The sequence below is a fragment of the Salvelinus alpinus genome, chromosome 11 (genome assembly GCF_045679555.1).
Source record: "Salvelinus alpinus chromosome 11, SLU_Salpinus.1, whole genome shotgun sequence".
Taxonomy (NCBI): Eukaryota; Metazoa; Chordata; class Actinopteri; order Salmoniformes; family Salmonidae; genus Salvelinus; species Salvelinus alpinus.
The window spans coordinates 65989726-66133904 of record NC_092096.1 but is presented as its reverse complement, the minus strand read 5'-3'; the positions used below and the strand labels follow the sequence as shown (position 1 = coordinate 66133904).

General features: G+C 45.6%; 1 protein-coding gene across 6 annotated transcripts in view; it reads right to left on the bottom strand.

Annotated features, from left to right (window-relative positions):
* The window catches only part of LOC139534681 (protocadherin-7-like), a 223586-nt gene extending 214658 nt beyond the window's left edge, over positions 1-8928 (bottom strand). For 4 of the 6 annotated variants that reach the window (XM_071334045.1, XM_071334048.1, XM_071334046.1 and 1 more), the window contains exon 1: positions 4880-8928. In XM_071334045.1, coding sequence (XP_071190146.1) covers positions 4880-7945 — 3066 coding nt within the window. In that variant the 5' untranslated portion in view covers positions 7946-8928. The remainder of the gene's footprint in view (positions 1-4879) is intronic. The other 2 variants (XM_071334043.1, XM_071334044.1) reach the window with 1 other exon arrangement.
* Positions 8929-144179: the final 135251 nt, after the last annotated feature.

Sequence of the window (144179 nt, the reverse complement as noted above, 5' to 3'; positions counted from 1 at the left end):
GAGGGGACGGAAGGGAGGGGGAGGATATGATAGGAGCAACAGCTGTGCTAAGGGAACTGAGCTGAGGGAGAAGAGGGCGGTGAGGGAAACGGGGCCACGTCCAGTCATGCTGCACCAACCCTAACCTGGGAGGCAGCCTCAGCTGACTCAATGATCTGAGCTTTATACATGCCCTGAGGGGAGGCAGAGGGATAGGATTACAACCTGCCTCTGGTCTCTATTGTTTAGAAGAGATAATATCACCTGGATCGGTATATCAGTCTTTTAAATGACCCAGTTAAAAATCCCTGTTCAGTAAACAGTGTTGCTTTTGATAGGACAGGTGGGCTATTCTCTTTTATATCTAATCTTGGACAATCATTTTTCTTTAGGCATTTGGTACCTGAGAGTATGACGATCATCAACTGAAGCCCTGTTTAACACAGGGACTTAGCTAGGGAAATATGACAACTGAGAACAATGTCGCAGTAGGCCTACAAAAGGAAGAAAGAGAACAAAAAAACAGGCCCGGATCCAATCTGTGGACCTCCAGGAGGGGCTGAAATGTCAGGTACATCACCCTCCTGCTCTAACTCTCGACAGCTGCTCAGTGACACGCTGGCTTCTCGCTCTGCGCTCGCCTGGCTTAATGACTAATGAGTAAAAGAGGAGGCTTCGCCTCGCCCGCTAAACTCAGCTGGTTGCCTGGTTACCTGCTTGGAGACTGAGCCTGAGCCGGCTGCTGCCTGTGCGGTGGTTATTGTGAGATTAGGTAGGCGAAGGATGAGCTGGAAGGAGACCTAGGAGGAACCTGATACCGCAGAAGAGACTCACAGTCAATGGGACTCTACTCTACCTCCCCCCTCTACCTTGCCTGTGAAACAGTAGACCATTCTGTCTACCACAAACAGGGCTCTCTTTCTTGTGTCTTTTTCGATTTCTAGGGGGAGAGTGAGAGAAAGATAGAGAGAGAGGTGGAGAGAGCAAGAGAGAAGAGAAAGTAGCGGGAAAGAGAGAGAAAATAAGTCAGTGGGTGTTTGTGAGTGAGCGAGACCATCAAAAGATTTCAACCTCATTTAGCCTTAAATATCATAGATTACATTTTGGATTTCCTGCCACTGTAAATTCAATAAACAGGGGGTGAAATCTGATTTCTTTTGAATAGAAATTTCCAAATCTAATGTGATCAATTTGACATTGGGGATTACCCCGTCTCTAGCAGTCACGATACAATGTGATCTGCTGTGCAATTCTCGACAATCAGACATGACACCGTATCCCTAATCCACCCTCCCATCGGCTCTGCAAGCAAAACCATATCAACAACAGTGACGGACAAGACGAACTTGTGAAAAAATAAGTTTCATTCCATAGATATAATCATCTCGTCATTCACCGTCTATGTTTAATTCCATAGAAATATAATCTAATCATTCTACGTGTATGTTTAATTCCATAGAAATATAATCTAATCATTCTACGTCTATGTTTAATTCCACAGAAATATAATCTAATCATTCTACGTGTATGTTTAACTCTATTCCCAGCTAATGAGAATTCTTATGCATTTCATTACACGTTATGAACTCAACTGAAGGGGGGGGGGGGGGGGGCGGGGGGGGGCTTTACCTAAACACCAGCGTGATTAGCTGTGGTGGCCCTAAACAACAAGAGCATGAAACTAGAGAGAGAGAGACTACTCTGTGATCTTAATAAAGACATGACCACTTGATGCCATAATTGAGGCACATAACTACGCCAAGGGCCATTCCCGGCAATTAACTTAACCTCGGGAGACTGTATGTGCAGCCATTAACTCAGTTCCCCTCCACCTCAACCAAAAGTATCAACAGTGAACGTTTGACAAGTATGCAGGGGAATTTAACAATGTGTTAGAGAATATTATATGCACTACAATGCCAAAAGTATGTGGACACCTGCTCGTCGAACATCTCATTACAAAATCATGGGCATTAATATGGAGTTGGTCCCCCCTTTGCTGCTATAACTCTTCTGGGAAGGCTTTCCACTAGATGTTGGAACATTGCTGTGGGGACTTGCTTCAATTCAGTCACAAGAGCATTAGTGAGGTTAGGTACTGATATTGGGCGATTAGGAATGGCTCGCAGTCGGCGTTCCAATTCATCCCAAAGGTGTTTGATGGGGTTAAGGTCAGGGCTCTGTGCAGGCCGGTCAAGTTCTTCCACACCAATCTCAACAAACCATTTCTATATGGTCCTCGCTTTGTGCGCGGAGGGAGATTGTAATGCCGAAACTGAAAACGTTTGCGACAAAGTCGGAAGCACAGAATCGTCTAGAATGTCATTGTATACTGTAGAGTTAAGATTTCCCTTCAATGGAACTAAGGGGCCAAGTACGAACCATGAAAAACAGCCCCAGACCATTATTCCTCCTCTACCAAATTGTACAGTTGGCACTACACATTCGGGCAGGTAGCGTTCTCCTGGCATCCACCAAACCCAGATTTGTCTGTTGGACTGCCAGATGGTGAAGTGTAATTCATCACTCCGCTGCTTCAGAGTACAATGGTAGGCGAGCTTTACACCCCTCCAGCTGACGCCTGGCATTGCGCATGGTGATCTTAGGCTTGTGTGCAGCTTCTCGGCCATGGAAACCCATTGCTACTAACAACATTCTACAAACAATAGAGACCAGGCAACACTTATATTGTATTCGCCAGTGGGAGTTACATTCACAACAACCGTGATGGAGAACGGAGAAAGTGAAGGAAGGCTTAAGAAGGGATAATTGCACATTCCGGTGGCGAGGAGAGCGTCTGCAAACCCTCAACACCCCGGTGTGTTTTGTGTCTGTATCGGAATCTTCAAACAAATGGACTTGTCTATAGAAAAAACGCTGCAGCGAGCGTGCACATAAAAACATTTAATAAATTATTACATAAAAGTGCAGCAGCACAGCTAGCAACATACAATACATGGCTCTGCCGCAGCGGCAGCGAATAGAGTGGCCTGTTAATTATGGATGAGACATCCGTAAGCAACAGCACTCCTCACACTCTGAGAAACAACCCACTGAATACAGCACTTTAGAAAGCTGTTAGAGACAGTAGCGAAAAGAGAGAGTAAAGGAGAGTGAAAGGGAGGGAGGGATGGAGAGCGGGAAATGAGAGGGGAATGGCAGGAGGGAGAGGGAAATGGAGTAGAGGAAGAGGAGATTAAAAAGAAAAGACTGCAAGAAAAAAGACAGGCGAGGAAAAAGAGCAAAGACATTTGAGAGCATTTGATTTGGAGGAGAGGAGAGAGGGGCAGAGATTGGTTTGGTGCTGAGAGATAGAGGAGAGGAGCGAGAGATGGGTTGGGAGATGAGGAGGCTTTGGAGGGAGAGATGCAGAGGCAGATACTGAGAGAGAGTGTGTGTGTGTGTGCGTGCGTGCGTCTGTGAGTAAAAAAGAGACAGGAATGATAAGGGACTAAAACAGAGAGAATGAAAGACAAGAAAAACAGAGGATGAGGGGAGAACGAGAACGAGAGAGACAGACCAAGAAAAACAGAGGATGAGGGGAGAACGAGAACGAGAGAGACAGACCAAGAAAAACAGAGGATGAGGGGAGAACGAGAACGAGAGAGACAGACCAAGAAAAACAGAGGATGAGGGGAGAACGAGAACGAGAGAGACAGACCAAGAAAACAAGAGTGTGCTGCTTGCCCCATGTAAGAGAACCATCAATAATGCATTAGACTGCCATAGAAAACAAATGAAACAATGAACAAGTGGTATCTTCCTGGCAAATGCAGATGAAAGGGAACCGACTTCATAATATATTAACCTTGCTTCGCCCCTCTTGGCTCCCCTGGTTGAAAACATTTGAAAAAAAACGATAATGTCAAATTGATTTATTCCCACAGTCCCCTAGAACATCAATGACCCTGTTGTGCTTGCCGTCACGGAGGAATTTTCACATTACAAACGATGGCACTAACGGAGTCAATGAGAGGAGAGAAGAAGAGAGGGAAACAGAGGTAGGGATGGAAAGAGGGAGAATGTGTAAAAGATAAAGAGGGAGGTAGAGAGAGATAAAGGAGAAAGAGAGAGAGAGAGAGAGGAAAGAGGAACGGATGGATGAAGAGTTAAATGAGTCTAGCCTATAGAAGGGACGGAGAGAGTAAAAGAGAGAGCAGGAGGGAGAGGTTTAGGGAAGCCTGATTTCACTGCTGGGTCAGTGAATTGATACAGACACACCAGTGCCCAGGAATGTTAGATGTGACCTCCTGCCCAGATGTTCCTAGTCAAGCAGAATAAGCCGAGTAAAACACGATACCACGGATAACATTCCTTTACACAGACACTCCTGTGCCTCATTTTCACAACGCCTTCTTTTTATCCTTGCTTTTTCCTCTAATAATAATAAGAAGTAGTTAGCCGTGTTACAATAAGGGTGGGGAGAGACTTGAACTAGCAGAGGGGTGTCCTAGCTACCCTGCCACATTTTCCGCTGTGATAGAATAACTGCAAACCAGACCCTTATGCAAGCTGTCTACAACACTCAAAACACATATGTGTACCGGTCAGCAAATGTGCCGCCCCAGTCAAAGTAAACCGCCTCACAGTACCTGCTCAGTTAAAAGAGCTGGATATGCTTAGGCGGGTGGAAATGATATCCTGGGGTAGGCTACGCATGTCCTCGTTTCATTTTCAATATCACATGCGGAATGGCACTCCAAACCCCAACAGATCAATACAGCTAACTTGACACACATTAGCACCATGAAAGAAACATGACTACTGAGACTAGCCCTGTCAGGAGGCATTACGCTGGAGATAACACTAAGAGAGGGAGAAACATGAGAGACATTTGAAAATAGAATGAAGAAAGAAGAAAAAAATAATATATATAAATATTGAGTCAATATGTTCTTACCTGTTTGTTGTACTTGTTGATGGTTTGACTGCTGTACTCAGAGCAGTGGTCAGATCCAAGGGAAATGTTATCTCCGGTGCCAACGAAGGTGTTGGCAGGGGGCAGGTCCTGAACAGCCTGATGCTTTTTCCCGGCCGTGGGCGATTGGGGGTGGAGCTGGACCGTGGGCAGTGGCGAGCTGGACTTGTAGTGCCGGGCCAAATCCGGGCTTCCGGGCCCTCCGTTAACGGAGCGGTAACGGCCCATCCCGGGGCTGTCGGACAGCTTCTCATTGACGCCGTCGTAGCGCTGGCCGTTGGGCTTGGACGCCTCGACGGTGACGATGCTGCTGTACAACGGCTGTTTGTTCTTCTTGTTCTTCTTGGGCTTCTTGCCCTTGTCATGCTGCTGAGGGGTGAAGAAGTCCTCGTGGTCCTTCTTGCCCGCCTCGTAGCCATTCTTGTTCTTGGGGCGGCAGTAGCGAGCCATGACCACGATGAGGATGATGAGGATGACCGTCATGATGCCCGACACCACGCCGATGACGATGCTCAGCCGCTGCTTGCCCAGGTCGTAGTTGGGGTCACCGGCGATGTTGGTATTGAGCGGAGTGCCCAGGCTCTTAGCCACCTGGGCCTCAACGATGGTGGAGTTGGAGAGGGTCTCGTTGACATAGACGTGCACCAGGGTGGTGGTGCTCTGCGAGGGCTGGCCACTGTCGTTCACCTGGACCACCAGTCTATGAAGGCCATAGTGTTTCTGCTCCAGCTTCCCAACAAGTGAGATGACCCCGCTGCCCCCGTCGATCTCAAACAGTTTGAAAGGGTTGCCCCCGATGATACTATAGTTTAGGTCAGCGTTGATCCCTGTGTCGGTATCGGTGGCCATGACAGTTCGTACTACAGTCCTAACATTGCTGGAGGGGGGCAGTAGGGTGTATGAGCTATTGATGGGGAAGGTAACGGTCGGCGGGTTGTCATTGTCGTCCATCACGAAGAGTGACACGGTGGCAGTGGCTGATCTGGGTGGGTCTCCACTGTCCACAGCCTTGACCCGGAACGTGTAGGTGGTTTTCTGCTCGCGGTCAAACGACATGGTGGAGAAAATGGTTCCTGTGTCGTTCTCAATGGAGAAGATCTCCTCCTCTTCCTCGATGAATAGGCTCATTTCTGCGTTCTGGCCTTTGTCGGCGTCAATGACGGTCACCATGCCAACAGGGCTGTTGGGTGTAAGGTTCTCTTTGACGTAGAAGGTGAACACGTCCTGCATGAATTTAGGCTCATTGTCATTCTTATCAGCCACTAGGACTACCACAGTGGCTGACCCCTGGAGTATGGGCATGCCCTTATCTTTGGCTATCACTTTGAACTGGTACCTCTCTGTTTGTTCTCTGTCCAGAATGGTGTTTACTCTGATGTCACCGTTGTCGGCATTAATGGAGAATATCCCATTCACAGAGGAATCGAGGGAGTAGGCGATTTCCGCGTTCTTGCCACTATCGGCATCGATGGCCAGTACAGTGGTCACCCTCTCGCCGGGGGCATTATTTTCTGGAAAGGACACCTCGACCACGTTCTGGCTAAAGATGGGTGGGTTGTCGTTGAAGTCGCCCACCTTTACGATGAGCGAGTTATTACTGGCCAGGCTAGGGCTTCCTGAGTCCACAGCCACGATGACCACGTTGTACTCCTGTGTGGCCTCGTAGTCCAGCGGCGCTGATGTATGGAGGAAGTATTTCTTCTTATTCATCTCACCCTCGATCTCGCTGGCCGGTTTGAGCTGGAAGGGCACGTCACCCACCACAGTGCAGGTCACGATGCCGTTCTCACCCTGGTCGCGGTCTGACACCTGGACTAAAGCAATAGGCGTGTCCACCACTACATCCTCAGCCACGTTGGCCACTCCATCCTTCAGGAAGATGCGTCCGATCTTACGGATCTCGATGGCTGGCACGTTGTCGTTCTCATCCTTGATGTTGAGGACCACGGTGGCCTTGTCCATTTTGGGCGGCTGGCCTCGGTCCCTCGCCATCACCGTGAAGCGTAGTTGACTCACCTCTTCGCGGTCAATACGATGGAGCACGCTCAGCCACCCCGAGGTCTCATCCAGCCTCAGCAGCCTACGCACTGACTCTGTGGCCGCGCCGAATACGTACTCAATCTGACCGTTCACCCCAACGTCCGCATCAGCTGCTTTCAGCTGCAGGATGGGGGCACCAGGGGAGCTGTTCTCCGGCAGGTCAGCTTCATACACAGCCTTCTCAAAGCGGGGGCTGTTGTCATTCACATCAGTGATCATCACCCTCAGGATGGCCTGGGAAGAGCGTGGGGGGTCACCCCCATCCCTAACACGCAGGGTGAGCTCATAAGAGTCCCTCTGCTCCCTGTCCAGTGCCCCTTTAATGATGAGCTGCGGCTGCTTTTCCCCGTCGGTTGTGTCAGCAACTTGCAGTTCAAAGACGCTGCTCCTGCCTGCCCCCTCGTCGAATCTCCTGTCCGCCCCGCGCCCCCCTGAGCTTGAGCCCAGGCGCCTGGAGCTCTCCCCGCTGTCTTGAATAAGCTCATATCTCTCAATTCCGTTCCGACCGAAATCTCTGTCGGTGGCCGTGGGCAGGAGATAGAGAGTGCCAATCGGCCTGTTCTCCTCCACCGATAGGGTCAGCACGGGAGATGGGAAAGACGGGGTGTTATCATTTATATCTAAAATAATGACTTTCCCCTCGAACAGGTCAACCCAGCTCTGCGCCGGTCCAATTACTGACACTTCAAAATCTATGAAACACTCGTTTTCATCAAATATCATTTGGCACTGCTGTAATTTTTCACGGTCTATCCGCCGTTCATTGGTGGTCAGCTCGCCTGTTATATTATCTATTTTGAAAAAATCAGATCCGGACTCAAGGGTAAATGTCACCTCGCCAGACCCGGCAACGATTCCGAGGTCCACAGCTACGTTCCCTACCCTGACATCCGCGGGTCCCTCCTCAGCCAAGCGATATCGGAGCACTTGCTTGGCAGCAGGCTGATTCAGCAGCTGCAGGATGAGTATACCGTAGCATAAATAGTCCACTGCGCCAGTAGTCCTCATTGTTCCCCGCAATGTAATGAATGGATTTTAAAGCCTTGAATCAAATGAGGATGTCCTTTACTTGGTGGTATAGTGTTTGGAAAGCAATAATTTTCGTTCTCGGATTATTTGAAGTCCTCCATTTCAGGAGGTGTGAGACTTCATCCTCCGGACGTCTTCCCACACCGCTTCGACTGCACTGAATAAGAGCAAGTGCACGGGCTCTCCTCTCCCCCTTTTCCACTGAATTTATGTTTCTTTCCTTCTTTCAATAAAAACTGGGCAAAACACAATCGAAACAGTCCGTTCAGTCCGGTCATATCATATGTCATGAATTCATTAGGAATCCGAATATTTTATGCGCGTAAAGAGAAATGCTATCTTATTTAATTGAAATTTAAAATCAGTCCAAGTCTTTTCAGTTACAAAAAAATCTTCCAAGATTGATATAGAAATGATGTAAATGGTCAAAATCCCAATTTCCCCGTCCGAAGATATGTCCAATACGGAGTAGTGGCAATGAAATGCCCACACAGATTCCCAAGTTGTGGTGATACAGTAGCCTACTTTACGGAGGGGCTCGTCTTCTTACCTTGAAGCAGTGGAGAAGCAGTGATTGTGTGTCCAGTTGCCTATCCAAGCAGAATCCGAGCGCTCTGATTTATTTACCTCCACTCACTTATAACAAGCAGTCCGTGTTTTATAGTTCACACAGTTACAGGCAATCGGGAGAGGAATAAATACAAAATGTACTCCCCAGCACAAAACCTCTGACCACGCGGGAATAACAAAAATGAAACAAACACGGACAATTGTAATTCCGATGTAGATATTGTGAAATTCCTACGAGAGAATCTTCTTACTGTCCCGCATTCTCAATCCAAGCGCCCTTTTCTCACCTGCATAAGCGCCGCGTGCGTTTGCAGCCCCTATCTGCGGCACTGTGAGAGCGATTCACAAATGATATTGCAGTCTCGCGCGCTCTCTCCACCCCCTCCAGTTTATTTCCCCAGCGCACGTAACCAGGTCTGAACTTGATCGTTATATAGGTTTAGTCTGGAGGGTAGCAGACGAAGTATGTGTTGAAATGAGAGGGAGAGAGGGAGGGAGAGAGAGAAATACAAATGTTGTATTTTTCTTGTTAGTATAAAGGGAAAGATCTGTTCACATACGACCCATTCGAATGGTCTTAGTCAGGGAGCGGGGGTATAGAGAGATGGTTTGGAAAATATACATTCTTCCGTCGACCCTTTTACGGAGGATGGTGTTTCATTCATTCGATGCGTAAATTGCATTATGGCTTATAATGTGCCAATAGCAAATCTTCGATTGCCGCACTTGACATCATGGTGCATTGGTTATTACACAGGCATAGGATGTATTTAGGCCTACAGTAGACGGTGCTATGAAACCCGTAAATCTATTTCTCACTAAAGTTGAGACAGTCGCCGCTCAATTTCGAATGATGGCTCGACTATATCAATGTGCTGCCAGGTCCATTTTCTGTCAAAGCATTTTCATAAACTTTTACGCATGTTTTACGCATGTACGATGCAATATCCAAGTCATATATTTAACCAGTTACGCTCCCTCGTCCATGATCTCTACATGATTCCTTTTTTTCCGAGGCTAGTACGAACAAACTGGGAGATGTGATGCTGAGTGCAGCGATGTGGTTACTCTCTGTGGTTAATGAATGTGTGTGGTCGCTTAACGCTTGATTCTCTCCGGAGCAACAAGCTCAGTGTATTCGCTTTCAGCTCTTTTTTGTCATCCCGTTTCTTTTGTTACCTACAGTAGTCTCTTATTTCCATGACTGGAGCCGATACACCTCGGTGGATGGGTAGTCAGTGTCTGCGACTCCGCCACTGCGCAACCCACCCAGAACTATCCCAATTAAAAGCGAGCGTGATTCTGTAATCGTTGTAGTCATCAGGTATTTCATATCAGATGCATGAGTGGATTAACGTCATAACGTGAAAATATATCAGAATATGCTAGTGAAATTTGCTTTTGCAGTATAGAAGTGGTTCAGATATTCACAATATCTATGGTACACATTTTGGGGTTTGGGACATGAAGTGACATTGACAGAATATCCTCTGAGGACATATATCAGCAGCTTAGCCTATTTTATTTTACTAGGCAAGTCATTTAACTACAAATTCTTATTTTCAATGACGGCCTAGGAACAGTTGTTCAGGGGCAGAACGACCTTGTCAGCTCAGGGACTCGATCTTGCAACCGTTCGGTTACTAGTCCGCTAGGCTACCTGCCGCCATTCCTCATGGTTGGAAATTTGGTAGGAAATTTGACTCTATACAGTTCCGTCGGAAATTATTCATACTCCTTGACTTGTTCCACATTTTGCTAGGTTACAGCCTTATTCTGAAATGTATTAAATAAAAACAATTCCTCAGCAGTCTACACACAATACCCACAATATGACAAAGCAAAAACAGGTTTTTAGAAATGTTGGCAAATGTATAAAAAAAACTAAAACAGAAATACCTTACTTACATAAGTATTCAGACCGTTTGATATGAGACTCAAAATTGAGCTCAAGTGCATCCTGTTTCCATTGATCATCCTTGAGATGTTTCTACAACTTGATTGGAGTCCACCTGTGGTAAATTCAATTGATTGGACATGATTTGGAAAGGCACACAAATCAAATCAAATCAAATGTATTTATATAGCCCTTCGTACATCAGCTGATATCTCAAAGTGCTGTACAGAAACCCAGCCTACAACCCCAAACAGCAAGTAATGCAGGTGTAGAAGAGCTGTCTATATAAGGTCCCACAGTTGACAGTGCATGTCAGAGCAAAAACCAAGCCATGAGGTCAAAGGAATTGTCTGTAAAGCTCTGATATTGTGTCGAGGCACAGATCTGGGGAAGGGTACCAAAAAATGTCTGCTGCATTGAAGGTCCCCAAGAACGTGGCCTCCATCATTCTTAAAGGGAAGAAGTTTGGAACCACCAAAACTCTTCTTAGAGTTGGCCGCCCGGCTAAACTGAGCAACCAGGGGAGAAGGGCCTTGGTCAGGGAGGTGACCAAGAACCTGATGGTCACTCTGACAGAGCTCTAGAGTTAATCTGTGGAGATGGGAGAACCTTCTAGAAGGACAACCATCTCTGCTTTACTCCACCAATCAGGCTTTTATGGTAGAGTGGCCAGACGGAAGCCACTCCTCAGAAAAAGGCACATGACAGCCCGCATGGAGTTCGCCAAAAGGCACCTCAGGCTGGGGTGAAGGTTCACCTTCCAACAGAACAATGACCTGAAGCAAATCTCCAAAACAACTGAGTAGTGGCTTCGGGTCAAGTCTCTGAATGTCCTTGAATGGCCCAGCCAGAGCCCAGACTTGAACCCAATTGAACATCTCTGGAGAGACCTGAAAATAGTTGTATAGCAACGCTTCGCATCCATCCTGTCAAAGCTTGTGAGAATCTGCAGAGAAGAATGGGAGAAACTCCCCAATTACAGGTGTGCCAAGCTTGTAGCATCATACCCAAGAAAACTTTAGGCTGTCATCGCTGTCAAAGGTGCTTCAACAATGTACTAAGTAAAGGGTCTGAAAACTTATGAAAATTAGATTTTTTAATAATGAAAAATGATTTAAAAAATAGCAAAGATTTCTAAAAACCTGTTTTCGCTGTCATTATGGGGTATTGTGTTTAAATTGATGAGGGGAAAAAACTATTTAATCCACTTTATAATAAGGCTGTAAAGTAACAAAATGTGGAAAAGTCAAGGTGTCTCAATACTTTCCGAAGACAATGTATATTGGAATGCTTAAACAAGTGTAAATCTAAAACACCTTCCGTGGTAAGAGATATAATTGATCCCAAAGCGGAATCATTAATCAACCCTAATACACATGAGTGCGCGCGTGCGTGAGCATCACGTGAACGCCAGCATTCATAATTACACCCGCGCGTAAAGGGCTTCCCCTTTCTCCCATTTCACATGGGGAGACCCGTGTACTGTATCCTACTGTGCTGTGCGTGCGCTGAGAGTATAGCATCACAATAAAATAAAATGAGAAAGGCAACGAGTCTTTTACTGTTCCAGCTGCATGTTGAAGCTCCTCTGAATTCCTGCAGTGGCCAGCCCAAAATCCCTGCTCTTCATCGCCCTCTGTCGTTGGCTAATATTTATAATGACAATGCTCTTGAGATACATACAGTAAGGAGGTTTAGGGATACTTTTTTGGCACTTGGGTTATGTATGTTCACATCTTTTTTGGACGGGACAACAGATATGTTGATTTAAACTATCTATAGGCTTAGTTGTCATTTTCTCAACCAAGGCCAGGCACAATTCTAACACTTTTTTTGTAAAATGTATGTAGTTGATGATTAGAGATGCATTCAGAAACAGTACAATAGACCACTAGAGGGTGTCGCCCTATTCAATTAAACAAAACAATTATAGATTTGCATATGCATGATTTAGGAAGTTCATTTAAATCATTTCACCATGCAACAATATGCTAATTTGTCCTTTTTCTCAAACACTCCATAAGATACTGTAGAACTACAATTTCCATCTCATAGTGTGAGACAGTAGGTGAACATTTGTTTGTTAATGTGATGAATATTCCAGTTTCTGGACTTAATACTTTCCCGTCTGGTTCTCTATAGGAACACACCCACAGAGTAAATAATGACATAGATGATGACATAATCATTAACCATCAACGAAAATGAAATGTTCATGAAATCAGCCTATTCACCAGGAAACATATACAACTTATTTGAAAGAAACAATAACTACCAAACTTTCCATGATTCATACCGTAGTAATGGGGATAAACCAGTGAGAAGTTGAACACATATATCCATCTCCTCTCTAAAAACACCTCCAAAACTTGTCTTCATTTTTTAACTCTATAGGAGGTATGCCTCACTGTGGCGGCCGGCAGAAATATTTTTTGGTTAATAATAAATGTACCAATTGCTTTGAAGTGGGGTTCTGGTTCCTGTGATCCCACAGGCGTCTGTATACATGTGTCTGTTGCTGAGTGACGCTAAGCTAAGGCAGTGGCACCAGGTGTTGGGACTTTACCAAGGCTAACTCGCTCAATTAATGATGGGTTCCACATTCGCTAAACTCCTGCAAGAGAAGAAAACTTTCCCCATTTACATATTGGTGGCACACAGCATTGGCCTAATCAATCAGCTTCAACAACCAGGAGTGTTTAGTTTTGCTCACTGTGTTTTGTCCCCCTTCTGGTACGGTTTTTAACACCCCACATATTACTTTTTGTTCCCATCTTTGAGTTCTCTATCAATGGACGCAGTTCCACCACAGGAGGTTGGTGTCAAGTTAATTGGGGAGGAGGGCCTTGTGGTAATGACTGGAGCGGATTTAGTGGAAGGGCATCAAATACATCAAACCCATGGGTTCCATGTGTTTGATGCCATTCCATTTACTCCGTTCCGGCCATTATTATGAGCCGTCCTCCCCCCAGCAGCCTCCTGTGAGTACAACGGCATTGGAGTTTTTTAAATGGGTGCAGAACTATTAAAGAAGTGCTTGAAAACATTGACTTTCTTTTACAGTAAAACAGAGGGGCATCAGCTTTATCGCTTACCTCTAAAGAAATTTTCACAGACTTAATTCTTCTCACCTCTCGGTCCCATCTCTGTTTCCTGTTCACACACACACACGTCAGAAAAAGCCGGAGTCAACCTAGCCCATTCATAAACTCTCACTACCTTTATCCCCTATTGATGAAGGTACAGTATCTTCTTCACTTAAACGTTAAGCCTCACGTCAACCAGATGCATCAAACTCTTTGCGTTCCAGACGGAAGGTCATTCATTGTCAATGTAGCAGTCCGCGCCGCTGCGTTGGGGATGCCAAACTAGGCTGTGGTGCATTCTGTGTACCGCATGCATTCAACTCGTGCGTTGCTTTACCGTGCGGTGGTACAAACAGAAGTTCATAAACAGCCAAGCCAGTTAGCTAGCTATCTAACCACAAAGCGAACCACTTTGCTAGATACCTCAGCTAAGAAATTGCCAGCACCTAGCTTCCACTTTCCAGCTATTTATTTCACATTCAACTGACCAGGTAATCTAATCATATTGGCAATGTGTCTCCATGTAGCATTTTTAGCATGGATGTCCCGATAGCAATTAGCTTTTTGGTTGAACACGGCAGGGAACCCAGAGACAGAGAATATGACCTTCACCATGCTGCAAACTTTTCTGCAACTTTTGCGAAGCACATGTGCTTCAAGTACAGAAAATGCAGACTAGACAACACACAACTCTTGTGCATTTGGTGGACAAAGGTCATTACATGCATCGCTTACGGTGCGGTTTTGGTAACATATGGAACTTATCTTTCATATCAACGAGAAATAATAATAAAAATTAAAAAAAATGTTAAATTACTACACACCTTTATAGGGTTAGGGTTCCCACAAGAAGCGAGAATATTTGTATTTGTCAAACAGCAGTCAGGCATTGATCATCATGTCACCAGAATAAGACCATCAATATTTATTGGAAAGGAACATCCAGATCAATGTGAACTTCCACCACCCTGTGAAGTTTATCATCACTTATTTCATCTGCAGCCTAATAAACTGTATGGTTTCCCAAGTCATAGTGGGAGGATCACTCACCATATCATCACAGTGGGAGGATCACTCACCATATCATCACAGTGGGAGGATCACTCACCATATCATCACAGTGGGAGGATCACTCACCATATCAACGTAGTGGGAGGATCACTCACCATATCAACGTAGTGGGAGGATCACTCACCATATCAACATAGTGGGAGGATCACTCACCATATCAACGTAGTGGGAGGATCACTCACCATATCAACATAGTGGGAGGATCACTCACCATATCAACGTAGTGGGAGGATCACTCACCATATCAACATAGTGGGAGGATCACTCACCATATCAACGTAGTGGGATGATCACTCACCATATCAACATAGTGGGATGATCACTCACCATATCAACATAGTGGGAGGATCACTCACCATATCAACATAGTGGGAGGATCACCCCTCATATCAACACAGTGGGAAGATCACTCACCATATCAACGTAGTGGGAGGATCACTCACCATATCAACGTAGTGGGAGGATCACTCACCATATCAACATAGTGGGAGGATCACTCACCATATCAACATAGTGGGAGGATCACTCACCATATCAACGTAGTGGGAGGATCACTCACCATATCAACGTAGTGGGAGGATCACTCACCATATCAACATAGTGGGAGGATCACTCACCATATCAACATAGTGGGAGGATCACTCACCATATCAACGTAGTGGGAGGATCACTCACCATATCAACGTAGTGGGAGGATCACTCACCATATCAACGTAGTGGGACGATCACTCACCATATCAACATAGTGGGAGGATCACTCACCATATCAACATAGTGGGAGGATCACTCACCATATCAACATAGTGGGAGGATCACTCACCATATCAACATAGTGGGAGGATCACCCCTCATATCAACACAGTGGGAAGATCACTCACCATATCAACGTAGTGGGAGGATCACTCACCATTTCAACACAGTGGGAGGATCACTCACCATATCAACATAGTGGGAGGATCACCCCTCATATCAACACAGTGGGAAGATCACTCACCAAATCAACGTAGTGGGAGGATCACTCACCATATCAACGTAGTGGGAGGATCACTCACCATATCATCACAGTGGGAGGATCACTCACCATATCAACATAGTGGGATGATCACTCACCATATCAACGTAGTGGGATGATCACTCACCATATCGACACAGTGGGAGGATCACTCACCATATCAACATAGTGGGAACATCACTCACCATATCAACGTAGTGGGAGGATCACTCACCATATCAACATAGTGGGAACATCACTCACCATATCATCACAGTGGGAGGATCACTCACCATATCAACATAGTGGGATGATCACTCACCATATCAACATAGTGGGAGGATCCCTCACCATATCAACATAGTGGGAGGATCACTCACCATATCAACGTAGTTGGAGGATCACTCACCATATCAACATAGTGGGAACATCACTCACCATATCATCACAGTGGGAGGATCACTCACCATATCAACATAGTGGGATTATCACTCACCATATCAACGTAGTGGGAGGATCACTCACCATATCAACATAGTGGGAACATCACTCACCATATCATCACAGTGGGAGGATCACTCACCATATCAACATAGTGGGATGATCACCTACCATATCAACGTAGTGGGAGGATCACTCACCATATCAACGTAGTGGGAACATCACTCACCATATCATCACAGTGGAAGGATCACTCACCACATCAACATAGTGGGATGATCACTCACCATATCATCACAGTGGGAGGATTCACTCACCATATCATCACAGTGGGAGGATCACTCACCATATCAACATAGTGGGATGATCACTCACCATATCATCACAGTGGGAGGATCACTCACCATATCAACGTAGTGGGAAGATCACTCACCATATCAACATAGTGGGAGGATCACTCACCATATCAACATAGTGGGAACATCACTCACCATATCATCACAATGGGAGGATCACTCACCATATCAACATAGTGGGATGATCACTCACCATATCAACGTAGTGGGAGGATCACACACCATATCAACACAGTGGGATGATCACTCACCATATCAACGTAGTGGGAAGATCACTCACCTTATCATCACAGTGGGAGGATCACTCACCATATCAACATAGTTGGATGATCACTCACCATATCATCACAGTGGGAGGATCACTCACCATATCATCACAGTGGGAGGATCACTCACCATATCATCACAGTGGGAGGATCACTCACCATATCAACATAGTGGGATGATCACTCACCATATCATCACAGTGGGAGGATCACTCACCATATCAACGTAGTGGGAAGATCACTCACAATATCAACATAGTGGGAGGATCACTCACCATATCAACATAGTGGGATGATCACTCACCATATCAACGTAGTGGAAGGATCACTCAACATATCAACGTAGTGGGAAGATCACTCACCATATCAACGTAGTGGGAGGTTCACTCACCATATCAACACAGTGGGAGGATCACTCACCATATCATCACAGTGGATCACTCACCATATCATCACAATGGGAGTATCACTCACCATATCAACACAGTGGGAGGATCACTCACCATATCAACATAGTGGGAGGACCACTCACCATATCATCATAGTGGGAGGATCACTCACCATATCATCGCGTGACTCCAAGTTTACTTCGACATAATGATCATTATATCAGTATTTGCACATAAAGGCATTTCCAACACAATTTCTCGCATAATGAATTTTACCAAAACAAAAAGATCCCACCGTGTCAAAACAACTAATTAAAATTGTACCGGAACTTCCTGTTTCCACCACAGCTGTCATGTTTTTTAGATGCTACGATTTTACTAGCATAAGAACTGTGGAAGGAAACATGGTTATTGAAAAAGACTTGATGACTTAATTGATATTGTCACGTGTGCTCCGTCTCCGGCCTCTAGGTCATCAGGCTGCTCGTTATGGCGCACACCTGTCACCATCGTTACACGCACCTACTCGTCATCAGACTCACCTGGAGTCCATCACTTCCCTGATTACCTTCCCTATATGTGTCACTCCCTTTGTTTCCTTCCCTAGGAGTTATTGTTTCTGTTCCAGTGTCATGTCTGTACGTCGTTCGTGGTTCTTATTTTGTATTATGTTGTGTTTATTTATTAAAACACTCACTCTCTGAACTTGTTTCCCGACTTTACAGAATAACACCTCACCTAAGGGAAGCATCAGGGAGTGTTGTTGTTGTTGGTTTCGGTGGGAATGACGTCGGGTCCGGAAGCCGCTACAGGCTCTCATGCCTCAGACAGAACGCCAGGCTCCCCTGCCTCAGCCGGCTCGTCAGGCTCTCATGCCTGAGCCAGATCGCCAGGCTCCCCTGCCTCAGCCGGCTCATCAGGCTCTCATGCCTCAGCCGGATTGCCAGGCACCCCTGCCTAGCCGGTCTGTCAGGTTCCCGCTCCACAGCCAGCGACAGGTTCCCGCGCATCAGCAGGGCTGGTCACCATCATTACGCACACCTGTGCGTCATCAGACTCACCTGGACTCCATCACCTCCCTGATTACCTTCCCTATATAAGTCACTCCCTTTGGGTTCCTTCCTCAGGCGTCATTGTTTCAGTTTCCTGTCTGTGCGTTGTTCGGGTTTCTTGTTTTGTTCATTTGTCAATTAAATTATGCACTTCCTGAACTTGCTTCCCGACTCCCAACGCACTCGTTACAGATATAAAATAATTTTAGACTTGACCTGGACATGAAGCCTTAAGACTCGGGAGTCGACTTTGACTCGAGACTGATTGTTAATTTTGGCCAGGTTTTGTAACATTTTGTCACTTATTTTGTGGCGCAAAGTCTCCATGGGTTAGCCTTACTCTCCAAACAGCCAGGGACAGTAGCCACATTATGTCCCTTGCAAAATATACATGCAACAGATTGGCTAGTGAAATCAACACAAACTGTCAATCAACACAGTTAGGGTGAGATAGCAAACAGATTGCAGCACAATAGTCAAATTGTAGGGATTACCATAATAAATAAATATGCAGCTCAAAAGATTATTTTGTGATCAAGAAAATGAACTGTTTACTTTGTAAACTCACCAGAAATGGGGCATCAATCAAGCAACAATTACTTACTAGCATAGGCCTACTGGTCTTTTGGTATATTAAAATTGCTTGAAATTGATCAATTACTTATGAATCTTGCATTTGCTAATTTACTTATGAACTGTGCCTTTGGAAGCTATGTTCTCTTGTTGAATTGCCTTTCAGAGGTGTAGATGCATATTTGGTAGATCTATATCCTATCTAATCCTACAATAATTGCTAGCATTTCATTATTCCATCCCTGTACTGTTGATTGCAACACTTGGACATTTCTGTGTCATGTTTTTGATATGGATACATTTTAATTTACCGTTTAATCTCTGAGTGGACGAGGTGTTTATTGTGCACATGAACGTTCGCAAGAACTCACAAGGTGGAAGTTCTGTTTATGTAATCAATGTTAGGTTTCCTTTGTTATGTTTTCCTGGGTCATGTCGGAGTGCTGTCTGTCTGTGACCTATGTGTCTGTCATTCTAGTTGTGCGTAACAGGAGTGCGAGTCTCCGTGCGCTTGGAAATAGGCTATGTGGCCTGCGCGGCACGCTTTCGGAGTCAGTACGTTGAACACAATAAAATAACAGTTCCATGTATGAATGAATGAATGGTGATGAAATATCATGAATAATCATTTTGTCTGTTTAAGATTAACGTACCAACGTAACAATGGATGTGGCAATTTACTAACATTGTAGATCCAGTTTATTGGTTGTAATTGGGTAGTTGTATGATTCTAGGAGGGGCCAAGTGCTTTTTTGAACCTTTTTGAGCTCCCATTAGACAATTCGATTTGTTTTCTCAAGGTGAGGCTGTACAGTCTTGCCCTCTACCGGTGTACATTCAGACAGGACAGGTTAAGCCCGCTAGGCTATTTATTTTGCGCTATTGGCCGTGTATGTTTGCTAAAACTACTTGTATATTATGTATGATATGGCGCTTTTACCATTGGATCCCCAAGACCTGTAAATAAATCTAGAATGTGCACATCAACCTGCCTTGCCTTCTGCTGAGTTCATGCCCTTACCACTGCTACAAGGCCCCTACTTTACAATTGCATAATCAAACTGCGTTGTAGATGAAATAATGAAAAGGGCCAATTTATTAGTTGTTGGAGCCTTAAGACTAGGGACTCATCTTTGATTTGAGACTGACTTACTCTGAACTAGTATGGTAACATTTTGTCTGATTTTGTGGCGCAGAGTCTCCATGGATTTTTTCAACTACCAGACAGATAGCATCAATAATTAAAACTATTTGTACTTGAACAAGTCGTTGCATGTATAGATTTGACTTGAAAAAACTGGAATTGCTCTTAGAATGCATGACTGGACTTGACTCAAGACTCATTCTACTTGGGACTTGACTCAAGACTCATTCTACTTGGGACTTGACTTGAGACTCTGACCGTGTGACTTGTATAATAGTGACTCAGTTCCAACCTCTGAGTAGGTCTACATTTTGCATTTGTGAAAATATATACGTGTGTGTGCATCACCGTGATAAAAAAGAAAGCATGACCATGTTTTGCTCTGCAACAAAACAAGCTAGCAAGAAGGTGTAAAAAAGCTCTACAGAGGATTTAGTACACTGTTAGGGACCTCTTTGTGGTGTAGCCTGAGAGATAAACTGTCATGCCATTTCTGTTCCTTTGAAGGAGAGGGGAGAGTCAACTAGCAGTGGCTGAACACAGCAGATCTACTTTAGAACCAAGGCTTCCGTCTCCAACCCTCCAGCTAAGGGCTATTTTGGGACTCTTGACATCTTGTTCCACAACCCCCCCCCCACCCCCCCCCTTGGGTTTTTCACAGAACTGTTGAAGATATCACTTCACAAAACGCCTAGCATTAAACTGAGTTTCTGAATGTATACTGTCTTATTGTTTGAGACGGTCTTACTTTGGGACAGAATGAGTTCAGCCATATGATACAAAAAAAAAGATTGATTTGACCAATTTTGTTGTAATCCGAATGTAGTTCAGAGAGATCCCCAAAATATATGCCCCAAAAGTAGGCCTTAGAAATACCCTTCCACACTTTGGTTTTTGCAAGTCAATAATCCACAAAAGGAAACCTTTTCTGATACAGTACAATATCCCTTACATTTCTTTGAGAAAATACTCACTATGAGTATGGCTTGAGAACTACGCTCTTAACTAAAAACAGTTTCCTAGTTACCAAACATTTCATGACCACAACATGCACTCAAACCAGGAAGTGATTATGGGTGTGAAGAGGGTGTAACCGGAATGCAGACCACAGCCAATGGGATGTTCACATGCTGTCAGAGTTATCGAAAGTTCAGAGTTCCGACTTGGAAGTTTCACTTGAACATCCCTCCAAGTCTTAATCACAAGTTACAAGTTGTGATGTTTCACCACTGACCTTGCATCCCTTTCAACCAAAATATGACAACAAATCTGTTTTTGACAATTACAAATGTATCAATGTGGATAACATAGATAGGTTGACCATATCGTCAAAGTCATATTGGCAAGCTAGCTAAATGTATTATTAGAAACGTTCGTATCTTATTGTTTTAAGAATTGTTCCGATTTCAAAGCATTTGAACAAAATCAAACGTGTCAATTACGTTTATTCACGTCAACAGTCAACATGTTTATTAGCGTCAACAGTCAACATGTTTATTAGCGTCAACAGTCAACATGTTTATTAGCGTCAACAGTCAACATGTTTATTAGCGTCAACAGTCAACATGTTTATTAACGTCAACAGTCAACATGTTTATTAGCGTCAACAGTCAACATGTTTATTAGCGTCAACAGTCAACATGTTTATTAGCGTCAACAGTCAACATGTTTATTAGCGTCAACAGTAGGCATGAGTGTGAAATACGAGGGTGTTTTTTTTTACTAGATCTGACAAAGTTGCTCCGTACCAGAATGCAGGGTGACTGCACTGGCTCTTGGGTAACCATCCCACCACAGGCACACGATGACCAAGTCACGGGAAATGGCGAAGGTGCATTAAGACGGAGGAATTCGATATGACGTCATTGTTTTAGCAATACCCACGGAGTACTTAAACTATGGCACGCAACATGGTTCAATGTGCCAATAAAATCAGCTAAATCTACTTTTAATTTAATTTTTTAAATTGCTGCCGTCTTGGAGCTAAAGTTGGGATAATGTCTTCTGTGCTTATTGCTAATTACAATAAAAGAAAATAGTCACGGAGCGAAATATACAATATGGCGAACTTAGCAAATGAGGCGTTTGTGGTTTTTAGCCTACATTGGGGCCGCCATCTTCAAGGCCTACATAAGGGCAGTCATCTTTAAGGCCTACATGGGGGCCGCCATCTTCAAGGCCTACATGGGGGCCACCATCTTCAAGGCCTACATGGGGGCCACCATCTTCAAGGCCTACATGGGGGCCACCATCTTCAAGGCCTACATGGGGGCCGCCATCTTCAAGGCCTACATGGGGGCCGCCATCTTCAAGGCCTACATGGGGGCCACCATCTTCAAGGCCTACATGGGGGCCGCCATCTTCAAGGCCTACATGGGGGCCGCCATCTTCAAGGCCTACATGGGGGCCACCATCTTCAAGGCCTACATGGGGGCCGCCATCTTCAAGGCCTACATGGGGGCCACCATCTTCAAGGCCTACATGGGGGCCACCATCTTCAAGGCCTACATGGGGGCCGCCATCTTCAAGGCCTACATGACGTCCGCCATCCTTAAGGTCTACATGGGGGCCGCCATCCTTAAGGCCTACATGGGGGCCGCCATTATTAAGGTCTACATGACGTCCGCCATCCTTAAGGCCTACATGGGGGCCGCCATTATTAAGGCCTAGATAGGGGCCGCCATCTTTAAGGCCTGCATGGGGGCCGGCATCTTCAAGGGCTAGATGGGGGCCGCCATCTTTATACGTGTCCGCTATTAGAGGTTGATATTGTAGACCACTCTCAAATAACTAGGTGTTTTTCTTCAACAACTGTGGCAGTTTGGTCTTTTCACATATATAATTCACCCCCTGGTCAGAGAAGGGGCAAAGTAACTACCCCCACTCCTCTTCCCTACTGCACCCAACTCTCTCATTTCCCCCTGGTCAGAGAAGGGGCCAAGTAACTACCCCCACCCCTCTTCCCTACTGCAACAAACTCTGTCATCTCCCTCCAACACACGGGGCATATACATTTTACTCACTCCCACCCACACAGTCGGTCAGTCAGTCACATCTCTATCAGTGACTCATTCAAGACAAGCGGCCGCCATACAAAAGCCTCCAAATCTTCAAAAGATATTCCTGAAGAGAGAACTACAGTGAGCTGTTTCTATGGGATGAGGCATGTTAGGCAACAGTGTTGGTGGTGGTGGGGGTGGGGTGAAAGAGAGGGGTCAGAAGGGGGAGAAGAGTAGATGTGGTTAGACTAGAGTCATGTCATAATACCAGTGTCGACAGCAGCCACAGCCCCACCCTCACCGCGTCTCTCCTCTCCCCTCTCCCTCTGGTAGCAAGGGCTAGTCAGAAAAGGAACGGCTCAGTCTGAAACTCCCCCTGTCTTCTGAAGGGGGGTGATAGATACAATGGTCTGGATTATTCCTCCCAAATTACAGAGAGGGTAATACTAGAGGCATGATTAGGGATTCAGAGGATGGAATAATGGTGCCAAATTACCCTCCCTTTCTTGTGAACTAAAATGCTGCAAAGCATACTAAATCTGCCCATGTCAATGGCTGTCTGTTATTTGCATGCATTAAGCCGGGTTGCAGGCAGGCAGGCAGGCAGGCCGGCGAGTCAGTCAGTCAGAAGCAGTTTGGAGCCCCCCCCCCCCCCCCCCCCCTTTTTTTGTGTCAGAGAAGATTGACACATAATTGTGTCTGTGGATTAAGTGGCTCTCCAGCAAATAGTGTCAATGTGACAGATGCACCGTCATTTTGAGTGCAAGGCTACTCTCCCCATTGCTGTTTTATTTGTGTGTGTGTGTGTGTGTGTGTGTGTGTGTGTGTGTGTGTGTGTGTGTGTGTGTGTGTGTGTGTGTGTGTGTGTGTGTGTGTGTGTGTGTGTGTGTGTGTGTGTGTGTGTGTGTGTGTGTGTGTGTGCGTGCGTGCGTGCGTGCGTGCGTGCGTGTGTGGTGTGTGTGTTGGTGAGTATGTGATGTGCAGTGTTTCCAGTGCGTGTATGTACACTGTCCTACTGTTCGGTAGAAAATAAGAAGACAACAGCTCAGCTTCCTGTTAAAAACAGGGGGAACCAGAAAGAAATAGGAAATGAAACAGCCAGAGCTGAGATCCCCGCTTCTCTGAAGCCTGTATGAAACTTCAAAATGGCTCCCAGTCCTCAGATCCTAGTGGGTGCTCACTTGCAAAATGTCTTTAAATGGAAAATACAGGCTGAAAGATATTTTTATCCCCCCTTCACGCCGTCCATCCTTCATGCTTCACACTAACCACTGGGAACACCACGCCATTTCAACTTGGTTAATTGGGTAATATTTGGTTGCGATGTCGGTCAATGAGATTACAACCGATATTCACCCACTCAAAAATAAAGGCAAAAATTTGTTGAATGTTCCAATGTGTTTTCACTATGCTTTCAACCATCTAAAAGCACAACCAAATGAAAAACCAATGTCAGATTTTTTGTTTAGTTGTCTCCGAAATGTCTATCACTGCGCTTTCAACCATATAAATGCACAGCAAAGTTAAAATGGGAGTACAATGTCAGATATTCTGTTTATTACAACATATTAATGTGTTACTTATCACTTTGCTTCATCTAATAGCAAATATCACACGACAGTTGAGATTACATGAAAGTACATTGTGTACGTGATAAATACCTTTCGAGATTCTGAATTGGGATTGTGAAGTTCTCCACAGACCTGTGACGACCTTTGCACTCTATCTTGAACATGCACTCTTTACATGATGACATAAAAATACATTTATAGTTCCTGTAAGTCACGGTGTCATGGATGTGTTACTCACGTTAAGGTTGGATGTAACGTTAGTTTATAAAATAGCCTTAAATTTAGTCTATTTACTGGATTACAATAGTAATACTGAATTGTGTTTAGTTGACAAGGCAACCAAATATTGACTTTTAAAAGAGATGTATCTATAGTACTTCTTGGATAGTTCCATCTGTGCCACTGTCTGGCTTTAATTCCAGTTTGTCTACAAATTAATAATTGATATGTTGGATTCACTTCTCAATCTCAACCAAAAAAACTAAGTAGGCCGAAATCATATCAAATAAAGGTTATTTAGATTTTCTCCTATTCTTTAACTTTTATTTTATGTTGTGATAGAGATGTGAATCCAACAAATCAATGATTAATTTGAAAACAAACTGGAATTAATGCCAGACTAAACCCGTGGCCAAGATGGACCTATCCAAGCAGAAGATCTCCTTCAAACGTTGATATTTAGTTGTGTTTCACAACCAAACACAATTCAACATGACTAAATATCATTACATTTTAAATGAGCCAGACATTGAAACTCTAGGTGTATGTACTGTCTATTTTTACTTGAATCCTGTGTTGAATTGAAACAATATGTAACGCTCGTCCTCCTCCTCGTCTGAAGAGGAGCATGGATCGGACCAAAACGCAGCGTGGTTTGAATACATACTTGTTTTATTAAAGAAAGACGAACACAAAAAAAACACTTGATAAACTACAAAACAATAAACGACGTTAACAGACCAGAACTTGTGAACATATAACATGAACGCACGAACAGGAAGGAACACACGAATGAAACGAACTAAACAAACGAAAACAGTCCCGTGTGGCACAAACACTGACACAGGAACAATCACCCACAAACAAACAGTGAGAACAGCCTACCTTAATATGGTTCTCAATCAGAGGAAACGTAAAACACCTGCCCCTGATTGAGAACCATATCAGGCTAATTGAAAATGAACCCAACATAGAAACACATAACATAGAATGCCCACCCAGCTCACGTCCTGACCAACTAAACAAACACAAAACAAAGGAAATAAGGTCAGGAACGTGACACAATAGCTGTTGATGACTCTGCAGAATTCTATATACTGTAGGCCTAAATAGCATCATTGATGTTACATGAGTGATAAAGGATGGTGACATTTCAGTTGCTCTGTTAAACTTTCCCTTCGGAATGACTTTGACAGCAACAGCTAATCTTTTTTGTTTTTAACAATAATCATTCTCCCGATAGCACATTGATAACAGTCAGTCACTAATATCATGGCTACAGTAAGCAGGGCTTGGTTAAAACCCTGTATGGGAAACCAAGGTGTAGCTGTAGATAGATCAACTCTCCAGTAGGAGGTGCTGTAGATAGGTGACCTCTCCAGTAGGGGGTGCTGTAGATAGGTGACTCTCCAGTAGGAGGTGCTGTAGATAGGTGACCTCTCCAGTAGGAGGTGCTGTAGATAGATCAACTCTCCAGTAGGAGGTGCTGTAGATAGATCAACTCTCCAGTAGGAGGTGCTGTAGATAGGTGACCTCTCCAGTAGGAGGTGCTGTAGATAGGTGAACTCTCCAGTAGGAGGTGCTGTAGATAGATCAACTCTCCAGTAGGAGGTGCTGTAGATAGATGACCTCTCCAGTAGGAGGTGCTGTAGATAGATCAACTCTCCAGTAGGAGGTGCTGTAGATAGGTGAACTCTCCAGTAGGAGGTGCTGTAGATAGATCAACTCTCCAGTAGGAGGTGCTGTAGTTAGATCAACTCTCCAGTAGGAGGTGCTGAAGATAGATCAACTCTCCAGTAGGAGGTGCTGTAGACAGATCAACTCTCCAGTAGGAGGTGCTGTAGACAGATCAACTCTCCAGTAGGAGGTGCTGTAGATAGATCAACTCTCCAGTAGGAGGTGCTGTAGACAGATCAACTCTCCAGTAGGAGGTGCTGTAGATAGATGACCTCTCCAGTAGGAGGTGCTGTAGATAGATCAACTCTCCAGTAGGAGGTGCTGTAGATAGGTGAACTCTCCAGTAGGAGGTGCTGTAGATAGATCAACTCTCCAGTAGGAGGTGCTGTAGTTAGATCAACTCTCCAGTAGGAGGTGCTGAAGATAGATCAACTCTCCAGTAGGAGGTGCTGTAGACAGATCAACTCTCCAGTAGGAGGTGCTGTAGACAGATCAACTCTCCAGTAGGAGGTGCTGTAGATAGATCAACTCTCCAGTAGGAGGTGCTGTAGACAGATCAACTCTCCAGTACAGTAGGAGGTGCTGTAGATAGATCAACTCTCCAGTAGGAGGTGCTGTAGATAGATGACCTCTCCAGTAGGAGGTGCTGTAGATACATCAACTCTCCAGTGGGAGGTGTTGTAGATAGATCAACTCTCCAGTAGGAGGTGTTGTAGATAGATCAACTCTCCAGTACAGTAGGAGGTGCTGTAGATAGATCAACTCTCCAGTAGGAGGCGTTGTAGATAGATCAACTCTCCAGTAGGAGGTGCTGTAGATAGATCAACTCTCCAGTAGGAGGCGCTGTAGATAGATCAACTCTCCAGTAGGAGGTGCTGTAGATAGATCAACTCTCCAGTAGTAGGTGCTGTAGATAGATCAACTCTCCAGTAGGAGGCGCTGTAGATAGATCAACTCTCCAGTAGGAGGTGCTGTAGATAGATCAACTCTCCAGTAGGAGGTGCTGTAGATAGATCAACTCTAGTGGATATAACGTTGAACAGCTGATGTTGTTTTTAACATGTTTTATACTAGATTTGTCTATGTTGAAATGTGGTTAACATGATAACACCATCCTGTGGTTGAAATGTTACCATCAAAATGAACAACTTTTTTCAAAATCCAATGTCTTTTCCACGTCACAATACGTTGACAAATTATGTTGCAACAACCAGTTTATGCCCATTGGGGAATATCTCTCTCTCTCGCACTCTCTCGCACACTCTCTCTCGCACACTCTCTTGCGCACTCTCTCTCACGCGCTCTCTCTCGCACACTCTCTTTCACGCACTCTCTCTCGCGCACTCTCTCTCGCACTCTCTCTCGCACTCTCGCTCTCGTGCACTTCGTCTACCTGAGATATCAGTCACTCAGAGGCCCATTCTTCACTTAAACATGATGTCTATCTCCATCTCCCGGGCAACTGCCTGGAGAACAAAATAGGTCCTGGTACCTTTGTCAGAGGAGATTATGATCTGTGTAGTGGACTGAATTGCTAAACAAAACAGAATGAATAGAAATTAATTATGGCAGGTCAAACAATGACAGGTCACTCGGGTGTGTGGAAGGTCTCCTGGAAGTTAAAACGCTATTACAGTTGTCTTATAAAGTCAGGATGAGTGTCTATACACAGGGGAGGGAAGGGGAAAGAGAGAGAGAGAGAGAGAGGGAAAGAGGGAGAGAGCTAGAGAGAGAGAGAAATAGGAAGAGTGGGAGAGAGAGAGCGCTAGAGAGAGCTAGAGAGAGAGATAGAGAGAGAGAAAGAGGGAAAGAGAGAGAGAAAGAGGGAAAGAGAGAGAGAGAAAGAGAGAGAGGGAAAGAGAGAGAGCGCTAGAGAGAGAGACAGAGAGGGAAAGAGAGAGAGCGCTAGAGAGAGACAGAGAGAGAGGGAGAGAGAGAGCTAGAGAGAGAGAGAGCTAGAGATAGAGAGAGGGAGAGAGGGAAAGAGAGAGAGAGCTAGATAGAGAGAGAGCTAGAGAGAGAGATAGAGAGAGAGGGAAAGAGAGAGAGAGAGCTAGAGATAGAGAGAGGGAGAGAGAGAGGGAAAGAGAGAGAGCTAGATAGAGAGAGAGCTAGAGAGAGAACATGGCAGGAGGAATCTGTTTGCCAAATGTTACTGTGTTTACGGCATCCATTTGTAAATCGACTCAAGCTCTTTTACACCAAATACTTTTTGAAAACTATTCAAGCTGGGCATTACAAGCATGAGCTACAACATGTTTATGGTTCCACCTTTTACACGTTCTATGATCGGCCATGGATAGTCTGGAAAAGCCTTTACTCTCCTTTTTCTATTATCCCAGGTGGTTTCATCACCTGTGGCCAACATGGAACCAGTAAAGGCCATTTTCATTTGGTAATTGGTTATCTTGACATTTTGAAGCGGGCCCATAATTTGTTCCTTCCTATTGTGAGTGTGGCGTTAATTAGCCTTCTCTATGTGCTGGGCTCGTCACTTTATAAAAGGATCTGGGGTCATTTAGCGAATTACACGTCTGGCATTCTTTTGAGTGACTCATTAAAATGACTTTTCGCCTCTCCCGAACGCACTCCATAGAAAACGTCAGTGTATCTTCTATCTGCATGCTGTTCATCCTAAGAACACCTAGAGAGACGTGTGATAGGTATTTGTGGAAAGGTCCTGGGGGATTGAATTTAGTTTTTTTGTCCTGTATTGTAATGCTTTGCCTACTGATATACATTGCAAGGGATCTATGATATACAATGCATTCTTGAAGTATTCAGACCCCTAGACTTTTTCCACATTTTGTTACATTACAGCGTTATTCTAAAATTGATAACATTATTTGTTTTCCCTCATAAATCTACACACAATACCCCATAATGACATCACAATACCCCATAATGACATCACAATACCCCATAATGACATCACAATACCCCATAATGACATCACAATACCCCATAATGACATCACAATACCCCATAATGACAAAGCAAAAGCAGGTTTTTAGAAATGTTTGCAAATGTATAAAAAAATTACAACTGAAAAATCACATTTATAGTACAAACAGTAAGTACTGAGACGCTTTACTCAGTACTTTGTTGAAGCACTTTTGGCAGTGATTATAGCCTCGAGTCTTCATGGGTATGATGCTACAAGCTTGATACACCTGTATTTGGGGAGTTCTCGATTCTTCTCTGCAGATCCTCTCAAGCTCTGTCAGGTGGATGGGGAGCCTCTCTGCACAGCTATTATCAGGTCCCTCCAGAGATTTTAGATCGGGTTCAAGTCCAGGCTCTGGCTGGGCCACTCAAGGACATTCATAGACTTGTCCCGAAGCCACTCCTGCATTGTCTTGGCTGTGTGCTTAGAGTCATTGTCCTGTTAGAAGGTGAACCTTCACCCCAGTCTGAGGTACTGAGAGCTCTGGAGCAGGTTTTCATCAAGGATCTCTCTGTTCTTTGCTCCGTTCATCTTTCCTTCGATCCTGACTAGTCTCCCAGTCCCTGCCACTGAAAAACATCCCCACAGTGTTCTGTCTGTGACTATCATTAAATGTGAAGGCTGTTATTTTATCAAATCAATTCTCTATGTGTAATTATTATTACGTGATTAAACTAATCATGTAAACTTTAATTAACTAGGAAGTCGGGGCACCACGGGAAAATATTTATAGTCTCTATTTCCCGAATGCACTCTTCAGATATTTTCATATCTTATCGAGTACAGTCTTGTACTAATGTGTTACTATTACCTCATCAGTTCTCATTACTGAAAGTCGCAAACCCTTGGATGTCTGCATGAACTCGAGCCTAAATCATGAATCAGTGATATACAAATTTGTTTAATTATTTTTTTACTAACTAACTAATCAAACCACACACATACATAAACAAACAATATAGTGATTGGTTACTAACGCAATGCATTGATAAGTCCCTAGTGGGCTAAACCGGTATGACGGCTTGGTAGCCAATGGAAAGGGGTGGGGACAGATAAAAAGCGGGAAAGACAAAATGGATTCACTATACACAATTGATAATTATATTAATTGAAATGCTAATCCTTTGCACATGAATGGCCGCTCATTCGAAAATAATCGCATTGTATATATTTACGCCAGTATGTTGTTATTGTCTTCTCTGTTGGAATCGCTGGAGAGTCAGTTCATCAGAGAGTCTCTGGTTAACTTCCCAAGAAGTCACGATGTCTTTCATAGTTGTCGCTTTCTCAGCGGCTCTGGATAGTGTCTGTTGTAATGGCAATGTCAGCCGTACAGATGGCCGTTGCGTAGAATAGATGCTTCCGCGGTTGTTGGTATTCTCGTACTAGACTGACGTAATTTCCAGCTGCAGACTAGTAATTCCTGATCTAGGATTTGCTCTTATTATGTCTCAGAGTTGAACCATTTCCAGCCGTGCAGCCAATACTACACGCAGTCTGGTCTCCTGGGCCTTTAGAGTTGTAGTTCTTAACCAATTCAACATGTAGCATCAGCTCCATATTTTCTGGTCTAATGGTCTATAAAATTGTAGCCATTCCAACGTGGGGATTCCGTACTGGTGTTCTTTGACTTAAGCTCAGGGCCCTGAGTCTGAACCCTGCGCTGTGCAACTGGGTCCTAGACTTCCTGACGGGCTGCCCCCAGGTGGTGAAGGTAGGAAACAACACCTCCACTTCGCTGATCCTCAACACAGGTGCCTCACAAGGGTGCGTGCTCGGCCCCCTCCTGTACTCCCTGTTCACCCATGACTGCGGAGCCACGCACGCCTCCAACTCAATCATCAAGTTTGCATACAACACAACAGTAGTAGGCCTGGTTACCAACAATGACTAGACAGCCTACATGGAGGAGGTGAAGGCCCTGGGAGTGTGGTGCCAGGAAAATAACCTTTCACTCAACGTCAACCAAACAAAGGAGATGATCGTGGACTTCAGGAAACAGCAGAGGGAGCACCCATCTATCCACATTGACGGGACCGCGGTAAAGAAGGTGGAAAGTTCGACGGCGTACACATCACTGACAAACTGAAAAGGTTCCCCCACACAGATAGTGTGGTGAAGAAGGCGCAACAGCGCCTCTTCAACCTCAGGAGAATGAAGAATTTTGGTTTGGTACCTAAAACCCTCACAATCTTTTACAGATTCACAATTGAGATCATCCTGTTGGGCTGTATCACCGCCTGGTACGGCAACTGCACCGCCCGCAACCGCAGGGTCCTCCAGAGGGTGTTGCGGTCTGCCCAATGCATCACCAGGCAAACTACCTGCCCTCCAGGACACCTACAGCACCCGATGTCAAAAGAAGGCCAAAAAGATCATCAAGGACAACAACCACCCGAGCCACTGCCTGTTCACCCCGCTATCATCCAGAAGGTGAGGTCAGTACAGGTGCAGCAAAGCTGGGACTGAGAGAAAAACAGCTTCTATCTCAAGGTCATCAGACTGTTAAATAGCCATCAGTAGTACCTTAGAGGCTACTGCCCTGTATACATAGACTTTAAATCACTGGCCACTTTAAGTGTTTACATATTTTGCATTACTCATGTATATACTGTATTCTATTATATTCTACTGTATCTTAGTCTATGCCGCCCTGACATTGCTCGTCCAAATTTGTATATATTCTTAATTCTATTCCTTTACTTTGGATTTGTGTGTATTGTTGTGAAATTGTTAGATATTATTTTATAGATACTACTGCACTGTTGGAGCGAGAAACACAAGCATTTCACTACACCTGCAATAACATTTGATAAACACGTGTATGTCACCAATAACATTTGATAAACACGTGTATGTCACCAATAACATTTGATTTGATACTTTCCGAATGCACTGTAGGCTACGCCACCCTACAATGCGATATCCTGAATCTGAATTAACCTGAGTATTCGCATTAGCTGAGTGAAAGTAATAGCTACTACAACGTCCTTGGAAAAGTCTTTCAGACGAGCTTCATTCTCGGATGTGTTCAATCTGTCCATGATTCTCATCATAATCGTTTTTTGGCATGCTCAGAAATTGAAAATATTTACTACACACCCCAAAAGAGTACACAGCATCGAGTGCGACAAAACATAAATAGTATTTTCCCACTCCTGACAAAAACATTTAATTTAAAACCAAGTTAAAACAATAGCAACGTGAGCGAGGCAAAGGGGCTATTGTTATCAATGCTATTTATAACATAAGACTTCCTACTAGTACTGATGAAACTGAGTATTAGCAGCAGATAATAACACAAACGTTGATGTAGCATTCATATTCTGTGTCCTTAGCATTTGTAAAGAGGCATGCGTCATAAATAGAGGGAAACCGCTGCGTAACAGATAAACAACCACAGAGATGGGGCCTTTCCTGGTGCAATCCTTTGTGTGGCAGTATCATAGCTGCAGTAGCGATACATCAGGATTAATGTGGTGATCAGGATTGATCCAGGGATTTTTTCCCTTACACTCACAAGCCTCGAGGGTAATTAAGAAGGTTATTAATTGTATTCTTGAAATGTTATTATTAATCCCCCTACTCACACTTCCAGCACCGCAGCTGCTAACCCACAATGCACTTTGTTTGCATCTGATGGATATATATTTGTTCTCCTGTGTGTGAAGTTTTCTTCTCTGATGATGACGAACTTCAGGTGGATCAAACTTTTCATTTTTAGATGAGATTATTGTGATTTAGTCATCGCTGATTAGAAGATCATATACAGCACCAGTCAACAGTTTGGACACACCTACTCATTCAAGGGTTTTTCTTTATTTGTACTATTTTCTACATTGTAGAATAATAGTGAAGACATCAAAACTATGAAATAACACATATGATTTGTTTTTCAACAGGACAATGACCCAACACACCTCCAGGCTGAGAGTGATGGAGTGCTGCATCAGATGACCTGGACTCCACAATCACCCGACCTCAAACCAAATTAGATGAGTTGGACCACAGAGTGAAGGAAAAGCAGCCACAAGTGCTCAGCGTGTGTGGGAACTTCTTCAAGACTGCTGGAAAAGCATTCCAGGTGAAGCTGGTTGAGGGAATGCCAAACGTGTGCAAAGCTGTCATCAAGGCAAAGGGTGGCTACTTTGAAGAATCTCAAATATTAAATACATTTTGATTTGTTTAACACTTTTTTGGTTGCTACATGATTCCATATGTATTATTTCATAGTTTTGATGTCTTCACTATTCACTATTCTACAATGTACAAAGTAGTAAAAACTGATCAAACCTGGGAATGAGTAGGTGTGTCCAAACTTTTGACTGGTACTGTCTGATCTCCTTGGTCTGAAAATAGTTTCATGAAAATTACAGAGAAGGATTAAATGTGCAGTGCTCATTTTTAATAGTTACATATAGCATAATTACAAGCGTAACTGATACACATAATCTCTATACGTGTTGATGAGATGGAATTAATTCTTACATTGTCAAAGAGCAAGAACATTATACAATGTATCCAAACCCCCAATCACAAAACAAGTCTGGAACAAACACTGTACTATAGTTAAAGAGACAGCTAGTGTCCTTCTCCAGCCAACATTGTTTCATCTGGAGATCATCTTTGAAAATAACAATATTAGGTGTGCCCCTCTTCCTCCCCTTTCCCCAACCATCTCCCTATGTTGCCCCAACCATCTCCCTGTGTTTCCCCAACCATCTCCCTGTGTTTCCCCAACCATCTCCCTGTGTTTCCCCAACCATCTCCCTGTGTTTCCCCAACCATCTCCCTGTGTTTCCCCAACCATCTCCCTGTGTTTCCCCAACCATCTCCCTGTGTTTCCCCAACCATCTCCCTGTGTTTCCCCAACCATCTCCCTGTGTTTCCCCAACCATCTCCCTGTTTTTCCCCCACCATCTCCCTGTGTATCCCCAACCATCTCCCTGTGTTTCCCCCACCATCTCCCTGTGTTTCCCCAACCATCGCCCTGTGTTTCCCCAACCATCTCCCTGTGTTTCCCCAACCATCTCCCTGTGTTTCCCCAACCATCTCCCTGTGTTTCCCCAACCATCTCCCTGTGTTTCCCCCACCATCTCCCTGTGTATCCCCAACCATCTCCCTGTGTTTCCCCCACCATCTCCCTGTGTTTCCCCAACCATCTCCCTGTGTTTCCCCCACCATCTCCCTGTGTTTCTCCAACCATCTCCCTGTGTTTCCCCAACCATCTCCCTGTGTTTCCCCAACCATCTCCCTGTGTTTCCCCCACCATCTCCCTGTGTTTCTCCAACCATCTCCCTGTGTTTCCCCAACCATCTCCCTGTGTATCCCCAACCATCTCCCTGTGTTTCTCCAACCATCTCCCTGTGTTTCCCCAACCATCTCCCTGTGTTTCCCCAACCATCTCCCTGTGTTTCCCCAACCATCTCCCTGTGTTTCTCCAACCATATCCCTGTTTCCCCAACCATCTCCCTAACCATCTCCCTGTGTTTCTCCAACCATCTCCCTGTGTTTCTCCAACCATCTCCCTGTGTTTCCCCAACCATCTCCCTGTGTTTCCCCAACCATCTCCATGTGTTTCCCCAACTATCTCCCTGTGTTTCTCCAACCATATCCCTGTTTCCCCAACCATCTCCCTAACCATCTCCCTGTGTTTCTCCAGCCACCTCCCTGTGTTTCTCCAACCACCTCCCCGTGTTTCTCCAACCACCTCCCTATGTTTCTCCAACCACCTCCCTGTGTTTCTCCAACCACCTCTCTGTGTTTCTCCAACCATCTTCCTGTGTTTCTCCATCCACCTCCCTGTGTTTCCCCAACCATCTCCCTGTGTTTCCCCAACCATCTCCCTGTGTTTCCCCAACCATCTCCCTATGTTTACCCAACCATATCCCTGTAACCTCAACCATCTCCCTAACCATCTCCCTATGTTTCCCCAACCATCTCCCTATGTTTCCCCAACCATCTCCCTGTATTTCCCCAACCATCTCCCTTTATTTCCTAACCGAGTCTATCTACGCAAATCACTCAATAAGGCCCAGGCAATTTCAGCTCCCCCCTTCCCACTATTTCTTATCCACCTCCTCTCCATTGGCTCTCCACACATCCCTACTGGCACCTCCGCCAGCCTAACCCTGGGGTCCAATCTGCTGTCCAGCTTTTTTCCACCAAGGGTATTGATCAGCTATACTGGGCTTGATTATCAGACTGGAATAGATAGTAGTGGATGGTAGTGGTCGTTACACTGTGAGATGGCACCACCCCTATACACTTTATATTACATTCTATTACAAGCGCTCATTGATTGTGTACACCTGGACAAGACTCTGTATTGCAGTGTCAATATCAATTGCCACCTTTCTTATTCATGAAAATTGTGTTTAAAATTGGTATGATAAAATAAGTGTATATATACAGTGGGGAGAACAAGTATTTGACACACTGACAATTTTGCAGGTTTTCCTACTTACAAAGCATGTAGAGGTCTGTCATTTTTATCATAGGTACACTTCAACTGTGAGAGACGGAATCTAAAACAAAAATCCAGAAAATCACATTGTATGATTTTTAAGTAATTAATTTGCATTTTATTGCATGACATAAGTATTTGATCACCTACCAACCAGTAAGAATTCCGGCTCTCACAGACCTGTTAGTTTTTCTTTAAGAAGCCCTCCTGTTCTCCACTCATTACCTGTATTAACTGCACCTGTTTGAACTCGTTACCTGTATAAAAGACACCTGTCCACACACTCAATCAAACAGACTCCAACCTCTCCACAATGGCCAAGACCAGAGAGCTGTGTAAGGACATCAGGGATAAATTGTAGACCTGTACAAGGCTGGGATGGGCTACAGGACAATAGGCAAGCAGCTTGGTGAGAAGGCAACAACTGTTGGCACAATTATTAGAAAATGGAAGAAGTTCAAGATGACGGTCAATCACCCTCGGTCTGGGGCTCCATGCAAGATCTCACCTCGTGGGGCATCAATGATCATGAGGAATGTGAGGGATCAGCCCAGAACTACACGGCAGGACCTGGTCAATGACCTGAAGAGAGCTGGGACCACAGTCTCAAAGAAAACCATTAGTAACACTCTACGCCGTCATGGATTAAAATCCTGCAGCGCACGCAAGGTCCCCCTGCTCAAGCCAGCGCATGTCCAGGCCCGTCTGAAGTTTGCCAATGACCATCTGGATGATCCAGAGGAGGAATGGGAGAAGGTCATGTGGTCTGATGAGACAAAAATAGAGCTTTTTGCTCTAAACTCCACTCGCCGTGTTTGGAGGAATAGAAGGATGAGTACAACCCCAAGAACACCATCCCAACCGTGAAGCATGGAGGTGGAAACATCATTCTTTGGGGATGCTTTTCTGCAAAGGGGACAGGACGACTGCACCGTATTGAGGGGAGGATGGATGGGGCCATGTATCGCGAGATCTTGACCAACAACCTCCTTCCCTCAGTAAGAGCATTGAAGATGGGTCGTGGCTGGGTCTTCCAGCATGACAACGACCCGAAACACACAGCCAGGGCAACTAAGGAGTGGCTCCGTAAGAAGCATCTCAAGGTCCTGGAGTGGCCTAGCCAGTCTCCAGACCTGAACCCAATAGAAAATCTTTGGAGGGAGCCGAAAGTCCGTATTGCCCAGCGACAGCCCCGAAACCTGAAGGATCTGGAGAAGGTCTGTATGGAGGAGTGGGCCAAAATCCCTGCTGCAGTGTGTGCAAACCTGGTCAAGAACTACAGGAAACGTATGATCTCTGTAATTACAAACTAAGGTTTCTGTACCAAATATTAAGTTCTGCTTTTCTGATGTATCAAATACTTATGTCATGCAATAAAATGCAAATTAATTACTTAAAAATCATACAATGTGATTTTCTGGATTTTTGTTTTAGATTCCTTCTCTCACAGTTGAAGTGTACCTATGATAAAAATTACAGACCTCTACATGCTTTGTAAGTAGGAAAACCTGCAAAATCGTCAGTGTATCAAATACTTGTTCTCCCCACTGTATATGTATATAGTTGAAGTCGGAAGTTTACATACACCTTAGCCAAATACATTTCAACTCAGTTTTTCACAATTCCTGACATTTAATCCAAGTTAAAATTCCCTGTTTTAGGTAAGTTAGAATCACCACTTTATTTAAGAATGTGAAATGTCAGAATAATAGAATAGAGAATGATTTATTTCAGCTTTTATTTTTTTCATCACATTCCCAGTGGGTCAGAAGTTTACATACACTCAATTAATATTTGGTATTATTGCTTTTAAATTGTTTAACTTGGGTCTAACGTTTTGGGTAGCCTTCCACAAGCTTCGCACAATAAGTTGGGCATATTTTGGCTGTTTCATCAGACCAGAGTACATTTCTCCAAAAAGTATGATCTTTGTCCCCATTTTTATGGCGGTTTTGGAGCAGTGGCTTCTTCCTTGCTGAGCGGCCTTTCAGGTTAAGTCGAGATATGTTTTTACAAATCTTTCATTGAGAGTATTTTAACTTTTTGTATTGTTTGTTGGTTTGGAAATGCCACTGTCAGCCAGATAAATATGCTGAGAAGGATTATCACCACAGCAAGCAAGGTACTTGGAGTCAAACAGACAGGCCTGGATGAGATCTTTAAGTTCAGTGCCCTCCACAAGGCTCACAAAATCATTTTACACCCAAGCCAATAATTTGTGCCAGGTGTGATATCCCTCCTAAAAAGCTCGGGCTAATGTTCCTATCGACTCAGAAAGGCCAGCAGGCTAGTCTTAAAAAAATAATAAAATGTATTGGTATGTAACTGTTATGAAAGTTGTATTGTCAATTTGTTTTGTATTTAAACGCCACTTTAAACGTGTACATGACACTGCAACAAAGATTCCCCATGGGGACAATAAAGTCAGTAAGTATAGGACTCGTTTTACTGTGGATATAGATACTTTTGTACCTGTTTCCTCCAGCATCTTCACAAGGTCCTTTGCTGTTGTTCTGGGATTGATTGGCACTTTTTGCACCAAAGTACGTTCATCTCTAGGAGACAGAACGCGTCTCCTTCCTGAGCGGTATGACGGCTGCGTGGTCCCATGGTGTTTATACGTGCGTACTATTGTTTGTACAGATGAACGTGGTACCTTCAGCCGTTGGGAAATTGCTCCCAAGGATGAACCAGACTTGTAGAGGTCTACACATTTTTTTTCTGAGGTCTTGGCTGAATTCTTTTGATTGTCCCATGATGTCAAGCAAAGAGGCACTGAGTTTGAAGGTAGGCCTTGAAATACATCCACAGGTACACCTCCAATTGACTCAAATTATGTCAATTTGCCTATCAGAAGCCATTACATAATTTTCTGGAATTTTCCAAGCTGTTTAAAGGCACAGTCAACTTAGTGTATGTAAACTTCTGACCCACTGGAATTGCGATGCACTGAATTATAAGTGAAATACTGTCTGTAAACAATTGTTGGAAAAAATTACTTGTGTCATGCACCAAGTAGATGTCCTAAACGACTTGCCAAAATACATTTGTGGAGTAGTTGAAAAACTAGTTTTAATGACTCCAACCTATGTGTATGTGTATGTGACTCCAACCATATTACTTCCGGCGCCGAAAAGAGATGGCTGCCTCGCTTCGTGTTCCTTGGAAAATATGCAGTATTTTGTTTTTTTACGTGTTATTTCTTACATCGGTACCCCGGGTAATCTTAGGTTTCATTACATACAGTCGGGAGGAACTACTGAATATACGATTAACGTCAACTCATCATCGTTCCTACCAGGAATATGACTTTCCCGAAACGGATCCAGTGTTTTGCCTTCCACACAATACAATGGATCTGATCCCAGCCGGCGACCCTGTGCGACGCCGAAAAAGGGGAAAACGTGGCGGTCTCGTGGTCAGGCTTCGGAGACGGGCACATCGCGCTCCACTCCCTAGCATACTACTCGCCAATGTCCAGTCTCTTGACAATAAGGTTGATGAAATCCGAGCACGGGTAGCATTCCAGAGAGACATCAGGGATTGCAACGTGCTCTGCTTCACGGAAACATGGCTAACTCAAGGGACGCTAACGGAGTCGGTGCAGCCAGCTGGTTTCTTCATGCATCGCGCCGACAGAAACAAACATCTTTCCGGTAAGAAGAGGGGCGGGGGGGTATGCCTTATGATTAACGAGAAGTGGTGTGATCAACATAACAACACACAAGAACTCAAGTCGTTCTGTTCACCTGATCTAGAACTCCTCACAATCAAATGTCGACCGCATTATCTACCAAGGGAATTCTCGTCAATCATAATCACAGCCGTATACATTCCCCCCCAAGCAGACACATCGATGGCCCTGAACGAACTTTATCTGACTCTTTGTAAACTGGAAACCACACACCCTGAGGCTGCATTCATCGTAGCTGGGGATTTTAACAAGGCTAATCTAAAAACAAAACTCCCTAAATTCTATCAGCATATCGATTGTGCTACCAGGGCTGGAAAAACACTAGACCATTGTTATACTAATTTCCGCGACGCTTATAAGGCCCTCCCCCGCCCCCCTTTCGGAAAAGCTGACCACGACTCCATTTTGTTGATTCCAGCCTACAAACAAAAACTCAAACAACAAGCTCCCGCGCTCAGGTCTGTTCAACGTTGGTCCGACCAATCTGAATCCACGCTTCAAGACTGCTTCGATCACGCGGATTGGAATATGTTCCGCATCGCGTCCAACAACAATATTGACGAATATGCTGATTCGGTGAGCGAGTTCATTAGGAAGTGCATTGACGATGTCGTACCCACAGCAACGATAAAAACATTCCCAAACCAGAAACCGTGGATTGACGGCAGCATTCGCGTGAAACTGAAAGCGCGAACCACTGCTTTTAACCAGGGCAAGGTGACCGGAAGCATGACCGAATACAAACAGTGTAGCTATTCTCTCCGCAAGGCAATCAAACAGGCTAAGTCTCAGTACAGAGACAAAATCGAGTCGAAATTCAACAGCTCAGACACAAGAGGTATGTGGCAGGGTCTACAGTCAATCACGGATTACAAAAAGAAAACCAGCCCCGTCGAGGACCAGGATGTCTTGCTCCCAGACAGGCTAAACAACTTTTTTGCCCGCTTTGAGGACAATACAGTGCCACTGACACGGCCCCCTACCAAAACCTGCGGGCTCTCCTTCACTGCAGCCGAGGTGAGTAAAACATTTAAACGTGTTAACCCTCGCAAGGCTGCAGGCCCAGACGGCATTCCCAGCCGCGTCCTCAGAGCATGCGCAGACCAGCTGGCTGGTGTGTTTACGGACATATTCAATCAATCCTTATCCCAGTCTGCTGTTCCCACATGCTTCAAGAGGGCCACCATTGTTCCTGTTCCCAAGAAAGCTAAGGTAACTGAGCTAAACGACTACCGCCCCGTAGCACTCACTTCCGTCATCATGAAGTGCTTTGAGAGACTAGTCAAGGACCATATCACCTCCACCCTACCGGACACCCTAGACCCACTCCAATTTGCTTACCGACCCAATAGGTCCACAGACGACGCAATCGCAACCACACTGCACACTGCCCTAACCCATCTGGACAAGAGGAATACCCATGTGAGAATGCTGTTCATCGATTACAGCTCAGCATTTAACACCATAGTACCCTCCAAACTCGTCATCAAGCTCGAGACCCTGGGTCTCGACCCCGCCCTGTGCAACTGGGTCCTGGACTTCCTGACGGGCCGCCCCCAGGTGGTGAGGGTAGGTAACAACATCTCCACCCCGCTGATCCTCAACACTGGGGCCCCACAAGGGTGCGTTCTGAGCCCTCTCCTGTACTCCCTGTTCACCCACGACTGCGTGGCCATGCACGCCTCCAACTCAATCATCAAGTTTGCGGATGACACTACAGTGGTAGGCTTGATCACCAACAACGACGAGACGGCCTACAGGGAGGAGGTGAGGGCCCTCGGAGTGTGGTGTCAGGAAAATAACCTCATACTCAACGTCAACAAAACAAAGGAGATGATTGTGGACTTCAGGAAACAGCAGAGGGAGCACCCCCCTATCCACATCGACGGGTCAGTAGTGGAGAAGGTGGAAAGTTTTAAGTTCCTCGGTGTACACATCACGGACAAACTGAACTGGTCCACCCACACAGACAGCGTTGTGAAGAAGGCGCAGCAGCGCCTCTTCAACCTCAGGAGGCTGAAGAAATTCGGCTTGTCACCAAAAGCACTCACAAACTTCTACAGATGCACAATCGAGAGCATCCTGTCGGGCTATATCACCGCCTGGTACGGCAACTGCTCCGCCCACAACCGTAAGGCTCTCCAGAGGGTAGTGAGGTCTGCAGAACGCATCACCAGGGGCAAACTACCTGCCCTCCAGGACACCTACACCACCCGATGTCACAGGAAGGCCATAAAGATCATCAAGGACAACAACCACCCAAGCCACTGCCTGTTCACCCCGCTATCATCCAGAAGGCGAGGTCAGTACAGGTGCATCAAAGCAGGGACCGAGAGACTGAAAAACAGCTTCTATCTCAAGGCCATCAGACTGTTAAACAGCCACCACTAACATTTAGCGGCCGCTGCCAACATACTGACTCAACTCCAGCCACTTTAAAAATGGGAATTGATGGAAATTATGTAAAAATGTACCACTAGCCACTTTAAGCAATGCCACTTAATACAATGTTTACATACCCTACATTACCCATCTCATATGTATATATACTGTACTCTATATCATCTACTGCATCTTGCCATCTTTATGCAATACATGTACCACTAGCCACTTTAAACTATGCCACTTTATGTTTACATACCCTACAGTACTCATCTCATATGTATATACCGTACTCTATACCATCTACTGCATCTGCCATGCCGTTCTGTACCACCACTCATTCATATATCTTTATGTACATATTCTTTATCCCTTTACACTTGTGTGTGTGTGTAAGGTAGTAGTGTGGAATTGTTAGGTTAGATTACTGTTGGTTATTACTGCATTGTCGGAACTAGAAGCACAAGCATTTCGCTACACTCGCATTAACATCTGCTAACCATGTGTATGTGACTAATAAAATTTGATTCGATTTGATTTGATTTGATGTAAACTTCCGACTTCAACTGTATATGGAAATTTTATGCAGATAATTTTTAAATGGCATATGGCTACAGGGGTTTTCATAGCCAGGGTCAAACTCGATTCTTTGACATTAGTGAACCGAGATAGAACAGACGTGTCGACATGTCAAAACTGTAAACAGAGCTGGGACACTGTAGCTCATTTCCCACTCTGCTATTTCCACAGGTAATAATTTGAGAAAGATTAGGCTCCCTCGGAGAAGAAGCATCTGCTAAATAAAAAGAGCAAGACAGAGAGAAATGATGTGCAGTTCGATAAGGAAGTTCAATCAACTGGGACCTGAAACTTTTCTCATTTGGGGATCGAGAGAGAGAGAGAGAGAGAGAGGTAGAGAGGTAGAGAGAGAGAGAGAGAGAGAGAGAGAGAGAGAGAGAGAGAGAGAGAGAGAGAGAGAGAGAGAGAGAGAGAGAGAGAGAGAGAGAGAGAGAGAGAGAGAGAGAGAGAGAGAGAGAGAGAGAGAGAGAGAGAGAGAGAGAGAGACTGACCCAAACTTAAGGAAAGCTTTGACTATGTACAGACTCAGTGAGCATAGCCTTGCTATTGAGAAAGGCCGCCGTAGGCAGACATGGCTCTCAAGAGAAGACAGGCTATGTGCACACTGCCCACAAAATGAGGTGGAAACTGAGCTGCACTTCCTAACCTCCTGCCCAATGTATGACCATATTAGAGAGACATATTTCCCTCAGATTACACAGATCCACAAAGAATTTGAAAACAAATCCAATTTTGATAAACTCCCATATCTACTGGGAGAAATTCCACAGTGTGCCATCACAGCAGCAAGATTTGTGACCTGTTGCCACAAGAAAAGGGCAACCAGTGAAGAACAAACACCATTGTAAATACAACCCATATTTATGCTTATTTATTTTAACTTGTGTGCTTTATCCATTTGTACATTGTTACAACACTGTATATATATAATATAACATTTGTAATGTCTTTATTGTTTTGAAACTTCTGTATGTGTAATGTTTACTGTTAATTTGTATTGTTTATTTCACTTTTGTATAATATCTACCTCACTTGCTTTGGCAATGTTAACACATGTTTCCCATGCCAATAAAGCCCCTTGAATTGAATTGAATTGAATTGAGAGAGGGGGAAGGAAGGAAGACGGTCGGATTGGTCAGCTTGACATTGCAGACCTAGGAGTCAGCCGCCTCCCTCCCCCTCACAGACGAGGCAATTAGATCTAGCTGTTAAGGCTTTAGTACATACTGTAAAAGCCGCCATTGTCCGCCGACTAATGTTATTTCAGCCTTTCACTCACTTTAGGTCCGGGTTTCATTAAATCCAACAGATTACGAAGCCTATTCATAGAGCTCTGACTTTAAAAGTCTATATAGCACTTCTTTGTACATTACATTAAATTATACCCCCCCTACTCTGCACGTCACGATTCACCAGATGCTTAAGAATAAAAATGTAAATATAATAGGAATCTTGTGGACTTTTCATTTTATTCGACTATTTAAAATTCCGCTCCTTAGTCGGCAGAACTTGACTTGCATGGGTCAAAGGACTCACAGAAGTTAAAACAACCTCCAACTTTTCTTTCGGAAACTTTACCTCGGAATGTTTCATGTGATTCATGTGTGATTGATGTGATTCATGTGTGATTCATGTGATTCATGTGTGATTCAGGTGATTCATGTGTGATTCAGGTGATTCTTTTTCGACCGGAACCAAATAGAGAAAGGTATTTTAGATTATGATTTCCAGATACATAACAAAGTTTCCTAAACCAAGGTCCAGATCCCCTATCTTTCCCCTAGTCCCCAGAACAACTAACAGGGTAGTTTCAAAAAGAGAATTAATCAAACCAAGTCGGGTGGTTTGATAACAGAGGACAGTTGGCCACATGTTCTGTTGATCATGTCACTATCCCTGATGCATGCTGTACGTACAGCATCAGCAGACTTGATTGTCTGATCAGCTCTGAGCCGTGGCCGCCACATGATGCACCGTAGCCTTTTTCCTTTTACCTAAACAGAGAATAAGACTCATGGTGCTGGCTGGGAGTCCTCCGGGAGATGGGGGGGTGGTGGAGGTGGAGGTGTAGTAAGACAGAGAGAGAGAGAGTCCCCAGTGTGCTCTGCTAGTCCCTCCGCTGGTCCCACTAATGTCTGAAGCTCAGCAGATTGACAGCCTGGAAAACAACACCAACAGGGAAAACACAGAACCAAACAAAGGAACACAACTGTTTCTGATGTTGAAATAAAATGCTGACGATGACATTTACGATGATAATGATGGTGATGGTGATGGTGGTGAAGATGATGATGATGGTGATGATAATGACATTGATGATGTATTTTGGACAAAATTACCTGGAAGGATTCCTTCTACCAAAGATTCCTATTTCCAAGCTATACAGCAAATGCTCTGTCAAACAAACACCAGTAACCTGAAACCACCATTGAACCTGGAACTGAGTGAGTCATGTCTAGTCTAAAGCTTTTTTGAAGGCCAAGAAGAAAAATACATGACAGTGATATATTTTACTTTGTAAGGACTGCATGCTAAGTTAAGGCTATGTAGCTTGCTAGGACAGAATACATACAACTTCAATTAGCACTGAGGTGTGAAGTGAGAGGTGTCAAATCCTTTGAGCTCAACAATGGCAGGAGAGTCTCACAGCCTACCCCACCCAAATCCAGAGGCCTTTGAAGCCCCCTCTCGCTGTTCAGAGACAATCCCCAGGCATTTTCTACAAGGAATCTACCTTCATAAAAAAGCTTCTCCCAAGTGGGTGACATCTAATCCCGTTGCCTGCTGCACTGCTGCTTGGATTCAACCTGGCAGTTGTCATCGCTAGACTCGGGAGAGGCAAAGATCGAGAGCCGTGCGTTCTACCCAAACAAGCCGCACTGCTTCTTGACACAATGCCCACTTTACCCGGAAGCCAGTCGCACCAATGTGTTGAAGGAAACACTGTACACCTGGCGACTGTGTCAGCGTGCACTGCGCCCGGCCCACCACAGGAGTCACTAGTGCGTGGGACAAGGTCATCCCTGCCGGCCATAAACCTCCCCTAACCCGGACGACACTGGGCCAAATGTGTGCCGCCACATGGGTATCCCGATCGCGGCCGGCTTCAACAGAGCCTGGACTCGAACCCAGAATCTCTAGCAGCACAGCTAGCACTGCACCAATCGGGAGGCCCTCTGACTCCCATCCTATTCTAACCACCTCTCGCCGGTTTTATATTTATGTTACTTGATGAAATGGCTGTACAATATGATCTTGTTTCCATTTGAAGCACATTCAAATGCCATAAATCAACACTGCAGAGCTCTCCCTGTCCTCTGCCGTGCCCTGATTGTATTACTGCTGATGATATCTGGAAATGTGCATGTACACCCATCTACTGTTGCTAGTCCCAATTCTGACTTGTGCCCTGATAACTGCTTCACTTATTTATGCTCTCTTATTAAAAGCCTGGCATTTCTGCACGTTAACATTAAAAGCTTATTATCTAAAATGGATCAATTGAAAGTGTGGGATTACAGCTCAAATACAAATGTGTTGGTCATTACTGAGATGTGGTTAAGGAAGCGTGTTTTGAACACTGATGTTAACCTTTCTGTTTGTAACCTTTTTCAGCAAGACAGATCTTCCAAAGTTGGTTGAGTGCCAATCTTTACCAAGGAACACCTTCAGTGCTCGGTTGTCTCCACCAAGTCTGTCCCCAAACAATTTGATTAGCTGGTTTTAAGCATTCAACTTTCAAATAGCTCTTTGTTGACTGTTGCCGGGTGTTACCGTCCTCCATCAGCACCGGCGTGTTCCCTACCTGCCCTAAGCTCTCTCCTGGCCCCTTACACTAAGTCAGATTTTCTTTCCTGCTAGGTGACCTGCTGGGACATGCTTAAACCACCTGACCAAGTCCTAAAGCAATGGGACTCTCTAAATATTTCTCAGATTATTACCAATCCCAGAAGGTATGACTCCAAACACCCAGAAAAGGCTACTCTCCTCGATGTTATACTCACAAATAATCCTGAAAGGTATCAGTCTTGTGTTTTCTATAATGACCATAGTGATCACTGTTTTACAGCCTGTGTTCGTAACGGCTGCTCGGTGAAACGACCTGTCCTGATTTGTCATAGACGCTTGCTAAAAAACTTTAATGAGCAAGTCTTCCTTCATGAACTGGCCTCTGTAAATTGTTACAGAATCAGCTTGATCCCCTCTGTCGTAGACGCTTGGACTTTTTTTTTTATATTTTCAGTTGGTATTGTTAACATACACGTTCCCATAGAGAAAATTTGAACTTGTAGAGTTACTCCACCTCAAGAATTCCATTTGACGAAAGGATCGGCACACGCATACTCAAGCTGACTGGCTCTCGTTCCGGCAAATGAGAAATAAGTGCACTCAGGCTATCCAGAACGTCAAAGTAAGTTACTTTAAGGAGCAGTTCTCTCTCTTAGGGTCTAACCCCAAGAAGTTCTGGAAAATGGTTAAAGACCTGGAGAATAAACCCTAGTCCTCACAGCTGCCCATGTCCCTTATTATTGATGATGTGGTTGTTACTGACAAGGAGCATATGTCTGAGCTCTTTAATCACCACTTGATTAAGTCAGGATACCAATTTGATTCACCCATGCCTCCTTGTCCTTCCAACATTTCCTCATCTCCCACCTCTTCTAATGTGTCTAGCCCCGATGCGCCTCACTCTTTTCCCCCTGCCCCGCTACAAAGTTCCTCCCTGCAGGCAGTCACTGAGTCCGAGGTGCTAAAGGAGCTCTGTAAATTTGACCCCAAAAAAACATCTGGGTCAGATTGTTAAGACCTTTTCTTGCTGCCCCTATCATCGCCAAGCCTATCTCTGACCTTTTAAACCTGTCTCTCCTCTCTGCGGAGGTTCCCATTGCTTGGAAGGCAGCCATGGTGCATCCTTTCTTTAAATAGGGTGATCAAGCTGATCCCAACTGTTATAGGCCAATTTCTACTTTGCCCTGTTTATCAAAAGTGTTGGAAAACGTGTGGCTTTCTTGATGTCTTTTCGGCTATATTATTCTTTCTGGTATGCAATCTGGTTTTCACTGAGGTTATGGATGTGTCACTGCATTCTTAAATGTCCTCAATGATGTCACCATTGCCCTTGATTCTAAGCAATGTTGTTCTGCTATTTTTATAAAAGCTTTTGATATGGTAGACTATTCCATTATTTTGGGCCGGCTATTGGTGTCTTTGAGGGGTCTTTGGTGTGATTTGCTAACTACCTCTCTCAAAGAGTGCAGTGTATAAAGTGGCTGAGACAACTGGCTGTCACCAAGGGAGTACCCCAAGGCTCGATCCTAGGCCCCACGCTCTTCTCAAGTTACATCAACAACATAGCTCAGCCAGTAGGAAGCTCTCTCATCCATTTATATGCAGATGATAAATTCTTATACTGAGCTGCCCCTCCCCGAATGTTGTGTTAAATATAGGTGAAATAATTTTTTACATTTATTTTTTTACAGAAACTTAATTTATAGATCGGCAGGGAAGGATGCTCTTTGGCGGCTAGATGTTCTTTACCATTCGGCCATCGGATTTGCCACCAATGCTCCTTATAGGACACATCACTGCACTCTATTCTACTCTGTAAACTGGTCATCTCTGTATACCCATCACAAGACCCACTGGTTGATGCTTATTTATAAAACCCTCTTAGACCTCACTCCCCCTATCTGAGATACCTACTGCAGCCCTCATCCTCCACATACAACATTCTGTTCAAGGTCCTCAAAGCACACACATCCCTGGGTCGCTCCTCTTTTCAGTTCTCTGCAGCTAGCGACTGTAACGAGCTGCAGCAAACACTCAAACTGGACAGTTTAATATCCATCTCTTCATTCAAAGACTCAATCATGGACACTATCAGTGACAGTTGTGGCTGCTTCGCGTGATGCATTGTTGTCTCTACCTTCTTGCCCTTTGTGCTGTTGTCTTGCCCAATAATGTTTGTACCATGTTTTGTGCTGCTACCATGTTGTGCTGTTGCCATGTTGTGCTGCTGCCATACTATGTTGTTGTCTTAGGTCTCTCTTCATGTAGTGCTGTGGTGTCTCTTTTGTCATTATGTGTGTTTTGTCCTACAATTTTATTTTATTTTTTATTTTTAATCCCAACCCCCCTCCTCTCAGGATACCTTTTGCCTTTTGGTAGGCTGTCATTGTAAATAAACATTTGTTCTTAACTGACTTGCCCAGTTAACTTCTCTAGTGAGATAAAGGCATATTTCTACTAAATTGAAAAGGTCTGGAAATGTTTTGTTCGTTTTTAATTTCTCTGGGATAGGTGGGACGGTAGCGTCCCACTTGGCCAAAATCCAGAAAAAATGTAGCGCGTCAAATTCAAATATATTACTATAAAAATCTATCTTTCATGAAATCACACATGAAAGACACCAAATTAAAGCTACACATGTTGTGAATCCAGCCAACATGTCTGATTTCAAAAAGGATTTACGGGGAAAGCACACCAAACAATTATGTTAGCTCAGTACATAGCCACAGAAAAACACAGCCATTTTCCCAGCAAAAGATAGTAGTAACAAAAATCTGAAATAGAGATAAAATGAATCACTAACCTTTGAACATCTTCATCAGATGACACTCATATGACATCATGTTACACAATACATGTATGTTTTGTTCGATAATGTGCATATTTATATCCACAAATTTCGGTTTACATTGGCGCCATGTTCAGAAATGCCTCCAAAATATCCGGAGTAATTACAGAGAGCCACGTCAAATAACAGAAATACTCATCATAAACTTTGATGAAAGATACATGTTTTACATATAATTAAAGATACACTTGTTCCTAATGCAACCGCTGTCTCAGATTTAAAAAAAAAATTTACGTAAAAAGCACACCATGTAATAATCTGAGACGGCGCTCAGATGTAACAACATTTCTCCGCCATGTTGGAGTCAACAGAAATACAAAATTACATCATAAATATTCCCTTACCTTTGATTATCTTCATCAGAATGCAGTGCCAGGAATCCTAGTTCCACAATAAATCGTTGTTTTGTTCGATAATGTCCATTACTTATGTCCAATTAGCTAATTTTGCTACCATGTGTAGTACACGTGTCCAAATGCTCGCGCAGATGCAGGAAAACTTCCAAAAGTTATATTCCAGGTCGAATAAACTGGTCAAACTTAGTAGAGAATCAATCTTCAGGATGTTGTTATCATTTATATCCAATAAGGTTCCAACCGGAGAATTCTTTTCAGTCTCTATAAGTAATGGAACGCAAGACGATATAATGAGGAAAGCGTGTGACCAAGAACTGGCAATCTGCCAGACCACTGACTCATTCCCCTCCCATCCGGTCCCACAACACAGCATAAGCTTCATTCCACGTTCTACTGACTGTTGACATCTAGTGGAAGGCGTATGAAGTGCAAACAGATCCATATATTACAGGAAATTGAATAGGCGATGACTTTAACTTCTACTTGGTCACCATCCTGGATCCGGGAGCATCCTCATCAGTAAAAAAGCTGACTAGCATAGCCTAGCATAGCGTCACAAGTAAATACTAGCATATAAATATCATGAAATCACAAGTCCAAGACACCAAATGAAAGATACACATCTTGTGAATCCAGCCATCATATCCGATTTTTAAAATGTTTTACTGCGAAAACACAATATGTATTTCTATTAGCTAACCACAATAGCAAAAGACTCAACCGCATATTTTCACAATTTTTTTACCGCATAGGTAGCTATCACAAAACCGACCAAATAGAGATATAATTAGTCACTAACCAAGAAACAACTTCATCAGATGACAGTCTTATAACATGTTATACAATAAATCTATGTTTTGTTCGAAAATGTGCATATTTGAGGTATAAATCATAGTTTTACATTGCAGCTACCATAAAAAATATCACCAAAGCAGCCGGAATAATTACAGAGAGCAACGTGAAATACCTAAATACTCATCATAAAACATTTATGAAAAATACATGGTGTACAGCAAATGAAAGATAAACATCTTGTGAATCCAGCCAATATTTCAGATTTTTTAAGTGTTTTACAGCGAAAACACAATATAGCATTATATTAGCTTACCACAATAGCCAACCACACAACCGCATTCATTCACCGCAAAGGTAGCGATCGCAAAAAACCAGCAAAAGATATAAAATTATTCACTAACCTTGACAAACTTCATCAGATGACAGTCCTATAACATCATGTTACACAATACATACATGTTTTGTTCAAAGATTTGCATATTTAGCGGTACAAATCGTGGTTTTACAATGTGAATACGTAGCCAAACTGCACAAAATATTCCGGAGATATTTTAGACAGTCACCTAATCTAATCAAAGAACTCATCATAAACTTTACTAAAAAAATCTTGTTGTACAGCAAATGAAAGATACACTAGTTCTTAATGCAATCGAGCTGTGTTAGATTTTTTTTAAATAACTTTTGTACGACATACATGCTTACGTTATAGCGAGACAGCGCCTGCAATGAGGGCGGAAAATAGAACTAAACATTTTCCACAGAAATACGAAATAACATCATAAATGGTTCCTACTTTTGCTGAGCTTCCATCAGAATCTTGTACAAGGAGTCCTTTGTCCAGAATAAATCGTTGTTTGGTTTTAGAATGTCCTCTTCGCCTGTCGAATTAGCAACCTTAGCTAGCCAAGTGGCGCGAAGATGTCCATCTTCACCAAACGCAGAGAACGGAAAACGCCAAAACTCCCGATAAACATTCAATAATCTGATAAAACTATATTGAAAAAACATACTTTACGATGATATTATCACATGTATCAAATAAAATCAAACCCGGAGTTATTAGACGTCTATACCGAACGCTTTTCAGAAGCCAATGTCCTTCCCGCACCTTGCTAGACAAAGAAAATTGGGGTCACGTCATTCCAAGAGCTCTTGTTCGATCTCAGATCAAGCTAGACACCCCATTCCACCTCCCACTGCCTGTTGACATCTAGTGGAAGGCGTATGAAGTGCATGTATATCCATAGATTTCAGGCAAATTAATAGGAAGGCCCTGGAACAGAGCCTCGATTTCAGATTTTTCACTTCCTGTCAGGAAGTTTGCTGCAAAATGAGTTCTGTTTTACTCACAGATACAATTCAAACGGTTTTAGAAACTTGAGAGTGTTTTCTATCCAATAGTAATAATAATATGCATATTGTACGAGCAAGAATAGAGTACGAGGCAGTTTAATTTGGGCACGATTTTTTACAAACTGAAAATAGCGCCCCCCTATTGACAAAAGCGACCAGGTGGAGAGAATGCCAAGAGTGTTCAAAGCTGTCATCAAGGCAAAGGGTGGCTACTTTGAAGAATCTCAAATCTCATTTGTTTAATTAACACTTTTTTGGTTACTACATGATTCCATATGTGTTATTTCATAGTTTTGATGTCTTCACTATTATTCTACAATGAAAAACTCTTGAATGAGTAGGTATGTCCAAACTTTTGACTGGTATTGTATGAGCAATCCTATTAATCTAGTCTAGGGTATGAGCAAGCCTATTCATCTAGTCTAGGGTATGAGCAAGCCTATTCATCTAGTCTAGGGTATGAGCAAACCTATTCATCTAGTCTACACACACCTCTCTCTCTCTCTCTCTCTCTCTCTCTCTCTCTCTCTCTCTCTCTCTCTCTCTCTCTCTCTCTCTCTCTCTCTCTCTCTCTCTCTCTCTCTCTCTCTCTCTCCTGATGTAGTCTGACAGAGAGCGTGGCTGTGAAGTCGGTGGTGGTGGCCGCTCCACCATGATGCCAGCCATATGGGAACCATAACTCTGTGTCTGAATTAGCAACACAGTCTGGTGGTCTCAGGGAGGCAGCGGCCACAGCCAGCAGACTATCACAGCGTCACCACATCACCCCATCCATCATCTACAACCCTCAGCTGACACCTCGGCTGCCTCCACTGGTCAACACCACATTGTATTATCACCAGAAGAGCTTTATGTCATTTTGAGAGGAGAAGAGAGGAGAGAAGAAGAGAAGAGAGGAGAAGAAGAGAAGAGAGGGGAGGGGAGGAGGAGAAGAGAGGAGAGGAGAGGAGAGGAGAGGAGAGAAGAGAAGAGAAGAGAAGAGAAGAGAAGAGAAGAGAAGAGACGAGAAGAAGAGGAAGAGGAAGAGGAAGGGGAAGAGGAAGAGAAGAGAAGAGGAGAAGACGAGATAAGGGGAGTTGAGAGGAGAAGATAGGAAGAGAGGAGAGGAGAGGAGGAGGGGATGAGGATGGATCGGTATCAAAAGCATGTGGCGACTAGAGATGTGAAAATGGTTGGAAGGAACAACAATAAGTTGAACTTGTCAGGTCAGGCGGTGCGCTTTATGATAAAATGATCTCTTTAAACATGAAAATACTACAACGTTCATTCCAATAATTTATTTGGATCCACAACTTCAAACATGCACAAGTACACACACACACACACACACACACACACACACACACACACACACACACACACACACACACACACACACACACACACACACACACACACACACACACACACACACACACACACACACACACACACACACACACACACACACACACACACACACACACACACACACACACACGCACAGACAGACTCACACACACGGACCCACACACACACGCGTCAAAGCCTACTCCGATCAAGTGAACGTGTCTCATCGTGACGCATCACCATGGTCGCTGTAACCCAGCTGTCATGTGATATGCCTGGTTTTGTGTGACACTTGGGTGACATGTCCCTCAACAGGAATGGCCTGCTGTCATAATGTGTCAATGCTCCCATGCTGCGTGTGATGTTAGCCATTGTGCCACCACTCAGTGACCACAGCATTCAGACAGCATTTACACAGAATTAATACAACGTTCAAACAGCGTTCAGACAGCGTTCAGACAGCGATCAGACATCGATCAGACAGCGTTCAGACAGCGTTCAGACAGCGTTCAGACAGCGATCAGACAGCGATCAGACAGCGTTCAGACAGCGATCAGACAGCGATCAGACAGCGATCAGACAGCGTTCAGACAGCGATCAGACAGCGATCAGACATCGATCAGACAGCGTTCAGACAGCGTTCAGACAGCGATCAGACAGCATTCAGACAGCGATCAGACATCGATCAGACAGCGTTCAGACAGCGTTCAGACAGCGATCAGACAGCGTTCAGACAGCATTCAGACAGCGTTCAGACAGCGATCAGACATCGATCAGACAGCGTTCAGACAGCGATCAGACAGCGTTCAGACAGCGATCAGACAGCGTTCAGACAGCGATCAGACATCGATCAGACAGCATTCAGACAGCGATCAGACAGCGTTCAGACAGCGATCAGACAGCGTTCAGACAGCGATCAGACAGCGATCAGACAGCGTTCAGACAGCGATCAGACAGCGTTCAGACAGCGATCAGACAGCGTTCAGACAGCGTTCAGACAGCGATCAGACATCGATCAGACAGCGTTCAGACAGCGATCAGACAGCGTTCAGACAGCGATCAGACAGCGATCAGACATCGTTCAGACAGCGATCAGACATCGATCAGACAGCGTTCAGACAGCGTTCAGACAGCGTTCAGACAGCGTTCAGACAGCGTTCAGACAGCGATCAGACATCGATCAGACAGCGTTCAGACAGCGTTCAGACAGCGTTCAGACAGCGATCAGACAGCGTTCAGACAGCGATCAGACAGCGTTCAGACAGCGATCAGACATCGATCAGACAGCGTTCAGACAGCGATCAGACAGCGTTCAGACAGCGATCAGACAGCGTTCAGACAGCGATCAGACATCGATCAGACAGCGTTCAGACAGCGATCAGACAGCGTTCAGACAGCGATCAGACATCGATCAGACGACGTTCAGACAGCGATCAGACAGCGTTCAGACAGCGTTCAGACAGCGTTCAGACAGCGTTCAGACAGCGATCAGACAGCGTTCAGACAGCGATCAGACAGCGTTCAGACAGCGATCAGACATCGATCAGACAGCATTCAGACAGCGATCAGACAGCGTTCAGACAGCGATCAGACAGCGTTCAGACAGCGATCAGACAGCGATCAGACAGCGTTCAGACAGCGATCAGACAGCGTTCAGACAGCGATCAGACAGCGTTCAGACAGCGTTCAGACAGCGATCAGACATCGATCAGACAGCGTTCAGACAGCGATCAGACAGCGTTCAGACAGCGATCAGACAGCGATCAGACATCGTTCAGACAGCGATCAGACATCGATCAGACAGCGTTCAGACAGCGTTCAGACAGCGTTCAGACAGCGTTCAGACAGCGATCAGACATCGATCAGACAGCGTTCAGACAGCGTTCAGACAGCGTTCAGACAGCGATCAGACAGCGTTCAGACAGCGATCAGACAGCGTTCAGACAGCGATCAGACATCGATCAGACAGCGTTCAGACAGCGATCAGACAGCGTTCAGACAGCGATCAGACAGCGTTCAGACAGCGATCAGACATCGATCAGACAGCGTTCAGACAGTGATCAGACAGCGTTCAGACAGCGATCAGACATCGATCAGACGACGTTCAGACAGCGATCAGACAGCGTTCAGACAGCGTTCAGACAGTGTTCAGACAGCGTTCAGACAGCGATCAGACAGCGTTCAGACAGCGTTCAGACAGCGTTCAGACAGCGATCAGACAGCGTTCAGACAGCGATCAGACAGCGTTCAGACAGCGATCAGACATCGATCAGACAGCGTTCAGACAGCGTTCAGACAGCGTTCAGACAGCGATCAGACAGCGATCAGACATCGATCAGACAGCGTTCAGACAGCGTTCAGACAGCGTTCAGACAGCGATCAGACATCGATCAGACATCGATCAGACAGCGTTCAGACAGCGTTCAGACATCGATCAGACAGCGTTCAGACAGCGTTCAGACAGCGATCAGACATCGTTCAGACAGCGTTCAGACAGCGTTCAGACAGCGTTCAGACAGCATTCAGACAGCGATCAGACAGCGATCAGACATCGATCAGACAGCGTTCAGACAGCGATCAGACAGCGTTCAGACAGCGATCAGACATCGATCAGACAGCGTTCAGACAGCGATCAGACATCGATCAGACAGCGTTCAGACAGCGTTCAAACAGCCTCATTCCTCCTCTGACTTTGACCAGTGTCATCCCTATAATGATGGGTTTCACACTGTAAACAAAAAAAATTCTCAGCCATGTAGTTTGTGTAAACAATAGCTACATTGTTTTGACATTTAGCCTCACGGTACAAGAGTGGGTTGAAATGAAGTTTGATTATTTTATTTTAGCTGTATGAGCTATTACATAACACTGTCTTGGTGGTATACATTTGTTGTCTGAGGAGCTAAGCATCTTTACATTGGAATTACAATTTCTGTGGGTTATACTCAAATCCTGCCTATAACGAGAACCAATCCACTGGCCATAAGGTAGCCTAGCAACCGTCCGTACTCATGGGGTTGTTATTATCTTTGTTGTTGTTATTTTGAGGAGGTAAGGAAATGGCTACAGTTAAAATGAAAAGAGAGGGAGGGAGAGAGAGAGAGAGAGAGAGAACAAACTGAGAGAAATGGGTAAAAAACACTGAGGTTTGGGTGGTGGGGGGGGGGGGGGGGATTTAGTCAGCTTAAATGGCATTATGGCTGTATACACAGGATTTTGTGTTTGAATCAGGATTATGGCCCTTTGCTTTTATAGAAAGAACCACCTTATAGCCGTCCAAACACTTGTTTTGTTCTCCAGCAGCGATTTCAAAGGTGTTGCTGCTGGATGCTGGTCAGAAGGTGGATACTAAATCTGTTCCACCGAGAAATTCCACCCGGATTTGTCACGCTGCTGACCTCTCTCAGACTTCTGCTGTGTGAGACCTTGTAGTTATGTACACAGATACAGAAACACACACACGAACACACACACACACAAACTCATTTTCCCCCTGCCACTACCTGTACGTTCATTGTCGGTGTGCCAGAAAAGGTACCTTATGATTTAGCTCGATGATCTCTCCCACACAATAATATTGTGCAACTTCACGCCTCAGACCGCCCTTTCAGCGGCTGGAGGGAAAGTCCCATTTTGTGGAGTGAATTAGATTAAAGCACATAGCACACCCTCCCCTGTGGTGTGTGAAAAGCCTTATACTGTAAGCAAGGCACCATTGATAGCTAGTGTCATTTGAATTGGGAACAGTCGCCTTTCAACAATGTTAGGACCTCTTGTCCAGTTTGGGTGTTTCCATGCTGTCAGTACTTGACTGGAAAGAATACTTGTATGCTGGAAAGAGTGTCTCAACTCCCCGGAAATGGAATTTATATGGGCCACGCAACAACCCCGGAGGAGCATGTAGAGACAATCTCTGTACCAACTCTCTCTCTCTCTCTCTCTCTCTCTCTCTTTTCCCTCTCTCTCTCTCTCGTCCCTCTCTGTCACCCTCTCTCTCTCTCTCTCTCTGTCTCTCCCTCCCTCTCTCTCTCTCTCCACCTCTCTGAGCTAAGCAGCACCAGCATCTCAATGTCAGCCAGTTAGAGAGAGCCCAAAACCCACCCTCACTAAGAGCCTGGGGGATACAGACAGCACTGGGCCTCTCTCATGAATCTCTTATAATAACAGAACAATAAATAAAACAGGACAAAAAGGGGGTGATACTAACTAACAAAAGAAGGAAGGGTGATGGCTCTATGTGGAACCATAATGACGAAAATAACCCTTCAAAACTCCTTCAATGATACTTTGCAGATGATTAAAATCTAGGGATGGCGGCTCATCAGAATATTTTGGTGTGGTTTGCTCTCAGCTCTTTTTGTGCAAACGTGAGTGAGAGTGTCATTTCAGTTAATCTAATCTGTTGTGTTATGCCACTACATGATAAATATGACTATCCCAGTTACGGTGTCTTGTGAAAGATTCACGTAAAGGCCTTATGCAATTGAGAACTGTTTGACTAAATCAGAAGGTTTTCTCTCCTCAGAGACCCCCAGTCGTTCTGAAACTTGATTCAACTTGTCAATAAACACCATAACACTTATGACATTTTTTTTTAAATATAATATTCTTAACCAGAATTTAAAAATCATTTGTTTTTCAAAAGGATCTAGAAAGAGCCTTTGATATTGTGGAAGGTTCTATAAAGAACCATACAAAAGGTTTTATACGGGGTTCTAACCGTAGCGGAACCCTTTTTTGGTGCTATATCGAACATTTAAATATTGGTTCTTTATAAAATCTTAGGAAAGGGTTCTTTATAGCACCATAACGGTTCCATTGAGAACAGAAAAAGGTTCTATATTACACCAAAAAGGGATCCGCTATGGTTACAAGCCAAAACACCCTTATTTACCACTATATAAGAACCCCTTTTGGTGTGTGTACAGAAGACTTTACAACTTTGAGAAGCGAATCCGCTTCAGTAGCTAGCTGAAACTAAACTAGTTTTATGATATAGCTGTTCCTCTTACGAGGTAAATTGCTTCTATCCAACGGTACCTCATGCCAGTGAAACTTTGAATGAACACCTGTATGTTACAATGCAACTATTTCTCTAGAGTTTACAAGGGCTTTTCTGACGTAGCCATGGACTTCAGCGTTAGCATTGTCTACATAGTGTGTTCATAGCCATGGACTTTAGCGTTAGCATTGTCTACATAGAGTTCTCATAGCTATGGACTTCAGCATTAGCATTGTCTACATAGTTTTCATAGCCATGAACTTTAGCGTTAGCATTGTCTACATAGTGTGTTCATAGCCATGGACTTTAGCATTAGCATTGTCTACATAGAGTTTTCATAGCTATGGACTTCAGCATTAGCATTGTCTACATACTGTTTCCATAGCTATGGACTTTAGCGTTAGCATTGTCTACATACTGTTTCCATAGCTATGGACTTTAGCGTTAGCATTGTCTACATACTGTTTTCATAGCCATAGACTTTAGCATTAGCATTGTCTACATACTGTTTTCATAGCCATAGACTTTAGTGTTAGCATTGTCTACATAGAGTTTTCATAGCCATAGACTTTAGCGTTAGCATTGTCTACATACTGTTTTCATAGCCATAGACTTTAGCGTTAGCATTGTCTACATACTGTTTTCATAGCCATGGACTTTAGCGTTAGCATTGTTTTCGTACTGTTTTCATACCCATATACTTTAGCGTTAGCATTGTATACGCTCTGTTTTTAAAGAAATAGACTTTAGTGTTAGCATTGTATACATACTGTTTTCATAGCCATGCACTTTAGCGTTAGCATTGTCAACATACTGTTTTATTTACAGCACAGCAGATGGTAAATCAGATACAGAGATGTTTTGTGCCGTGCTGAAAGTGCTCTCCAATCTGTGTTGGAGAGGTGATTACAACATGCACGACGTAATCAATAGGAATGGCTTTTATGAGTAAACTCTAGCATGCTTCGCTAAGGCACCCCTACCCAACCCCCATCTTTTAAGACAAGATAACAAAAAAAGGTGAAGCAGAGATTGAGGGAGAGAGAGAGCAAAAGACAGAGGCATTGAAAGGGGGAGAGAGAGAGAAAAAGAGAGACAGGCGTTGAAAGTGGGAGAGAGAGAAAAAGAGAGAGGCGTTGAAAGGGGGAGAGAGAGAGAAAAAGAGAGAGGCGTTGAAAGGGGGAGAGAGAGAAAAAGAGAGAGGCGTTGAAAGGGGGAGAGAGAGAGAAAAAGAGAGAGGCGTTGAAAGGGGGAGAGAGAAAAAAAGAGAGAGAGAGAGGCGTTGAAAGGGGGAGAGAGAGAAAAAGAGAGAGGCATTGAAAGGGGGAGAGAAAGAAAAAGAGGCATTGAAAGGGGGAGAGAGAGAAAAAGAGAGAGAGGCGTTGAAAGGGGGAGAGAGAGAAAAAGAGAGAGGCATTGAAAGGGGGAGAGAGAGAAAAAGAGAGAGGCGTTGAAAGGGGGAGAGAGAGAAAAGGAGAGAGGCGTTGAAAGGGGGCGAGAGAAAAAAAGAGAGAGGCATTGAAAGGGGGAGAGAGAGAAAAAGAGAGAGGCGTTGAAAATGGGAGAGAGAGAAAAAGAGAGAGGCGTTGAAAGGGGGAGAGAGAGAAAGAAAGTAGTGAAGTGGGTAGAGGTGAGAAAGTAGTGAAGTGGGTAGAGGTGAGAAAGTAGTGAAGTGGGTAGAGGTGAGAAAGTAGTGAAGTGGGTAGAGGTGAGAAAGTAGTGAAGTGGGTAGAGGAAAGGGAGGGAGCTATTGGAAATGGAGAGATAGAAAAGAGAGCAGAAATAAAGCGGAGATATAAAACGAAAGGAGCTTTTGGGAAATATACAGACAGAGAAAAAGAGAAGAGAGGTGAGAGAGAGACTAAAATCTGAAGTCAAATGTCTACTGTTTGCTGATGATCTGGTGCTTCTGTCACCAACCAAGGAGGGCCTACAGCAGCACCTAGATCTTCTGCACAGATTCTGCCAGACCTGGGCCCTGACAGTAAATCTCAGTAAGACCAAAATAATGGTGTTCCAAAAAAGGTCCAGTCGCCAGGACCACAAATACAAATTCCATCTAGACACCGTTGCCCTAGAGCACACAAAAAACTATACATACCTTGGCCTAAACATCAGCGCCACAGGTAACTTCCACAAAGCTGTGAATGATCTGAGAGACAAGGTAAGAAGGGCATTCTATACCATCAAAAGGAACATAAAATTCAACATACCAAGTAGGATCTGGCTAAAGATACTTGAATCAGTTATAGAACCCATTGCCCTTTATGGTTGTGAGGTCTAGGGTCCACTCACCAACCAAGAATTCACAAAATGGGACAAACACCAAATTGAGACTCTACATGCAGAATTCTGCAAAAATATCCTCTGTGTACAACGTAGAACACCAAATAATGCATGCAGAGCAGTATTAGTCCGATACCCGCTAATTATCAAAATCCAGAAAAGAGCCGTTAAATTCTACAACCACCTAAAAGGAAGCGATTCCCAAACCTTCCATAACAAAGCCATCACCTACAGAGAGATGAACCTGGAGAAGAGTCCCCTAAGCAAGCTGGTCCTGGGGCTCTGTTCACAAACACAAACATACCCCACAGAGCCCCAGGATAGCAACACAATTAGACCCAACCAATACCTGACCACTGTGACTGACCCAAACTTAAGAAAAGCTTTGACTATGTACAGACTCAGTGAGCATAGCCTTGCTATTGAGAAAGGCCGCCGTAGGCAGATCTGGCTCTCAAGAGAAGTCAGGCTATGTGCACACTGCCCACAAACATGAGGTGGAAACTGAGCTGCACTTCCTAACCTCCTGCCAAATGTATGACCATGCTAGAGACACGTATTTCCCTCAAATTACACAGACCCAAAAAGAATTTGAAAACAAATCCAATTTTGATATACTCGAATATCTATTGGGTGAAATAGCACAGTGTGCCGTCTCAGCAGCAAGATGTGTTACCAGTTGCCATAAGAAAAGGTCAACCAGTGAAGAACAAATGCCATTTTAAATACAACCCATATTTATCTTCATTTATTTTTCCTTTTGTACTTTAACTATTTGAACATCATTACATCACTGATAATAGACATAATATGACATTTGAAATGTCTTTATTCTTTTAAAAGGAGTGTAATATTTACTGTTACATTTTTATTGTTTATTTCACTTTTGTTTATCCATTTCACTTGCTTTGGCAATGTAAACATATGTTTCTCATGCCGTTAAAGCCTCTTGAACTGAAATTGAATGGAGAGAGAGAGAGAAGTGAAGAGGAGAACATACTGTAAGTCAGGGGAGAAATAAGTCTCTTGTGATTTATATGGTTATTATCTGTTGCACTCTTGGGGATGAAGAGACTCTGTCATGCATGCACCCTGGAAGAGGTGCTCTGTTCTTTTTGTGGAATGGCGAGACTCCCCGGGGCCCAAACTTTGGCATTAACATTCTGTACGGTAAAAGTCCCCCATTTGCCTCTTGTCACCGTAAGATAGGTGGCTCTGTCCCTGCCAGTGCCTCCTAGCTCCCCCTCCCTCTCCCCCTCCCTCTCCCCCTCCCTCCCTCCCTCCCTCCCTCCCTCTCTCTCTCTCTCTCTCTCTCTCTCTCTCTCTCTCTCTCTCTCTCTCTCTCTCTCTCTCTCTCTCTCTCTCTCTCTCTCTCTCTCTCTCTCTCTCTCTCTCTCTCAATTCAATTTCATTTTAAGGGCTTTTTTTGGCATGGGAAACATATGTTAACATTGCCAAAGCTATTGAAGTATGTTATGAACTAAAGTGAAGAAAACAATACAAATTAACAGTAAGCATTACACTCACAAAGTTCCAAAAAATTAAGACATTTCAAATGTTCTATTATTTGCAAAAGGGAAAATAAATAAACATAAACATGGGTTGTATTTACAATGGTGTTTGTTCTTCACAGGTTGCACTTTTCTTGTGGCAACAGGTCACAAATCTTGCTGCTGTGATGGCACACTGTGGTATTTCACCCAGTCGATATGGGAACTTGGGATTGCTTTGAAATTGGGATTGCTTTGAAGTTCTTTGTGGGTCTGTGTAATCCGAGGGAAATACGTGTCTCTAATATACAATGTAGAATTTAACGGCTCTTTTCTGGATTTTTATAATTAGCGGGTATCGGCCTGATTCTGCTCTGCATGCATTATTTGGTGTTTTACATTGTACACAAAGGATATTTTTGCAGAATTCTTTCTCTCTCCATCTGTCTGACTCTCTCTGTCTCTCTCTGTCTCTCTCTGTCTCTCTCTGTCTCTCTCTGTCTCTTTCTCTCTCTCTTGCCCTCCCTTTTACTTTCTCCTTCTCTTCCTCTTTCAGCTCCAGTGGTTCAAGGATGGCAAGGGCACTAAAATTATTGACAGGGCTGGGACATTAACCAGACAATTGCGTCAATGAAGTCTCTACCTTAAGGCTATACGTGTTACTAATAGCATTCCATTTCAACACATTCATTCACATTTTACTCCGTCTCTAACGTGTGTGGTCAGCGGTCAGAACGATATCTACCCACTGTGGTCACGGTTAGAACTGCAGTTGTCTACGGTTCACACACCACAGCTCTGGTCCTGTGAGAGCTGCTCTTCCCTCTGCCCATGGTGTTATTATGAGCACTGTGTAATCTAACAGATGCTGCTGTGTGTTGGTGGGTTAATGAAGGAGCAGGATCGGTCAGAGCTCACCTATAGCCTGCCCACCACAGAGACCTGGCTCCATTTGAGTCTGGCCTCCGCTGAACATTGCCCCAAGCAGCCCAGACGAGATGCCACAGAGGTCTCTGTTGCTATTTGTCTCCACAGCCAAGAATTTTAATGGACTTTAGTTGTTAACGGATTCAGTCTAGCTGCTGTGCATTTAATGTCTGTCTGGTCTCTCTCAACACGTCTTGAGACTGGAGAGCCTTGGTTGTTGCTTGGATTCCACTGTCAGTGTCACATATACACCCACTATAGTCTATAAGATAAAGCTGCGTCATTTGCTGAAAATCTAAAACATGGCACCTAATTGCCTGACTGTACCACCATCTACCACCCTCATCCAATCCTCTAATTCCACATCTCTCTCTCTCTCTCATTCCATCTTTCCCTGACCTCTCGATACACCCTGTATACAGTATGTTAGCTGGGGGATGAGTAGATGTCACTCAACGTAGCCCTGTGGCCCACCACAGTAATGACTCATCAATATTGAATGGAACATAATTAGTGTATGCTGGGTAATGGCTGAGCAGATGTTCTGTAAAGCAATGATCACTGATATATTGTGACATTGGAAGTGGTAATGTACTCTTTGACAGTTTCCCCCCTTTTTTTTGTTTAATTTTGCTTCAAGTTACAGACCTCGCTGACTGGGAATGGTATGTAGGGTATGTAGGTATGTAGGGTATGTAGGTATGTAGGGTATGTAGGGTATGTAGGTATGTAGGGTATGTTGAGTATGTAGGTATGTAGGGTATGTAGGTATGTAGGGTATGTTGGGTATGTAGGTATGTAGGATATGTAGGTATGTAGGGTATGTAGGGTATGTAGGTATGTAGGGTATGTAGGGTATGTTGGGTATGTAGGTATGTAGGGTATGTTGGGTATGTAGGTATGTAGGGTATGTAGGTATGTAGGGTATGTTGGGTATGTAGGTATGTAGGGTATGTAGGTATGTAGGGTATGTAGGTATGTAGGGTATGTAGGTATGTAGGGTATGTAGGGTATGTAGGTATGTAGGTATGTAGGGTATGTAGGTATGTAGGGTATGTAGGTATGTAGGGTATGTAGGGTATGTAGGTATGTAGGGTATGTAGGGTATGTAGATATGTAGGGTATGTAGGTATGTAGGGTATGTAGGGTATGTAGGTATGTAGGATATGTCTGTCTCTGTTATTCTGAGACTATGTATGAAGTTTCCTAGAATTCATATCTCATTTTGGACTTACTGTATATCTTCAGTTTAACCACGGTGGTGGTGGGGGGCTGGGGGGGGGGGGGGGGGTGAATCAAAATTAGAACAAACATAGCCTTTAATTTATGATCGGCCACTTTACAGAGCTTAAATCTGCTGATCGATTGGCTGGATGCTCTTTGAAGGTGAGACGAGTCGGGCATGGCGAAGCACTGTACATTGGCTGACTGCGTTGCAAGATAATACTAGGCGACAGGCCCTGGTGTTTTTTGCAGCTCGAGTCAAGGGGATTATGGGTAGGCTTAATATCTGATTTTAATTACCAGTCGAACACAGTGATCATGGCTCATTATTGAGTCGCGGAAGCTGAGTGTGGGAGCTGGATAGTGTACCATAACCAAACAGCGGGGAAAATGAGATGGCTGTTTCTATAGCGAGGGGAAATATATCTCCCTGACTTAAACGCTTTAATAAAATGTGAATTTTGATTCTGCATGACTGTGTCTGTGTGGTTGTTCCTAAATAATTGGAATGTATGATTTGCATAATGCTGATTAACTTTGTATTCTATGTCTGTTCTTATGGTATCCGTTTGAAAAACGTTGATCTTAACAGTTTCATTATCATGTATAGTTTGTTAGTTAGTTGTAACACTAATCTGTCTAAATCTGACAGTATGTACTCGTCTAGACCCACACTAGAGTGTTTGTTATGACTAATCTCCAAATACACAATTTAAGTCTCACGTTTTTTGCAGGTTTAGCCCTCCCAACCACCTTGGCTTGCTGCCATGCCATGTATTCATCTATTTGTATGAGATTTCCTCTGTTCACCCCTGCCCTTGCAAGCCATTTTTGGACTTAAGAGTGAGTGTGTCAAATCTCTGAACAGTCTTCTCTACCACAGGATAAGACGATGAAGTCATTTTAACCACTCTGGGAGTAAGAACCACCGCTGCTGCTGTGTGCCCTCCTTCTCTCCTTCTCTACCTTGTATCCAGGAATTATCCTGGCTCCTCCACTCTCCACTTGTGTCCATTTCCTGGTGCTGTCAGCGTGGCGAAGCTGCTAGGCGCCCTCAGTGTGGCAGCAGGGCATGCTTGACGGTGTTGCAGCACACTCAGTGGTTCCACTGAAACAGGGGCCCCACCATACCCTCCGGCCCCAGTCTCCCAGTCCCAGTAATGGCATAATGGGGGAGGCAGAGATGCTTCAGTGTTTTCCACTGGTAACACACCATCGCCCTTTTCTTTTCTCTCTCTGTCTCCCCTGGTCACCGACTCACTCTCTCTCTCTCTCTCTCTCTCTCTCTCTCTCTCTCTCTCTCTCTCTCTCTCTCTCTCTCTCTCTCTCTCTCTCTCTCTCTCTCTCTCTCTCTCTCTCTCTCTCTCTCTCTCTCTCTCTCTCTGTCTCTCTGTCTCTCTGTCTCTCTGTCTCTCTCTGTCTGTCTCTGTCTCTGTCTCTCTCTCTCTCTCTCTGTCTCTCTCTCTCTGTCTCTCTCTCTCTGTCTCTCTCTCTCTGTCTCTCTCTCTCTGTCTCTCTCTCTCTGTCTCTCTGTCTCTGTCTCTCTCTCTCTGTCTCTCTCTCTCTGTCTCTGTTTGTCTCTATCTATCTCACTCTGCTTTTTATATGTAGTGAGATGCATTCAATCCACTTTTAATCCCTTGGGTTTAGTTCAGGGGTCTTGCTCGTAATGTTGGTAGGAGGGGGGTTATGTTCTCTCTGTCCCTCTTCCTCTCTCTCAAGACCTACACAGCACTTTCCAATCAACTAATTGTTAAACAATGCAAAACTAAGACACAAAAATAACGTACATTATAGGCTCCTAGTTCTATATTTGACTGTGGCTTTCTATATGCTGGAGGTTCAATATGTTATATTGTATTGGTATTGTTTGTTGTTTTCCACCGGTATGTGAGGGACAATTAATATTTGATCACAGCAATGTGTTCTTGAAAATCAAACATAACAACCTAGCTATAGGAAAGACAAGAGGTACAAAAACCCAAGCTTTTTACAAAGAGTGAGTGTCTACAAATAAACCCATGAGTGGTTCAGGAAGAAAATAAAAGATCTTTAAAGTGTTTTAGAAACAAATAGAGAAAGTGGAAACGGTAATACGTAAAAAAAAAAAAAAACATTCTAAGCCCTGGATCTAGGAGAATTAGGCTGAGATTATCGGGTGCAAATGTGCTCTGAGTGCTTTGTAGTAAAAATGTAGTGGTAACATGGGCCATGGTAGGATCTAACCAGATGTTATTCATCTTTCACAACATGTTTGTCCCTCTTCACTGTCCCTCTTGGTCTTGTTTTGGCTGACGTTGATATCTACAGTAGGTATGTAAGATTTAATGAAGAAGAGACAACAAGGTTTCTGTCATACCTCTGGCGTGAGTCAAAACAGTCGGGCCGGTCAATTCTGTCAACCTTTAAATAATAGTCAACCTTTACAAAACAGTCAACCTTTAAATAACAGTCAACCTTTAAATAACAGTCAACCTTTAAATAACAGTCAACCTTTACACAACAGTCAACCTTTACAAAACAGTCAACATTTACAAAACAGTCAACCTTTACAAAACTGTCAACCTTTAAATAACAGTCAACCTTTACAAAACAGTCAACCTTTACAAAACAGTCAACCTTTACAAAACAGTCTACCTTTACAAAACAGTCAACCTTTACAAAACAGTCAACCTTTACAAAACAGTCAACCTTTAAATAACAGTCTACCTTTACAGAACAGTCAACCTTTACAAAACAGTAAACATTTACAAAACAGTCAACCTTTACATCGAAATTCAAGAGCCTTGGATATCATTTGAAATGACAGAACAGTGTTGTTTTGGGTTTTTACATACCCCTATTGTCTATGGCTGAATTCCAGCGTCTGTCGTTAATGTGCTTGTCTTTTCTGTGCTCTTCCTGCACTACCCTTTTAACATACACATAATTTGTTTTCACAAAGAGCATCCACCCTGGTGTCTAGGGCTGTGTGCCGTCTCTCTCTCTCTCTCCGGGAGAATCGAACCTGTCTGACAAACAGAAACAGACTGCCCTCGATGACACCACTCGTTTGTATACCTCCCCTCAGATTGCTTATCAAACAGAGGGTGTCAGGCGGGAAAGGTGGAGGGGGGTCCGGAAGGAGGTGGTGGTTGGGACAGGGGGGGGATTCACGACAAACATAATGTTACGGGACAGCTCTAATTCTTTCATCATTTAAGTTGTCCTGTAATTAATCTCGCTGTACGTTTAATTAAAAAGAAAATTTAAGAGTGTAATTGAAAGTAATGCTTGCTCCTAGTGAGTGTCCCAGAGAAAGATGCAAGCCATAATGCACAGTGGCAGGAGGGATACATCAAGTTGCTTAATCCGAAGTTGACCTTGGCCACTTGCTGAAAAAGAGACATTAACCAGGACTTTTTACCTTCTAAATGACATGGGAGGGACGAAGGAAGAAGCGGTACAAAGCCAGACAGGAAAGTACATAGTGGAGATATTATCTTTGTCTCAGTACATAGGGGAGATATTATCTTTGTCTCAGTACATAGGGGAGATATTATCTTTCTCTCAGTACATAGTGGAGATATTATCTTTGTCTCAGTACATAGGGGAGATATTATCTTTGTCTCAGTACATAGGGGAGATATTATCTTTGTCTCAGTACATAGTGGATATATTATCTTTCTCTCAGTACATAGTGGAGATATTATCTTTGTCTCAGTACATAGTGGAGATATTATCCTTGTCTCAGTACATAGTGATGGAAATATCTTTATTATTACATAGTGGAGATATTATCTTTGTCTCAGTACATAGTGGAGATATTATCTTTGTCTCAGTACATAGGGGAGATATTATCTTTGTCTCAGTACATAGGGGAGATATTATCTTTGTCTCAGTACATAGTGGATATATTATCTTTCTCTCAGTACATAGTGGAGATATTATCTTTGTCTCAGTACATAGGGGAGATATTATCCTTGTCTCAGTACATAGTGATGGAAATATATTGCTCAGTACATAGTGGATATATTTTCTTTGTCTCAGTACATAGTGGATATATTATCTTTCTCTCAGTACATAGTGGAGATATTATCTTTGTCTCAGTACATAGTGGAGATATTATCCTTGTCTCAGTACATAGTGATGGAAATATATTGCTCAGTACATAGTGGATATATTTTCTTTGTCTCAGTACATAGTGGATATATTATCTTTCTCTCAGTACATAGTGGATATATTATCTTTGTCTCAGTACATAGTGGAGATATTATCCTTGTCTCAGTACATAGTGATGGAAATATATTTCTCAGTACATAGTGGATATATTATCTTTCTCTCAGTACATAGGGGAGATATTATCTTTCTCTCAGCACATAGTGGATATATTATCTTTCTCTCAGTACATAGGGGAGATATTATCTTTGTCTCAGTACATAGTGATGGAAATATCTTTCTCAGTACATAGTGGATATATTATCTTTTTCTCAGTACATAGTGATGGAAATATCTTTCTCAGTGCATAGTGGATATATTATCTTTCTCTCAGTACATAGTGATGGAAATGTCTTTCTCTCAATACATAGTGGATATATAATCTTTCTCTCAATACATAGTGATGGTAATATCTTACTCTAAGTAAACAGTGGACGTAATATATTTCTCTCAATACATAGTGACGGTAATATCTTACCTCTTTCATCACTATGCCATTGCAGCCAGGCTCGTTAGAGTGACTCCTTAAGTATCAATCTACAGTACAGTCAATTATAAACATACCAAGGTTCTCCTCCTGTGGATGTGGTATTTATAACTATTTTATTTATTTCCATGGTGAGTTGTTAGAATAAATAGGGCTTCACAACATTGGTGTAGCTAGAACAGCTTTCAGTGACTTCACAACCTTGGTGTAGCTAGAACAGCTTTCAGTGACTTCACAACCTTGGTGTAGCTAGAACAGCTTTCAGTGACTTCACAACATTGGTGTAGCTAGAACAGCTTTCAGTGACTTCACAACCTTGGTGTAGCTAGAACAGCTCTCAGTGACTTCACAACCTTGGTGTAGCTAGAACAGCTTTCAGTGACTTCACAACCTTGGTTTAGCTAGAACAGCTTTCAGTGACTTCACAACCTTGGTGTAGCTAGAACAGCTTTCAGTGACTTCACAACCTTGGTGTAGCTAGAACAGCTTTCAGTGACTTCACAACCTTGGTGTAGCTAGAACAGCTTTCAGTGACTTCACAACCTTGGTGTAGCTAGAACAGCTTTCAGTGACTTCACAACCTTGGTTTAGCTAGAACAGCTTTCAGTGACTTCACAACCTTGGTGTAGCTAGAACAGCTTTCAGTGACTTCACAACATTGGTGTAGCTAGAACAGCTTTCAGTGACTTCACAACCTTGGTGTAGCTAGAACAGCTTTCAGTGACTTCACAACCTTGGTGTAGCTAGAACAGCTTTCAGTGACTTCACAACCTTGGTGTAGCTAGAACAGCTTTCAGTGACTTCACAACCTTGGTGTAGCTAGAACAGCTTTCAGTGACTTCACAACCTTGGTGTAGCTAGAACAGCTTTCAGTGACTTCACAACCTTGGTGTAGCTAGAACACTGTCAAGTTGTAGATTTGGAAGATTTGAGAGTGCTGAAATGTGTGTTTTCTAATCAGCCCTGTTCCAACAGCACATGGCCAAAGGGGACAACAGACTGTGCTTCCCAACCACGGCTGAGGCAATGGTCCACAACAATGTCCTGTAAGTTCTCATTCTGTCAAAATGTTTCATTTCCCCCCCCCCCCCCCCCAAAAAAAAATAATGAAAACTAAACAAACAAACTGTGCACAGTCAGCTCAATTGCTAATGGCGAGTCATGGGTGATTTCGGCAGGCAGCCATTTCAAACTAAACAACAACAGCGACATATGTGTGCAAGGAAGGGGAAACAAAGCAATTTCAGAAGTCATTTGAACCCAGCCTGTTATGGTCCAGTGGTTGTGTTTCATGTTTGTTGTTGTTCGGGGAAAAAAGAGTGAGGGAAACAGAGAGAAAGAAAGAGGAAGGAAGGAAGGCAAAGGCAACATAAGGAGTAGTTTCTTGTGCACGGTTGATCTGAGGCACCATTTTGGCAAGCTGTGGCGGTGTGTCCTGTGACAGATGGCTGCCCCGGTAGATATTCAACCAACAACGTTACTGGCCTCAAGATCCTCCAGGAACACCACCCCGGCTAGCTCGGGACAGTATAGATAACAGAGTTTAGCTGTGCATTATGGCTATCATTATATACTGAGTCAACTGGTAGAAAGTTTCCAGGTGGATTAACATCCATTTGCAGAAAGTTAAATGACACAGTTCAGTTAACAATTTCCTCAATGTATCATGGTTTCAACAGTGCATTCATGAACTACACAGGTATTGGACATTTCTGCTCAGGTAAGTTTCTTAACCCAGGACAATTAGCTGTCAAATCAAATAAAAGTTTATTTGTCACGTGCGCCGAATACAACAGGTGTAGGTCGACCTTACAGTGAAATGCTTACTTACAAGCCCTAACCAACAGGGCAATTTTTAAGTAAAAAATAGGTATTAGGTAAACAATAGATAAGTAATGACATAAAAAAATATTTAAATGACGGTGAAAATAACAGTAGCGAGAATATATACAGGTGGTACCGGTACAGAGTCAATGTGCGGGGGCACCGGTTAGTCAGGCTAATTGAGGTAATATGTAAATGAATGTATAGTTAAAGTGACTATGCATAGATGATAAACAGAGAGTAGCAGCAGCGTAAAAGAGGGGATGGCGGGGGGGGACACACAATGCAAATAGTCCGGGTAGCCATTTGCTTACGTGTTCAGGAGTCTTATGGCTTGTGGGGTAAAAGCTGTTGAGGAGGCTTTTGGTCCTAGACTTGGCGCTCCGGTACCGCTTGCCATGCGGTAGCAGAGAGAACATTCTATGACTGGGGTGGCTGGAGTCTTTGACAGTTTTCTGGGCCTTCCTCTGACACCACCTGGTGTAGAGGTCCTGGATGGCAGGCAGCTTAGCCCCAGTGATGTACTGGGCCGTACGCACTACCCTCTGTAGTGACTTGCGGTCGGAGGCCGAACAGTTGCCGTACCAGACAGTGATGCAACCCGTCAGGATGCTCTCGATGTTGCAGCTGTAGAAAAATTTTTAGGATCTGAGGACCCATGCCAAATCTTTTCAGTCTGCTGAGGGGGAATAGATTTTGTTGTGCCCTCTTCATGACTGTCTTGGTGTGTTTGGACCATTCTAGTATGTTGGTGATGTGGACACCAAGGAACTTGAAGCTCTCAACTTGCTCCACTACACCCCCACTGCTCCACTACAACTACACTACATGAGAACGGGGGCGTGCTCAGTCCTCCTTTTCCTGTAATCCACAATCATCTCCTTTGTCTTGATTACGTTGAGGGATAGGTTGTTATTCTGGCATCACCCGGCCAGGTCTCTCATGGCGTCAGCTACTGGGGATCCTAATAAAAGGTAAATTCACATTGATGATGCAAGAGGCATTCACAGCCAGGGGCACTCATCTCTATGAATGATAATTTAAAGTGGAACTGACACCGTTTCAGCAAAATGAAATCTTGTAAAAATTGGTTCATATACTGCACACCCCCGGGAAGAGTATAGATACTCTTATGTATAGCACTTTTCAAAATGTCTGACTTCCATGGAATGTTTGGGAATGACTTAGAGTAAGGCATTTGTGAAAAGTCTATAGCAATATAGATTGGGAAAGTGTCCGTGCATTTGGACAATTAATAAACACAACAATAAAAATGTGTCAGTCTTGTCCAGGACCGGACTCTACACAGACCGGTGCGACATAGCCAATCAGAGCTGCAGTAGGCCTATATGGAAATAAGCCATTTGCCACACAGGCCGACCATCATTCACTTTGAACTGGACTGTGTATTTACAGCCAGTAGTATAGTAACAGCGCATCTTTAGATCATTAGAACGCATTTGCCCAAAAGCCACAAAATACACCTGAATGGATATCTACAAATATGTAAATAAATACCACAGGAGTCATCTTACATTTGGGAACTTTACAGTCCTATTGATTAAACAACCATGAACAGGTAGGCTTTCTCTCCATCCCCAAGATCTACAACTAATGCTAGCCAGAGCGAGATAAGCTGAAATCTAATGAGGCAAGAGTAGATAAACCATCCCAAAAAAATTCTGCTTGTAGTCAAAAAGGCACTGATAAACGATGGGGAATAGTAGCCTGCTCGCCTGCATGCCTGTCCCAACCCATAATGTGACAACTGAATGGGAACTGCCTGCCTGCACATTATCAACGCCAAATACATTTGATTAACAACTAAGAGATATGCATTCTAACTGTGGATAACAGTCGTTCACACTCAGCTTAGCTAGCTAGCAAGCAAAGTGATAGACATTTCTTGCAAGCTAACCAAATGACACCTGTAGCTCTAGCTGTAGCCACGAAACAAATGATACGTTATTGGACCAACTTGTCCAATCACATGACATCCAGCAGCTAGATAGCTAGCTAAGTTTTTTATTTTTTATTTTATTGCACCTTTATTTAACCAGGTAGGCCAGTTGAGAACACGTTCTCATTTACAACTGCGAGATAAAGCCAAGATAAAGCCATGATAAAGCAAAGCAGTGCGACAAAAACAACCACACAGAGTTACACATGGGATAAACAAACATACAGTCAATAATACAATAGAAAAATCTGTATACACTGTGTGCAAATGAAGTAAGGAGGTAAGGCAAAAAATAGGCCATAGTGGTGAAGTAATTACAAATTAGCAATTAACACTAGAGTGAAGTGCAAGTAGAAATACTGGTGTGCAAAAGAGCAGAAAAACAAAAACAAATATGGGATTAGGTAGATAGTTGGTTGGATGGGGTATTTACAGATGGACTGTGAACAAGCTGCAGCGATCAGTAAGCTGCTCTGACAGCTGATACTAAAGATAATGAGGGCGATATAAGTCTCCAACGTCAGTGATTTTTGCAATTCGTTCCAGTCATTGGCAGCAGAGAACTGGAAGGAAAGGCAGCCAAACGAGATGTTGGCTTTGGGGATGACCAGTGAAATATACCTGCTGGAGTGCGTGCTACGGGTGGGTGTTGCTATGGTGACCAGTGAGCTGAGAGAAGGCGGAGCTTTACCTAGCAAAGACTCAATTCTCTCTTTCTCTCTTTCTTTCTTTCTCTCTCTCGGAGGACCTGAGCCCTGGGACCATGCCTCAGGACTACCTGGCATGATGACTCCTTGTTGGCCCCAGTCCACCTGGCCGTGCTGCTGCTACAGTTTCAACTGTTCTGCCTGCGGCTATGGAACCCTGACCTGTTCACTGTGATTACTATTATTTGACAATGCTGGTCATTTATGAACATTTGAACATCTTGGCAATGTTCTGTTATAATCTCCACACGGCACAGCCAGAAGAGGACTGGCCAACCCTCATAGCCTGGTTCCTCTCTAGATTTCTTCCTAGGTATTGGCCTTTCTAGGGAGTTTTTCCTAGCTACCATGCTTCTACACCTGCATTGCTTGCTGTTTGGGGTTTTAGGCACTGTGATAGACTGCATCCAATTTGCTGAGGAGAGTGTTGGAGGCTATTTTGTAGGTGACATCGCCAAAGTCAAGGATCGGTAGGATAGTCAGTTTTATGAGGGTATGTTTGGCAGCATGAGTGAAGGAGGCTTTGTTGTGAAGCCGATTCTAGATTTAATTTGGGATTGGAGATGCTTAATATGTGTCTGGAAGGAGAGCTTAAAGTATAGCCAGACAGCTAGGTATTTACAGTTGTCCACATATTCTAAGTCAGAACCGTCCAGAGTAGTGATACTAGTCGGACGGGCGGGTGCGGGCAGCGATCGGTTGAAGGGCACGCATTTCGTTTTACTAGCATTTAAGAGCAGTTGGAGGACATGGAAGGAGTGTTGTATGGCATTGAAGCTCGTTTGGAGGTTTGTTAACATAGTGTCCAAAGAAGGGCCAGATGTATACAGAATGGTGTCGTCTGCATAGAGGTGGATCAAAGAGTCACCCGCAGCAAGAGCGACATCATTGATATTTACAGAAAAAAGAATCGTCCGGAGAATTGAACCCTGTGGCACCCCCATAGAGACTGCCAGAGGTCCGGACAACAGGCCCTCCAATTTGACACACTGAACTCTATCTGAGAAGTAGTTAGTGAACCAGGCGAGGGAGTCATTAGAGAAACCATGGCTGTTGAGTCTGCCGATAAGAATACGGTGATTGACAGAGTCGAAAGTCTTGGCCAGGTCGATGAAGACGGCTGCACAGTACTGTCTTTTATCGATGGCGGTTATGATATCGTTTAGGACCTTGAGCAAGGCTGAGGTGCACCCGTGACCAGCTTGGAAACCGGATTGCATAGCGGAGAAGGTACGGTGGGATTCGAAATGGTTGGTGATCTGTTTTTCACTTGGCTTTCAAAGACTTTAGAAAGGCAGGGCAGGATGGATATATGTCTGTAACAGTTTGGGTCTAGAGTGAGGGGGAAGAGGGGGATGGCCGCTTTCCAATTTTTAGAAATGTCAGACGATACGAAGGAGAGGTTGAACAGACTAGTAATAGGGGTTGCAACAATGGTGGCGGATAATTTTAGGAAGAGAGGGTCCAGATTGTCTAGCCCAGCTGATTTGTAGGAATCCAGATTTTGCAGCTCTATCAGAACATCAGCTGTCTGGATTTGGGTGAAGGAGAAGTGTGTGTGGGGGGTGGGAGGGGGCTTGGGCCAGCTAACGTTAGGCACCGTGTTTTTAGCAGTACCTGTCACAAGTTTGACTGGATGTCTTAATTTTTACTATTTTCTACATTGTAGAATAATAGTGAAGACATCAAATCTATGAAATAACACATACTGTATCGAATAATGTATTAACCAAAGAAAGTGTTAAACAAATCCAAATATATTTTATATTTGAGATTCTTCAAAGTAGCCACACTTTGCCTTGATGACAGCTTTGCACACCCTTGGCATTCTCTCAACCAGCTTCATGAGGTAGTCACCTGAAATACATTTATATTAACAGGTGTGCATTGCTAAAAGTTAAATAGCGGAACTTCTGTTTGAGCCAATCAGTTGTGTTGTGACAAGGTAGGGTTGGTATACAGAAGAAAGTCCTATTTGGTGAACGACCAAGTCCATATTATGGCAAGAACAGCTCAAATAATCAAAGAGGAACAACATTCCATCATTACTTTAAGACATGAAGGTCAGTCAATCCATAACACTTTGAAAGTTTCTACAATTGCAGTCTCAAAAACCATCAAGCGCTATGATGAAACTGGCTCTCATGAGAACCGCCACAGGAAAGGAAGACCCAGAGTTACCTCTGCTGCAGAGGATAAGTTCATTACAGTTACCAGCCTCAGAAATTGCAGCCACAATAAATGCTTCACGGAGTTCAAGTAACAGACACATCTCAACATCAGCTGTTCAGAGGAGACTGCGTGAATCAGGCCTTCATGGTTTAATTGCTGCAAAGAAACCACTACTAAAGTACACCAATAAGAAGAAGAGACATGCTTGGGCCAAGAAACACGAGCAATGGATATTAGACCGGTGGAAATCTGTCCTTTGGTCTGACGTGTCTAAATTTGATATTTTTGCTTCCAACCGCTGTGTCTTTGTGAGACACAGTGTAGGTGAACGGATGATCTTCGCATGTGTGGTTCCCACCGTGAAGCATGGAGGAGGTGGTGTGATGGTGTGGGGGTGTTTTGCTGGTGACACTGTCAGTGATTTATTTAGAATTCAAGGCACACTTAGAATTCAAGGCACATCACAGCATTCTGCAGCGATATACCATCCCATCTTGTTTGCACTTAGTGGGACTATCATTTGTTTTTCATCAGGACAATGACCCAACACAACTCCAGGCTGTGTAAGGGCAATTTGACCAAGAAGGAGAGTGATGGAGTGCTGCATCAGATGACCTGGCCTCCACAATCCCCCGACCTCAACTCAATTGAGATGGTTTGGGATGAGTTGGACCGCAGAGTGAAGGAAAAGCAGCAAATAAGTGCTCAGCATATGTGGGAACTCCTTCAAGACTGTTGCAAAAGCATTCCAGGTGAAGCTTATTGAGAGAATGCACAGTGTGCAATCGGTGGCCACTTTGAAGAATCTAAAATTGTAAATATGTTTTGACTTGTTTAACAGTTTCTATGGTTACTACATGATTCCATATGTATTATGTCATAATTTTGATGTCTTCACTATAATTCTACAATTTAGAAAGTAGTAACACATTAAGACAAAACGCTTGAATGAGTAGATGTGTCCAAACTTTTGACTGGTACTGTAAATCGCTACATAAATAGATGTGCTAACCTATTAGACACGTAATGACTGATTTGTGATCATTGCCCTAGCTAGTTTGATTGTATTGAAATTTCCAGCCTTAATTACAGTTGTGCAGGATATTGAGTCATTGAAACGGAAGCAGTGTATCCAGCAGACCATGTACCAGGCCAGCTGTGATTTACAACATGATGGCAATATTTTTGGGACTATCAAGAAATGTATTGGTGAATTATATGAATCGTGCATTGAACTGCATCCATCTATTCTGAAAACAATCACTTACTCTACATTATGGAATTTTGAGTCAAATAGAAAATATTTTTAAAATCTCTTATAAATTTTGTTTTGTAACATAAACTGGGAATTTTATACTTTTGACTGATATTCTGATTCTCTGTTTGTTTCATATCTGCAAAGTAGTAAACATTATATCAGTTCTACTTTAAACTATTGACTTACCCAGAATGGAGACTATCACACTATGCTGTTGATTATTAACAATATACACCAGAATACGTCATAGAGAAAATTAATATCTGATGTTGGAGAAGAAAATAAATCTATGATATGTTAATTGACATGGCTCCCACGATTGGTGGAGCACCAACCTCCGCACAATATCAAGATCTGACATTTATTCTACACGGGACATGCCGGTCAGCCAGAGAACAGAAATCTGTTCACTTCCTCATTCAGAAGAAAAAACAATGATGATTATCTCAGAACAGGGCATCGTGCAGGAGGGAATACGATGATAAACAATTACCTTGTATTGTTGTCATATGCCAATGCCCATGACCTGCTTATTGAACACAAACAGTACCCGGAGGCATGCGGCAAAGCTAATTGCTAAACTAATGATTTAGCTTATTTTTTTTGTCAGCCTTGGTCTCTCCCCAACCGTTAGACGTCTCAATCTCCTGTTTGCTTAGCCAATGAAATGGATTTCTGACACGTTGGCTGTTGACACTGGCTGGGGAGAAGGAGGGTACTATAGCTAGGTCTCTCTGTTTTAGTTAGTCTCTCTCTTCTTTTCTGGTGGAAGTCTCTCTCTCCTTCTCTGGTGTAATTATCTCTCTTCTTCTCTGGTGGAATTATCTCTCTTCTTCTCTGGTGGAATTATCTCTCTTCTTCTCTGGTGGAAGTCTCTCTCTTCTTCTCTGGTGGAAGTCTCTCTCTTCTTCTCTGGTGGAATTATCTCTCTTCTTCTCTGGTGGAATTATCTCTCTTCTTCTCTGGTGGAAGTCTCTCTCTTCTTCTCTGGTGGAAGTCTCTCTCTTCTTCTCTGGTGGAAGTCTCTCTCTTCTTCTCTGGTGGAAGTCTCTCTCTTCTCTGGTGGAAGTCTCTCTCTTCTTCTCTCTTCTTCTCTGGTGGAAGTCTCTCTCTTCTTCTTTGGTGGAAGTCTCTCTCTTCTTCTCTCTTCTTCTCTGGTGGAAGTCTCTCTCTTCTTCTTTGGTGGAAGTCTCTCTCTTCTTCTCTGGTGGAAGTCTCTATCTTCTTATCTCTTCTTCTCTGGTGGAAGTCTCTCTCTTCTTCTTTGGTGGAAGTCTCTCTCTTCTTCTCTGGTGGAAGTCTCTCTCTTCTTCTCTGGTGGAATTATCTCTCTTCTTCTCTGGTGGAATTATCTCTCTTCTTCTCTGGTGGAAGTCTCTCTCTTCTTCTCTGGTGGAATTATCTCTCTTCTTCTCTGGTGGAAGTCTCTCTCTTCTTCTCTGGTGGAAGTATCTCTCTTCTTCTCTGGTGGAAGTCTCTCTCTTCTTCTCTGGTGGAATTATCTCTCTTCTTCTCTGGTGGAATTATCTCTCTTCTTCTCTGGTGGAAGTCTCTCTCTTCTTCTCTGGTGGAATTATCTCTCTTCTTCTCTGGTGGAAGTATCTCTCTTCTTCTCTGGTGGAAGTATCTCTCTTCTTCTCTGGTGGAAGTATCTCTCTTCTTCTCTGGTGGAAGTCTCTCTCTTCTTCTCTGGTGGAAGTATCTCTCTTCTTCTCTGGTGGAAGTCTCTCTCTTCTTCTCTGGTGGAAGTATCTCTCTTCTTCTCTGGTGGAATTATCTCTCTTCTTCTCTGGTGGAAGTATCTCTCTTCTTCTCTGGTGGAAGTCTCTCTCTTCTTCTCTGGTGGAAGTATCTCTCTTCTCTGGTGGAAATATCTCACTTCTTTTCTAGTGGAAGTCTCTCTTCCTCTCTGTTGGAAGTTGAGGCCCATATCTCTCTTATTCTCTCTATTCCTTTTCTCTCTCTGACATGTGAGACAGCCTATAGGGAGGAGGTCAGAGACCTGGCAGTGTGGTGCCAGAACAACAACCTCTCCCTCAATGTGAGCAAGACAAAGGAGCTGAGCGTGGACTATAGGAAAAGGAGAGCCAAAAAGGCCCCCATTAACATTGATAGGGCTGAAGTAGAGCAGGTCGAGAGTTTCAAATTCCTTGGTGTCCACATTACCAACAAACTATCATGGTCCAAACACAGAGACAGTTGTGAAGAGGGGACAATAACACCTTTTCCCCCTCAAGAGAATGAAAAGATTTGGCATGGGTCCCCAGATCCTCAAAAAGTTCTACAGCTGCACCATCGAGAGCATCCTGACTGGTTGCATCACCGCCTGGTATGGCACATGCTCAACATCTGACCTTAAGTCGCTACAGAGGGTAGTACGTATGGCCCAGTACATCACTGGGGCCAAGCTTCCTGACATCTAGGACCTATATACTAGGCGATGTCAAAGGTAGGCCCAAAATATTGTCAAAGACTCCAGTCACCCAAGTCATAGACTGTTCTCTCTGCTACCGTACGGCAAGCGGTATCCGAGCGCCAAGTCTACGACCAAAAGGCCTCTTAACAGCTTCTACCCCCAAGCCATAAGACTTGCTGAACAATTAATCAAATGGCCACCCGGACTATTTACATTGAACCCCCCCTTTGTTTTTACACTGCTGCTACAAGCTGTTTATTTTCTATGCACAGTCACTTTACAAGTTACCTAGACTAACCTGTACCCCGGCACATTGACTTGGTACTGATACCCCCTGTTTATAGCCTCGTTATTGTTGTCATTTTCTTGTGCTCGTTTTATTTTTTTCTACTTTTTTTCACTTTAGTTTATTTAGTAAATATATTCTAAACTCTTTCTCTTGAACTACATTGTTGGCTTAGGGCTTGTAATTAAGCATTTCATGTTAAGGTCTACACATGTTGTATTTGGCGCAAATGTGATTTGATTTGATGTACTGGGGTACTGTAGTAGTTAGGCCTCTCTGTGTTAGTTAGTATTTGTTGTTCTAGGTTCATTTTTAGTTGGATATAGGGTCTCTTCATTTCCTCGTTCACCTAGACAGAGAACGCTTTTAGAGTCTTATTTACAGTTCTGTTGTGTAATTAAGATGGTGGACGGGTCGAGTTTAATTAACCCACCGGCAATGAATGTAAATGCCAAACGTCCGCCAGCACAACAGCGTAAAGCTTTTACTAGGCTGAGACCTTTTCCCCCAAGTGGGACATAAACTATTGGCTCTGTGCTCGTCTGGTGATTTTAGAACAGGCTCTGTGTGGAGGGTGACAGGGCATGAAGAAAGGAAGTCAAGTCAAGCTGTGTTGCCAACCTGAAGATAGGAAATCCATTTAAAGGCATACTTCATAGCTTCCATATATAGTCACCAGCGAGGTAACTGCAACAATAAAATTACAGAAGAAGGTGCTCTGATTGGTGTAGATGGAACAAAATGTGTTTTTATGCATTTGTTTAGTTTCAGCCGTGCTCACATATTTAAATTTGCCTTGCACAGGGGAAAATAAAAGTTACTTTATAAGTCAAGCCTAACTGAAACATATATATGACATATCTTGTGACAGAGTGACAGTCTCCTTCGCATGAATGGGCACCGCAAGGCTCTGTTTTCTGAGAAACGGTTTTGTTCAACCCTAAGGACCCGTTGCTCTGCTAAAGCTTTAAAACCAAATATCAAATATATTAGAAAGACCCTATTCATTACGACATTTTCTCTTCAAGAATTAAATTCATTTATATGAAGTTTTCCACCAACTCAGGGCTGCATATTGGCAGTGTGCCTACCTCGCCGCAGCCCATACAGTAAGAAAAAGCAATGAAAGGGGAAATACATTAAAATTGATTGCATGCCGGCAATTTTCTTCTTCTTTCCTTTCATAACATTCTGAGAAGACATACTGCTGGGTCTGATTGGTTGTCCCCGTGAAACAAAAGTTTATACAAATCCAGGGAAATCTGGGTATAATGTGAAAAGCAAGTCCGATTATAATGCTACCTTATGAGAAATGCCTAAAGGACTTGTACAAATCCTAGCTGATGAGCGCCTTGCGGTTTTCACAGTTATACTTAGATCCCTTATGCTGTTGTGTTAAGTGCTATGTGGGTTAATATGAGTGACCACTGTTGCAAGGCTAGCCTGCTGTCCCAAATACCTTGCTTAACAAAGATCCCTATGCATTAATCTGCATTCAATGCGTGACTATGTACAGTATACCAGTTTATAGTGGTTGTTCCTCTATGGTAATCTAGAGCGCTCACATAACATGTAATAGTAAACTCAGCAAAAAGAGAAAAGTCCTCTCACTGTCAACTGCGTTTATTTTCAGCAAATGTGTAAATATTTGTATGAACAAAACAAGATTCAACAACTGAGACATAAAATGAACAAGTTCCACAGACATGTGACTAACAGAAATGGCATAATGTGTCCCTTAAACAAAGGGGGGTTAAAATAAAAAGTAACAGTCTGTATCTGGTGTGGCCACCAGCTGCATTAAGTACTGCAGAGCATCTCCTCCTCATGGACTGCCCCAGATTTGCCAGTTCTTGCTGTGAGATGTCACCGCACTCTTCAGGCCTCAACAGGCCTAGAAGCCCTCAGTCCAGTCTCTCTCAGCCTATTGCAGACAGTCTGAAGGGATTGTGCGTTCCTGGTGTAACTCGGGTAGTTGTTGTTGCCATCCTGTACCTGTCCCGCAGGTGTGATGTTCGGATATACCGACCCTGTGCAGGTGTTGTTACACATGGTCTGCCACTGCGAGAACGATCAGCTGTCTTTTCTGTCTCCCTGTAGCACTGTCTGAGGTGTCTCACAGTACGGACATTGCAATTTATTGCTCTGGCCACATCTGCAGTCCTCATGCCTCCTTGCAGCATGCCGAAGGCACGTTCACGCAGATGAGCAGGGACCCTGGGCATCTTTCTTTAAGGTGTTTTTCAGAGACAATAGGAAGGTCTCTTTAGTGTCCTACGTTTTCATAATTGTGACCTTAATTGCCTACCGTCTGTAAGCTGTTAGTGTCTTAATGACCGTTCCACAGGTGATGTTAATTAATTGTTCATGCTTCATTGAACAAGCACGGTAAACAGTGTTAAAACCCTTTACAATAAAGATCTGTGAAGTTATTTTGATTTTTTACGAACTATCTGTCCTATCTACATCCTCATCATGTTTCAAAGTAAACTAGATAATGGTCATAGAGTCCCAAACACACAAACACACATACCCTTGCCCAAAACACACACACACACACGCACACACACGCACACACACCCTAAGCACACGCACACGCACGCACAAACACACAGACACCCTAAGCACACACACACACACACTAAACACACCCACAAAACAGTCCCCCCAACTCACACTCACACTCACAGTGGGGTGTGAGAGGTCGTGACGGATTGTGGAGGATTGAAGGCTTCTGCTGGTCCTATCACGCACGCTTCACACACTTCTGTCCTCCTGGTGTAGGGGCTCAGCCCCGGCACTGCCCACTTCCAGCAGGGAAAGAACCATAGTCACATAGCATCGACATGGAGGGAAAACCCTGACGTGTAATTGCTGCTTGAATAACACGCTGGACGAGAGGCGCAAAGAAAAGAGACATTGGCAGATCCACAATTCATAAAGAAAATAGATATCTTTTCTAAGATCATTATTTGTTATTTTTATGGTATTTGACTAAAGGCCAGGTACTAATAGTCCCAATTTAGATATTTATTTACCACTGATTGGTGTTTGTTGACTTGTTGCGTCACAGAACCCTACCCACGTTTGTTTATCTACTCCACTTGTTTGTTTGTTTGTTTGTTTACCTGTTGTGATAATGCTATCTAGTCGACTGTGACTTACTGCATGTCATACCCGTTTGAAAATCCCTCCACACTGGATATGATTTAATTGAATATGATTTCTAATTTAAACTACAGTATTCATGAAGTGCCCTGAAAAACACACTTGAAACCCTAAAAGTGCAGGTCAACATCACCCGTACGATAGGGTCCATCAATTACAGGCTAGTTGTTGTCACTTACATTCTACTCACTACATTTTCCATTTAAACCCATTACTGAAATTGGGTATTTTGAAACATTTTGGATATTGCATTTTTGAAAAAAAGTATAAAATAAACATTCGAAATGACTCTCGGTGGCTCTCGAAACGTTTTAACACTGTTTTCATAATGAATGTTTCTTTATTATTTATATTGTCAATGTGTGGTTTAAGTGTTTGGGCACGTCCATTTACATGAATATGATTTGGGCAAGCTGTTTTACCTGCTCCGTGATTGTTCGGTGCTCTGTGTCATTTTCTACAGCACGTTAGTGCGTTAATCACTGGGTAGGTAACACGTTATTTTATTTCAGGATAAAGTTTCATCACGCTGGTAGTTGTGTGTGTCTATATGTTACTTCACAGTTTTAGTCTTACTCTGTTTCCACAACTGATTCTAAATATATCTCTTTCTATGATGAATATCCTGTAAATATAGATTATATTGATGTGATTAGAACATTATTTTAGATATTAACAAGGGAAGGTTGATGTAAGTGTCTCTTTCTATCAACACGTTCTATTCCTTCTGAAGATGGAAGAGGACTGTTGGTGCTCACCTAAGCTATTTTTAATAGGCAGTGTTTGCCTGTGTGTCTGTGTGACAGTTTATTTTTCTCCAAGCTCAGATCCCATGATACTCTCTCTCCGCTGCTATTTGACTAAGGCTTTGTCCATCAGACCTTTATTGGTTTAGATAGCAACTGATGTGCTGGAAATGAATAAGAAACAGATTCTGGAAAGGTCACAAGTCACATTTAAATATTCATATATTTTTTCTGTTTGCTTAAGTGATATTGCTTGATATTTTTGAATTATTCATGGGTGAGCTGAGCTTTACCTTTCTGACTAGTTATTGACTAGAGAACATCCAACCATCCAAACTCCCAGTGCAGTCAAAAACTAGATTTTCCTGTGTTTATCTATACTGAACAAAACTATAAACACAACATGTAAAGTGTTGGTTCCATGAGCTGAAATGAAAGATACCAGAAATGTTCCATACGCACAAAAAGCTTATTTCTCTAAAATGAAATCAGCATTTCTCCTTTGCCAAGATAATCCATCCACCTGACAGGTGTGGAATATCAAGAATCTTATTAAACAGCATGATTATTACACAGGTGCACCTTGTGCTGGAGGACAATTAAAGGCCACTTTAAAACGTGCTGTTTTATCACACAACACAATGCCAGATACGTCTCAATTTTCGAGGGAGCTGCATTTGACAAGATAACTGCAAGAATGTCCACCAGAGATTTTGCCAGAGAATTGAATGTTCCTTTCTCTACCATAAGCCACCTCCAATGTCGTTTTAGAGAATTTGGCAGTTCTGCATCTTAACCAACTTCAGTGGGCAAATGCTCACCTTCGATGGCCACTGGCACGCTGGAAAAGCATGCTTTAACTGAACCGGGTTGATGGCGCCGTGTGTATGGCGCCGTGTGGGCGAGCGGTTTTCTGATGTCAACATTGTGAACAGAGTGCCCCATGGTGGTGGTGGGGTTATGGTATGAGCAGGCATAAGCTACGGACAACGAACACAATTGCATTTTATCGACGGCCATTGGGATGCAAAAGAGATACCGTGACAAGATCCTGGAGGCCCGTTGTCTTGCCAATCACCTCATGTTTCAGCATGATAATGTATGGATCTGTACACAATTCCTAAAAGCTGAAAATGTTATTCCATTGCCTGCATAGTCACCAGACATAGTGACCCATTGAGCATGTTTGGGATGCTCTGGATTGACGTGTACAACAACTTGTTCCATTTCTCACCAATATCCAGCAACTTCGAACAGAATATGGGTGGGACAACCTTCCAAAGGCCACAACAGCCTGATCCACTCTATGTGAAGGAGATGGTCACACCAGATAATGGCTGGCATTCTGATCCATGCCCCTACCTTTTTTTAAGGTGTCTGTGACCTACAGGTTTAAATCTGTATTCCCAATCATGTGAAATCCATAGATTGGGACCTAATGTATTTATTTAAATTGGCAGATTTCCTTCTATGAACTGTAACTCAGTAAAATCAAAAAATGTTGTATGTTGCATTTATATTTTTGTTCAGTGTATATACAGTGGGGAGAACAAGTATTTGATACACTGCCGATTTTGCAGGTTTTCCTACTTACAAAGCATGTAGAGGTCTGTAATTTTTATCATAGGTACACTTCAACTGTGAGAGACGGAATCTAAAACAAAAATCCAGAAAATCACATTGTATGATTTTTAAGTAATTAATTTGCATTTTATTGCTAGACATAAGTATTTGATCACCTACCAACCAGTAAGAATTCCGGCTCTCACAGACCTGTTAGTTTTTCTTTAAGAAGCCCTCCTGTTCTCCACTCATTACCTGTATTAACTGCACCTGTTTGAACTCGTTACCTGTATAAAAGACACCTGTCCACAACCTCAATCAAACAGACTCCAACCTCTCCACAATGGCCAAGACCAGAGAGCTGTGTAAGGACATCAGGGATAAAATTGTAAACCTGCACAAGGCTGGGATGGGCTACAGGACAATAGGCAAGCAGCTTGGTGAGAAGGCAACAACTGTTGGCGCAATTATGACGGCAGAGACTGCTGCAGGTGACGGCAGAGACTGCTGTACCATACCCGCCACTGCAGGTGACGGGAGAGACTGCTGTACCATACCCTCCACTGCAGGTGACGGGAGAGACTGTTGTACCATACCCTCCACTGCAGGTGACGGCAGAGACTGCTGTACCAAACCCTCCACTGCAGGTGACGGCAGAGACTGCTGTACCATACCCTCCACTGAAGGTGACGGGAGAGACTGTTGTACCATACCCTCCACTGCAAGTGACGCCGAGACTGCTGTACCAAACCCTCCACTGCAGGTGACGCCGAGACTGCTGTACCATACCCTCCACTGCAGGTGACGGGAGAGACTGCTGTACCATACCCGCCACTGCGGGTGACGGGAGAGACTGCTGTACCATACCCTCCACTGCAGGTGACGGCAGAGACTGCTGTACCATACCCTCCACTGCAGGTGACGGGAGAGACTGCTGTACCATACCCTCCACTGCAGGTGACGGGAGAGACTGTTGTACCATACCCTCCACTGCAGGTGACGGGAGAGACTGCTGTACCATACCCGCCACTGCAGGTGACGGGAGAGACTGCTGTACCATACCCTCCACTGCAGGTGACGCCGAGACTGCTGTACCATACCCTCCACTGCAGGTGACGGCAGAGACTGCTAAACCATACCCTCCACTGCAGGTGACGGGAGAGACTGCTGTACCATACCCTCCACTGCAGGTGACGCCGAGACTGCTGTACCATACCCTCCACTGCAGGTGACGGCAGAGACTGCTAAACCATACCCTCCACTGCAGGTGACGGGAGAGACTGCTGTACCATACCCTCCACTGCAGGTGATGGGAGAGAGTGTTGTACCATACCTGCCACTCTAGGTGACGGGAGAGACTGCTGTACCATACCTGCCACTGCAGGTGACGGGAGAGACTGCTGTACCATACCCTCCACTGCAAGTGACGGGAGAGACTGCTGTACCATACCCTCCACTACAGGTGACGCCGAGACTGCTGTACCAAACCCTCCACTGCAGGTGACGGGAGAGACTGCTGTACCAAACCCTCCACTGCAGGTGACGGGAGAGACTGTTGTACCATACCCTCCACTGCAGATGACGCCGAGACTGCTGTACCATACCCGCCACTGCAGGTGACGGCAGAGACTGCTGTACCATACCCTCCACTGCAGGTGACGGGAGAGACTGCTGTACCATACCCTCCACTGCAGGTGACGGCAGAGACTGCTGTACCATACCCGCCACTGCAGGTGACGGGAGAGACTGCTGTACCATACCCTCTACTGCAGGTGACGCCGAGACTGCTGTACCATACCCTCCACTGCAGGTGACGGCAGAGACTGCTGTACCATACCCTCCACTGCAGGTGACGGGAGAGACTGCTGTACCATACCCTCCACTGCAGGTGACGGGAGAGACTGCTGTACCATACCCTCCACTGCAGGTGACGGGAGAGACTGCTGTACCATACCCGCCACTGCAGGTGACGGCAGAGACTGCTGTACCATACCCTCCACTACAGGTGACGCCGAGACTGCTGTACCAAACCCTCCACTGCAGGTGACGGGAGAGACTGCTGTACCATACCCTCCACTACAGGTGACGCCGAGACTGCTGTACCAAACCCTCCACTGCAGGTGACGGGAGAGACTGCTGTACCATACCCTCCACTGCAGGTGACGGGAGAGACTGCTGTACCATACCCGCCACTGCAGGTGACGGCAGAGACTGCTGTACCATACCCTCCACTGCAGGTGACGGGAGAGACTGTTGTACCATACCTGCCACTGCAGGTGACGGGAGAGACTGCTGTACCATACCCTCCACTGCAGGTGACGGGAGAGACTGCTGTACCATACCCTCCACTGCAGGTGACGGGAGAGACTGTTGTACCATACCCTCCACTGCAGGTGACGCCGAGAATGCTGTACCAAACCCTCCACTGCAGGTGACGGCAGAGACTGCTGTACCATACCCTCCACTGCAGGTGACGGGAGAGACTGCTGTACCATACCCTCCACTGCAGGTGAAGGGAGAGACTGTTGTACCATACCCTCCACTGCAGGTGACGGCAGAGACTGCTGTACCAAACCCTCCACTGCAGGTGACGCCGAGACTGCTGTACCATACCCTCCACTGCAGGTGACGGGAGAGACTGCTGTACCAAACCCTCCACTGCAGGTGACGGGAGAGACTGCTGTACCAAACCTTCCACTGCAGTTGACGCCGAGACTGCTGTACCATACCCTCCACTGCAGGTGACGGCAGAGACTGCTGTACCATACCCTCCACTACAGGTGACGCCGAGACTGCTGTACCAAACCCTCCACTGCAGGTGACGGGAGAGACTGCTGTACCATACCCTCCACTACAGGTGACGCCGAGACTGCTGTACCAAACCCTCCACTGCAGGTGACGGGAGAGACTGCTGTACCATACCCTCCACTGCAGGTGACGGGAGAGACTGCTGTACCATACCCGCCACTGCAGGTGACGGCAGAGACTGCTGTACCATACCCTCCACTGCAGGTGACGGGAGAGACTGTTGTACCATACCCTCCACTGCAGGTGACGGGAGAGACTGCTGTACCATACCCGCCACTGCAGGTGACGGGAGAGACTGCTGTACCATACCCGCCACTGCAGGTGACGGGAGAGACTGCTGTACCATACCCTCCACTGCAGGTGACGCCGAGACTGCTGTACCATACCCTCCACTGCAGGTGACGGCAGAGACTGCTAAACCATACCCTCCACTGCAGGTGACGGGAGAGACTGCTGTACCATACCCGCCACTGCAGGTGACGGCAGAGACTGCTGTACCATACCCTCCACTGCAGGTGACGGGAGAGAGTGTTGTACCATACCTGCCACTGCAGGTGACGGGAGAGACTGCTGTACCATACCCTCCACTGCAAGTGACGGGAGAGACTGCTGTACCATACCCTCCACTGCAGGTGACGGGAGAGACTGTTGTACCATACCTGCCACTGCAGATGACGCCGAGACTGCTGTACCATACCCGCCACTGCAGGTGACGGCAGAGACTGCTGTACCATACCCTCCACTGCAGGTGACGGGAGAGACTGCTGTACCATACCCTCCACTGCAGGTGACGGCAGAGACTGCTGTACCATACCCGCCACTGCAGGTGACGGGAGAGACTGCTGTACCATACCCTCCACTGCAGGTGACGGGAGAGACTGCTGTACCATACCCTCCACTGCAGGTGACGGGAGAGACTGCTGTACCATACCCGCCACTGCAGGTGACGGCAGAGACTGCTGTACCATACCCTCCACTACAGGTGACGCCGAGACTGCTGTACCAAACCCTCCACTGCAGGTGACGGGAGAGACTGCTGTACCATACCCTCCACTACAGGTGACGCCGAGACTGCTGTACCAAACCCTCCACTGCAGGTGACGGGAGAGACTGCTGTACCATACCCTCCACTGCAGGTGACGGGAGAGACTGCTGTACCATACCCGCCACTGCAGGTGACGGCAGAGACTGCTGTACCATACCCTCCACTGCAGGTGACGGGAGAGACTGTTGTACCATACCCTCCACTGCAGGTGACGGGAGAGACTGCTGTACCATACCCGCCACTGCAGGTGACAGGAGAGACTGCTGTACCATACCCGCCACTGCAGGTGACGGGAGAGACTGCTGTACCATACCCTCCACTGCAGGTGACGCCGAGACTGCTGTACCATACCCTCCACTGCAGGTGACGGCAGAGACTGCTAAACCATACCCTCCACTGCAGGTGACGGGAGAGACTGCTGTACCATACCCTCCACTGCAAGTGACGGGAGAGACTGCTGTACCATACCTGCCACTGCAGGTGACGGGAGAGACTGTTGTACCATACCTGCCACTGCAGGTGACGGGAGAGACTGCTGTACCATACCCTCCACTGCAAGTGACGGGAGAGACTGCTGTACCATACCCTCCACTACAGGTGACGCCGAGACTGCTGTACCAAACCCTCCACTGCAGGTGACGGGAGAGACTGCTGTACCAAACCCTCCACTGCAGGTGACGGGAGAGACTGTTGTACCATACCCTCCACTGCAGATGACGCCGAGACTGCTGTACCATACCCGCCACTGCAGGTGACGGCAGAGACTGCTGTACCATACCCTCCACTGCAGGTGACGGGAGAGACTGCTGTACCATACCCTCCACTGCAGGTGACGGCAGAGACTGCTGTACCATACCCGCCACTGCAGGTGACGGGAGAGACTGCTGTACCATACCCTCTACTGCAGGTGACGCCGAGACTGCTGTACCATACCCTCCACTGCAGGTGACGGCAGAGACTGCTGTACCATACCCTCCACTGCAGGTGACGGGAGAGACTGCTGTACCATACCCTCCACTGCAGGTGACGGGAGAGACTGCTGTACCATACCCTCCACTGCAGGTGACGGGAGAGACTGCTGTACCATACCCGCCACTGCAGGTGACGTTAGAGACTGCTGTACCATACCCTCCACTACAGGTGACGCCGAGACTGCTGTACCAAACCCTCCACTGCAGGTGACGGGAGAGACTGCTGTACCATACCCTCCACTACAGGTGACGCCGAGACTGCTGTACCAAACCCTCCACTGCAGGTGACGGGAGAGACTGCTGTACCATACCCTCCACTGCAGGTGACGGGAGAGACTGCTGTACCATACCCGCCACTGCAGGTGACGGCAGAGACTGCTGTACCATACCCTCCACTGCAGGTGACGGGAGAGACTGTTGTACCATACCTGCCACTGCAGGTGACGGGAGAGACTGCTGTACCATACCCTCCACTGCAGGTGACGGGAGAGACTGCTGTACCATACCCTCCACTACAGGTGACGCCGAGACTGCTGTACCAAACCCTCCACTGCAGGTGACGGCAGAGACTGCTGTACCATACCCTCCACTGCAGGTGACGGGAGAGACTGTTGTACCATACCCTCCACTGCAGGTGACGCCGAGAATGCTGTACCAAACCCTCCACTGCAGGTGACGGCAGAGACTGCTGTACCATACCCTCCACTGCAGGTGACGGGAGAGACTGCTGTACCATACCCTCCACTGCAGGTGAAGGGATAGACTGTTGTACCATACCCTCCACTGCAGGTGACGGCAGAGACTGCTGTACCAAACCCTCCACTGCAGGTGACGCCGAGACTGCTGTACCATACCCTCCACTGCAGGTGACGGGAGAGACTGCTGTACCAAACCCTCCACTGCAGGTGAAGGGATAGACTGTTATACCATACCCTCCACTGCAGGTGACGGCAGAGACTGCTGTACCAAACCCTCCACTGCAGGTGACGGGAGAGACTGTTGTACCATACCTGCCACTGCAGGTGACGGGAGAGACTGCTGTACCATACCCTCCGCTGCAGGTGACGGGAGAGACTGCTGTACCATACCCTCCACTACAGGTGACGCCGAGACTGCTGTACCAAACCCTCCACTGCAGGTGACGGCAGAGACTGCTGTACCATACCCTCCACTGCAGGTGACGGGAGAGACTGTTGTACCATACCCTCCACTGCAGGTGACGCCGAGAATGCTGTACCAAACCCTCCACTGCAGGTGACGGCAGAGACTGCTGTACCATACCCTCCACTGCAGGTGACGGGAGAGACTGCTGTACCATACCCTCCACTGCAGGTAAAGGGATAGACTGTTGTACCATACCCTCCACTGCAGGTGACGGCAGAGACTGCTGTACCAAACCCTCCACTGCAGGTGACGCCGAGACTGCTGTACCATACCCTCCACTGCAGGTGACGGGAGAGACTGCTGTACCAAACCCTCCACTGCAGGTGACGGGAGAGACTGCTGTACCAAACCTTCCACTGCAGTTGACGCCGAGACTGCTGTACCATACCCTCCACTGCAGGTGACGGCAGAGACTGCTGTACCATACCCTCCACTACAGGTGACGCCGAGACTGCTGTACCAAACCCTCCACTGCAGGTGACGGGAGAGACTGCTGTACCATACCCTCCACTACAGGTGACGCCGAGACTGCTGTACCAAACCCTCCACTGCAGGTGACGGGAGAGACTGCTGTACCATACCCTTCACTGCAGGTGACGGGAGAGACTGCTGTACCATACCCGCCACTGCAGGTGACGGCAGAGACTGCTGTACCATACCCTCCACTGCAGGTGACGGGAGAGACTGTTGTACCATACCCTCCACTGCAGGTGACGGGAGAGACTGTTGTACCATACCCTCCACTGCAGGTGACGCCGAGAATGCTGTACCAAACCCTCCACTGCAGGTGACGGCAGAGACTGCTGTACCATACCCTCCACTGCAGGTGACGGGAGAGACTGCTGTACCATACCCTCCACTGCAGGTGAAGGGATAGACTGTTGTACCATACCCTCCACTGCAGGTGACGGCAGAGACTGCTGTACCAAACCCTCCACTGCAGGTGACGCCGAGACTGCTGTACCATACCCTCCACTGCAGGTGACGGGAGAGACTGCTGTACCAAACCCTCCACTGCAGGTGACGGCAGAGACTGCTGTACCATACCCTCCACTGCAGGTGACGGGAGAGACTGCTGTACCATACCCTCCACTGCAGGTGACGGGAGAGACTGCTGTACCATACCCTCCACTGCAGGTGACGGGAGAGACTGCTGTACCATACCCGCCACTGCAGGTGACGGCAGAGACTGCTGTACCATACCCTCCACTACAGGTGACGCCGAGACTGCTGTACCAAACCCTCCACTGCAGGTGACGGGAGAGACTGCTGTACCATACCCTCCACTACAGGTGACGCCGAGACTGCTGTACCAAACCCTCCACTGCAGGTGACGGGAGAGACTGCTGTACCATACCCTCCACTGCAGGTGACGGGAGAGACTGCTGTACCATACCCGCCACTGCAGGTGACGGCAGAGACTGCTGTACCATACCCTCCACTGCAGGTGACGGGAGAGACTGTTGTACCATACCTGCCACTGCAGGTGACGGGAGAGACTGCTGTACCATACCCTCCACTGCAGGTGACGGGAGAGACTGCTGTACCATACCCTCCACTACAGGTGACGCCGAGAATGCTGTACCAAACCCTCCACTGCAGGTGACGGCAGAGACTGCTGTACCATACCCTCCACTGCAGGTGACGGGAGAGACTGCTGTACCATACCCTCCACTGCAGGTAAAGGGATAGACTGTTGTACCATACCCTCCACTGCAGGTGACGGCAGAGACTGCTGTACCAAACCCTCCACTGCAGGTGACGCCGAGACTGCTGTACCATACCCTCCACTGCAGGTGACGGGAGAGACTGCTGTACCAAACCCTCCACTGCAGGTGACGGGAGAGACTGCTGTACCAAACCTTCCACTGCAGTTGACGCCGAGACTGCTGTACCATACCCTCCACTGCAGGTGACGGCAGAGACTGCTGTACCATACCCTCCACTACAGGTGACGCCGAGACTGCTGTACCAAACCCTCCACTGCAGGTGACGGGAGAGACTGCTGTACCATACCCTCCACTACAGGTGACGCCGAGACTGCTGTACCAAACCCTCCACTGCAGGTGACGGGAGAGACTGCTGTACCATACCCTCCACTGCAGGTGAAGGGAGAGACTGCTGTACCATACCCGCCACTGCAGGTGACGGCAGAGACTGCTGTACCATACCCTCCACTGCAGGTGACGGGAGAGACTGTTGTACCATACCTGCCACTGCAGGTGACGGGAGAGACTGCTGTACCATACCCTCCACTGCAGGTGACGGGAGAGACTGCTGTACCATACCCTCCACTACAGGTGACGCCGAGACTGCTGTACCATACCCTCCACTGCAGGTGACGGCAGAGACTGCTGTACCATACCCTCCACCGCAGGTGACGGGAGAGACTGTTGTACCATACCCTCCACTGCAGGTGACGCCGAGAATGCTGTACCAAACCCTCCACTGCAGGTGACGGCAGAGACTGCTGTACAATACCCTCCACTGCAGGTGACGGGAGAGACTGCTGTACCAAACCCTCCACTGCAGGTGACGGGAGAGACTGCTGTACCAAACCTTCCACTGCAGTTGACGCCGAGACTGCTGTACCATACCCTCCACTGCAGGTGACGCGAGAGACTGCTGTACCATACCCGCCACTGCGGGTGACGGGAGAGACTGCTGTACCATACCCTCCACTGCAGGTGACGGCAGAGACTGCTGTACCATACCCGCCACTGCAGGTGACGGGAGAGACTGTTGTACCAAACCCTCCACTGCAGGTGACGGGAGAGACTGCTGTACCATACCTGCCACTGCAGGTGACGGGAGAGACTGTTGTACCATACCCTCCACTGCAGGTGACGGGAGAGACTTCTGTACCATACCCTCCACTGCAGGTGACGGGAGAGACTGTTGTACCATACCCTCCACTGCAGGTGACGGGAGAGACTGCTGTACCATACCCTCCACTGCAGGTGACGGGAGAGACTGCTGTACCAAACCCTCCACTGCAGGTGACGCCGAGACTGCTGTACCATACCCGCCACTGCAGGTGACGGCAGAGACTGCTGTACCATACCCTCCACTGCAGGTGACGGGAGAGAGTGTTGTACCATACCTGCCACTCTAGGTGACGGGAGAGACTGCTGTACCATACCCTCCACTGCAAGTGACGGGAGAGACTGATGTACCATACCCGCCACTGCAGGTGACGGGAGAGACTGTTGTACCAAACCCTCCACTGCAGGTGACGGGAGAGACTGCTGTACCATACATGCCACTGCAGGTGACGGGAGAGACTGCTGTACCAAACCCTCCACTGCAGGTGACGCCGAGACTGCTGTACCATACCCGCCACTGCAGGTGACGGCAGAGACTGCTGTACCATACCCTCCACTGCAGGTGACGGGAGAGACTGTTGTACCATACCCTCCACTGCAGGTGACGCCGAGACTGCTGTACCAAACCCTCCACTGCAGGTGACGGGAGAGACTGCTGTACCATACCCTCCACTACAGGTGACGCCGAGACTGCTGTACCATACCCTCCACTGCAGGTGACGGGAGAGACTGCTGTACCATACCCTCCACTGCAGGTGACGGGAGAGACTGCTGTACCATACCCTCCACTGCAGGTGACGCCGAGACTGCTGTACCATACCCTCCACTGCAGGTGACGGGAGAGACTGCTGTACCATACCCGCCACTGCAGGTGACGGCAGAGACTGCTGTACCATACCCTCCACTCTAGGTGACGGGAGAGACTGCTGTACCATACCCTCCACTGCAGGTGACGGGAGAGACTGCTGTACCATACATGCCACTGCAGGTGACGGGAGAGACTGTTGTACCATACCCTCCACTGCAGGTGACGGGAGAGACTTCTGTACCATACCTGCCACTGCAGGTGACGGGAGAGACTGCTGTACCATACCCTCCACTGCAGGTGACGGGAGAGACTGCTGTACCAAACCCTCCACTGCAGGTGACGGCAGAGACTGCTGTACCATACCCTCCACTGCAGGTGACGGGAGAGACTGTTGTACCATACCCTCCACTGCAGGTGACGCCGAGAATGCTGTACCAAACCCTCCACTGCAGGTGACGGCAGAGACTGCTGTACCATACCCTCCACTGCAGGTGACGGGAGAGACTGCTGTACCATACCCTCCACTGCAGGTGAAGGGAGAGACTGTTGTACCATACCCTCCACTGCAGGTGACGGCAGAGACTGCTGTACCAAACCCTCCACTGCAGGTGACACCGAGACTGCTGTACCATACCCTCCACTGCAGGTGACGGGAGAGACTGCTGTACCAAACCCTCCACTGCAGGTGACGGGAGAGACTGCTGTACCAAACCTTCCACTGCAGTTGACGCCGAGACTGCTGTACCATACCCTCCACTGCAGGTGACGGGAGACACTGCTGTACCATACCCGCCACTGCGGGTGACGGGAGAGACTTCTGTACCATACCCTCCACTGCAGGTGACGGCAGAGACTGCTGTACCATACCCGCCACTGCAGGTGACGGGAGAGACTGTTGTACCAAACCCTCCACTGCAGGTGACGGGAGAGACTGCTGTACCATACCTGCCACTGCAGGTGACGGGAGAGACTGTTGTACCATACCCTCCACTGCAGGTGACGGGAGAGACTTCTGTACCATACCCTCCACTGCAGGTGACGGGAGAGACTGTTGTACCATACCCTCCACTGCAGGTGACGGGAGAGACTGCTGTACCATACCCTCCACTGCAGGTGACGGGAGAGACTGCTGTACCAAACCCTCCACTGCAGGTGACGCCGAGACTGCTGTACCATACCCGCCACTGCAGGTGACGGCAGAGACTGCTGTACCATACCCTCCACTGCAGGTGACGGGAGAGACTGCTGTACCATACCCTCCACTGCAGGTGACGGGAGAGACTGCTGTACCATACCCTCCACTGCAGGTGATGGGAGAGACTGATGTACCATACCCTCCACTGCAGGTGACGGGAGAGACTGCTGTACCATACCCTCCACTGCAGGTGACGGGAGAGACTGTTGTACCATACCCTCCACTGCAGGTGACGGCAGAGACTGCTGTACCATACCCTCCACTGCAGGTGACGGGAGAGACTGTTGTACCATACCCTCCACTGCAGGTGACGGCAGAGACTGCTGTACCATACCCGCCACTGCATGTGACGGGAGAGACTGCTGTACCATACACTCCACTGCAGGTGACGGGAGAGACTGCTGTACCAAACCCTCCACTGCAGGTGACGCCGAGACTGCTGTCCCATACCCTCCACTGCAGGTGACGGGAGAGACTGCTGTACCAAACCCTCCACTGCAGGTGACGGGAGAGACTGCTGTACCAAACCTTCCACTGCAGTTGACGCCGAGACTGCTGTACCATACCCTCCACTGCAGGTGACGGGAGACACTGCTGTACCATACCCGCCACTGCGGGTGACGGGAGAGACTGCTGTACCATACCCTCCACTGCAGGTGACGGCAGAGACTGCTGTACCATACCCGCCACTGCAGGTGACGGGAGAGACTGTTGTACCAAACCCTCCACTGCAGGTGACGGGAGAGACTGCTGTACCATACCTGCCACTGCAGGTGACGGGAGAGACTGTTGTACCATACCCTCCACTGCAGGTGACGGGAGAGACTTCTGTACCATACCCTCCACTGCAGGTGACGGGAGAGACTGTTGTACCATACCCTCCACTGCAGGTGACGGGAGAGACTGCTGTACCATACCCTCCACTGCAGGTGACGGGAGAGACTGCTGTACCAAACCCTCCACTGCAGGTGACGCCGAGACTGCTGTACCATACCCGCCACTGCAGGTGACGGCAGAGACTGCTGTACCATACCCTCCACTGCAGGTGACGGGAGAGACTGCTGTACCATACCCTCCACTGCAAGTGACGGGAGAGATTGCTGTACCATACCCTCCACTGCAGGTGACGGGAGAGACTGATGTACCATACCCTCCACTGCAGGTGACGGGAGAGACTGCTGTACCATACCCTCCACTGCAGGTGACGGGAGAGACTGTTGTACCATACCCTCCACTGCAGGTGACGGCAGAGACTGCTGTACCATACCCTCCACTGCAGGTGACGGGAGAGACTGTTGTACCATACCCTCCACTGCAGGTGACGGCAGAGACTGCTGTACCAAACCCTCCACTGCAGGTGACGCCGAGACTGCTGTACCATACCCGCCACTGCAGGTGACGGCAGAGACTGCTGTACCATACCCTCCACTACAGGTGACGCCGAGACTGCTGTACCATACCCGCCACTGCAGGTGACGGGAGAGACTGTTGTACCATACCCTCCACTGCAGGTGACGCCGAGACTGCTGTACCAAACCCTCCACTGCAGGTGACGGGAGAGACTGCTGTACCATACCCTCCACTGCAGGTGACGCCGAGACTGCTGTACCATACCCTCCACTGCAGGTGACGGGAGAGACTGCTGTACCATACCCTCCACTGCAGGTGACGGGAGAGACTGCTGTACCATACCCTCCACTGCAGGTGACGGGAGAGACTGCTGTACCAAACCCTCCACTGCAGGTGACGCCGAGACTGCTGTACCATACCCGCCACTGCAGGTGACGGCAGAGACTGCTGTACCATACCCTCCACTGCAGGTGACGGGAGAGACTGTTGTACCATACCCTCCACTGCAGGTGACGCCGAGACTGCTGTACCAAACCCTCCACTGCAGGTGACGGGAGAGACTGCTGTACCATACCCTCCACTGCAGGTGACGGCAGAGACTGCTGTACCATACCCTCCACTGCAGGTGACGGGAGAGACTGCTGTACCATACCCTCCACTGCAGGTGACGCCGAGACTGCTGTACCATACCCTCCACTGCAGGTGACGGGAGAGACTGTTGTACCAAACCCTCCACTGCAGGTGACGCCGAGACTGCTGTACCATACCCTCCACTGCAGGTGACGGCAGAGACTGCTGTACCATACCCTCCACTGCAGGTGACGGGAGAGACTGTTGTACCATACCCTCCACTGCAGGTGACGCCGAGACTGCTGTACCATACCCTCCACTGCAGGTGACGGCAGAGACTGCTGTACCATACCCTCCACTGCAGGTGACGGGAGAGACTGCTGTACCATACCCTCCACTGCAGGTGACGGGAGAGACTGTTGTACCACACCCTCCACTGCAGGTGACGGCAGAGACTGCTGTACCATACCCTCCACTGCAGGTGACGGGAGAGACTGCTGTACCATACCCTCCACTGCAGGTGACGCCGAGACTGCTGTACCATACCCTCCAATGCAGGTGACGGGAGAGACTGTTGTACCATACCCTCCACTGCAGGTGACGGCAGAGACTGCTGTACCATACCCTCCACTGCAGGTGACGGGAGAGACTGTTGTACCATACCCTCCACTGCAGGTGACGGCAGAGACTGCTGTACCATACCCTCCACTGCAGGTGACGGGAGAGACTGCTGTACCATACCCTCCACTGCAGGTGACGGGAGAGACTGCTGTACCATACCCTCCACTGCAGGTGACGGGAGAGACTGCTGTACCATACCCTCCACTGCAGGTGACGGGAGAGACTGATGTACCATATCCTCCACTGCAGGTGACGGCAGAGACTGCTGTACCATACCCGCCACTGCAGGTGACGGCAGAGACTGCTGTACCATACCTGCCACTGCAGGTGACGGCAGAGACTGCTGTACCATACCCGCCACTGCAGGTGACGGCAGAGACTGCTGTACCAAACCCTCCACTGCAGGTGACGGCAGAGACTGCTGTACCAAACCCTCCACTGCAGGTGACGGCAGAGACTGCTGTACTATACGGCAAAGACTGGGGACTGGCAAGAGGGTATGGAGGACTTGTTGGACTTTAACACTCCAAGCCTGGTGGAGTTTGAGGGGTTAAAGCCCTTTACAACCTCTGCATTAAGGTGAGGAACATTAAGAGCCTAACTGGAGAAAAGGCACATCAGTGGCAGGGGGTATATGGGGCGGACAGTATGGTGGGTTTTCGATGGAGGGGGCTCTACAAACTCCCAGTACCAAAGAGGTCAGGGGACCTCCAGTGGAGGGTTCTACATGGAGCCCTGGCCATTAACAGCTGATTGGCACGGGTTGAACCGGGAGTCGGACACTAGGGTCCTTTCTGCGTCATGTGTGAAACTGTGTATTATGTGTTTTTCTGTGTGCACCAGGATAATGCCAGGATAAAGCCAGGATAATGCCAGGATAAAGCCAGGATAATGGCATTAATGTCTCTGTTGGAATGTCTGTGTGAGAGGTTGGGGGTGGAGTTTACTGTTGGGATGTTTATAATAGGGTGACAGGTTTTCGAATAAGGAAAAAGCGAAATGTTTGTTGTTGAATTTCCTGTTCGCTCAGGTAAAGTTAGCTATTTGGCTTACAAGGAGAAACAGGGTCAACGGCGGGGGTGGAAAACAGACCATTTACTAGTATGTAATGGGATGGTCTCTGTGCGCCTTGGATGGATATTCAGTTGTATAAAATGATAAAAAGTGTTGAGATGTTTCAGGAGAGGTGGTGTGTCGGGGAGGCCGCCTGTAGAGCTGGTACATTGGATATATGCTTGTAGATGTGGTGAGGTATTGGTTATTGTGATGTGTGATGTTGTTGTGTATCATGGGGTAGAGGACAAGGTGAGTATGCAGCACAGGGGATTCTTTAAAATGTTTTATTAAAGAAAGACAAAAAAGTCAAAAGACTTTCACTCACTCTCTCTCTCTCCTGCTCTCTCAATTCAATTCAATTCAATTCAATTTGCTTTATTGGCATGACATAACAATGTCTCTCTCTCTCTCTCTCTCTCTCCCTCTCTCTCTCTCTCTCTCTCTCTCTCTCTCTCTCTCTCTCTCTCTCTCTCTCTCTCTCTCTCTCTCTCTCTCTCTCTCTCTCTAGCTCTCTCTCTCTCTCGCGCTCTCTAGCTCTCTCTCTCTCTCTCTCACTCTCTCTTTCTCTCTCTCACTCTCTCATTAAGACTAATCTTCTCCACCTTTTGCTAGACACTAATCCTCGATGGATAAACACATAACTGAATCTGTACATCTTATTCCAAATGAGACAAGATGGCTGGTTGGAGGGTCAATCTCTTGGGATCTTATTTGCCTGTAATTTAATTCTAACGGTCAGTTCAAACGCATTGCTCTCCTCTAAAAGCTTGTATAACCTCTCAAGGAGGAGGGGAGAAACCTCCGGAGATTCCCTTAAGGAACAGGAAAGACTAAATCGACAACATCTGAAATAGGAGTGAATTTACATGTTTAGCTTTTTACCACACCGAGAGATAGGTAGGTCACCTCGAATTGATGGATTGCATAATCCAGGATGATTTGAGATTCAACTCGAGATGCAGTCTGTCAAAACATTAGTGGCTATGTGTGTGTTTGTGCACGTGTGCATGTGTTTTTTTGTGTGTGTAAATGCGGCCGTGCATGTGTGTATCTGTGCATATGTGTATGCGAGTGTGGGACATTAAAGCTTGTTGAATCAATTACGGCCTCAGCGCTGTAGAGACATTCTTTGCCATGCATCTGTGCAAGATTAATCTCTTAAAACCCAAGGCACGACCTCACCGCATCAGCCACCAACACCAAGGAGACAGGATCAGCCATGTTTTGTTCACAACACTGCTGCATTGACTTCCTGCCTGGGTGTGATGTGTAACTGTCACCATAGACACAGGATCAGCCATGTTTTGTTCACAACACTGCTGCATTGACTTCCTGCCTGGGTGTGATGTGTAACTGTCACCATAGACACAGGATCAGCCATGTTTTGTTCACAACACTGCTGCATTGACTTCCTGCCTGGGTGTGATGTGTAACTGTCGATTCCCACATTAACGGCATGATCACATGTGTGAACAGACAAAGATGAACACTAGATTGGACGTTCCATGTTGCACTCTGCGTCAGCACGCTGCTTTAGGCTAACAAAACATTTTACAATTTCCAACAGTTCGTCTCAGGGTGTGAAATGAAGGCATTTAGTTAAGGAACACATCTTGTTTACGTCTAATGCTAATGTTTGGAACAAGATCTCTGTCGGTCTCTCGATCACCCTGTGATAGACATTGAACAAGCCAGTCTTTATTTATTACTATTTTCGCTTGCAATTCATTCCTTCTTCTGAACTCGAAGCTCATTCATCCCCCCAACGTGTTTTCGAAAAACAAACATTTTAACCGGAGAGACCCAGCTCGGCCCCATATTGAATAGATGACAGCGTATAACACCGAAGCAGAGCTGGCAGCCTCCTTTTCTCCTCTTCTGGTGTCCCTGAAAAGCCTCCCTCCCCCATTCTGCATTAATGGCCACATGCAAGTTTAAAAGCATTTCAATCAATGAGACTGAGCTCTCTAATGGAGCCCTCCTTTCAGGAAGCCGAGCTGAAATATATGTTTGCAATACACGGACCAAATTGCAGCGGGCGCGCACTCACTCTGCCGCCCTGTGTTAAAATGAGAGGTGCGTGGCCTGTATGAGAGTGGAGAAAGACAAGAAAGAAACTAAATGCCATTGAGAGGTAGCTAGCTGGAGCCAGGAAGAGAATAGCTCAGCCCGTTTCTCTCTACTTTTGTTTTCCGTCAGTGTGTTTAATAGCTGTGCGTTAAGGTGGTGATGGTGGATGATGAAGATGGTCATGATGATGATGATGATGTACCTAGGAGGATGTCCCAGCAGAAATGAGGCCCCCTCGTAACTGGAATCTGAGCTTCAACATACAAGCCGGGGTTATTATCCAAAGTATCCCCACAACAACAACAACAACAACAACAACAACAACAACAACAACAACAACAACACCAACAACAACAACAACAACAACAACAACAACAACAACAACAACAACAACAACAGCAACAACAACAACAACAACAACAACAACAACAACAACACCAGCAACAACAACAACAACAACAACAACACCAGCAACAACAACAACACAAGTCCTTTCAAATGCAGCGTCAATTAAACTAAACATCCACAGAGATTTGAAAGATGGGCGGGGTTGAATCCTAAAGCAAGACTAAACGGTGTACTCAAAAAGAGAGACATTTTGAAAACTAAAAAGTGTCGCTCTGCAGGGAGTGGAGGAGGAAGGGAAGACTGCCATCAAACACCTCTACAGTCACCAACAGAGTAGAGTAGGGCTGCTTCTTTAATTAAACCGCTTTTACAGGCGATGAGAAAGCTTTCAGATAATGTGGTTTAAATAATTCCTGTTAAAGCTGGAGTTTAAGAATACCTGCTGTCACTAAGCGGGTGAGGGTGGGGGGGGGGTGTCTTTGTGTGTGTGTGTGTGTGTGTGTGTGTGTGTGTGTGTGTGTGTGTGTGTGTGTGTGTGTGTGTGTGTGTGTGTGTGTGTGTGTGTGTGTGTGTGTGTGTGTGTGTGTGTGTGTGTGTGAATGTATGACAGGTGGTGTGCCGTTTAAATATTTTGCTGGAAAGAAAACCGTCCCTTCGATGTCTCAACTCTCTCCATTCAGTCTGTTTTTAATGACTTTTCATTCCATTCTATTCCTCTGTCTTTGTGATCCAACAATCTCTCCAATAAGCAACATTTTGTGGCTGAGTTTTACATGTTCTTGCTTCCAGCAGAAGTAATTCAATAATCTAATTTGTAGCACTTTCAATATACTTTACATTGCATTTTTTTATGAATTGCAATTCAATCAAGACTAGATGGTCTGCCCTTTTCCATATCCTGGGTTTTTACTGTATTCTTACCCACAGTAGAAATGGTACCTGGGGGTAAACGCTAGATATTGCAGGAATGAAGGTATGAGAGAATATGTTTGTGAAGATGTACAGTGCCGTGAAAAAGTATTTGCCCTATTTCTGTTTTTTTCTATTTTTGCATATTTTTGATATTTAATGTTATTAGATCTTCAACCAAAACCTAATATTAAATAAAGGGAACATGAGTTTACAAATAACAAAACAAACATATACTAATTTAATCTATTTAATTAACAAAGTTATGCAACACCAAATTCCCTGTGTGAAAAAGTAATTGCCCCTTTACACTCAATAACTGGTTATGCCACCTTTAGCTGCATTGACTACAACCAAACACTTCCTGTAGTTGCTGTATTTGCCCCCAGGCCATAAGACTCCTGAACAGGTAATCAAATGGCTACCCGGACTATTTGCATTGTGTGCCCCCCCCCCCCCCACCCCTCTTTTACGCTGCTGCTACTCTCTGTTTTTATCATATATGCATAGTCACTTTAACTATACATTCATGTACATACTACCGAAAATTAGCCCAACCAATCAGTGCTCCCGCACATCGGCTAACCGGGCTATCTGCATTGTGTTCCACCCACCACCCACCAACCCCTCTTTTACGCTACTTCTACTATCTGTTCATCATATATGCATAGTCGCTTTAACCATTTCTACATGTACATACTACCTCAATCAGCCTGACTAACCTTGCTACTGTATATAGCCTCGCTATTGTATATAGCCTCGCTACTGTATATAGCCTCGCTACTTTTATAGCCTCGCTACTGTATATAGCCTCGCTACTGTATATAGCCTCGCTACTGTATATAGCCTCGCTACTGTATATAGCCTCGCTACTGTATATAGCCTCGCTACTGTATATAGCCTCGCTACTGTATATAGCCTCGCTACTGTATATAGCCTCGCTACTGTTTATAGCCTCGCTACTGTATATAGCCTTTTCACCGTCTTTTTACTGTTGTTTTATTTCTTTACCTACCTATTGTTCACCTAATACCTTTTTTGCACTATTGGTTAGAGCCTGTAAGTAAGTATTTCACTGTAAGGTCTACCTACACCTGTTTTATTCGGCACACATGACAAATAAACTTAGATTTGATTTGATCAGTCTCTCACAACCAGTTATTGAGTGTAAGGGGCGATTACTTTTCACACAGGTGAATTGGGTGTTACATAACTTTGTTTGAATTAAATAAATATGTAATTATGTTATTTGTTTACTCAGGTTCCCTTTATGTAATATTTGGTTTTGGTTGAAGATCTGACAACATTCAGTATTAAAAATATACAAAAGTAGAGACATATTGAAAGGGGGAAAATCCCAGCAGTGTACATGCCATACAATAGTACACAAACAAGGCCACATGTTTATTTCTCTTATCTTAAAATAGTTTATTCAATAAAGTTAAGAACGTATTGGTGCTATTCCATTTAATGACATAGTTAGGTTATTTAAAAAAAAAAAAAAATCCTATCCAGATGTCATTATTTATTAACGAAAGCATAAAGATGTTGATGAAGAAGCAACATTTGCCTCGGGATCTATCCCATTGTCCGCTGGTCTCCACGGATGGTTGTCGGCATGGCTTTACGCTCTGCACAAACACATTCACGTTCTTAGTACACAATTATCAATTTTATTACACAGTATGCCTACACATTAATAGGCAATATATATATTTTTTTTTAAGAAAATGCAGTGAAACAAAAATACATTTAGTTTTGATGCTTCTCTCAGCTCATTTTCAAGTCCTCTGGTGGTTACAGTCCTAACACACTGCCGCCAAGGTTTGCATTGCAAATGAGGGCATAAACTGGGTCAAGACGCCAGCAGAGTAACTAGACCTTTTTATAGTAAAATAAAACGTTATAAAAAATAAATAAAAGACCTAGAACACCTACGGTGGGCCTACAGTATATCTAAAACTATTTGTTTCATCTCTACATGTAGATTCAAACCCGATCAAACTTGTTTGGCATCAACTGAAAACATTAATCCGTAATGATACAATTCTCCCTTACCCTCCTTCTTGGCAAAAGTCTATTGTCCCACTAATAGCCAATAATGGGTGGATTGATTAATTACAGTCATTTACCATTCTCATTCTCAGACTGGAAACGTTGTTTGCAGAGTTCACGATCTCATTTTCAAGTCCTTATTTTAATAAATAACGATATTTTGGAGATTATTTAATTTTCAAACAACTGAAAGTGAGCAGTTGTAATCTGAATGAAGGGAAAAAGGCCATTCTTGAACATGGGGTGAGACAATAGGCCCTTTTAATTTTGTCTGGCTTGCCATTCCAAATAAGATGGAATACTTTGCTCATATAATTTAAACAGGTCGCTCTCCGCCTGACTCTCCACCAATGCCACCTGGCAATCAACCAAAAACACATCTACCATGGTATTCCATTTCCAGCGAGACTATTCAAGCTATCCACTCACTGATGGTTAAGATGATGAGCGACCGGCAAAGGCATTCTGGAATCTGTGTGCTGCAAAACTTTTGTATGACTGAATCCTTTAGTGAGAGGTCTAATGCTTAAATATTTAATACTTTCTGCCCTCCGAATTCATATTCGTTATATAAATAGGCCCATGTGCACCTTCATCAGATGAACCGCAACATGTCAGCTATTGCGATTTAATTCATGAATGCATAAAATCATGTGCATGCAGGACAGAAGAATAGCAATTCTTACTCTATTGTTCTAAATTAAATCACATTCTTCATCATTCAGTTCAATGAAATTCATTTTTTTGTAGTCGTGCACAATTATCAGTTTCTATTTGGTTTATATCGCCCCTTCATTGTCAGGTAGAGACTCATTAAGCCTTGGGACCCACAGCATAATCAATGCTCTAACTCCCCCTTCTGGTGATCTGGAGAAATGAAGCAGTGACACAGGGTACCGTACTAAACCACAAATTACCTCGAAATCCCACGGTATAATCTCAAAACTTTTAATTGAGGAACCACTGTAGGATCTTAATTTGATCACTCTATTGTTTCTGCGATTTTTTTTCACAGCAGGAAATGCTAACGTTTAGTGTATTTGAGGTTTAAGGAGGCTCCTGAAGTTTGTAATTTCCACTTTAAAATGACAAACTTGATTTTCCGTTACAAAAAGCGTATCAACCCCTACAAAAAATATCCATGAATTATAATCCATATAACAAGTCCCATATCCTGTTGCTGCAGGATTATTTTCCTGCTGTAACAAAGTTGCTCAAATTATGATCCTACTTCTGTACATTAAAACCATTTTCTTTTTTACATTTTACCCAAGATATACTGCACAAGCTAGTGCCTGTCTTCAGTGAATTTCAATTTGAGCTGAGCATCAATGTATGCAACAAGCTTTCCCAAGGCATGCAACGATAATGAGTTTAATATCCGCCATATCATATTCCTACAAGTACATTAACATATCGTACATTACCTTAATAAGTCATATATTGGCAGGCCCGTCAGGGCTATATGATCCATCAGAGATGTGCTATGTACAGTGGGGAGAACAAGTATTTGATACACTGCCGATTTTGCAGGTTTTCCTACTTATAAAGCATGTAGAGGTCTGTAATTTTTATCATAGGTACACTTCAACTGTGAGAGACGGAATCTAAAACAAAAATTCAGAAAATCACATTGTATGATTTTTAAGTAATTAATTTGCATTTTATTGCATGACATAAGTATTTGATCACCTACCAACCAGTAAGAATTCCGGCTCTCACAGACCTGTTCGTTTTTCTTTAAGAAGCCCTCCTGTTCTCCACTCATTACCTGTATTAACTGTACCTGTTTGAACTCGTTACCTGTATAAAAAGACACCTGTCCACACACTCAATCAAACAGACTCCAACCTCTCCACAATGGCCAAGACCAGAGAGCTGTGTAAGGACATCAGGGATAAAATTGTAGACCTGCACAAGGCTGGGATGGGCTACAGGACAATAGGCAATCAGCTTGGTGAGAAGGCAACAACTGTTGGCGCAATTATTAGAAAATGGAAGAAGTTCAAGATGACGGTCAATCACCCTCGGTCTGGGGCTCCATGCAAGATCTCACCTCGTGGGACATCAATGATCATGAGGAAGGTGAGGGATCAGCCCAGAACTACACGGCAGGACCTGGTCAATGACCTGAAGAGAGCTGGGACCACAGTCTCAAAGAAAACCATTAGTAACACACTACGCCGTCATGGATTAAAATCCTGCAGCGCACGCAATGTCCCCCTGATCAAGCCAGCGCATGTCCAGGCCCGTCTGAAGTTTGCCAATGACCATCTGGATGATCCAGAGGAGGAATGGGAGAAGGTCACGTGGTCTGATGAGACAAAAATAGAGCTTTTTGGTCTAAACTCCACTCGCCGTGTTTGGAGGAAGAAGAAGGATGAGTACAACCCCAAGAACACCATCCCAACCGTGAAGCATGGCGGTGGAAACATCATTCTTTGGGGATGCTTTTCTGCAAAGGGGACAGGACGACTGCACCGTATTGAGGGGAGGAATGATGGGGCCATGTATCGCGAGATCTTGGCCAACAACCTCCTTCCCTCAGTAAGAGCATTGAAGATGGGTCGTGGCTGGGTCTTCCAGCATGACAACGACCCGAAACACACAGCCAGGGCAACTAAGGAGTGGCTCCGTAAGAAGCATCTCAAGGTCCTGGAGTGGCCTAGCCAGTCTCCAGACCTGAACCCAATAGAAAATCTTTGGAGGGAGCCGAAAGTCCGTATTGCCCAGCGACAGCCCCGAAACCTGAAGAATCTGGAGAAGGTCTGTATGGAGGAGTGGGCCAAAATCCCTGCTGCAGTGTGTGCAAACCTGGTCAAGAACTACAGGAAACGTATGATCTCTGTAATTGCAAACAAAGGTTTCTGTACCAAATATTAAGTTCTGCTTTTCTGATGTATCAAATACTTATGTCATGCAATAAAATGCAAATTAATTACTTAAAAATCATACAATGTGATTTTCTGGATTTTTGTTTTAGATTCCGTCTCTCACAGTTGAAGTGTACCTATGGTAAAAATTACAGACCTCGACATGCTTTGTAAGTAGGAAAACCTGCAAAATCGGCAGTGTATCAAATACTTGTTCTCCCCACTGTATATGATTTGCATGATGTGGTGCCATGTAGAGTGTAGCAAAATACAAAGTGATTTTCCATGCTACCCTTGTCAGCCAGTGACCTTGAGTTCCGATTTGATGACGTAATATTCTCTCCATAGGTATATACTCCTAGAATGTTATTAATTACAACCCATGTTACAGTTAAAATGTAACTTATTTAAAGAGACTTCCTCCCAAACCCGGATCCGGGAGCACCCCCCACAGTAAAAAAGCTGACTAGCATAGCCTAGCATAGCGTCACAAGTAAATACTAGCATCTAAATATCATTAAATCACAAGTCCAAGACACCAGATGAAAGATACAGATCTTGTGAATCCAGCTATCATTTCTGATTTTTAAAATGTTTTACAGGGAAGACACAATATGTAAATCTATTAGCTAACCACGTTAGCAAAAGACACCACTTTTTTTACTCCACCAGTTTTTTACTCCATCAGTAGCTATCACTAATTTGACTAAATAAAGATATATATAGCCACTAACCAAGAAACAACTTCATAAGATGACAGTCTGATAACATATTTATGGTATAGCATATGTTTTTTTAGAAAAATGTGCATTTTTCAGGTATAAATCACAGTTCTACATTGCAGCTGCAATCTGAAATAGTGCCGAAGCTGCCAGAATAATTACAGAGACCAACGTCAAATAACTAACTACTCATCTTAAAACATTTCTGAAAAATACACAGAGTACAGCAAATGAAAGCCCAACATCTTGTGAATCCAGCCAATATGTCAGATTTTTTAAGTGTTTTACAGCGAAAACACAATATAGCATTATATGAGCTTACCACAATAGCCAGAATCACAACCGCATTTACCAGCAGTAAATGTTAGCGATCGTAACAACCCAGCAAAAGATATATAATTTTACTAACCTTGATATACTTCATCAGATGACAGTCCTGTAACATCATATTACACAATGCATATAGCTTTTGTTCGAAAATGTGCATATTTAGCAGCACAAATTGTGGTTATGCAATGTAATCAGTAAAAACATGGCATGCATTCTGGCCGGCGCCATCTTGGAAAGGCACCTAATCTAATCAATAAATAATCGAAAACTTGACTAAAAAATACAGGTTGGACAGCAATTGAAAGATGCATTAGTTATTAATGCAACCGCTGTGTTAGATTTTTAAAATTAACGTTACTAGACATACAGTGTGCGTTACAGCCAGACCAGTGCCGCAATAATGGCCGAAAAATACTTTTACATTTTTCCACAGAACAACGAATTAACATCATAAATAGTTCTTACTATTAGTTGAGCTTCCATCAGAATCTTGGGCAAGGTGTCCTTTGTCCAAAAAGAATCGTTGCTTTGTTGTAAAACGACCTCCTCAACTTCGGAACTAGCAGCTAACGATAGCTACACACACACATGTCCAAATCCTCAAAACGCAATACTACGAAAATTCCGAAAATAGCAATATACTCGCATAAACTGATATAAATCGGTTTAAAATAACTTCGTTATGATGTTTCTAACACCTATATCGAATTAAATCACAGACGGATATATCTTAGGCCGATAACGAGAGCTTTTGAGCATGCCATTCTGATGTCCTCTCTTGCGTCTTGACGAGCGTCGAAAAGAACGGACCTTCCACTCCATGGCCATTTATAAAGTCTGAGAAATACGTAGAGACTCCATTCCACTTCTCATTGGTTACTGACATCCAGGGGAAGGCGGGTGCAGTTCATTTCGACCCATAGGACACATACAGAGCTTTAAACTGATCCGAGATCAGAGCCTAGTTTTCAGACCTTCGCAGTTCCTGTCATGATTTTCGCTGCAGAAAGACTTCTGGTTCACCCACAGACATAATTCAAACGGTTTTAGAAACTAGAGATTGTTTTCTATCCAATAGTAATAATAATATGCATATTGTACGAGCAAGAATTGAGTACGAGGCAGTTTAATTTGGGAACGCAAAATGTCGAAGTTGAAACAGCACCCCCTGTATTCTCAAGAGGTTAAAGCACTGAAGTGGTGGGTTGACACACATTAAAACGTCTTATGGCTGCAGGGGCAGTATTGAGTAGCGTGGATGAAAGGTGCCCAGAGGTGCCCAGAGTAAACGGCCTGCTCCTCAGTCCCAGGTGCTAATATATGCATATTATTATTAGTATTGGATAGAAAACACTCTGAAGTTTCTAAAACTGTTTGAATGATGTCTGTGAGTATAACAGAACTCATATGGCAGGCAAAAACCTGAGAAGAAATCCAAACAGGAAGTGGGAAATCTGAGGTTGGTCGATTTTCAACCCAGCCCCTATTGAATACACAGTGGGATATTGGTTATGTTGCACTTCCTAAGGCTTCCACTAGATGTCAACCGTCTTTAGAAACTTGAATGAGGCTGCTACTGAGATGTGGGGCCGGATGAGAGCTCTTTGAGTCAGAGGTCTGGCAGAGAGCCAGGTCCTGGTCATGCGCATTTCACATGATAGCGACCTGCGTTCCATGGCTTTTCTACAGACAATGGAATTCTCCGGTTGGAACGTTATTGAAGATTTATGATAAAAACATCCTAAAGATTGATTCTATACTTAGTTTGAAATGTTTCTACGACCTGTAATATAACTTTTTGAACCTTTCGTCCGACGTTCGGCTGGACCTGCACGAGCGTTTGGATTTGTGTACTAAACGCCCGAACAAAAGTAGCTACTTGGACATAAATAATGGACAATATCCAACAAATCAAACATTTATTGTGGAACTAGGATTCCTGGGAGTGCATTCTGATGAAGATCATCAAAGGTAAGGGAATATTTATAATGTTATTTCTGATTTCTGTTGACTCCAACATGGCGGATAATTCTTTTTCTTTTTCTGAGCGCCATTCTCAGATTATTGCACGGTTTGCTTTTTCCGTAAAGTTTTTTTGAAATCTGACACAGCGGTTGCATTAAGGAGAGGTATATCTATAATTCCATGTGTATAACTTATATTATAATCTATTTATGATGAGTATTTCTGTAAAATTGATGTGGCTATGCACAATCACTGGATATTTTTGGAACTAGTGAACCTAACACGCCAATGTAAATTCAGATGAATGTAAATTTATATGAACTTTATCAAACAAAACATACATGTATTGTGTAACATGAAGTCCTATGAGTGTCATCTGATGAAGATCATCAAAGGTTAGGGATTAATTTTATCTCTATCTGTGCTTTTTGTGACTCCTCTCTTTGGCGGGAAAAATGGCAGAATTTTTCTGTGACTTGGTGGTGACCTAACATAATCGTTTGTGGTGCTTTCGCTGTAAAGCCTATTTGAAACCGGACACTTTGGTGGGATTAACAACAAGATTACCTTTAAAATGGTATAAAACACATGTATGTTTGAGGAATTTTAATTATGAGATTTCTGTTGTTTGAATTTGGCGCCCTGCACTTTCACTGGCTGTTGTCATATCGATCCCGTTAACGGGATTGCAGCCATAAGAAGTTTTAAAACACATTGGCACTGTACGATAAAACAGAAACATATGCTCGTAGGAGGGTCATAGACTTTAGTAATGCAAATGTGAGTTGGACGGTTATATCACCATACTCTATAAGCACATGTTGTAGTCAACACACACACACACACACACACACACACACACACACACACACACACACACACACACACACACACACACACACACACACACACACACACACACACACACACACACACACACACACACACGGATGCATTTCCAGGAATCACAATCCATTAGTCTGGTGGTGGAGAGAAGAATGGGAGAGCTTAATAGTGGATACACATGTCTCACCAGTTAACTAGCTTGTTAGTGGATACACATGTTTCACCAGTTAACTAGCTTGTTAGTGGATACACATGTCTCACCAGTTAACTAGCTTGTTAGTGGATAGACGTCTCACCAGCGAACTAGCTTGATAGGGGATACATATGTCTCACCAGTTAACTAGCTTGATAGGGGATACATATGTCTCACCAGCGAACTAGCTTGATAGGGGATACATATGTCTCACCAGCGAACTAGCTTGATAGGGGATACATATGTCTCACCAGTTAACTAGCTTGATAGGGGATACATATGTCTCACCAGTTAACTAGCTTGATAGGGGATACATATGTCTCACCAGTTAACTAGCTTGATAGGGGATACATATGTCTCACCAGTTAACTAGCTTGATAGGGGATACACATGTCTCACCAGCGAACTAGCTTGATAGGGGATACACATGTCTCACCAGCGAACTAGCTTGATAGTGGATACACATGTCTCACCAGTTAACTAGCTTGTTAGTGGATACACATGTTTCACCAGTTAACTAGCTTGTTAGTGGATACACATGTCTCACCAGTTAACTAGCTTGTTAGTGGATAGACGTCTCACCAGCGAACTAGCTTGATAGGGGATACATATGTCTCACCAGTTAACTAGCTTGATAGGGGATACATATGTCTCACCAGCGAACTAGCTTGATAGGGGATACATATGTCTCACCAGCGAACTAGCTTGATAGGGGATACATATGTCTCACCAGTTAACTAGCTTGATAGGGGATACATATGTCTCACCAGTTAACTAGCTTGATAGGGGATACATATGTCTCACCAGTTAACTAGCTTGATAGGGGATACATATGTCTCACCAGTTAACTAGCTTGATAGGGGATACATATGTCTCACCAGTTAACTAGCTTGATAGGGGATACACATGTCTCACCAGCGAACTAGCTTGATAGGGGATACACATGTCTCACCAGCGAACTAGCTTGATAGGGGATACATATGTCTCACCAGCGAACTAGCTTGATAGGGGATACATATGTCTCACCAGTTAACTAGCTTGATAGGGGATACATATGTCTCACCAGTTAACTAGCTTGATAGGGGATACATATGTCTCACCAGTTAACTAGCTTGATAGGGGATACATATGTCTCACCAGTTAACTAGCTTGATAGGGGATACACATGTCTCACCAGCGAACTAGCTTGATAGGGGATACACATGTCTCACCAGCGAACTAGCTTGATAGGGGATACACATGTCTCACCAGCGAACTAGCTTGATAGGGGATACACATGTCTCACCAGTTAACTAGCTTGATAGGGGATACACATGTCTCACCAGTTAACTAGCTTGATAGGGGATACACATGTCTCACCAGCGAACTGGCTTGATAGGGGATACACATGTCTCACCAGCGAACTAGCTTGATAGGGGATACACATGTCTCACCAGTTAACTAGCTTGATAGGGGATACACATGTCTCACCAGCGAACTAGCTTGATAGGGGATACACATGTCTCACCAGTTAACTAGCTTGATAGGGGATACACATGTCTCACCAGTTAACTAGCTTGATAGGGGATACACATGTCTCACCAGCGAACTAGCTTGATAGGGGATACACATGTCTCACCAGTTAACTAGCTTGATAGGGGATACACATGTCTCACCAGTTAACTAGCTTGATAGGGGATACACATGTCTCACCAGTTAACTAGCTTGATAGGGGATACACATGTCTCACCAGTTAACTAGTTTGATAGGGGATACACATGTCTCACCAGTTAACTAGCTTGATAGGGGATACACATGTCTCACCAGTTAACTAGCTTGATAGGGGATACACATGTCTCACCAGTTAACTAGCTTGATAGGGGATACACATGTCTCACCAGTTAACTAGCTTGATAGGGGATACACGTCTCACCAGCGAACTAGCTTGATAGGGGATACATATGTCTCACCAGTCAACCTGGACTCCGGGATAGACGTAACATAGTAAAAGTAAATCTGTCACACTCCAATTAGTATGATATGATACGTTTCGTACGCTATGTATTAATTTGTGGATGTCCATCATCCGTTTCGTATAATATGGTATGAATGACAATTCATTTGATATGTTACGAATTGCAATTTGCACAATATGTTATAAATTCCAATTTGTACAGCATGTTACGGAATGGAATTCGTGCAATATGTTACACATTTGCTAAATGTATGATATGTTACGATTTCCAAATTGTTGTGGCTAATGCTAGGTAGGTGGCTAATGCTAACAATAGCTAGGTTGCTAATGCTAACATTAGCTAGGTGGCTAAGGTTAGCTAGTCTCGCTGTTAGGGTAAAGGGTTAGGGTTAGGGTTAGGGTTAAGGTTAAGGTTAGGGTTAGGAGTTAGGTTACAGGGTTAAGGTTAGGGTCTGGGAATGGTAACATGCTAAGTAGTTGCAAGCTAGTTAAAAAGTACTAAGCAGTTGCAAAGCTACTAATTAGCTATAATGCTAAAGTGGTTCGTGATGAGATTCAAACACACAATCTTTGGGTTGCTAGATGTTTGCATTATATGCTCACCCATCCTCCCCAACCAACCACCCTACTTCGTTTTTGCCTTAAGTAACCTTCTGTCTTTTGTAACATCCTAACCGTAACATATCATACCACTTTGAGTGTACATTTACTATGTTACGTCTAGTCTATAAGACCAGGCTGCACCAGCTAACTAGCTTGATAAGGAACACATGTGTCTCTCTAGCTAACTAGCTTGATAAGGAACACGTGTCTCTCTAGCTAACTAGCTTGATAGGGGACACATGTGTCTCTCTAGCTAACTAGCTTGATAGGGGACACATGTGTCTCTCTAGCTAACTAGCTTGATAAGGAACACATGTGTCTCTCTAGCTAACTAGCTTGATAAGGGACACATGTGTCTCTCTAGCTAACTAGCTTGATAAGGAACACATGTGTCTCTCTAGCTAACTAGCTTGATAAGGAACAAATATGTCTCTCTCGCTAACTAGCTTGATAAGGAACACATGTGTCTCTCTCGCTAACTAGCTTGATAAGGAACACATGTGTCTCTCTAGCTAACTAGCTTGATAGGGGATACATATGTCTCTCTAGCTAAATAGCTTGATAAGGAACACATGTGTCTCTCTAGCTAACTAGCTTGATAAGGAACACATCTGTCTCTCTAGCTAACTAGTTTGATAAGGAACACATGTGTCTCTCTAGCTAACTAGCTTGATAAGGAACACATGTGTCTCTCTAGCTAACTAGCTTGATAAGGAACACATGTGTCTCTCTAGCTAACTAGCTTGATAGGGGACACATGTGTCTCTCTAGCTAAATAGCACCCCCTACTGTTGAGTCTCTGCTGCTTTGTGCCTGGCCAACTGCACAGTCCCAGCTGGGTGGTGTGTGTGTGTGTGTGTGTGTGTGTGTGTGTGTGTGTGTGTGTGTGTGTGTGTGTGTGTGTGTGTGTGTGTGTGTGTGTGTGTGTGTGTGTGTGTGTGTGTGTGTGTGTGTGTGTGTGTGTGTGTGTGTGTGTGTGTGTGTGTGTGTGTGTGTGAGAGAGAGAGAGCATCAGGTATACCCATAGAGGGAGGTCTCTAACCCTACGGTGTAGTAGACACAGTGGCTGCTCTGGTCACCCATGTGTTACCCTATAATTGTAGCAGTTTAAATACCACTGAGACTTATAATATAATCTATCTCTCTCTCTATCAATTCAATTCAATTCAATTCAAGGGGCTTTATTGACATGGGAAACATGTGTTAACATTGCCAAAGCAAGTGAGGTAGATATTATACAAAAGTGAAATAAACAATAAAAATTAACAGTAAACATTACACATACAGAAGTTTCAAAACAATAAAGACATTACAAATGTTATATTATATATATACAGTGTTGTAACAATGTACAAATGGTTAAAGCACACAAGTTAAAATAAACAAGCATAAATATGGGTTGTATTTACAATGGTGTTTGTTCTTCACTGGTTGCCCTTTTCTTGTGGCAACAGGTCACAAATCTTGCTGCTGTGATGGCACACTGTGGAATTTCTCCCATCTATCTATCTATCTATCTATCTATCTATCTATCTATCTATCTATCTATCTATCTATCTATCTATCTATCTATCTATCTATCTATCTATCTATCTATCTATCTATCTATCTCTCTCTCTCTCTCTCTCTCTCTCTCTCTCTCTCTCTCTCTCTCTCTCTCTCTCTCTCTCTCTCTCTCTCTCTCTCTCTCTCTCTCTCTCTCTCTCTCTCTCTCTCTCTCTCTCTCTCTCTCTCTCTCTCTCTCTCTCTCTCTCTCTCTCTCTCTCTCTCTCTCTCACTCTCTCTTTCTCTCTCTCTCTCTGTAGATATCTGGTTTTCAGAAATCACACTCACTTAATTACCACTGAAAAACAAACATACACATCTTTATTCCCCAGAATTTACATTTGCAGTATTGCCCATCATTGCCCACCAGTGTTATCAGTCAATATCAGTGAGCAGGAAGAAACATGATTGAGCATGGCAAATGGGGATGGCCCCAGTCAACAGTATACAGCCACGAGGGAGGGGCTTCCATGAGTCCTGGACATGTCTCAGAGGCTGCATGATTAATGTAATGGAAATGGGAATGGGTTATTAATGATCATGGGAAATAACAACATTTGGCCCGTGCTGTTGTAAAAGTAGACAGGGCCACTTCAATTCAATGTGTCTTTGTGTAATTCATATCCAGAAGAAAATAAGAGCTCGTGGACTAAATTAGGGAAAGTTACATGCCGGAAAATGTGTGGCCTATGGTACTATACTATGGGTCTCCCTTCTGTCCGGAGCAGCCAGAGTCTCCCTCCTGTCCGGAGCAGCCAGAGTCTCCCTCCTGTCCGGAGCAGCCAGAGTCTCCCTCCTGTCCGGAGCAGCCAGAGTCTCCCTCCTGTCCGGAGCAGCCAGAGTCTCCCTCCTGTCCGGAGCAGCCAGAGTCTCCCTCCTGTCCGGAGCAGCCAGAGTCTCCCTCCTGTCCGGAGCAGCCAGAGTCTCCCTCCTGTCCGGAGCAGCCAGAGTCTCCCTCCTGTCCGGAGCAGCCAGAGTCGCCTGTCAGTCAGGAGCTGCCTGAGCCGCCCATCAGTCAGGAGCTGCCTGAGCTGCCCGTCACTCCGGCGCTGCGGAGTCTCCTGCCTGTCCGGCGCTGCCGGAGTCTCCCGTCTATTCGGGGCCCGCTGAAAGGGTCCCCAGTCCGAGGTCGGCGAGGGTCGCCGCTCGAAAGCCGCCACATAAGTGGGCCAAGACTATGGTGGAGTGGGGTCCACGTCCCGCACCAGAGCCACCACCGCAGTGAAATGCCCACCCAGACCCTCCCCTATAGGTTCAGGTTTTGCGGCCGGAGTCCGCACCTTTGGGGGGGGGGTACTGTCACGTTCTGACCTTAGTTCCTTTTTTATGTCTTTATTTTAGTTGGTCAGGGCGTGAGTTGGGGTGGGCATTCTATGTTGTTTTTCTATGTTTGGTTCTGTTGTTATATTTCTATGTGTTTGGCCTAGTATGGTTCTGAATCAGAGGCAGGTGTCAGTCGTTGTCTCTGATTGGGAGCCATATTTAGGTAGACTGTTTTCTATTGTGTTTTGTGGGTGGTTGTTTCCTGTGTTAGTGTTTGCACCATACGGGACTGTTCCGGTTGTTTGTTTGTACTTTTGTTATTTTGTTCGGTGTTCTGTTGAGTTATTAAATATCTCATTATGGACACTTACCACGCTGCACATTGGTCCGATCCTTGCTGCTCCTCCTCAGACGAAGAGGAAATCTGTTACACTATGGCTTATTCATTGCCTTACCTCCCTCATCTTTCCTCATTTGCAAACACTGTATATGGACTTTTCTATTGTGTTATTGACTGTATGTTTGTTTATGTGTAACTCTGTGTTGTTGTTTGTCTCGCACTGCTTTGCTTTATCTTGGCCAGGTCGCAGTTGTAAATTAGAACTTGTTCTCAACTGGCCTACCTGTTTAAATAAAGGTGAAATAAAATAATCAAATAAAAAAATGACAAGAGAGACACCACAACAGTACATAAAGAGAGACCTAAGACAACAACATAGCATGGCAGTAACACATGACAACACAGCATGGTAGCAACACAACATGACAACAACATGGTAGCAACACAACAAGGCAGCAGCACAACATGGTAGCAATACAAAACATGGTACAAACATTATTGGGCAAAGACAACAGCACAAAGGGCAAGAAGGTAGAGACAACAATACATCACGCGAAGCAGCCACAACTGTCACTAATAGTGTAAATTATTGAGTCTTTGAATGAAGAGATGGCGATAAAACTGTCCAGTTTGAGTGTTTTTTTGTAGCTCGTTCCAGTCGATAGCTCCAGCGAACTGGAAAGAGAAGGGACCCAGGGATGTCTGTGCTATGGGGACTTTTAACAGAATGTGACTGGCAGAACGGGTGTTGTATGTGGAGGATGAGGGCTGCAGTAGGTATCTCAGATAGGGGGGAATGAAGCCTTAGAGGGTTTTATAAATAAGCATCAAGCAGTGGGTCTTGCGACGGGTATACAGAGATGACCAGTTTATAGAGGAGTTTAGATTGCTGTTATGTGTCCTAGAAGGAGCATTGGTGGCAAATCTGATGGCCGAATGGTAAACACCATCTAGCCACTCGAGAGCACCCTTACCTGCCGATCTATAAATTAGGTCTCCGTAATCTAGCATGGGTAGGATTGTCATCTGAATCAGGGTTAGTTTGGCAGCTTGGGTGAAAGAGGAGTGATTACGATAGAGGAAACCAAGTCTAGATTTAACCTTAGTCTGCAGCTTTCATATGTGCTGAGAGTAGGACAGTGTACCAGCTATTCATACTGCCAAGTACTTGTTTGAGGTGCCTACCTCAAACTCTAAACCCTCAGAGGTCGTAATCACACTGGTGGGGAGAGGGGCATTCTTCTGACCAAACCACATGACCTTTGTTTTGTAGGTGTTCAGAACAAGGTCAAGGTCAGAGAAAGCGTGTTGGACATTAATTAAAACCTCTTGACACTACAGGGGGTGCTGTTTCAACTTGGACATTTATCGTTCCCAAATTAAACTGCCTCGTACTCAATTCTTGCTCATACAATATGCATATTATTATTACTATTGGATAGAAAACAATCTCTAGTTTCTAAAACCGTTTGAATTATGTCTGTGGGTGAACCAGAACTCTTTCTGCAGCGAAATTCATGACAGGAACTGCGAAGGTCTGAAAACGAGGCTCTGTTCTCAGATCAGTTTAAAGCTCTGTATGTATCCTATGGGTCGACATGAACTGCACCCGCCTTCCCCTGGATGTCAGTAACCAATGAGAAGTGGAATGGAGTTTCTACGTAGATCTCAAACCTTATAAAAGGCCAAGGAACGAAGGGAGCTCTCTTTTCGACATTCGTCATTACGCAAAGCAAGACCTCAGGATGGCATTTTGAAACGCTCAGTTATCAGCCTTAGATATATCCGTCTGTAATTTAATTCGATATAGGTGTTAGAAACATCATAACGAAGTTATTTTAAACCGAGTTATATCAGTTAATGCGAGTATATTGCTATTTTCGGAATTTCCTTAGTATTGCGTTTTGGGGATTTGGGAATGTTGTGGCCACATAGCTATTGTTAGCTGTTAATTCCGAAGTTGAAGACGACGTTTTACAACCAAGCAACGATTCTTTTGGACAAAGGACACCTTGCCCAAGATTCTGATGGAAGCTCGTCCAAAAGTAAGAACTATTTATGATGTTATTCCGTATTTATGTGGAAAAATGTAAACGCATTTGTCCGCCGTTATTGCGGCACTAGTCTGGCTGTAACGCACACTGTATGTCTAGTAACGTTCATTATAAAAATCTAACTCAGCGGTTGCATTAATAACTAATGCATCTTTCATTTGCTGTCCAACCTGTATTTTTTTAGTCAAGTTTACGATTATTTATTGATTAGATTAGGTGCCTTTCCAAGATGGCGCCGGCCAGAATGCATGACCAGTTGCCACTGATCACATTGTATAACCACGATTTGTGCTGCTAAATATGCACATTTTCGAACAAAACCTATATGCATTGTGTAATATGATGTTACAGGACTGTCATCTGATGAAGTATATCAAGGTTAGTCCAAAATTATATATCTTTTGCTGTATTGTTACGATCGCTAACCTGTGCTGCTGGTAAATTGCTTGTGTTTCTGGCTATTGTGCTAAGCTAATATAATGCTATATTGTGTTTTCGCTGTAAAACACTTAAAAAATCTGACATATTGGCTGGATTCACAAAATGTTGGGCTTTCATTTGCTGTACGCTGTGTATTTTTCAGAAATGTTTTAAGATGAGTAATTAGGTATTTGACGTTGGTCTCTGTAATTATTCTGGCAGCTTCGGCACTATTTCAGATTGCAGCTGCAATGTAGAACTGTGATTTATACCTGAAATATGCACATTTTTCTAAAAAAACATATGCTATACAATAAATATGTTATCAGACTGTCATCTTATGAAGTTGTTTCTTGGTTAAATGGCTATTTATATCTTTATTTGGTCGAATTAGTGATGGCTACTGATGGAGTAAAAAACTGGTGGAGTAAAAAAAGTGGTGTCTTTTGTTAACGTGGTTAGCTAATAGATTTACATATTGTGTCTTCCCTGTAAAACATTTTAAAAATCAGAAATGATGGCTGGATTCACAAGATGTGTATCTTTCATCTGGTGTCTTGGACTTATGATTTAATGATATTTAGATGCTAGTATTTACTTGTGACGCTATGCTAGGCTATGCTAGTCAGCTTTTTTACTGTGGGGGGTGCTCCCGGATCCGGGTTTGGGAGGAATTAGAGGTTAAGAAATCTTTGTTGTTGAGCGGTTAATATAAAATCCGGGGAGGGGCAGCTCAGTATAAGACTGTATCATCTGCATGTAAATGGATGAGAGAGCTTCTTACCGCCTGAGATATGTTGTAAATTGAGAAGAGTGTGGGGCCTAAGATCGAGCCTTGGGGTACTCCCTTGGTGACAGGCAGTGGCTGAGACAGCAGATGATCTGACTTCATACATTGCACTCTTTAAGAGAGGTAGTTAGGAAACCAGGTCAAAGACACCTCAGAGACACACATGATCCTTAGCAGGCCCACAAGAATGGAATGATCTACCGTATCAAAAACATAGGCTAAGACAATAAAAATAACAGCACAACATTGATTAGAATTAAGGGTAATGGTGACATCATTTAGGACCTTTAAGGTTACCGTGACACACCCATAACCTGAGCAGAAACCAGATTGCATACCAGAGAGAATACTATAGACATCAAGAAAGCCAGTCAGTTGATTATTGACACATTTTTCCAGCACTTTTGATAAATAGGGCAAAATAGAAATTGGCCTATAACATTTAGGATCAGCCTGATCTTTTTTTGATATTTTTGGGGTAAAGTGTAAGGAGCTCCTTTAGCACCTCTGACCGCCTGTAAGGAGACATTTTGTTGCGGGGCAGGGGAAAAGAGGGAGGAGCATCGGGGCTAGTGGCATTAGAAGGGATGGGAGATGAGGAAATGTTGGACGGGCAAGGAGGCATGGCTGAGCCAAAAAGTAATCCTGACTTAATGAAGTGGTGATTAAAGAGCTCAGCCATGTGCTCCTTGTCAATAACAACCACATCATCAACATTAAGGGACATTGTCAGCTGTGAGGATGAGGGTTTATTCTCCAAGTCTTTAACCATTTTCGAGAACTTCTTGGGATTAGACAGACAGAGAGAGAACTGCTCCTTAAAGTAACTAACTTTGGCCTTCCGGATAGCCTGAGTGCACTTATTTCTAATTTGCCTGAATGAGAGCCAGTCAGCCTGAGTATACGTGTGCCGATCCTTTCGCCAAATGGAATTCTTGAGGTGGAGTAACTCTAAAAGATCATAGTCGTACCAGGGGCTGAACCTGTTTTTAATTCAACATTTCTTTATGGGAACGTGTTTGTTAATTAACAATACCACTGAAAATATATAAAAAGAAGGTCCAAGTGTCATTACCATCACCATCATCATCATCACCACCACCAACATCTTCATCATCACCATCACCAACATCATCATCATCACCATCACCAACATCATCACCAACATCATCATCAACACCACCATCATCATCATCATCACCACCACCATCACCAACATCATCACCAACACCAACATCTTCATCATCACCACCATCATCATCATCACTACCACCACCACCACCACCACCACCATCATCATCATCACAACCACCATCACCACCACCATCATCATCATCAACACCACCACCACCACCACCATCATTATCAACACCACAACCACCATCATTATCATCACCACCATCATCATCATTATCAACACCACCACCACCACCATCACATCATTATCAACACCACCACCATCATCATCATTATCAACACCACCACCACCACCATCACATCATTATCAACACCACCATCATCACCATCATTATCAACACCACCACCACCATCATTATCAACACCACCATCACATCATTATCAACACCACCATCATCACCATCATCATCACCACCACTACCATTATCATCAACACCACCACCATCATCCTCATTATCAACACCACCACCACCATCATTATCAACACCACCATCATCATCATTATCAACACCACCATCAATACCACCACCAATATCTTCATCATCATCACCACCATCATCATCAGTATCAACACCACCATCATTATCAACACCACCACCATCATCATCACCATCATCATCATCATCATCATCATCAACACCATCACCATCATCACCACCATCATCATCATCAAAACCACCACCATCATCATCAACACCACCGCCATCATCATCATCATCATCAACACCACCATCATCATCATCATCAACACCACCACCATCATCATTATCAACACCACCATCATCATCATTATCAACACCACCACCACCATCATTATCAACACCACCATCATCATCATCATCACCATCATCACCATCATCATCATCATCAAAACCACCATCATCATCAAAACCACCATCATCATCATCACCATCATCACCACCATCATCATCATCAAAACCACCATCATCATCATCATCACCACCACCATCATCATCATCATCACCATCATCATCATCATCACCACCACCATCATTATCAACACCACCACCACCATCATTATCAACACCACCATCATCATCATCATCACCATCATCACCACACTCATCATCATCAAAACCACCATCATCATCATCATCACCACCACCATCATCATCAACACCACCATCATCATCATCATCAACACCACCATCATCATCATTATCAACACCACCATCACCACCACCAACATCTTCATCATCATCACCACCATCATCATCATCATCACCACCATCATGAACATCACCATCATCATCATCACCATCATCATCAACGCCACCATCATCATTATCACCATCATCATCAACGCCACCATCATCATCACCACTACCATCATCATCCTCACCATCATCATCATCAACACCTCCATCATCACCATCATCATCATCATCATTATCAACACCATCATCATCATCATCATCATCAACACCAACACCACCATCATCATCACCACCACCACCATCATCATCATCACCATCATCATAATCATCACCACCACCACCACCATCATTATCAACACCACCCTCATCATCATCATTATCAACACCACCCTCATCATCATCATTATCAACACCACCATCATCTTCATCATCAACACCGCCATCATCTTCATCATCAACACCACCACCATCTTCATCATCAACACCACCACCACCATCATCATCATCATCATCATCATCATCACCACCATCATCATCATCATCATCAACACCACCATCATCATCATCATCAACACCACCACCATCATCATCATCATCATCATCCGTCCATTGCTCAAAGATCCTCTCATCGGTTTCCAAGGGTCTAACACACAGCAGATGATCTTCAAGAAGCAGATGATTAGTGAATGGCTACACTTTCCTCCTCGAGGAACTGAATACCATTTTACGCCCAGAACCCTCCTCCACAAGCCCTCTGTTAAAAAGAGAGGTCAGCCACATAGTACATAGAACCTCCACAAGCCCTCTGTTAAAAAGAGAGGTCAGCCACATAGTACATAGAACCTCCACAAGCCCTCTGTTAAAAAGAGAGGTCAGCCACATAGTACATAGAACCTCCACAAGCCCTCTGTTAAAAAGAGAGGTCAGCCACATAGTACATAGAACCTCCACAAGCCCTCTGTTAAAAAGAGAGGTCAGCCACATAGTACATAGAACCTCCACAAGCCCTCTGTTAAAAAGAGAGGTCAGCGACATAGTACATAGAACCTCCACAAGCCCTCTGTTAAAAAGAGAGGTCAGCCACATAGTACATAGAACCTCGCTAAACGACACTTGCATAACTCTCCGTTAGAAGCTGACATTTCTGTAGTGCACTACTTTTGACCAGAGCCCTATGGATGCCGGTCTTCCCACTTCCGGCGCCGAAAAGAGATGGCCGCCTCGCTTCGCGTTCCTTGGAAAATATGCAGTATTTTGTTTTTTTATGTGTTATTTCTTACATCGGTACCCCAGGTAATCTTAGGTTTCATTACATACAGTCGGGAGGAACTACTGAATATACGATTAACGTCAACTCATCATCGTTCCTACCAGGAATATGACTTTCCCGAAACGGATCCAGTGTTTTGCCTTCCACCCAATACAATGGATCTGATCCCAGCCGGCGACCCTGTGCGACGCCGAAAAAGGGGCAAACGAGGCGGTCTCGTGGTCAGGCTTCGGAGACGGGCACATCGCGCTCCACTCCCTAGCATACTACTCGCCAATGTCCAGTCTCTTGACAATAAGGTTGATGAAATCCGAGCACGGGTAGCATTCCAGAGAGACATCAGGGATTGCAACGTGTTCTGCTTCACGGAAACATGGCTAACTCAAGGGACGCTAACGGAGTCGGTGCAGCCAGCTGGTTTCTTCATGCATCGCGCCGACAGAAACAAACATCTTTCCGGTAAGAAGAGGGGCGGGGGGGTATGCCTTATGATTAACGAGAAGTGGTGTGATCATCATAACAACACACAGGAACTCAAGTCATTCTGTTCACCTGATCTAGAACTCCTCACAATCAAATGTCGACCGCATTATCTACCAAGGGAATTCTCTTCAATCATAATCACAGCCGTATATATTCCCCCCCAAGCAGACACATCGATGGCCCTGAACGAACTTTATCTGACTCTTTGTAAACTGGAAACCACACACCCTGAGGCTGCATTCATCGTAGCTGGGGATTTTAACAAGGCTAATCTAAAAACAAAACTCCCTAAATTCTATCAGCATATCGATTGTGCTACCAGGGCTGGGAAAACCCTAGATCATTGTTATACTAATTTCCGCGACGCATATAAGGCCCTCCCCCGCCCCCCTTTCGGAAAAGCTGACCACGACTCCATTTTGTTGATTCCAGCCTACAAACAGAAACTCAAACAACAAGCTCCCGCGCTCAGGTCTGTTCAACGCTGGTCCGACCAATCTGAATCCACGCTTCAAGACTGCTTCGATCACGCGGATTGGAATATGTTCCGCATCGCGTCCAACAAAAATATTGACGAATATGCTGATTCGGTGAGCGAGTTCATTAGGAAGTGCATTGACGATGTCGTACCCACAGCAACGATTAAAACATTCCCAAACCAGAAACCGTGGATTGACGGCAGCATTCGCGTGAAACTGAAAGCGCGAACCACTGCTTTTAACCAGGGCAAGGTGACCGGAAGCATGACCGAATACAAACAGTGTAGCTATTCTCTCCGCAAGGCAATCAAACAGGCTAAGTCCCAGTACAGAGACAAAATCGAGTCGCAATTCAACAGCTCAGACACAAGAGGTATGTGGCAGGGTCTACAGTCAATCACGGATTACAAAAAGAAAACCAGCCCCGTCGCGGACCAGGATGTCTTGCTCCCAGACAGGCTAAACAACTTTTTTGCCCGCTTTGAGGACAATACAGTGCCACTGACACGGCCCCCTACCAAAACCTGCGGGCTCTCCTTCACTGCAGCCGAGGTGAGTAAAACATTTAAACGTGTTAACCCTCGCAAGGCTGCAGGCCCAGACGGCATTCCCAGCCGCGTCCTCAGAGCATGCGCAGACCAGCTGGCTGGTGTGTTTACGGACATATTCAATCAATCCTTATCCCAGTCTGCTGTTCCCACATGCTTCAAGAGGGCCACCATTGTTCCTGTTCCCAAGAAAGCTAAGGTAACTGAGCTAAACGACTACCGCCCCGTAGCACTCACTTCCGTCATCATGAAGTGCTTTGAGAGACTAGTCAAGGACCATATCACCTCCACCCTACCGGACACCCTAGACCCACTCCAATTTGCTTACCGACCCAATAGGTCCACAGACGACGCAATCGCAACCACACTGCACACTGCCCTAACCCATCTGGACAAGAGGAATACCCATGTGAGAATGCTGTTCATCGATTACAGCTCAGCATTTAACACCATAGTACCCTCCAAACTCGTCATCAAGCTCGAGACCCTGGGTCTCGACCCCGCCCTGTGCAACTGGGTCCTGGACTTCCTGACGGGCCGCCCCCAGGTGGTGAGGGTAGGTAACAACATCTCCACCCCGCTGATCCTCAACACTGGGGCCCCACAAGGGTGCGTTCTGAGCCCTCTCCTGTACTCCCTGTTCACCCACGACTGCGTGGCCATGCACGCCTCCAACTCAATCATCAAGTTTGCGGATGACACTACAGTGGTAGGCTTGATTACAGACAACGACGAGACGGCCTACAGGGAGGAGGTGAGGGCCCTCGGAGTGTGGTGTCAGGAAAATAACCTCACACTCAACGTCAACAAAACAAAGGAGATGATTGTGGACTTCAGGAAACAGCAGAGGGAGCACCCCCCTATCCACATCGACGGGTCAGTAGTGGAGAAGGTGGAAAGTTTTAAGTTCCTCGGTGTACACATCACGGACAAACTGAATTGGTCCACCCACACAGACAGCGTTGTGAAGAAGGCGCAGCAGCGCCTCTTCAACCTCAGGAGGCTGAAGAAATTCGGCTTGTCACCAAAAGCACTCACAAACTTCTACAGATGCACAATCGAGAGCATCCTGTCGGGCTGTATCACCGCCTGGTACGGCAACTGCTCCGCCCACAACCGTAAGGCTCTCCAGAGGGTAGTGAGGTCTGCAGAACGCATCACCAGGGGCAAACTACCTGCCCTCCAGGACACCTACACCACCCGATGTCACAGGAAGGCCATAAAGATCATCAAGGACAACAACCACCCAAGCCACTGCCTGTTCACCCCGCTATCATCCAGAAGGCGAGGTCAGTACAGGTGCATCAAAGCAGGGACCGAGAGACTGAAAAACAGCTTCTATCTCAAGGCCATCAGACTGTTAACCAGCCACCACTAACATTTAGCGGCCGCTGCCAACATACTGACTCAACTCCAGCCACTTTAAAAATGGGAATTGATGGAAATTATGTAAAAATGTACCACTAGCCACTTTAAACAATGCCACTTAATATAATGTTTACATACCCTACATTACCCATCTCATATGTATATACTGTACTCTATATCATCTACTGCATCTTGCCATCTTTATGTAATACATGTACCACTAGCCACTTTAAACTATGCCACTTTATGTTTACATACCCTACAGTACTCATCTCATATGTATATACCGTACTCTATACCATCTACTGCATCTGCCATGCCGTTCTGTACCACCACTCATTCATATATCTTTATGTACATATTCTTTATCCCTTTACACTTGTGTGTGTGTGTAAGGTAGTAGTTGTGGAATTGTTAGGTTAGATTACTTGTTGGTTATTACTGCATTGTCGGAACTAGAAGCACAAGCATTTCGCTACACTCGCATTAACATCTGCTAACCATGTGTATGTGACTAATAAAATTTGATTTGATTTGATTTGATTTGAAGTAGTCCACTTGACAGTGGAAATGGTGCCATTTAAGACGCAAACACAGCATCACAATCTCAGTCAGGTTACTGTAATGAACTTTCATTCATTTCATGGTGGTGGTGACCAGCAACAACTTTAATTCCATCTGATGAAGTCAAACCAATGGAGACAGACCGCAATAAATAGATCATTTGACAGAGGAAGAGACAGACAGACAGACAGACAGACAGACAGACAGACAGACTGACTGACTGACTGACTGACAGACAGACAGACAGACAGACAGACAGACAGACAGACAGACAGACAGACAGACAGACAGACAGACAGACAGACAGACAGACAGACAGACAGACAGACAGACAGACAGACAGACAGACAGACAGATATATAATATAGACAGACAGACAGATATATAATATAGATAGACAGACAGATATATAATATAGATAGACAGACAGATATATAATATAGATAGACAGACAGACAGACAGATATATAATATAGATAGACAGACCATATATAAACAATCGAACAGACAGCAAGATATATCAACATAGAGACTGACACCCCCACTGGCACCGACGTAACACACGCTCAGCCCAATCCCTACACATACACTCAGACATGACCAAACACGCTGATATGCAATGTGTTTGTTTAGCATCCTGTGGGCCACCACCATCTCCCCATGCCAGTGCATGCCAGCTCGCACCAGCTGCCACTGTAGCAGTCCACACAGTGGCAGAGACAGGCTTGGGCACCCGGGCACACTCAGCTAACGAGGTGAGAGGGAGCCCTGTTGCAGGACTCCCTGTTGCCTCCCTTACCACCAGCCCTGTGTGTGTGTGTGTGTGTGTGTGTGTGTGTGTGTGTGTGTGTGTGTGTGTGTGTGTGTGTGTGTGTGTGTGTGTGTGTGTGTGTGTGTGTGTGTGTGTGTGTGTGTGTGTGTGTGTGTGTGTGTGTGTGTGTGTGTGTGTGTGTGTGTGTGTGTGTGTGTGTGTGTGTGTGTGTGTGTGTGTGTGTATGTGTGTATATGTGTGTCCCTGGATGGGGAGATCATCGTTTTCACATAACAAACCGTGGATTATTATTTTGCCGACAGTTTCTTCAAGTGGAAAATTAGGCACCGCCACTTCGGCTTGTCCCTCATTCGGCATTCCAGCGATTGAGCACCAGGAGCAATGGAAATGAGGAAAAATAATTCCTTGCCAATGCCGTAACCCATCAAGCACGGATAAGACGGATAGATGATGTAGAGAGCTTCCAGTGTATTGCCATTTCTATGTCTGTGCCGTTTTTATGTGTGTGTGTGTGTGTGTGTGTGTGTGTGTGTGTGTGTGTGTGTGTGTGTGTGTGTGTGTGTGTGTGTGTGTGTGTGTGTGTGTGTGTGTGCGTCCATGCGAGTGCATATGTGTATTCATTTGACATTACACACGTTTATCTGTGATTTATTCGCATGCTTTAATGATTACATTACATAGGTGTCTTTTGTCATGGTGGATTCAACAGACACCCAGCTGCTTGTGGTACCCATAATTACCCAGGAAATATAGCACACAAACACAGCTTCATGTGATTTGGTATTTGTGGTATTTTGCATCTGTGACGCAGGCCGCAAATAAATGCTCAAATTGCTTCCATACCGATGTAGATTTCATATGGTACTGAGGACATTTATAAACAGGCTATCGGTTCAATCGCATTAAAATAAATACTGCATAATCATGTTTTAGGTTTAGGGGATTTTTTGCGATTGTGAAGAAGGCGGCCATTTTGAAATTGCAGCGTTAATCATTTTCCTGTCAGTTCATAAACATATTAACCTTGGGTCGGCATTGAACAGGCAGTGTGATCGATTGATTGTCTGAGTGATTCATTAACCGATTCATTTAATCTCATTGGATGATTGATGATCAGAGAGTTGTGGAGTGGAGTGGAGTGGAGGTGTAGCTACTGCCTACGTACGGTGAACAAAGAATGTCCACATCAAGGGTTTTCATGCCGCTCACTGCAATGTCGCGACCCAAAGGCCAGAGTGTGGGATTATTACGTGAGGCTGGTATTGGGCAGGTTTAACAAATAGGCCTCAATCTATTTTCAATGATGATGTCCCACAGTCAATCCATTATTATTTTGATAGAGACCAAGTCCTCACCAGGTAGCCCTATACTTTGTGCATCGTGGTCAAAGCAATGAACCACAAACTACCACAACTAGCTATATCCCACCTCTACTCACAGTAACTTATTCATCCCCAAGAGCCTCCCCTGAAGCACAGTACATGGAGGGCACAGTATTAGAATTCTGCGTCATGTACACTATGCCTGAATTCAACATACATACATACATACATACATACATACATACATACATACATACATACATACATACATACATACATTCATACATACATACATACATACATACAGGGATACATACATACATACATACATACATACATACATACATACATACATACATACATACATACATACATACATACATACATACATACATACATACATACATACATACATACATACATACATACATACATACATACATACAGTGGGGAGAACAAGTATTTGATACACTGCCGATTTTGCAGGTTTTCCTACTTACAAAGCATGTAGAGGTCTGTAAAAATCCAGAAAATCACATTGTATGATTTTTAAGTAATTAATTTGCATTGAAGCTGGGGGTGATATGAAGATAGAAGAAGAAGTGGTGGAAGAAATTATACATAAGAACTTTGGACGGAGGGAGAGATGGAAGGCAGGAGAAACAGAGGGAGAGATGGAGGGCAGGAGAAACGGAGGGAGAGATGGAGGACAGGAGGAACGGAGGGAGAGATGGAGGGCAGGAGAAACGGAGGGAGAGATGGAGGGCAGGAGGAACGGAGGGAGAGATGGAGGGCAGGAGAAACGGAGGGAGAGATGGAGGGCAGGAGGAACGGAGGGAGAGATGGAGGGCAGGAGGAACGGAGGGAGAGATGGAGGGCAGGAGAAACGGAGGGAGAGATGGAGGGCAGGAGAAACGGAGGGAGAGATGGAGGGCAGGAGAAACGGAGGGAGAGATGGAGGGCAGGAGAAACGGAGGGAGAGATGGAGGGCAGGAGAAACGGAGGGAGAGATGGAGGGCAGGAGAAACGGAGGGAGAGATGGAGGGCAGGAGAAACGGAGGGAGAGATGGAGGGCAGGAGGAACGGAGGGAGAGATGGAGGGCAGGAGGAACGGAGGGAGAGATGGAGGGCAGGAGAAACGGAGGGAGAGATGGAGGGCAGGAGAAACGGAGGGAGAGATGGAGGGCAGGAGAAACGGAGGGAGAGATGGAGGGCAGGAGAAACGGAGGGAGAGATGGAGGGCAGGAGAAACGGAGGGAGAGATGGAGGGCAGGAGAAACGGAGGGAGAGATGGAGGGCAGGAGAAACGGAGGGAGAGATGGAGGGCAGGAGGAACAGAGGGAGAGATGGAAGGCAGGAGAAACAGAGGGAGAGATGGAGGGCAGGAGAAACAGAGGGAGAGATGGAAGGCAGGAGAAACAGAGGGAGAGATGGAGGGCAGGAGGAACGGAGGGAGAGATGGAGGGCAGGAGAAACGGAGGGAGAGATGGAGGGCAGGAGGAACGGAGGGAGAGATGGAGGGCAGGAGAAACGGAGGGAGAGATGGAGGGCAGGAGGAACGGAGGGAGAGATGGAGGGCAGGAGGAACGGAGGGAGAGATGGAGGGCAGGAGAAACGGAGGGAGAGATGGAGGGCAGGAGAAACGGAGGGAGAGATGGAGGGCAGGAGAAACGGAGGGAGAGATGGAGGGCAGGAGAAACGGAGGGAGAGATGGAGGGCAGGAGAAACGGAGGGAGAGATGGAGGGCAGGAGAAACGGAGGGAGAGATGGAGGGCAGGAGAAACGGAGGGAGAGATGGAGGGCAGGAGAAACGGAGGGAGAGATGGAGGGCAGGAGAAACGGAGGGAGAGATGGAGGGCAGGAGGAACAGAGGGAGAGATGGAAGGCAGGAGAAACAGAGGGAGAGATGGAGGGCAGGAGAAACAGAGGGAGAGATGGAAGGCAGGAGAAACAGAGGGAGAGATGGAGGGCAGGAGAAACGGAGGGAGAGATGGAGGGCAGGAGGAACGGAGGGAGAGATGGAGGGCAGGAGAAACGGAGGGAGAGATGGAGGGCAGGAGGAACGGAGGGAGAGATGGAGGGCAGGAGGAACGGAGGGAGAGATGGAGGGCAGGAGAAACGGAGGGAGAGATGGAGGGCAGGAGAAACGGAGGGAGAGATGGAGGGCAGGAGAAACGGAGGGAGAGATGGAGGGCAGGAGAAACGGAGGGAGAGATGGAGGGCAGGAGAAACGGAGGGAGAGATGGAGGGCAGGAGAAACGGAGGGAGAGATGGAGGGCAGGAGAAACGGAGGGAGAGATGGAGGGCAGGAGAAACGGAGGGAGAGATGGAGGGCAGGAGAAACGGAGGGAGAGATGGAGGGCAGGAGGAACAGAGGGAGAGATGGAAGGCAGGAGAAACAGAGGGAGAGATGGAGGGCAGGAGAAACAGAGGGAGAGATGGAAGGCAGGAGAAACAGAGGGAGAGATGGAGGGCAGGAGGAACAGAGGGAGAGATGGAGGGCAGGAGGAACAGAGGGAGAGATGGAGGGCAGGAGAAACAGAGGGAGAGATGGAGGGCAGGAGAAACGGAGGGAGAGATGGAGGGCAGGAGAAACAGAGGGAAAGATGGAGGGCAGGAGAAACAGAGGAAAAGATGGAGGGCAGGAGAAACGGAGGGAGAGATGGAGGGCAGGAGAAACGGAGGGAGAGATGGAGGGCAGGAGAAACAGAGGGAGAGATGGAGGGCAGGAGAAACGGAGGGAGAGATGGAGGGCAGGAGAAACGGAGGGAGAGATGGAGGGCAGGAGAAACAGAGGGAGAGATGGAGGGCAGGAGAAACGGAGGGAGAGATGGAGGGCAGGAGAAACGGAGGGAGAGATGGAGGGCAGGAGAAACGGAGGGAGAGATGGAGGGCAGGAGAAACAGAGGGAGAGATGGAGGGCAGGAGAAACGGAGGGAGAGATGGAGGGCAGGAGAAACGGAGGGAGAGATGGAGGGCAGGAGAAACAGAGGGAGAGATGGAGGGCAGGAGAAACGGAGGGAGAGATGGAGGGCAGGAGAAACGGAGGGAAAGATGGAGTGCAGGAGAAACAGAGGGAGAGATGGAGGGCAGGAGAAACAGAGGGAGAGATGGAGGGCAGGAGGAACGGAGGGAGAGATGGAGGGCAGGAGAAACAGAGGGAGAGATGGAGGGCAGGAGGAACGGAGGGAGAGATGGAGGGCAGGAGAAACAGAGGGAGAGATGGAGGGCAGGAGGAACGGAGGGAGAGATGGAGGGCAGGAGAAACAGAGGGAAAGATGGAGGGCAGAAGGAACGGAGGGAGAGATGGAGGGCAGGAGAAACGGAGGGAGAGATGGAGGGCAGAAGGAACGGCGGGAGAGATGGAGGGCAGGAGAAACGGAGGGAGAGATGGAGGGCAGGAGGAACGGAGGGAGAGATGGAGTGCAGGAGAAACGGAGGGAGAGATGGAGGGCAGGAGGAACGGAGGGAGAGATGGAGGGCAGGAGGAACGGAGGGAGAGATGGAGGGCAGGAGAAACGGAGGGAGAGATGGAGGGCAGGAGAAACGGAGGGAGAGATGGAGGGCAGGAGAAACGGAGGGAGAGATGGAGGGCAGGAGAAACGGAGGGAGAGTTGGAGGGCAGGAGAAACGGAGGGAGAGATGGAGGGCAGGAGAAACGGAGGGAGAGATGGAGGGCAGGAGAAACGGAGGGAGAGATGGAGGGCAGGAGAAACGGAGGGAGAGATGGAGGGCAGGAGAAACGGAGGGAGAGATGGAGGGCAGGAGGAACAGAGGGAGAGATGGAAGGCAGGAGAAACAGAGGGAGAGATGGAGGGCAGGAGAAACAGAGGGAGAGATGGAGGGCAGGAGAAACGGAGGGAGAGATGGAGGGCAGGAGAAACAGAGGGAGAGATGGAGGGCAGGAGAAACAGAGGGAGAGATGGAGGGCAGGAGAAACAGAGGGAGAGATGGAAGGCAGGAGAAACAGAGGGAGAGATGGAGGGCAGGAGAAACAGAGGGAGAGATGGAGGGCAGGAGAAATGGAGGGAGACGTGGAGGGCAGGAGAAACAGAGGGAGAGATGGAAGGCAGGAGAAACAGAGGGAGAGATGGAGGGCAGGAGAAACAGAGGGAAAGATGGAGGGCAGGAGAAACGGAGGGAGAGATGGAGGGCAGGAGAAACAGAGGGAGAGATGGAGGGCAGGAGGAACAGAGGGAGAGATGGAGGGCAGGAGGAACGGAGGGAGAGATGGAGGGCAGGAGAAACAGAGGGAGAGATGGAGGGCAGGAGAAACGGAGGGAGAGATGGAGGGCAGGAGAAACAGAGGGAAAGATGGAGGGCAGGAGAAACGGAGGGAGAGATGGAGGGCAGGAGAAACAGAGGGAAAGATGGAGGGCAGGAGAAACGGAGGGAGAGATGGAGGGCAGGAGAAACGGAGGGAGAGATGGAGGGCAGGAGAAACAGAGGGAGAGATGGAGGGCAGGAGAAACGGAGGGAGAGATGGAGGGCAGGAGAAACGGAGGGAGAGATGGAGGGCAGGAGAAACAGAGGGAAAGATGGAGGGCAGGAGAAACGGAGGGAGAGATGGAGGGCAGGAGAAACGGAGGGAAAGATGGAGGGCAGGAGAAACGGAGGGAGAGATGGAGGGCAGGAGAAACGGAGGGAGAGATGGAGGGCAGGAGAAACAGAGGGAGAGATGGAGGGCAGGAGAAACGGAGGGAGAGATGGAGGGCAGGAGAAACGGAGGGAGAGATGGAGCGCAGGAGAAACAGAGGGAGAGATGGAGGGCAGGAGAAACAGAGGGAGAGATGGAAGGCAGGAGAAACAGAGGGAGAGATGGAGGGCAGGAGAAACAGAGGGAGAGATGGAGGGCAGGAGAAACGGAGGGAGAGATGGAGGGCAGGAGAAACAGAGGGAGAGATGGAAGGCAGGAGAAACAGAGGGAGAGATGGAGGGCAGGAGAAACAGAGGGAAAGATGGAGGGCAGGAGAAACGGAGGGAGAGATGGAGGGCAGGAGAAACGGAGGGAGAGATGGAGGGCAGGAGAAACGGAGGGAGAGATGGAGGGCAGGAGAAACGGAGGGAGAGATGGAGGGCAGGAGAAACGGAGGGAGAGATGGAGGGCAGGAGAAACAGAGGGAGAGATGGAGGGCAGGAGAAACAGAGGGAGAGATGGAGGGCAGGAGAAACGGAGGGAGAGATGGAGGGCAGGAGAAACAGAGGGAAAGATGGAGGGCAGGAGAAACGGAGGGAGAGACGGAGGGCAGGAGAAACAGAGGGAGAGACGGAGGGCAGGAGGAACAGAGGGAGAGATGGAGGGCAGGAGGAACAGAGGGAGAGATGGAGGGCAGGAGAAACAGAGGGAGAGATGGAGGGCAGGAGAAACGGAGGGAGAGATGGAGGGCAGGAGAAACAGAGGGAAAGATGGAGGGCAGGAGAAACGGAGGGAGAGATGGAGGGCAGGAGAAACAGAGGGAAAGATGGAGGGCAGGAGAAACGGAGGGAGAGATGGAGGGCAGGAGAAACGGAGGGAGAGATGGAGGGCAGGAGAAACAGAGGGAGAGATGGAGGGCAGGAGAAACGGAGGGAGAGATGGAGGGCAGGAGAAACGGAGGGAGAGATGGAGGGCAGGGGAAACAGAGGGAAAGATGGAGGGCAGGAGAAACGGAGGGAGAGATGGAGGGCAGGAGAAACAGAGGGAAAGATGGAGGGCAGGAGAAACGGAGGGAGAGATGGAGGGCAGGAGAAACGGAGGGAGAGATGGAGGGCAGGAGAAACAGAGGGAGAGATGGAGGGCAGGAGAAACGGAGGGAAAGATGGAGGGCAGGAGGAACGGAGGGAGAGATGGAGGGCAGGAGAAACAGAGGGAGAGATGGAGGGCAGGAGGAACGGAGGGAGAGATGGAGGGCAGGAGAAACAGAGGGAGAGATGGAGGGCAGGAGGAACGGAGGGAGAGATGGAGGGCAGGAGAAACAGAGGGAGAGATGGAGGGCAGGAGGAACGGAGGGAGAGATGGAGGGCAGGAGAAACAGAGGGAAAGATGGAGGGCAGGAGGAACGGAGGGAGAGATGGAGGGCAGGAGAAACAGAGGGAGAGATGGAGGGCAGGAGGAACGGAGGGAGAGATGGAGGGCAGGAGAAACAGAGGGAGAGATGGAGGGCAGGAGGAACGGAGGGAGAGATGGAAGGCAGGAGAAACAGAGGGAAAGATGGAGGGCAGGAGGAACGGAGGGAGAGATGGAAGGCAGGAGAAACAGAGGGAGAGATGGAAGGCAGGAGAAACAGAGGGAGAGATGGAGGGCAGGAGGAACGGAGGGAGAGATGGAGGGCAGGAGAAACGGAGGGAGAGATGGAGGGCAGGAGAAACGGAGGGAGAGGTGGAGGGCAGGAGAAACAGAGGGAGAGATGGAGGGCAGGAGAAACAGAGGGAGAGATGGAGGGCAGGAGGAACGGAGGGAGAGATGGAGGGCAGGAGAAACAGACGGAGAGATGGAGGGCAGGAGGAACGGAGGGAGAGATGGAGGGCAGGAGGAACGGAGGGAGAGATGGAGGGCAGGAGAAACAGAGGGAGAGATGGAGGGCAGGAGGAACGGAGGGAGAGATGGAGGGCAGGAGAAACAGAGGGAAAGATGGAGGGCAGGAGGAACGGAGGGAGAGATGTAGGGCAGGAGAAACAGAGGGAGAGATGGAGGGCAGGAGGAACGGAGGGAGAGATGGAGGGCAGGAGAAACAGAGGGAGAGATGGAGGGCAGGAGGAACGGAGGGAGAGATGGAGGGCAGGAGAAACAGAGGGAGAGATGGAGGGCAGGAGGAACGGAGGGAGAGATGGAAGGCAGGAGAAACAGAGGGAAAGATGGAGGGCAGGAGGAACGGAGGGAGAGATGGAAGGCAGGAGAAACAGAGGGAGAGATGGAAGGCAGGAGAAACAGAGGGAGAGATGGAGGGCAGGCGGAACGGAGGGAGAGATGGAGGGCAGGAGAAACGGTGGGAGAGATGGAGGGCAGGAGGAACGGAGGGAGAGATGGAGGGCAGGAGAAACAGAGGGAGAGATGGAGGGCAGGAGAAACGGAGGGAGGGATGGAGGGCAGGAGGAACGGAGGGAGAGATGGAGGGCAGGAGGAACGGAGGGAGAGATGGAGGGCAGGAGGAACGGAGGGAGAGATGGAGGGCAGGAGAAACGGAGGGAGAGATGGAGGGCAGGAGAAACAGAGGGAGAGATGGAGGGCAGGAGAAACGGAGGGAGAGATGGAGGGCAGGAGAAACGGAGGGAGAGATGGAGGGCAGGAGAAACGGAGGGAGAGATGGAGGGCAGGAGAAACGGAGGGAAAGATGGAGGGCAGGGGGCGGAGCGGAGGGAAGATGGAGGGCAGGAGAAACGGAGGGAGAGATGGAGGGCAGGAGAAACGGAGGGAGAGATGGAGGGCAGGAGAAACGGCTGGAAAGATGGAGGGCAGGAGAAATGGAGGGAGAGATGGAGGGCAGGAGAAACGGAGGGAGAGATGGAGGGCAGGAGAAACGGAGGGAGAGATGGAGGGCAGGAGAAATGGAGGGAGAGATGGAGGGCAGGAGAAACGGAGGGAAAGATGGAGGGCAGGAGGAAGCAGGGATGTGGTTAACCTCTGTGCTACAGTGACTTAAGGCCTCTGGGTGTTTGAATCTACACTGTATGTAATGACATGAGGGAGGGGAACATTTCAGGCCTCCTTCCATTTAATATTGCTGATACTGTATGTCTCACTGTCCATTATGTATGTTGGAGAGAAGAAACTGGTGGAATAAAAAAAACAGAGCATCACTAAACTAAAATGTATTTTAGCCTACAGAAAATGATATATTCAGACTGCCAAGCCACCTTGGAATAAGATATGTGGAATGTATTACTATCTTAATATGTGACCACAACTTTATATCTTATTATGATAGACATAACCAGTTAATAATACTGTCTATCCAATGGTTAGACAGAGCTTCCTGAAGAGATATTGTCTCCTTGGGGCATTGTGTTGTTGAGAATGAAACCCATGGCGTGTTGGGGATTAAATGGATCTAGCATGGGAAGGCGGGCTTGATAAACGATTGGTTGGGATTAAATGGATCTAGCGTGGGAAAAAGGGATTGATAAATGATAGGTTTGTCTTAGTAAGATTATTTCATTCTTCTTACAAATATGATAGTGCATAAATATTACAATGAATACTCAAGAACCTCGGTATAACATTGGTGCTTGATGATGTATTGACGTTCAGATGGGGGGGGCTTTACTCACTTTATTCTTGTAAGAGACACCAAGAGAGAGAGAGAGACAGAGAGACAGAGAGACAGAGAGACAGAGAGAGAGACAGAGACAGAGACAGAGACAGAGACAGAGACAGACAGACAGACAGACAGACAGACAGACAGACAGACAGACAGACAGACAGACAGACAGACAGACAGACAGACAGACAGACAGACAGACAGACAGACAGACAGACAGACAGACAGACAGACAGACAGACAGACAGACAGACAGACAGACAGACAGACAGACAGACAGACAGAGTGAGAGGAGGAAGCTTTTAAGGAGTCCTTTCCACTTGAGGCAGTGTTCCAGTTCGTATTCAGTTCATGAGTTGAAACAAGTGAAAGAGCTTCACTCCCTCTGTCTACCTCTGTCACCGGAACAAGGGATAGAGCTTCACTACCTCTGTCAGCGGAACAAGGGATAGAGCTTCACTCCCTCTGTCTACCTCTGTCACCGGAACAAGTGAAAGAGCTTCACTCCCTCTGTCTACCTCTGTCACCGGGAACAAGTGAAAGAGCTTCACTCCCTCTGTCTACCTCTGTCACCGGAACAAGTGAAAGAGCTTCACTCCCTCTGTCTACCTCTGTCACCGGAACAAGGGAAGGAGCTTCACTTCCTCTGTCTACCTCTGTCACCGGAACAAGGGAAGGAGCTTCACGCCCTCTGTCTACCTCTGTCACCGGAACAAGGGAAGGAGCTTCACTTCCTCTGTCTACCTCTGTCACCGGAACAAGTGAAAGAGCTTCACTCCCTCTGTCTACCTCTGTCACCGGAACAAGGGAAGGAGCTTCACTCCCTCTGTCTACCTCTGTCACCGGAACAAGGGAAGGAGCTTCACTCCCTCTGTCTACCTCTGTCACCGGAACAAGGGAAGGAGCTTCACTCCCTCTGTCTACCTCTGTCACCGGGAACAAGTGAAAGAGCTTCACTCCCTCTGTCTACCTCTGTCACCGGAACAAGGGAAGGAGCTTCACTCCCTCTGTCTACCTCTGTCACCGGAACAAGGGAAGGAGCTTCACTTCCTCTGTCTACCTCTGTCACCGGAACAAGTGAAAGAGCTTCACTCCCTCTGTCTACCTCTGTCACCGGAACAAGGGATAGAGCTTCACTCCCTCTGTCTATCTCTGTCACCGGAACAAGGGAAGGAGCTTCACTTCCTCTGTCTACCTCTGTCACCGGAACAAGGGATAGAGCTTCACTCCCTCTGTCTATCTCTGTCACCGGAACAAGGGAAGGAGCTTCACTTCCTCTGTCTACCTCTGTCACCGGAACAAGGGATAGAGCTTCACTCCCTCTGTCTACCTCTGTCACCGGAACAAGGGAAGGAGCTTCACTCCCTCTGTCTACCTCTGTCACCGGAACAAGGGAAGGAGCTTCACTCCCTCTGTCTACCTCTGTCACCGGGAACAAGGGAAGGAGCTTCACTCCCTCTGTCTACCTCTGTCACCGGAACAAGGGAAGGAGCTTCACTCCCTCTGTCTACCTCTGTCACCGGAACAAGGGATAGAGCTTCACTCCCTCTGTCTACCTCTGTCACCGGAACAAGGGAAGGAGCTTCACTTCCTCTGTCTACCTCTGTCACCGGAACAAGGGATAGAGCTTCACTCCCTCTGTCTACCTCTGTCACCGGAACAAGGGAAGGAGCTTCACTCCCTCTGTCTACCTCTGTCACCGGAACAAGGGAAGGAGCTTCACTCCCTCTGTCTACCTCTGTCACCGGAACAAGGGAAGGAGCTTCACTCCCTCTGTCTACCTCTGTCACCGGAACAAGGGATAGAGCTTCACTCCCTCTGTCTACCTCTGTCACCGGAACAAAGGATAGAGCTTCACTTCCTCTGTCTACCTCTGTCACCGGAACAAGTGAAAGAGCTTCACTCCCTCTGTCTACCTCTGTCACCGGAACAAGGGAAGGAGCTTCACTCCCTCTGTCTACCTCTGTCACCGGAACAAGTGAAAGAGCTTCACTCCCTCTGTCTACCTCTGTGACCGGAACAAGGGATAGAGCTTCACTTCCTCTGTCTACCTCTGTCAGCGGGAACAAGCGCACAGGTTTAAGTGTGTCATGAACTGCAACCCTGCTGGGTTTTTCACTGTTGACAGTTTCCCTTGTGTATCAAGAAGGGTCCACCACCCAAAGGACATCCAGCCAACTTGACACAACTGTGGGAAGCATTGGAATCAACATGGGCCAGCATCCTTGTGGATTGCTTTCAACACCTTGTCGAGTCCATTCCCTGGTGAATTGAGGTTGTTCTGGGGGCAAGAGGGGGTGCAACTCAATATTAGGAAGATGTCCCTAATGTTTTGCACACTCAAAGAAATTTAAACACAACATATAAATTGTTGGTCTGATGTTTCATGAGCTGAAATAAACAATGCTAGAAATTTTCCATACGCACAGAAAAAGGTTTTCTCTCAGATTTTGGGCACAAATGTGTTTACATCCCTGTTAGTGAGAATTTATCCTTTGCCAAGATAATCCATCCACCTGACAGGTTTGGCATATCAAGAAACTGATTAAACAGCATGGTCATTACCAAGGTGCACTTTGTGCAGGGGACAATAAAAGGCCACTCTAAATTGTGCAGTTTTGTCACACAACACAATGCCACAGATGTCTTGAGTTTTGAGGGCACGTGCAATTGGCATGTTGACTGCAGGAATGTCCAGCAAAGCTATTTCCAGATAAATTAATGTTAATTTCTCTACCATAAGCCGCCTCCAACGCCGTTATAGAGATTTTGTCAGTATGTCCAACCGGCCTCACAACCGCAGACCATGTGTTACCACGCCAGCCCAGGACTACCACATCTGGCTTCTTCACCGGCAGGATCGTCTGTGGCCGGACAGTTGATGAAACTGTGGGTTTGCACAACCGAAGAATTTCTGAACAAACAGTCAGAAACCGTCTCAAGAAGCTCATCTGCGTGCTCATCGTCCTCATCAGGGTCCTGACCTGACTGAAGTTCGGCTTCGTAACCGACTTCAGTGGGCAAATGTTCACCTTCAATGGCCACTGGCACGCTAGAGAAGTGTGCTCTTCACAGATTAATCCCGGTTTCAACTGTACCAGCCAGATGGCAGACAGGGCTGCTTGGCTTCGTGTGGGCGAACGGTTTGCTGATGTCAACGTTGTGAACCGAGTGCCCCATGGTGGCGGTGGGGTTATGGTATGGGCAGGCATGAGCTGAACAGAGTGCCCCATGGTGGTGGTGGGGTTATGGTATGGGCAGGCATAAGCTACGGACAACGAACACAATTGCATTTCATCAATGGCATTTCAATGCACAGAGGTACCCTGACGAGATCCTGAGGCCCGTTGTCGTGCCATTCATCCCCCACCATCACCTCAAGTTTCAGCATGATAATGCACGGCTCCATGTCGCATGGATCTGTACACAATTCCTGGAAGCTGAAAATGTCCCAGTTCTTCCATGGCCTGCATACTCACCAGACATGTCACCCTCCATTGAGCACGTTTGGGATGCTCTGGATCGACGTGTATGACAACGTGTTCCAGGTCCCGCCAATATCCAGCAACTTCCCACAGCCATTGAAGAGGAGTAGGAGAACATTCCACAGGCCACAATCAACAGCCTGATCAACTCTATACGAATGAGATGTGTCGCACTGCATGACGCAAATGGTTGTCACCCCAGATACTGACTGGTTTTCTGATCCACGACCTTACCTTTTTTTTAAGGTATCTGTGACCAACAGATTCATATCTGTGTTCCCAGTCATATGAAATCCATAGATTAGGGCCTAATGAATTTATTTCATTTTACTGATTTCCTTCTATGAACTGTAAGTCAGTAAAATCTTTGAAATTGCTGCATGTTACAATTCATATTTTTGCTCAGTATATTTATGTATACAGTATATATAGTATGTACATATACTGTAGGCCTCATGTAGGCCTCATGTAGGCCTCATGCCAACGGACTCTACTGTGCTATGATGGAATGTGCTGAAATGTTTAAATGTCAACTATACTACAGAGGGAAAAGTTAAGTTTAATCTTTTTACAGTAAGAAGCAATAATGGGGAGGATGATGGTACATTTACAGTAAGACATAACCACAATGGGAATGGCACATATACAGTAAGAATAAACCCCCATGTGAATGGCACATTTACAATAAGAAGGAATCACAACAGGAATTGCAGATTTACAGTAGGAAGGAACCACCACGGGAATGGTACATTTACAATAAGAAGGAACCACCATGGGGAGGACAATGGCATATTTATACTAAGAAGGAACTGCCATGGGGAGGACGGTGGCACATTTACAGTAAGAAGGAACCACCATGGGAATGGTACATTTACAATAAGAAGGAACCACCATGGGGAGGACAATGGCATATTTACAGTAAGAAGGAACCACAATGGGGATGACAATGGCTTATTTACAGTAAGAAGGAACCACCATAGGAATGGTACATTTACAGTAAGAAGGAACCACGATGGGGAGTACAATGTCATATTTACAGTAAGAAGGAACCACAATGGGGAGTACACTGGCATATTTACAGTAAGAAGGAACCACAATGGGGAGTACACTGGCATATTTACAGTAAGAAGGAACCACAATGGGGAGTACACTGGCATATTTACAGTAAGAAGGAACCACAATGGGGAGTACACTGGCATATTTACAGTAAGAAGGAACCACAATAGGGAGTACACTGGCATATTTAGGAACCCTTCAAAATAAGCAGATAAACACATGTATGTTAATCAGTTAAAGAAGCATAATATTTCTACCCTTGCTGAATCAGTGTTAATCTCACCTGCCTCATCAGGAGCTGAGTTGAGGTCTGGACATCCTCCAAAACGACACAGCTTACTACTCTACTCTCAGAATCAGTCCGCCTCCCCTTCTCTTTTTTCGCCTCCTCTCTTATTACTCTCTCTCTGTAGATCTCTTCAGTTCAAAGCACACCCAGCACACTGACAGGGAGCTCATCTGCAGAGGGTGATACAAATGAAAGGTTTTATTGAGGTGTTCAAAACCCGGGCAGAAAAGGAGGATTGATATAATCAAGCAGGCCTATTATTTCACATTCCACACACACACAACTTCCTCTGACCTGGGATACACATGATCGTGTGGAAGCAGCACGACGTTGGGAAGAGAGGTAGAGGGGTGGGAAAGACAAAAAAAAACACGTCTCTCTGTGTCTACCTGACACTGATACTTCTGTAGAGTGCTCAAACCGGAGCGTGTTGAGTGGATGTACTGCTGGAGTGGGTTTATCTTTTGTGTGATTCTGTTCAAGTCAAGGTTTGGAATTAGTTTCGAGGATCCAGACAATGTTTGAGACAAAGTATTGGAATGTGCAAATACAATAAAACTGAAGAAAATCTAGGTGTGTTTGTTCATTCTCCCTTATCACACTGAGGCTAAATTGCCTGTTTCTTTTGATTCCTGCTCCTATCCATCTCTGCGAAACAGATTGGAACAAAACTTTATTTGATACACTTTCTTTGTTTTGTTACATAAACACTCCTCTGTGTACATTCCTTATTTTCATCTTCCTCCCCATTTCAACCGGGTTGGCATGACTGTCTGGATTACACTCATCAATTCTGAAAGTATCACAATTATTACCCGTCCTCAGTCAAAAAGTCAACCTGCCAGTGTCGACGACTTGCAGATGAATTACTTTTGTCTCCACTTCTTCAGGATTATTATCCGGGAGATGGGTGTCGTTGCATTTCCCTATTCCATGTGTTTTCTTGAGTTTGCTTTCTTGAGGAATATGAAATGCTGTTATCAGAGAGAGGCTGAATACAAGAGTACACCCTTGATGAGAGGGTTGATGATGAAAAGGAGGAGAGATCCAAAATTGTGTCTCTCCGGGAAGAAGGGTTATTGGTTGTTGCTGATAAAATGGAGGGAAAAAACTCTGTCACACTCTCACAGTTTAATTAACACCCAAGGTGAAAAAGTACAAAAAGAAAGGGGAACATAGAAGAAGCTTGCAGCAAATAATGAAAGAGGAATCAATGGAACACGTTTTATGTTGTTCATTTAATATTCTACAAAATGGACGGGGAGTTTAAAGAGGATTCTTCAAAGGAGGATGTAAGTACGAATTGACCAAAGTGATAAAATATTGATTTAGAGATGATTATTAACTCAACATGATTTGTTAATATCATCTGAATATAATGACCATATCTGTGACTTACACCTCTTTGAATTCCCATTACTGGTCAATCTCGCTATGAACCTGCTTTTTTTCTTGACCGTGTTCAACCAGTAGAGATCCTTCAGACAAAGGTCCCATTAATCCTGGTTACCGTGTCTCCTTTGGACCCCACTATGACCGGCACCTCATTATTTAGAGAGAAAGGGTCAAAGGAACTAGAGAGAGAGAAAAAAGACGAGGTGAAGCTGGTGGTCCTGGAATGGGCTGCAGGGGATACACCACCTAACTTCTGAACGAAATAGGAAGTAAATAAACAGGATGTCTTTGGTTTTGAACATTACCTCTCAGAAGATGTATCAT